The 133,159-nt window shown below is 51.2% G+C and overlaps 5 protein-coding genes and 1 long non-coding RNA gene across 7 annotated transcripts in view; 3 read left to right on the top strand and 3 right to left on the bottom strand.

Annotated features, from left to right (window-relative positions):
• PDIK1L (PDLIM1 interacting kinase 1 like) overlaps window positions 1–4,313 on the bottom strand; it is a 13,144-nt gene extending 8,831 nt beyond the window's left edge. The window contains exons 1-2 of one of the 2 annotated variants that reach the window (XM_075552707.1): window positions 4,151–4,313; window positions 1,336–1,637 (exon numbers count right to left, since the gene is read on the bottom strand). In XM_075552707.1, the coding sequence (XP_075408822.1) occupies window positions 1,336–1,620 (285 nt within the window). In that variant the 5' untranslated portion in view covers window positions 1,621–1,637; window positions 4,151–4,313. Of the gene's footprint in view, window positions 1–1,335; window positions 1,638–3,668; window positions 3,790–4,150 lie in introns of those variants that run through there. The other variant, XM_075552704.1, reaches the window with a different exon arrangement.
• Window positions 4,314–4,579: 266 nt separating this feature from the next.
• Window positions 4,580–9,448, top strand: LOC142433921 (uncharacterized). The gene is made up of 3 exons (XR_012781098.1): window positions 4,580–4,908; window positions 5,295–5,370; window positions 7,492–9,448. It is a non-coding gene; the product is annotated as an uncharacterized LOC142433921 (long non-coding RNA).
• A 7,999-nt stretch (window positions 9,449–17,447) lies between these two features.
• On the bottom strand, window positions 17,448–17,770 carry LOC142433909 (large ribosomal subunit protein eL43-like). The gene has a single exon (XM_075538566.1). It carries the CDS (start codon window positions 17,759–17,761, stop codon window positions 17,483–17,485), a length of 279 nt encoding a protein of 92 aa, XP_075394681.1. The 5' UTR covers window positions 17,762–17,770; the 3' UTR covers window positions 17,448–17,482.
• A 46,238-nt stretch (window positions 17,771–64,008) lies between these two features.
• On the top strand, window positions 64,009–86,424 carry TRIM63 (tripartite motif containing 63). The gene is made up of 9 exons (XM_075563819.1): window positions 64,009–64,241; window positions 65,077–65,249; window positions 68,030–68,198; window positions 68,997–69,092; window positions 71,167–71,400; window positions 72,079–72,101; window positions 72,375–72,499; window positions 76,619–76,687; window positions 86,210–86,424. Exons 1-9 carry the CDS (start codon window positions 64,083–64,085, stop codon window positions 86,422–86,424), a joined length of 1,263 nt encoding a protein of 420 aa, XP_075419934.1. The 5' UTR covers window positions 64,009–64,082.
• Window positions 86,425–87,039: 615 nt separating this feature from the next.
• SLC30A2 (solute carrier family 30 member 2) lies at window positions 87,040–93,621 on the top strand. The gene is made up of 9 exons (XM_075563689.1): window positions 87,040–87,089; window positions 87,692–87,912; window positions 89,330–89,476; window positions 90,231–90,384; window positions 91,248–91,304; window positions 91,371–91,473; window positions 92,145–92,250; window positions 93,238–93,372; window positions 93,476–93,621. The coding sequence occupies exons 1-9, from the start codon at window positions 87,040–87,042 to the stop codon at window positions 93,619–93,621; spliced, it is 1,119 nt and encodes a 372-aa protein (XP_075419804.1).
• A 3,778-nt stretch (window positions 93,622–97,399) lies between these two features.
• Window positions 97,400–109,586, bottom strand: EXTL1 (exostosin like glycosyltransferase 1). Its single transcript, XM_075538555.1, has 11 exons — window positions 108,817–109,586; window positions 102,840–102,930; window positions 102,526–102,633; window positions 101,317–101,436; window positions 100,648–100,780; window positions 100,354–100,460; window positions 99,655–99,750; window positions 99,176–99,262; window positions 98,653–98,813; window positions 97,664–97,820; window positions 97,400–97,576 (listed from the first exon to the last, which is right to left on the bottom strand). The coding sequence occupies exons 1-11, from the start codon at window positions 109,584–109,586 to the stop codon at window positions 97,400–97,402; spliced, it is 2,007 nt and encodes a 668-aa protein (XP_075394670.1).
• Window positions 109,587–133,159: the final 23,573 nt, after the last annotated feature.

Here is a 133,159-nt window from a genome sequence, read left to right as displayed (position 1 = left end):
TGATGTGTTAGGCTGCAATCCGCATGGTCAGAAGTTTGAGACCAGCAGCAGCTCTGAGGGAGGAAGACTGGACTTTCTTCTCCCAGAAACAGTCAGTCTTGGAAACCCACAGGGGTTGCTCTTGAGTCGGAACTGACTCAATGGAACCTAATAACCACAGAGATGTTGATCTACGGTAGAAGCCAATTTAAAAAAAGAAAAAAGCTTTTCTGTTTTTCAATATTAATGTTTCCCTTAAGTTATAAAAATAATAATTTGGTGGCAATAGAGCTGTGGTGTACGAAAGCACAAGTTTAGATATCAGAAAAACCTACCCTACCTAGGTTCCACTCCCCGTTCCGTCATTTGCTGGCTATGTGCCTTTGCATACATTTACTATCTATTGAAGCCTCAGTTCCTTCAGGATGTTAATAATAGTATTTTCCTCCTCACTTCTGACCAACTGCCTTTTTCCCACCCTCCCCCTACTCCCTATTGGTTCTGAGGGGTTTATCTGTCCTGGATTCTCTGTGTTGTGAGCTCCTATCTGTACCAGTGTTCATGTTCTGGTCTAGCCAGATTTGTAAGGTAGAATTGGGGTCATGAGAGGCGGAGGGGCCCAGGGGGACTTTAAAGAACTAGAGAAAAGTTGTATGTTTCATCAGTGCTATACTGCATCCTGACTGGCTCGCCTTTTCCTTGTGACCCTTCTGACAGGGCATGTCCAATTGACGATTGATGGGCTTTGGGTCTCCACTCTGCCCTCCCCCTTGACCAACTAATTGCCTTTACTTAGCTCAGTACATGGAAAAGAAGAGAAACTCCAATGTTAGTTATCAACACTTAATAATACCCTGGTGCTAAGCCACATGCTTCACAAAAATGAATTGGAATTGCAGAGTATAGAAATTACATGTCCCTCTAAAATGGCACAGACTTGTTCAAACCAGTGATTTATAGAAGAGATGCCCAATTACCTATGGGTGCTACTAGATGTGGGCTTTTCCCTTCTATCATCAGCTCTAAAAAAATTAAAAGATTCCAAAGGAGGGAACTTGTTAAGACTCTTGTCTCAAATACTTCCCTAGTGCTCATCTTGCCCCATTCCTTTGCAGATTGGCAAGTGCCATGGCTCAACAGGTGGTTTACGTTATTTTTAGGTATTTACATCATAGGTTTAAATAAAACCTTGTTTTAAACCAAACATCTACTCAGTTCTTGGCAGACTTTTATCTATTGGTAACTATATAAACACCTGCATTTAAAAAGAAAAGTTCATCTGACCCTTTTATTCTCTTTCTTGTTGACTACTGCTAAGCTCCTATCACTTCTGCATCGCCATTCAACCACACCTACCTGTAAATAAAGTGAAGAATTAGAGCCATGGGACATCTTTTGCACCATCCCATCTTTTTGTAGGATGCATTCCTCCAAGTGAATCACATTTGGATGTTGACTTTTGATACTGCTTAGTGCCCAGAACTCACGGAGAGCTAGTTCAACGTTTTCAGGTGCGTGGCATCGAATTTTCTTCACTGCTACGCGTGCAGAGGTTTTCCTGATGACTGCTTCATACACAACACCGTAGCTACCTCGGCCTACCTCCCGTATTAAATCGTACTTTGGCTGGCTACTCACCATCTTCAAGGTCGAGGTTTCTAGAAAAATCAACAAAGCGCTCTGTTGAAATTAGGAATGACTTCTGGCTTTCAGTTTTTCTAAGGCATGCTTTAGTTATCATCTGTTTCACCACCTGTGGTGCTTGAAAGACATTTGTTATTCTTTGGGAAAACCTAAATACCTTAATTTTATGAAGTAGGTACTAGGATGGTCATTGTATGGAAGAGGAAGCTAAAGCACAGAGAGGTTAAGAAACTTGCCCAACATCAAACAGCTGGTAAATGGTGGAACTGGGGCTTGAAACAGGCCATCTGTCTGGCTCTGAGGTCCGTGATTTTATTTATCTATTTATTTATTTATTTATTTTGAGGTCTGTGATTTTAATGACCACACTATAGTGCCTTTTACATGAACTGCTTCAAAACCTCACTATTAAAAATAAATGTAAAAACTCACCAGTCTTACTTGCTGAACATGAAAACTGAAGAAACAAAATTCCAGTTTCTCCATAGGGGAAACACACACACACACACACACACACACACACACACACACCAATAACATTGAGTGCACACAAAAACTCTCATAGCTAAGGGACACAAACATATGGCTTGGGCTTAAAGACTGAAAGTGAACCAGGCTACTTATAGAACTGAAGAGGTAGTAGTTACTACAGAAAAACAAACTAAGTAAAAGGGGACTTTAAAAGTTTGTGGGAAAATACCACGAAAACAATTTTTTTCCATACATTGTGGAAGCCTCCTCATATGTCTGCATTTTACCTATGTCTTGTGTTATTTCCTTTTTTTCTTGCAAAATAAATGAAAAGTTTGTGGAACGGAATGTGCTTTGTTAAAAATGGGTAAGCTATGTGGATCATTTGCGGTCTTGTTACTGGTGTTGTTTTATCACTTAAGCGGTTTCGTTCCAGTGTGTGTGTGTGTGTGTGTGTGTGTGTGTGTGTGTGTGTGTGTGTGTGTGTGTGTTGGGGCATACAAGCCGGCCCTGTGTGTGTGTGTGTGTGTGTGTGTGTGTGTGTGGTGGGGCATACAAGCCGGCCCTGCACATCCAGGGGCTCTCTGGCAAAAGGCCTTTGGAATTCAACATGACAGATCATTAAAAGGCCCGACCCAGCAATGCTCACGTGTGGGATCAAGAAAGCGGTCCCAGTGCCGCCTCTTCCCCGCCCGAAATGTCATGATCCTAACGCGCTTCCGGCGCCGTTTGTGCTGTGCAGATTGCCACCGCGGGCAAGAAAAGGAAGCGGGGATTGTACAATCCCACAACGTCCGATGTGGGGACGGAGAGCGACTGACACCCCCGGAGCCGGAGCGACCGGGCGCAGCTCCTTCAAGCCTGCGGGAGAAACCTTCTTCTTTCTTCGATGAAAGTTTGCGAGCTTGCTTGTCAGCCCCGCTGCCGCCCACCCTCCAAGCCCCGCTGCGGCGCCCCGGGCGCGGGGCAGGCCCGGGGCCTGGGGCGGGTGTCCGCGCCGGCCAAGGCGCACCTTCCCGGGTCAGGGCGAGGGACGCTGGGGCCGAAACCCTCTGCGTCCCGGATGGAACCGTGCCACGGCCACGGCCACGGCCCCCCGGACGGCACTTCCCGCACGCTCGCGCCCGCCGGCCTGCGCCAGCGGTCAAGCCGGGCAGACACCTGCGCCGCGGCGACCTGGACGGGCCGGCCGGCACCCAGAGGTGTTCCCCGACGCGGCGGCCCAGCGCCCGCTCATTGGCCAGGTCCCAGGCCCTGCCCCCCGCGGCCGCGACCAGCTAGATCCCGAGGGGATCCCGCCGGGGCCCTCCCCGCGAGCAGTCCGGGCAGCGGCGGCCTTGGCGCGCGGGGCTGGGGGGCTGCGGGCCGGGGCCCGAGGGGAGGCCACGGGCAGCAGAGGCCGCAGCAGGAGCTGGTGGCCTGAGGGGCGCGGGGCCGAGGGCCTGCGAGAGCGCGGCCTTCGCCAGGCTGACGGCACTGACAGGTCTCTGACAAGTCTCCCGGGGCGGGGGGCACGGGCAGGGCCGTCGGCTCGGCCAGCGGGCTTCTCCGTCAGGCCGCAGGGCCAGGTTTACCTCAGGGTAGCCGCTGCCGCTTCTCCCTCTCACGGGCTCTGCAGGCCGCCATTATCCGGCAGCTCGCGCCTCCGCCGCCTCCAGTCAGAGGCCGGCGCGCGCCCCCGCGGAGCGCGCGGACACACCCCCTTACGCCTGCGGCCCCGCCCCCCTCCGGCGCTCCGTAGCGGGAACCGGGAAGCCCACAGCTGTTTCGATTGGTCGCGCGCCTGGCGCGCCGCTGGCCTCCCCCCAGCTCCCGGGGCTTTGAAGAGCCCGGGTTGCGGGAGAAGCGCGCACTCCGGAACGCACCACTTGCCCCGCTTCGCGCGGGGGTGGCCGGGCACGGAAGGGGGTGGCCACTTGACGCCCCGTGTGCGGTCGGTCCCCCGCTGCGGCGGCCGTGCGCGGCCTGCAGCCTCGGGGCGGTCGGCAGTAGCCGGGCTGGGGACGCGCGAGCAGAGGCGCGGCCTCCGGCTCCCCTCCTTGTTCGACCGACCTACCGGGCTGCGGGCAGGTGTGCGGAGGTCGCTGGGGCGGAACGCCTGGTGCATCTTCTTTGGCGCCGACCTGGGGTGCCCGCGGACTGTGGGGCTGGTCCGCGGGAGGCGCTGCCCAAACTGCGAGGCCCGGCGTCCGCCCCGCCGAGAGGGAGCCGGCACCTTTTGTCCGAGTCACTGAGCCATGTTGGCGAGCGGCGTAGCTGCCGAGGCGGCGCGGGGTTGGGTGCGAGCGTCTGGGAAGGCGCTGTCCCCTGCCCCGCCGGCGCGGTGGTATCTCCCTTAAAGAAGCCGGCGCCTCATTGTTCCCGGGGCTGCGGCGCGGGGCGTCTGGGGCGCCCTGCGGGGCTCCTGCCTGCCGCCGCCCGCCCGCCCGCCCGCTCCGCGCCCCGCTGCAGCGCGGCGGGCGCCCGGAGGAGAGTCGGGATCCAGCAGGCGAGGTGGCAGAGCTGGTGCCGGATCGGATCGGGGCCGACATCAACAGAGCGGAAGACTGCTGCAGTGCTGTGGCGCCAACTGGGTGTTTGGGGTCGGTCAGTTAGAAAGCAGCCCAAATGACATCCTGACACGTTTGGGGCCTGACAGCCTGCACGGGACTAACGGTTACTAGAGCCAGTCAGCCTTTCAGTTCGTTTCAGAGATCAGTTAATCATCAGCTAGAAATGTCCATTCCTTCGCTGCCTACGATTCATCAAGAAGGGGTTGGCCCTCGCCCCAGCCCTGCGTAAAACATGATGTATAAAGATTTCCTGCTTTTGCATGTAAGGAGTAACCCAAGTTTTCTTTTTTCTACCCCATTGACGGACCTTCTACAGATTACAGGGGGTTAGGTCCTTATGTTAATTATTTCGCTGTGTCCTACCCAAACCCACAAGGGCAGGCTTTATTATTAACCCTGATTTTACAGGTGCGGGGTGGGGTGGGGATCTTTTCCTCCTCCGACTAGCAAGTACCTGGTTTGGGGTGGTGCCAACCTTGCGACATTCCTCCCTCCACATCTTGGTGCTGCGGATTCAGCTGCAGCAACCCGATAGGACAGAGTAGAATTGCCCCATAGGATTTTTAAGACTGTCATCTTTATGGACACAGACATGTCAATTGTGAGGGTGGCACAGGATGGGCCCATGATTTGTTCTGTTGTACATAGGGATGCTGTGACTTGGAACCGACTACGCAGCACCCAACAACCGTCTATATGGAAGTAGTCCCCTGGGGGCTGTTGGGTAAGTGTTGGACCTCTAACCCCAAGGCCAGTGGCTTTAAGCCACCAGCTGCTCCACAGGAAAAGGTTAGGGCTGTCTGCTTCTGTAAAGATGACCAGCCTCTGGAGAGCTAGATAGGGACACTGGCTCCCAATGGGCTTGGCAGCAATGGAATCTCTGGGAGCAGAAGAGCTGGGAATTTTCAACAGCTGCCAAGTACTTACCCTGTTATAACTGAACTACTTTCTGCCTGGTATAGTTTGTTGATTCGGTGTGTTTTCAGAAACGGAAGGGAAGACACATAGATTTGTATTCAATCATGTCGGACACATTTGTCCCAAGTGGACTCATTGGATTTGTGGAGGGGCCCATTCCTTTGGATTCCTGCTGTTCTATAGGTTTCCATCGAGGCCTGACGGCATGGTGGTTGCATCCTGGACTGTCAACCCCAAGGCCAGCGATTTAAACCAACCAGCTCCTCAAGAGAAAAAGATGATACCGTCTGTTCCGGTAAAGATTTAGTCTCAGAAACTCCAAAGAGTTGTTCTACTCTGCCCCATAGAGTTGCTGAGTCAAACTGACTCGGTCTTGAGTTTGGGCCTTTTTGTGTTTTTGTATATAGGATCCTATCCCGTAGTAACAAAGATTACAGCGAGGATTAGCATCCTCTTAAGAAATCTGAGGCTGAAAATGATGGTAGGTGATATTTATTCCATAGGCCATGAAAAAATTAACCATTTTGCTCAAACCCAAACCAAACTCACTAACATTGAGTTGGATTCTGCCTCATAGTGATCTTATTGGATAGAGTAGAACTGCCCAGCTGGGTTTCCAAGGCTGTGAATCTCCTTGGGAGCAGAAACCTCATCCTTCCCCCTCTGAGCGGCTGCCAGTTTTGAACTACCCAGTAACAGCCTGATTGGTAAGCCCTGGCAGTGTAGTGGTTACACCTTGGTCCACAGTTCTAAACCAGCAGCAGCTCAGGGAGAATGATGAGACGGTCTACGCTGGAAGCAGTTACAGTCTCAAAAGTCAGTCAGCATTGACTCTGTGGCAGTGAATTTGGTGGCTGATACCACAGCTCCGTAACCACTGGGTGACCAGTTGCTTTTCCTTACCCGTACTGCTGTGTAATCTGTTCCGGCTTTCCCCTTGTCGACCCTGTAACAATTGTCTACTGTCTCCTGGGAATTCTGTCGGCCCAGACGTGCTTCCTGCCCTTGAAACTAGAGGGAGAAAATCCAGACGTCTGCGTGTAGGTTATTTGCTTAGACCGTGGAGGGGCCAGCAGGCAGTCCTGTTGGTCAGGGGACCCGCCGTCCACTGGTCTCTGGTTTGGCACAGGGGTGCCTTGTATTGGACTGCAATCTGCAAGGGCAGCAGTTGGTAAACACCAGGTGTTCGGTGGGAGAAAGGCGGCGCTTTCTGCTTCTGGAACGAGTTAAAGGAAAACAAAAGCAACCAAACTCATTGCCATTGAGTCGATGCCCACTCATCATGACCTTGGATAGGGTTTCTGAGGCAGAACTGCCCCTTTGGGTTTCAAGACTGTAAGTCTTTTCGGGAGTAGAAAGCCCCATCTTTTCATCCCCATCTTGCGGGTGGCAGCCCCACGTGTAACCACTACGTGACCAGAGCCACTTCATTAAGAGTTACAGTCTCAGAGATACCCCAGAGCAACTCTACCCTGCCCTATAGGATGGCTATGAGTGGGCACCTGCATTGGCTCGATGGCTGTGAGTTTGGAGTGTAACGTTAAGTACCACAGGAGGGCTGCCTGTTCTGCAAGCAGGCTGCAGATGGGAGGCTTGAAACCTCTCTCCCTCCCCAAGGATAGGTTGACTCCAAAGTCTTGTTCGGTGCATCCAGGTCTTGTAGAACCCAAGGTCAAGAGTTCAAACCCACCAGCCTCCTTAGCAGAAAGAAGAAACTGCTCCCATATACAGTCTCTGAAGCCCCGTGTAGAGTGATCGAAGTCAGAGGGACTTGATGGTAATCGGTGGGTCTTAAGGAGAAAGGTTACGAAATGGCCCTCTGAAAGCATTGCTGGGGTTTGGAAGGAATTCCTGTGTGAGGGGCTCTGAAGTTTAAAACCATTAATTGCACTGTCACTGTTTATTATATTATTCCGTCCACCCACAGACGTCCTCCTGCTAGACAAGGGCCTTTTCTGTGACTCCTCTCTGTGGCCTCCTCCATCGATGCGGTGCTGGGACGCCCGGGGATAGCATTCTCAAGCGTTGCTGATGGGAAGGGATCCTGATGCCCATCTTCGAAGGGAGTCTAGCAACAAATACCCACATTTCCCTTTTGACCAGTCATCCCGTGTTACATCCAAGACTTCCAGGAATTTAACTTCGTGATATAATGGAAAATGACAAACAGTTATATATGCAAGACTATTTTTATATTAAGAGGTTGGGGACACCCCCCCCCGTATCCATTAATAAAGACTGCTTGATAAATTAGGCACACAGAATCGACTACTATGCAGCTATAAAAAGAAATCTGGAAGATCTCTATATACTGATATAGAGTGATAACAGGATAGATTATTAAGTGAAATAAGTCAAGAGTTTGCTAGTTGTTATAGTATGCTATTTTCTGTATAAATCAGACAACAACAACTCCCTGCCATTGAGCTCATTCTGACTCATAGCTGCCCCCTAGGACAGAGTAGAACTGCCCCTATGGATTTCCAAGACTCAGTCTTTGTAGGAGGGAAAAGCCTCATCTGTCTCCTTTTGAGTGGTTGCTAGTTTGAAACTACTGACCTTATAGTTATTAGCCCAACATGGAACTAGGAACACCAGCAGGTCTCCTGTGCTATCAGTGATGAGGATCCATAAATAGATACTGAATTGACCGAAGAAGAATCAGTGCATTTGTATTAGGATGCTAGTGAGTAACATTGAAAATAGCATGGACTGCCAAAAGAACAAACAGATCTGTCTTGGAAGAAGTACAGGCTGGAATGCTCCTTAGAAAGAAGGACAGCGAGACTGTCTTTTGGATATGTGCTTTGGACATGCTATCGGGAGAGATGAGTTCTTGGAAAAGAGCGTCATGCTTGATAAAGCAGAAGGGCAGTGAAAAAGAGGAAGACCCTGGAGATGGAGTGACATAATGGCTGTGACAATGGGCTCAAACAGCAAATGTGAGGGTCAAGGAGGATCGGATCAGTCAGATCATAGGCTGACAAAAATAAGTCATGTGAATGGCATTAGGAACCAAAAGTTTTTCAGGGAATGAGAAAGAGGTAGTTTAGGATAATCTTAGATCTGTATCAGGTAGCTGTATGCAGTCTGTATTTTTAAATTAATGTATTTCCTTGTTCTGTGTGCTGAAACAGCCCTGGTGGCATAGTGGTTACTCATTGGTTTGAAGCCACCAGCCAGCTCCTCAGGAGAAAGACCAGGCTTTTTACCCCCTACAGAGATACAGTCTTGGAAATGTTCAGGGGAAGTTCCACCCTGTCTCCCAGGGTCGCTATGAGCCAGAATTGACTCAATAGTATGGAGTGAGTATGTTAAAAAGGCCTAGAAGCAGTGCCCAGCCCAGTAATAGTGAGCACCCTTATGCCCAGATTAGGTCTCTAAATATGATTTCCCATTTTAAAAGAAACTTTAAGTTGAAGCAAACAGAATCAAAGGGCCCTTTGACAAATGACTGGTTCCAGGACTGGAGCAGGAAGGAACTTGAGACGTCTTCTGCTCCAGCCAGCCAGGAAACACTATTGGAGTCAGCATAGTATGACCCATGAGCCAACCCCAAATGGGTCCCAAAGAGAACAAATCACATTAAAAAGCCAATTAAAAATAACCTCCCCCACTATCATGATCCCATTCCACCTTACAAATTTGGCTAGACCAAGGATGTACACTGCTACAGATGAGAACTGGAAACACAGGGAATCCAGGACAGCTAAACCCCTCAGGACCAATAATGAGAGTAGCGATTCCAGGAGGGGAAGGGTAAGGTGGGGTAGAAAGGGAACTAATCACAAGGATCTACATATAACCCCCTCCCTGGAGGACGGACAACAGAAAAGTGGATGAAGGGAGACGTCGGACAGTGTAAAACATGACAAAATTATATATTATCAAGGGTTCGTGAGGAAGGGGGGAGGGGAGAGGGGGGGAAATGAGCTGATGCCAAGGGCTCAAGTAGAAAGCAAATGTTTTGAGAGTGATGATGGCAACAAATGTACAAATGTGCTTGACACATGGATGAATGTATGGGTTGTGATATGAGTTGTGCAAGCCCCCCAATAAAATGCTTTTAAAAAGAAAAGAAAAGAAAATTAAAAGCCCATTACTTCATAATGACACTAAAGAAAATCAGCATGTTTGTCACCCCTGGGAGCTCTGGTAGGGGCCCTGGTGGTGTAGTGGTTGTGGATTGGGTTGCTAACCACAAAGTCAGCAGTTTGAAACCAGCAGTGGCTCCTTGGGAGAGCGAGGAGACTGGCTACTTCCATAAAGAGTTCCTGTCTGAGAAACCCGCAGGGCAATCCGATGCTGGCTGATAGGATTGCTATGAGTTGGAATTGACTTGATGGCAGTGAGTTTGAGCTTTTGGTTTTCCTTTATGGATTGTATTTCAGGTAACCAAATAGTAAATACGAAAAAAAGCTTTTTAAAAAAAGGTATTGTTAGGTATTGCTGAATCAATTTCAGCTCATAGCAGCCCCGTGTGACAGCAGAACTGCCACCGTTTTCTCGGCTGTGGTCTCTGTTGGACGCAGAGCACCAGGCTTTCCTGTCCAGGAGCCTCTCGGGTCTGAACCACCAACCTTTAGAGTAGCAGCCATGTGATGACCCGTTTGTGCCGTCCTAGTAGGATGAGAACAAGTAAATACAGCAGGGATGAGAAGATTAGAAAACCGTGGTTTTGTGACCTGTAGGAAGGCGCCCCGGTGGCATGGGTTGCGCACTGGACTGCTAACTACAAAGTCTGCGGTTCTAGCCCACCAGCAGCTCTGGGGGAGAAAGAGGAGACTTCCTGCTCCCAGAAAGATTTACAGCCTTGGAAACTCAGTCACTTCTGCTCCGTCCTATAGGGCTTGATGAGTCGGAATCCACTGGAAGGCTTTGAGAGGAGCCTAATGGCAGAGTAGCATATGGGGTGCTGCTCACAGCAGGGCCAGCGGCTGGAAAGCACTGGCCATATGAGGGACAAAGAGGAGGCTTCCTGCTCCTGGAAAGATGGACGGCCCTAGGGCCACTGTGAACACACACTCAAGTATTGGCGAAATGAGGTCTGCAAGTGCTATGAAATACTACATACACGCACACACGCACGCACTCACACACGCACTTCATGCATGAAAAGAGGGAAAGAGAAAACAAGATTGGCGACATATGATTAGTGGTTGAAACCTGGTACTGGGCTGATGGAGTTCATTATACGATCATACCTTTGTGTATGTTAGAAAATTTCCAAAACAAAAAGTTGAATAAGCACTCAATTTAATGAGTGGGATCTTGGCTGGAATAATCCTGACCCCTGGTGGCCAGATTCATCAGTGCAGCTACCTAACCAAAAATACCAAACCAAACTTGCTGCCTTCCTATAGGAGTTGGTAGAGACTCCTATAGGACAAGGCAGAACCGCTCGAGTGGGCAATTCTAAGATTGTAACTCTTCACCAGAGTAGAAAAGCAAATGAGAATGCTGCTAATTAAGATGGATCCACACTAAACATTATCAGAAGCATTTCATCTGAAAACGATGTAAATAAGCAAACATACATTACGGGTATAAATGCAATAAGCAATAGGCTATATCACTGGCTAATGCACATTTGGTGCTTCAAATGTTAGACTTGTTTCTGGGCACGTTTGACCTGCTGATTCAGGAAATGGCGCCAGTTTCCCCGCTCACCTCCAGTTTTTGAGATGCAGAACGCACGCTGTAGATTACTCTTCACTCTGCTCATCCGTAAAAAAAAAAAAAAAAAAAAGAAGCAATTTAATGTATTTTAAAGTAGTGTTAGCTAGTCTGAAATGGAGGAAGTGCATGTTGACTGTATTTAAAGTAGTCTGTATTGTACTAAACATTTAGGTTGAGTTGTACTTCACACTGGTGTCCTTTGATCCAAAAATATCTTTGAACAGTGTAAATTACATGAACTTGGACTTTTCCCCAAGTGTCACTTCACCTTTGCTAGGAACCGACTAGCAGACAGTTCCAATTTGCTATCTTACAAAGGGGCCAGACCTTGCTTGATGTTCACCCTCATAAAGAGATCACGGAAGATATGGGTGCTATAGTAAAGTGTGGTAAAGAAATGAGATGGTGACTGGCTGGCTAGCAGAAAGAATGGCATCTGGGGGTCTTAATGTTTTCAAACAAACAGCCGTCTAAGTAAAGCCTCAACTAAATCCACATGGAAGAAGCACACCTACCAGCCCATGTGATCCAAGGATTGTAAATAATAAACTCCAAGTCCAAAGGAGGGAATGGAATCAGAGCTTAAATTGTGAATACCAGGTTTGCAGAAGGCTATGCATGACAGCAGCAGTTCAAATCCATTAGTAGAGAATCTCCTGGATCACAGTGGAGGGAATGCTCTCAGGCAGCTTGGTAAAGTCAACTATGGCACATCTAGTTGGGGTAGAATGTAATCTCATTTGATCCCCCTCTTGACTCGTTCTGAAGGTGTTTTAGTTTGTAATGTTTTCTGCTTTCTTTTTGATTGAGGCTCTTCTGTGTTCTGTCTAGTCATTGTTGTTGTTTTATTGTTTGATTCCTGTCTGTATTTTGTGTGATTTTCTGTATATGAAATCCAGGATTTCATAAAGAGACAGGACCTGGATTGATAATTGCTTAGAGGCATGGCAGGAGAGGACGGGGAGGGGGGATGGGGAATTAGCAACCTTGAGGGTGAAAGAGAATGATCTGAAACTGACTGTGGTGATGATTCCATAGATCTTGTTAATATGATTGAAAGATCACATTGTATAACGTGTGAAGTGTATGCCAACGACTCTTAAAGGGAAAAGGGCCAGAAATAAGAATAATTGTAAAATACATAAGGAGCCCTTATGGGGTGGTGGGTTACGAGTCTGACTGCTGGCTCAAGGTCAGCTGTTTGAGCCCACCAGCTGCTCTGCAAGAGGGAGATGAGACTTTCTGCCCCATAGAGGTTTGCAGCCTCAGAAACCCATAGGAGACGTTTTATTCTATCCTGTGACGTCACTATGAGTTGTAATCTACTGACTGGTACAATAAATAGAGATTTGGAGGTTCTGAAACCCAAAATGGGTCTGTCAGAGTTCAAACTCCTTTAATAAAAGTAAAATGTTCCTCTCTCATTATAAGATGGTACAACTTCGCCACTTGTGCACAGAAATTCTTTTTTAAAAAGGGTCCTCCTGAGACTCTTATGTAAAGGGATAGCTAGTTGCGTACAGGTGGGCTTTGGGTCTCCATCTGCACTCCTCCTCATTCACAAATACATTATTTTTTGATGCCTGATACCTGATCCCATTGATACCTCGTGATCACACAGGCTGGTGTGCTTCTTCCATGTGGGCTTTGTTGCTTTACAGCTAGATGGTCGCTTGTTTATCTCCAAGCCTTTAAGACCCCAGATGCTATATCTTTTTATAGCTGGGCACCATCAGCTTTCTTCACCACATTTGCCTATGCACCCACCCTGTCTTCAGCGATTGTGTCAGGAAGGTGAGCATCATGGAATGCCAGTTAAGTAGAACAAAGTATTCTTGCATTGAGGGAGTATTTGAGTAGACACCCAATGTCCATCTGCTACCTTAATACTAAACCTATAATTGTATTTACATAGATCGATTCCCCATTGTCATATATAAATATATGTATTTGCATCTGTACATGCCTGTATTTAGACAGCTATAAATGCCCTTTGCCTCCTAATTCTTTCCTCTATTTCCTTTTGTCCCACTATCATGCTCAGCCTTCATTGGGTTTCAGTAATTCCTCTCAGTCACCAGGCTTCCTACACACTCCGCCCCATTGATTTTAGATCACTTGTTCCCTTGGCCCTGAGTTTGTTAACACCCACTTCCTTTACCCTGCCTCCCCCTCTCCTGTGTCCCACCCTTGCCCCAACTTCAATCCCTTTGTTTTCTCCTGGGGATTGTGTATCCCACTTATCTAGATAGACATGCAGAGACAATAATATGCACAAAAAACAAAACAGAGCAAAACAAAGCAAAAAAAAGAAGAAGAAAACAAAATAACAACAAAAAAAACGAATGACAAAAAAAGCCTATAAATAATTCAAGGTCTGTTTGTTGACCTTTTGGAGTGTTTTCCTGTCCAGTCTGATGGGGTGCCACGCCCTGGCCCTGAGTCTATTTTTGGTATTCCCCGGGGACTTCATTGCTCTGCTCTTCTTGCTGTTCTGTTGCACACTCTTAGTGGTGGGGTTAAATGGGGCACAATTTCTGCACTGTGTCTCCAGTGTTGTCCCCTGTAGCACTGTGGGTTAGTGAGGGATGTCATGTCTCGTGGTGGGGCAGGCCCTATGGTCCTCTCTGTGCTTTGGCTTCTCTGAGCAGGAATATGGTCCTCAGGGCTTGGTGGGCCAGGATGTGCTCCACTCTCTTCCTCCTCCTTCATTTGCTCCTGTGTGTTCTGATCAGACATGTCCCTCTCCCTGAGCTGTAGCTTCAGTGCTGCCCTCTGAAGTGAATTTTTTTTTTTTCTGAAGTGAATTCTTATGGGATTGGGGCTGACCTGAAGTCTTAAATTTTCAGCATTCTAATTTGACTTATATGTGCTGTGTTGGGGTTGACTAGAGAAACAAATTCATAGGCACTCATATGCGTTTAAGAGCTTTATACAAAGAGTAATTGTATATTCAGAAAACATCCCAGCCCAGTCCAGATCAAGTCCATAAGTCCAATATTAGCCCATATGTCTGATACCAGTTAGTAAATTCCTCTTCAGGCTCATGCAACACATGCAATGATGCAGAATGCAGGAAGACCACAGGCCAGTGGGTGGAAAGTCTTGTGGATGCAGTGGTGGTGGAAGCATCTTAGTGCTGGCGTGGGTCTTCACGTGGCTCCTCCAGCTCCAGGGCTCTGACTGTCGTCAGGGTAGCTCCATGTGGCTTGTTAACGGGAATGTCAAGCAGAGTCTGTGTGAGAGCCTCCAGTGAGCTATGTATCTCCGTGGCAACTCCAAATGAGGTCATCAAGCTGTGACCTGATTGATAGGCTAGACTCCACCCCTTCCCAAGTTGACACCAGATGATGTAACTGCCATGTGTGCCTTTTCACATTTCCTTTTTATCTTCCACTCTTCTCAAGCTGTGGCTCAGCTCTGCAGTATCCAACTCGTAGTCTCTGTGTATATCGCACACTCTCCCGTACCCAAAAGAAAACCTGCTGAAAATAGAAAAGGAAGAAAAAGAATCGAGCGCGGATACAGTTTGTCCAACACACCTTTCTGAATCCATGTTCCAAATAGTCCCAGAAACAGACTTAAAAACCAAGACACCCGGGGAAAAACATTTGTGTTGTTGGCTGTAGAGGGCAGGTGTGGCCCAGTGGTAGGTTTTCACCTTCTTTGTGGGAGTCCAGGGTTTGATTCCCAGCCTCTGTACTTGTGTTTGGGTACTGGGTTTTCATATCAATAGAGGCTAGGAAGACAGACCTGGCGTTCACCTTCTGAAAATTAGCCAAGGGAAACTGCATCACAGCTGTCTGATGTGAATGGGATCGTTCTGAAGTGGGGCTAATGATGGCAGCTAATGACAATGTATTTTCTTTACCGTGCCAGGTCCTGTACAAAGGGCTGTTTGTACATGAACTCACTTCAGCTGCATGATTATCCTGTGAGGCACTTACTGTTATTTTCCCCTGGTGGCTGTTAGGCGCTGGGCTGCTAACTGAAAGGCCAGCAGTTCAAAACCACCAGACGTTCGGCTTTCTCAGCAGCGCACGGGAGCAGTTTCTACCCTGTCCGGCAGGGTCGCTGTGAGTTGGCAACAACTCGATGGCAGCGTTTTGGTTTTTTCCCTTAAAATAAAATATTCCTTTGGCTTATACAAGAAGGACAGTAATGGGGCCCACTGATAAGACATGGTAAATAAACATTAGACTGGATTCTTCCCTACAGTGGCGGAGCGGGTTATGTGTTGGGCTGCCAAGTTCAAAACCACCTGCTCGTGAAGGACATGGCTTTCTACTCCCATAAAGAGTGACGGTCTCAGAAGCTCCCTGTCCCGCAGGTCCCTCTGAGTCACGATGCGCTCAGTGGCGGGAGTTTGGTAGTTTGGTTCTCCACGTTTGCAGACACAGGTTTCGCTGACAACCTCCTCCATCTTGTGGGTTCCTCCTTCACCCTCCCCCCCATCCGGCCAAGTTGACCTTTCTTTGGGGCATTTTATCAGGGAGGAGGGCGCTTTCAGGAAAGAGAGGGGCCACCCCTTGGGGGGGTTATTCCTGCTGTGACAAAGTAGCCACTGCTGCCCCCAGTCACTGTCAGCCTGGGCAGTCATCCTTCACAAGCTCCGGCAGCGTGCTGCGTTCCCCGTGGGCTGGCCCAGGAAGAGAGAACTTCAGAGCACACGAGGTCTCTGACAAAGCATCAGTCACCCCTCCAGAGTGTCTGCAGCTGGAAAGTTCAGGGGCAGCAATCTGTGACAGGAGCTCCTGGGGGTTCCAAAGGTTGGGGGCCTAGGTGCACCCGAAGGTGCCAAATAACAAAACCTTGGAGAGCTGACTGCACTAGGTCGAAGCCTTGACAACTCTGCTACAGTTCTACCCTGGCACACAGGGGTCGCCGTGAGTCAGCATCAACCGAGCCTTCAATCTGGGACAAGTGCACCAAACTGTGTTTGCACAGCAAGTCTGCTGGGTTCCCTTAGACACTATTGCCCTTTGGAGAAGCCTTTGTTGTGAGGGGCTTGTCCTGTGCATTGTATCCTGGGCCACTCTCTACCAGATGCCTAGCGCGGTTGCCGTCCCCATTGTGACCACTAAAAATGTTTCCAGACATTGTCAACTGTTCCCTGGGGAGGAAAATTTCCCTCGGAGAAGCTCGTTAAGAACGTAAGTGTACATTAGATGGGTGTAGAGGGAATGCTGGAGCATCCTGTTAAAGAAGAGAAGGGAAACACAGGGGCCACTGCCTGTCGCTTCCTACAAGAAAGCTTCTCAAGATTTTGTTAAAATTAATAAATCATTTTATTGAGGGCTCATGCAGCTCTTATGACAATCCATACATCAATTTGTATCAAGGGCATTTGTACATATGTTGCCATCATAATTTTTAAAATATTTTCTTTCTACTTGAACCCTTGGTATCAGCTCCTCATTTTCCCCTCCCTCCCTTATGAACCCTTGATAATTTAGAAATTTTTTTTTTCATGTCTTATACTGACCAATGTCTCCCTTCATCCACTTTTCTTCTGTCCATCCCCCTGGGAGGGGGTTATATGTAGATCATTGTTATCAGTTTCCACCTATCTCCTCCCACCTTCCCCTTACCTTCCTGGTATGGCTACTCTCAATATTGATCATGAGGGGTTTATCAGTCCTGAATCTCCTGTGTTTCCAGCTCTGATTTGTACCCGTGTACATGCTCCGGTCCACAGATTTGTAAGGTAGAATTGGGGTAATGATAGTGTGTATAGGGGGAGAAAGCATTAAAGAACTAGAGGAAAGTTGTATGTTTCATCGTTGCTATACTGCATCCTGACTGACTCATCTCCTCCCCTCAACCCTTCCATAAGGGGATGTCCAGTTGCCAAAGATGGGCTTTGGGTCTCCATTCTGCATTCCCCCTCATTCACAATCATAAGATTTTTTTGTTCTTTGATGCCTGATACCTGATCCCATCGACACCTCATGATCACACAGGGTGGTATGTTTCTTCTGTTTGGGCTTTGTTACTTCTGAGCTAGATGGCCGCTTATTTACTTTTAAGTCTTTAAGACCCCAGATGCTAGATCTTTTGATAGCCAGGCACCATCAGCTTTCTTCACCACCTTTGCTTATGCATCCACTTTGACTTCAGCAATCATGTTGGGAATGTGAGCTTCACAGAATACCAGGTCATTAGAACAAAGTGTAGAAACATTAAAAAAAAATTAATCCATTAATTACAGGCCAGAGAGGTTTCAAATAGTGAAGCTTCTACTGGTCTTTCAATTCCTTCAGTCTTCTGATGGCAGACTTTACTGTGACAGCAGAGGTGGTATTGTAGGTCCAGGCTCCCCCAGCGACTGTCTTCATGCAGGAACCGCAGTGCCAGATGCCCACGGCGCGTCTCTTCATCTTGGTTTTGCCGCAGAAGGAGCAAGTGTACTTGGCATGTTGGCTGATTTCAATTTTCTTCACCATTTTCCTGAGGGAGGTGCCATAACGGGTCCCATATTTGCCCATGATCCCGACCTTCTTGGTGCGTTTGGCCATCTTGACGCAAACTAGTCCCGAGCCAGAGAGCAGTGTAGAAACATTTTTTTAAAAACATTTTATTAGGGGCTCATACAACTCTTATCACAATCCATACATATACATACATCAATTGTATAAAGCACATCTGTACATTCCCTGCCCCAATCATTCTCAAAGCATTTGCTCTCCACTTAAGCCCTTTGCATCAGGTCCTCTTTTTTTCCCCCCTCCCTCCCCGCTCTCCCCTCCGTCATGTGCCCTTGGTAATTTATACATTGTTATTTTGTCATATCTTGCCCTATCCGGAGTCTCCCTCCCCCCCTTCTCTGCTGTCCATCTCCCAGGGAGGAGGTCACATGTGGGTCCTTGTAATCAGTTCCCCATTTCCAACCCACTCACCCTCCACTCTCCCAGCATCGCCCCTCACACCCTTGGTCCTGAAGGTATCATCCACCCTGGATTCCCTGTGCCTCCAGCCCCCATATGTACCAGTGTACAACCTCTGCCCTATCCAGTCCTGCAAGGTAGAATTTGGATCATGGTAGTTGGGGGTAGGAAGCATTCAGGATCTGGGGGAAAGCTGTGTTCTTCATCGGTACTACCTCGCACCCTGACTGACCCATCTCGTCTCCTAAACCCCTCTAGGAGGGGATCTCCAGTGGCCAACACTTGAGCCTTGGGTCTCCACTCTGCACTTCCCCCTTCATTCAATATGGTATATATATATATACACACACACATATATATATTTTTTACATGATGCCTTATACCTGGTCCCTTTGGCACCTCATGATCACACAGGCTGGTGTGCTTCTTCCATGTGGGCTTTGTTGCTTCTGAGCTAGATGGCTGCTTATTCACCTTCAAGCCTTTAAGACCCCAGACACTATCTCTTTTGACAGCCGGGCACCATCAGCTTTCTTCGCCACATTTGCTTATGCACCCATTTGTCTTCAGCGATCCTATCATGGAGGTGTGCAGCCAATGATATGATGATTTTTTGTTCTTTGATGCCTGATAACTGATCCCTTCGGGACCACTCGATCACACAGGCTGGTGTGTTCTTCCATGTGGGCTTTGTTGCTTCTGAGCTAGATGGCTGCTTATTTATCTTCAAGCCTTTAAGAACCCAGTCACTATCTCTTTTGATAGCCGGGCACCATCAGCTTTCTTCACCACATTTACTTGTTCACCTGCTTTGGCTTCAGCAGTTGTGTCGGGAGAGTGAGCATCATAGAGTGCCAATTTAATAAAAGAAAGTATTCATGCATTGAGGGAGTGTTTGAGTAGAGGCCCAAGGTCCTTCCGCCATCTTAATACTAAACCTATGAATGTGAACACTTAGATCTATTTCCCCATCATCATATATATGTTTGCATGTACATGTCTTTGTCTAGACCTCCATAAATGCCCCTTGACTCCCAGCTCCTTCCTCCATCTCCCTTGACTTTCCTCCTGCCCCACTACCATGCTCTGTCCCCACCTGGGCTACAGCTATACCTCTTCTCTACACAACCTTACCCTTGATCATTCCCCACTAGGCCTGCTACTCCCCCCTCACTACCATTTTGGGTCCCATGTTGTTCCCTTGTCCCTGTGTTTGTTAACACCACTTCCTTACCCTCCTCCCCCTCCCCCACCCCAAGTCCCCCCGGAACTGTCTGTCCCATTGTTTTTCCTCCAGATAGTTCATCCAGCCTATCCTATTCAGACAGACCTGTGGAGACACTAACATGCACGAAAACAAGACAGAGGAAAACAAAGCAACAGTATACAACCAGACAAAAAAACAAACCACTGACAAAGAACAAAACAAAACACTTCACAAAAGAAAGGCTTGTAGTTCGTTCAAGGATCTTTTGCTGGCCCTTAGGAGCATTTTCCAGTCCAGTCTGTTGGGGCACCACGCCCTGGCCCCAAAGTCCACTTTCAGCATTCCCTGGGGACCTTGCCACTCCATTCCCTTGCTGTTCCACTGTACTCCCCCAGTGCTCTGCCTCGGTGGAAACATTTTTAAGAAGGAGGAAGTCCCATGCTATCCCATTTTCAAAATATAAATATTTTTTAAGGACATGAAAAAAATTTACTGTTTTTTGTTTGTTTGTTTTTTAAAACAGCCATAAACCAGTGGGATATTGAATTGTGGGAAGATTTGACTGTTTGGGTGTCGATGTAACATTCTGTGAGATGAAGGGGTGGGAGTTTTTGTATCTCTAATACAAAAATACTTAATAGTAATTTTGAGTCACCATCATGCATTTGTATGTTGTGAACATTTCAGATTGTTTCCATGTCACTTTTCTGTTTGGTCTCATGGTTGTCCAGTTTTCCTGATAACTTTGTTATGTGCTGCTAAAAATTGGAGGGCGTACTTTATATAACATTAAATTGTGAATTAGTGGGGAAATAATTTTAAAAATTGTGAATTAGTGGGATTTATGATGTAATAGTTTACCAACATTTGAAGATAATGGTACTTGATATCCTTTTTTTTACATTTTATTAGGGGCTCATACAATTCTTATCATAATCTATACATATACATACATCAATTGTATAAAGCACATCCACACATTCCCTGCCCCAATCATTCTCAAAGCATTTTCTCTCCACTTAAGCCCTTTGCATCAGGTCCTCTTTTTTTTTACCCCTCCCTCCCTGCTCCTCCCTCCCTCATGAGCCCTTGATAATTTATAGATTGTTATTTTGTCATATCTTGCCCTATCCGGAGTCTCCCTTCCCCCCCTTCTCTGCTGTCCATCTCCCAGGGAGGAGGTCACATGTGGGTCCTTGTAATCGGTTCTCCCTTTCCAACCCACTCACCCTCTACTCTCCCAGTATCACCCCTCACACCCCTGGTCCTGAAGGTATCATCCACCCTGGATTCCCTGTGCCTCCAGCTCCCATATGCACCAGTGTACCTCTGCCCTATCCAGTCCTGCAAGGTAGAATTTGGATCATGGTAGTTGGGGGGAGGAGGCATCCAGGATCTGGGGGAAAGCTGTGTTCTTCATCGGTACTACCTCGCACCCTGACTGACCCATCTCGTCTCCTAAACCCCTCTGTTAAGGGATCTCCAGTGGCCAACAAATGGGCTTTGGGTCTCCACTCTGCACTTCCCCCTTCATTCACTATGGTATATATATATATATTTGTTGTTGTTGCATGATGCCTTATATCTGGTCCCTTTGGCACCTCATGATCGCACAGGCTGGTGTGCTTTTTCCATGTGGGTTTGTTGCTTCTGAGCTAGATGGCCGCTTGTTCACCCTCAAGCCTTTAAGACCCCAGACACTATCTCTTTTGATAGCCGGGCACCATCAGCTTTCTTCGCCACATGTCTCCAAATTTAAAGGTGAAAAAAAACAACATTTAAAGGTGGAAAGCTACTGGAATTTAGAAAAGAATTGTAACTACATGCTATTTGAGGGTTTTGGTACAGGCATTTAGAATTATATACATAGGAAAAGAATTATATAAAAGAAAGAAAAAAGAAAGAATTATGTACAACTTGTTTATAATGTCTTGGTACTGATCTTCAAAACAGCCAACAAAATACTAGTTACATAAATAAATAACTAGCCTTAAAAACCCTACCACAAGAAGGGGCCCATTCTGCAGGGTCTTGTAGGTTTGAGAGTTTATGCTAAAAGTAACGGGGTACCTTTTAAAATCTGGTAGAATGCAAGCTATAGCTATATATATAAAGCAAAATTTACTATTCACACTTACAATGTCTAATCCTCATCATTGTTTATTTCTAGAAATTTTAATAAACTTTGTATCCATTCAATATTAATTTCTTGTGCCTTTAGCCTAGGTCTTCGTACCCTCTATGCCACTTGCTGTTTCTATTAATTGACCTATTCTAGATACCTCATTTAGTAATTGGAGTCATTCAATGTTTGCCATCCATGTTGTAGTCGTTCCTAATACTTTATTCCTTTGTATGGCTAATATTTCGTTGTATGGATACACTACACTTTGCTCATCCATTGGTCTATTGATGGATATGTGGGTTGCTTCACGTTTTTGCGATTAACACAGGTCTACAAGTGTCTGTTTGAATCTGTGCTCCCAGTGCCTGTGGGCAGATGCCTGGCAGCAGAATGGATGTGCCAGATGGTGAATCCATGCCGAGTGTTTTTGAGGACCTGTCCGGCTATTCTCCATAGTGGCTGCAACAATTTACATTCCCACCAACACACACACGGGCTCCAACTTCTCCACGCTCTTGACAATACTTGTAATTTTCCATTAAAATACATAAATAGATTTTATACATCATCACATTTCCACTTAAAAGATCACTCTGTGCTGTCACATTGAAAGGATTGCAACCAATGTCATGAAACAAAATGTGTATAAATTGTTGAATGGAAAAGGAGTTTGCTCTGTGAGCATTCACCTAAACCATAATAAAGATATATATATATATATATATAAATTGATTGTACTGTTTATTTTTCCAGACATCACTTTGTTTTCACATCTAATTTCCTTGTTATTTGTTTATGCAAATAAGAAAAATGTTTGCATTGATTCTCTTCAGTCATAATGGGTTTCCAGTTTACAAAATGGAAAGTTATTTGAGATCACAAATAGACGGATAAGGACTAGAAGGAGGGGCGTCCCTCATCTTCATCAGCAAGGACCTCAAGCCCCCTTTGCTTTCAGTAAGCAAATCTGTGTCCCCTGCATATTGCAGGTTGTCCTTGGGTCTGCCTGTAAGCCTAGTGCCGAGTTCTTCATATGGTCCCATGTCTCCGATTGTGAAAGGACACCCGATGCACATCTTTCTTGATTGTAAGCCACACAATACCTCCTTGCCCTATTGAATGACCACCTCTTGGTCTAGGTCCAGATTCCCCAATTACTGCTCTGGAATTCTCCTTTGCAATGTCATCCATAATTTGCTATGATCCACACAGTCAAAAGGCTTTGCAGAGCCCACAAAACACAAGTGAACAGCCTCCTCATATTCCTTGCTTACAGAAGAGATCCGTGGTGTCAGCAATGATAGCTGTGCTTGAATCCAGCTTGACTCTCTGGCAGCTCCCTGTGGATGCTTTCCTAAAGCTGTTTTCCAATTATCCTCAGCAAAATTTTACCTGCACGTGGTATTAATGATATTGTTTGATAATTTTCACATTTTGTTGGGCTGTCTTGCTTGGCATAGGTACTGTTGACTACAGAAACAAATCCAGGGACACTCATATATGTATAAGAGAGTTTTATATCAAAGAGTAATTGTATATTAAGAAGACAGCCCAGCCCAGTCCAGATTGAGTCCATAAGTCCGATATTAGCCCATAAGTCTGGTACTAGTCCATGTATCCCTCTTCAGACTCATGCAGCACAGGTAATGATGCAAAATGTAGGAAGATCTCAGGCTGGTGGGTAAGAAGTCTTGTGGATCCAATGCCAGTGGACGCATCTCAGCACTGGTGTGGGTCTCCATGTGGGTCCTCCCGCTCTCTGAGTGTGGCTCCTCAACAGGAAGGTGACGCAGAGAGCTTCACTGGCTTGTCAACAGAAGACCAAGGCAGAGAGAGTGAGAGGAAGTTCCCAGAATCCTCATGAGAAGGCCATGCTCACAAGAAGGCATCATCAGGCTGTGACCTGTTTGGCGTGCTAGACTCCATCCCTTCATCTTAATTCCCTCAAATTGGCAGGAGATTATGTAACTACCACACGCACAAATATGCATTTCCTTCGGTTCATTGGTCAGGTGGCTGTCTTCCAAGTTTCTCTGGATAGACTAGCGAGTGCTTCCAGCACTGGGTGCTTTATTTGAAGCATTTCTACTGGTATTCTGTCCGTTCCTCGAGCAGTTTGTCACTACTGTCTTCAGTACAGCTTGTGCTTCTTCCTTCAGCACCTTCAGTTCTTCATCATATGCTGCCTCATGAAATGGATGAATGTCGACGAATTCTTTTTGGTACAATGACTGTGTATTCCTATCACCGCATTTTGGTGCTGCCTTACTCACTACGTTGACCATGGCATCCTTCAATATTACAACTTGAGCCTTGAATTTTTCTTCAGCTCTTTCATTTCATGGTCATGTGGAAACCAAAGGGGAAGAACACACAGTTTTACACATTTCATTGTGATGCCTTATTTTTTCTTTTCAAGCTACCTTTAACTTTTCTCTGCCCAGCTCTTTTATTTCATGTTTTATTCCACCTGCTCTCACGACTCTGTATGCAAGAGCAAGTTTCACTCTCTTCTGACATCCCCTTGGGGCATTGCTTTCTTCCCTGTCTTTCAAGTGACCTTTTGCTTTCTCCGCGCGTGACCTGCTCGGTGCCCTCTCACAGCTCATCTGGTTTTCGGCCATCAGTCTTCAATGAATCAACAAATCTGTTTTTTCTACACACGCAAGAATTTTTTGGAAAATAAGGTGTGGGTTTACATTTCAGATCATCCACAGTTTAAAGTAGCAATCCCACCTCCAAAAGTTTACCTTCCACCCGACCCTTGATTTCCCTTCCTCCTCTGTGGACGACTGTGGACGCGTGTCTTCCAGCTCCCCCGGGGGCTCCCCCGTCAGCAGTTGTCTGTTGCTCAGTTTCCCTTCCCTTGCCCTCCCCTCCTAGCAACGTCCAAAGTCTGCTCCCTTTCTTTCCTTATACCGTCTCAGAACAGTGGTCTCATATGATATTTGTCCTTTGTCATTGGCTCATTTCACTCAGCAGTGTTCTCCAGCTCCGTCCCTGCCGTGAGGTGCTTTGTAGGTTTGTCATAGGTTTTTTTTAGCCATGAATAGTATTCCATTATGTGGCTATTCCAGAGTTTCTTGATCCAGCCTTCTACTGGTGGGTGTTTAGGCCATCTGCACCTTGTTCGCTATCTTGATGGTGCTGCACTAAACGTGGGTGTGTATATGTACATTCCTGTGATGACTTAGTTTTCTAGGGGATATGCCCAGCAAAAGGATGGCTGGAATGTATGAATTCCCAATCCCGGTTGTTTGAGGGAGTGCCATATGGCCCCCCACAGTGATGTGCATATTACAATCCCATCAGCAGCGTCTGAGTTGTCCAGTCTCTCCGCAAGTCTCCAGCACTCGCTCTTTGCTGGTTTGGGCGCTGGCTTTTCACTCGGCTGTTGTTGTCAGCGTCGGGTGGCATCCCAGTGTTGTCTCAATTCCCGTCACGCAGCTGGCCAGTGAGCGCGAGCAGTTCCTCATGTTTGCTGGCCCACGTGGATGTCAGCAAGCCTGTCCCTCAGGCGGTTTCTCAGTTCAGGTGGAATATACGCAAGGTGGTATACTCAGATTATTTTAACGAGCAAGACGTGTTAAATGAGCGCACGTTGTTAGGTGCCATCAAGTTGGTTTTTGGTTTGCAGTAACCCCTGGTGACAAAGCAGCACCGTCCTGCCGAGCTTCCTAAGCTGCCATCTGTCCAGGAGGGGCCCTGCTGGCGCAGTGGTGGGAAAGGACTTGGCTGCTAACGAGCCGATGGTTTGACCGCATCGACTCTCTCCCCACGCAGGAGGGGAAGGCCCTCAACGAGATGGAGTGACACCGCGGCTGCATCAACGGGCAAGTGTGAGGATGGCGCAGGACGCGCAGTGTCTAGTTCTGTGGTGCATGGGGTCGCTATGGGTCGGAACGGACCTGGTGGCACCTCCCAACAACAAGAGTCAGAATCCACTCGACAGCAGTGGGTTCGGTTGGTTTTTTGTTGTTTTTAAAATCTTTTTGGAAGCAGACCGTTTGGTCTTTCTCCCAGTGAGCTGCCTGGTGGGCAGGAACAGCCAAACTTTCCGTGTTCAGTGAATAGCTGACCACTTAACCATTGTGCTGCCTGGGTTTCCATTCCCGGGTTATATTCCTAAGCCCTGAGCCTCAGGCTCCACTGCCTAAGGAACCCAGATGCAGCCAAACACACCACTTGGCCTCCCCAGTAGCCTCTGATGGAGCCCAGCCTTGGTGGTGTACCAGGTTGCACAGTGGGTTGCTAACCACAAAGTCGGCAGTCCAAAATCATTAGCCACTCTATTGAAGAAAGACCAGGCTGTCTACTCCTGTAAACCAGAGTGTAATAAATGAGAATAATGATACTTTGTGGAAAAATGTAATCATGATCACCGAAAAACAGCTCTGTAGAAGTTGTTAAACAGTTACCTAACTTTCTGTGTAAACTCTAACCTTAAACACAATAAAGTATCTTTAAAAAAAGTCACAGTTGCAGAAACCCACAGGGGCAATTCCATCCTTTCCTATTGGGTCTCGATGACAGGGAGTTTTTGATAGCCTTCTGAAAAGGAGAGAATGCCCCTGTCTTTGGACACAGGCCTGCAGGTTCACTCATTGTCGACGCCCATTGGTCTCTGTTTTAGCACTGTATTAGGCTGTATGCCTTCGGTACTGTGAGAACACTGATGTGAGATGAATCCCTGGCATCCTGGCACTGTAAGGCAGAGCCCAAGCCCCACATTGTGGTAACTTGGCCAAGATAAATGCTGTCTTGGGAGCCGTTCTTATGCCAATCACTAGGCTTCTGGGGTGACATTCTTCTGCCCCAGCATATGCGTCATATGTGGGACACGCAAGCTTAGCAGAGCCAAGAAGGTGGACAATGAGTTGAGTCGGACACCATAGTTATGCTATGTGCCCACGGTCGTTTCTCCTCTGGAGTGGGGACACCGAGCAACCACTGAAGAAAGCTATGTCAGTGCTCACCAACAACCCTTCATCGGTGAATCCCTAAGATATAATTTTTTAAAAATACGGAAAGCACCATATGCACTAAAATGTCATCGATACCAATGAAAATTAAAAGCAATATCTATACCTCCAACTATACCCAAGGTGGCTTTGAAAAGTTCGTGGAGAACAACATGGCTGGCCCCACTATGAGACATGATGCCCCTCAGTGACTAAGGGCGATACAGGGGACAGCACCGGAGACACAGTGTTGGAACTGCACCTGACCTGATCCCACCACACCGAGGCAAATCACTGGGGGAGTGCAGCGGAACAGCAAGGGAATGGAGTGGCAAGGTCCCCAGGGAATGCTGAAAGTGGACTTTGGGGCCAGGGCGTGGTGCCCCAACAGACTGGACTGGAAAACGCTCCTAAGGGCCAGCAAACGATCCCTGAACTAACTACAAGCTTTTCTCTTGTGAACTGTTTTGTTCTGTTCTTTGTCAGTGGTTTGTTTTTGTTGTTTTGTTGTCTGGTTGTATACTGTTGCTTTGTTTTCCTCTGTCTAGATTTCGTGCATGTTAGTGACTCCACAGGTCTGTCTGAATAGGACAGGCTGGATGAACTATCTGGAGGAAAAACAACGGGACCGACAGTTCTGGGGGGACTTGGGGTGGGGGGCTAGGGGGGATAAGGAAGTGGTGTTAACAAACCCAGGGACAAGGGAAAAACATGGGACCCCAAATGGTAGAGAAGGGGGAGTGGCTGGCCTGGTGGGAAATGATCAAGGGTAAGGGTGCTTAGAGAAGAGGTATACTCTAGCCCAGGTGGCGATGAAGCATGATAGTAGGGCAGGAGGAAAGTCAAGGGAGATGGAGGAAAGAGCTAGGAGTCAAAGGGCATTCATGGAGGTCTAGACAAAGACATGTACATGCAAATATATATAGGAGGATGGGGAAATAGATCGATGTGTCTATATTTACAGGTCAAGTATTAAGGTGGCGGAAGGACCTTGGGCCTCTACTCAAACACTCCCTCAATGCATGAATACCTTCTTTTATTAAATTGGAACTCTATGATGCTCACTCTCCCGACACAACGGCTGGCATCAAAGTGGGTGAACAAGTAAATGTGGTGAAGAAAGCTGATGGTGCCCGGCTATCAAAAGAGATAGTGACTGGGGTCTTAAAGGCTTGAAGATAAACAAGCGGCCATCTAGCTCAGAAGCAACAAAGTCCACATAGAAGAACACACCAGCCTGTGTGATCGAGTGGTCCCAAAGGGATCAGTTACCAGGCATCAAAGAACAAAAAATCATATCATTGACTGCACACCTCCATGATAGGATCGCTGAAGACAAATGGGTGCATAAGCAAATGTGGTGAAGAAAGCTGATGGTGCCCGGCTATCAAAAGAGATAGCGTCTGGGGTCTTAAAGGCTTGAAGGTGAACAAGCGGCCATCTAGCTCAGAAGCAAATAAGCCCACATGGAAGAAGCACACCGGCCAGTGCGATCACGAGGTGCCCAAGGGACCAGGTATAAGGCATCATGCAAAAAAAAAAAGATATAAGTGTGTGTATGTATGTGTATATATGTGTATATGTATATATGTATGTGTATGTATGTATATATATATCATATTAAATGAAGGGGGAAGTGCAGAGTGGAGACCCAAGGCCCAAGTGTCGACCAATGGAGATCCCCTCATAGAGGGGTTTAGGAGAGGAGATGGGTTAATTAGGGTGTGAGGTAGTATCGATGAAGAACACAGCTTTCCCCCAGATCCTGGATGCTTCCTCCCCCCAACTACCATGATCCGAATTCTACCTTGCAGGGCTGGATAGGACAGAGGCTGTACACTGGTGCATATGAGGGTTGGAGGTACAGGGAAACCAGGGTGGATGATACCTTCAGGACCAAGGGTGTGAGGGACGATGCTGGGAGAGTGGAGGGTGAGTGGGTTGGAAAGGGGGAACTGATTACAAGGATCCACATGTGACCTCTTCCTTGGGAGAGGGACAGCAGAGAAGGGGGGAAGGGAGACTCCGGATAGGGCAAGATATGACAAAATAACGATGTATAAATTACCAAGGGCATATGAGGGAGGGGAGAATGGGGAGGGAGGGGGGGGGGGAAAGAGGACCTGGTGCAAGGGGCTTAAGTGGAGAGCAAATGCCTTGAGAATGATTGGGGCAGGGAATGTATGGATGTGCTTTATACAATTGATGTATGTATATGTATGGATTGTGGTAAGAGTTGTATGAGTCCCTAATAAAATGTAAAAGAAGAAAAGAGAAAAAATGATTAGGGCAAAGACTGTACAGATGTGCTTTATACAATTGATGTATGTATATGTATGAACTGTGAAAAGAATTGTATCAGCCCCAATAAATTGTTAAAAAAAGAAAGAAAAGTTCGTGGAGAAATTCCATGATCTTTTAGTTGCCCGATGCCACAAACATTTTGAAGCCCCCGGGTGAAGATCTACATGACACGCATCTCTTGGAATATCCTTTCGCTCTGAAGAAGGTGCTGTTGTGTGAGCCAGCCAGTTGACTTCAGCTCCTGGTGGCCTGTAGGACAGAGCAGGATGGCCCCGGGTGCTGCCAAGGCTGGGCTTTACAGAAGCCGACTGCCACATCCTTCTGCAGAGGATTGATGGGTTCAAACTGCCCACCTTTCAGCTGGCAGCTGAACACTTAACCACCGAGGCACCAGGGCTCCTTGAATCACAAGTGGGCGTCCTTACACTATCCGATGACAGGTAATGGTGGTTTATGGTGCTAGAGCTCACAAGAGTGGTTACCTGCGGGGAGGGAGAGTGGCTATTGACTGAGAGGTGAGGAGTGATGGAAAGGTTCTCTGTCTTGATCTGGGTTTGAATTACATGGGTGAACAGATGTATAAAAATTCATCGAGAGCCACTTACCATCTGGGTACTCTGCTGTATTGAATTGTTGTTGTTCGCTGCCACAGAGTCGGCTCCAACCACAGCAAGCCTACTACGCACAAGACAAGGACACACAGCATGGCCCTGCGCCCCCTCACGCTGTCCCTGTGCCACGGTGTCCGCCCAGCTCCTTGAGGGCCTTCCCCCCTTCCCCGCCCCTCCACTTTACCAAGCAGGGTGGCCTTCTCCAGGGACTGGCCTCTCCTGACAACACGTCCAAAGGATAGAAGACAAAGTCTTGCCATCCTTGCCTCTAAGGCACACTCCGACCCCACTTCTTCCAACACAAATCAATTTGTCCTTTTAGCAGCCCATGGTACTTTCAAAACTCATCTCCGGCACCACAACTCGAGCGCATCATTTCTTCTGTCTTCCTTATTCAATGTGGGAATGTGAATTAGACCTCAGCGTGAAAGAATGAGCTCCCGATGACGCAGCCATACCCAGCAGCGCGCAAGCTCCGGGAGGGCAGGGGCTTCGCCCCCCTGTGGCTGCTGCAGGCCCAGTGTCCGGAAGGACGCTCAGCCCTCCATTCACCCTCACTACAAACTTCCCGAATGACGGCAGGAAACACTAATAATAAGATGCAAGACACAAGAGAAGCCCACCGTGACATAACTGTAACTCCCCTCAACTAGGATGGGAGAAGGGTGGAGCCTTCTCCTCCGTGAAAGCGGCACAGCCTGGGGAGCTCACAGGGAACAGCCCTGTCCTGTCCTGTCCGGCCACTGTGCATCGGCCTTGATCCAATGGCAGTGAGGCGGAGCTTTTGCATCGAGTGGACTCAGGGAGCCGATTGACACGCGAGCGCCACATCCCGTCGCGGAACGGTTGGGACAAGGGCACCGGCCCAGGCAGCGTGGGTCTGCTGCACACAGGGTTGCTATGAACTAGAGCCGACTCCATAGTACCTAACAGCCACCTCAGGACAGTGTGCGACAGCAGTGAATTCGTCCAAGGGCAATGGAGTGACATGGCATTGGGGGTGCTGAGCCGTGGGATGATAGGAGATGGCGCGGCGTGGCGTTGTGTTGTGTTTCCTTCATGAGCGTCTTTTTCTTTCCATCCTGTCCATGATTCTGGAAATAATTTCCTTTAGAAAAAAAGCAGCTCACCTTGCTTGGGAGCTTATTCCCTGCCAGGCTCTCCACCTGCGTGAAGGTACGCTTACCCCCATCAGCTCAGCCATCTGTCCAGCAACCCGCGAGTCTGTGACTGAGGAGCTGGTTGTGAGGCGCCATGATGACTTCCTCGTTTTACAGGTGGGGGCGCCCTAGTGGAGGGAGCAGTGACTGTGCCCTTGGCGGCAAAGGCCGGCCGACCGTGGGAACCGCGCTGTTGCCCTTTGGAGGCGAGAGGAGGCTGTCTGCTCCTGTGGAGAGCACAGCAGAGGACACGCTCCAAGGTACTTCTGCTCTGACCTCGAGTCTCTGTGAGATGGAACTGACTCATTGATAACAGGGTTGGTTTGTTTGGGGTTGTTTGTTTTTTTTTTTTTTTGGTGACAGATAGGGAAACCGAGGCAAATGAGGTTAAAGAACCTACTCAAACTTACAGAGCCCTGAGGGTAAAAGGGAGACAGTGACAAGGAGTCCAGGTAGAAAAAGAATGTTTGGAAACTGATATGCTAGCAATTCTACAATATTACTGGATGTGATTGAAGTATGGAATGAGATGATATATGAATTAATAATAACCAAATTACAGAGCTCTAAACAGTAGACCTGGGAGGTAGGCCCAGCAATATAACTTCAGAGACTTCAGGCTTAATCACTGTGAAACACTACCCCTCAAATACCACTGGCAAAAAGCCAAGCTTGAGGTGTTTGTGGCTATGAGACCCTGGACACATAGTCCTCACTGTCACCTTCGTCCTGTGACTGAGTCTGTCCCTGGGGACGCTCGATGAGTTAAGCACGCTGGCACAGAGACAAGGTGAACAAGGGCAATAAGTCAAGTGACCCCAGAGGGCAGGGAGGCCTGCTGGCAGCAAGCAGAGCCGTTGTCCCCGGGCAGCAGATGGGCCCATCACCTGACTCCTACTCCAGAGCCCAGGGAGGGCCAAGGACAGAGCCAGAGCCAGAGCCCCTCTCCCAGGCTGGCTCTGTCCCTGCCCCCTGGGGCTGTCACCGAGGCTGGGCCAACAGGCCTGCTCCTGTGTCCACGGAAAAGGCAGCTTCCTGGAAACTCTGCCTTGCCTGCCTCTTCCCTGGGAGCTCTGTTCCTGGAAGGTAACCCCACAGCCTGGGACCCAGAGCCTGTCTTTGGCCCTCTCACCCACCAGAGGGAAGAGACAGACCGGGACAGTGCTGGCAGGCCACAGTCTGAGTAAAAGTGTCAGCTCACTGGCTGTGTGGCCCGAGGAAAGGCACGTCACCTCCCCTAGCCTCAGTGTCCCCGTATGTAAAACGTAATAAAAGCCCCGGAAGGAGGCCTGTCGGAAGCCCTGGTGGCGCGGTGGCTATGCTCTGGGCTGCCGAGCTGTAAGGTCGGCAGTCTGGAACCACCGGCCATTCTGAGAGCAAGCCCGGGCTTCCCACTCCCGTAAGCAGGCCGTCTTCGGAAACTCACGGGGGCGGTCCTTCACTTTCCCACAGGGTCGTTGTGAGTCGGCATTGGCTGGATGCCAGTGAGTTTGGCTGGGCTTCCACGAGCCTTGGTGGTGGTGCTGTGAGTGAGGCTTTTGGACTGCTCCTCGTAAGGTCTGCGCATCAAGGCCACCGGCCACTCTGAGGGAGAAAAGTGAGGCTCTGCTCCCTGAGATGAATGGCCTCAGAAACCCAAAGAGCTGCCACGAGTCAGAATCCCTTAGATGACAGGGCTCTGGCTCTCGTTCATGGAGGACACAGCCAGAAGGCCCCAGAGCCCACAAGCAAGGATGGCCAGACTTTGGTGGGCTGTGCGCGTGCTATCAGAAGGGACTTGCCCCAGGAGAAGGAGGGCGTGCTTGGCAGAGTAGGTCAGCAAATAAGAGGGGGACCCTCCGAGAGATGGGTCCACACAGCGACGGCACCAGTGGGCTCAAACAGAGCCAGGCCCGGCAGTGTTTCCTTCTGTCATATGTGGAGCCACTAAGTGTTGGGCGGGACTCAACAGCGCCTAAGGGCAGCAACAAAGGGTTCGCTGTGGCTTGCACACAGTCATGCGGTGACGCATTTGGCTCGGGGCCTGGCGAGACACCGCACTCATACCACGGTGCCTAGGGTGCTTGCTGCTCTCCGCGCCCTGGCTCTTTGCAGGGTCACTAAAGGCTGGAGTGATGGGATGGGAAAGCACCCAAAATGTCTTGGCTGCTAGGAGGGACACCTCTCCTATCAGCACAGACGTCAGCGTCCAGTTATTAATACCCAGCTGGCCCCATAGCTCACGGAGTGAGTATTCCAAAGTTGAGGTGGCAAGCTGGGCACAGGTGACTGAAGACAGAAGGAAAGGGTGGCTGTCCTTCTCCATGGGAGCTTCCCTCCCAGCCTTAGCCCTCCCTCTAGCCAGACACCCCTGCCTGCAGGCTAGGGTCTGGGCGAGGTGTGAAATTCCAGCTCCGCAGTCAGAGAGCCACCTCTCTAGTCCCTAAGGGCAGAGTGAGTGCCCTTCGGGCAATCCGATGCCCAGGGAAGCAGGGGGGCCCCGCTGGCCCCGGCAAGAAGCAGATGGACTCAGAGGGTTGCTGGAATGCCCAGGTTTAAGGGTTTCCGGAGCCCGCCCCCCACCCTAGTGGCTTCGTGCTCAGTCTCAGGACTCTGGGCTTGGGGAAGTTCAGGGAGAGTATGTCCCTCTGCACAGCCCAGTGTCCCCCACTGCTAGTGGGCAGGAGAATCACGTCTAACTCTTCCGTGGAAGGTAAATATTTTCCTTTGGCTGCTGGAGGGTCAAGTGAATGCACTAAGTCAGAGAAAGAACAGGTATGTCATAGGAGTGCGTTATAAATGGTACGGAGCCCGAGCCCAGTGAACAGTGGGTCTCAGCAGTGCAAGGCCCTCATTTTACTAAGAATGATCTTCCAGGAATCTCTCCCCACCCCCAGCCCCACACATGAGGTAACAACTACTCTTTGTTTCTGTCTATTGGTTTCATTAATGATTCAGTGTTTCCCCCATCTTTTCAAAGGAAAAAGAACCAACCTTTAGTTGTCACAGGAACAGCAGAAAGATCCGACCGCTAGTGCTCTGTCTGCAGAGAAACTCGCCGTGGCAGGTGTGCCTCAAACAGCAGCCTGCCTCGTTTTCAGGATTGTGCCTCAGAGAGGCCACGTGGCTTGCTTGAAATTGCACAGCACATCAGTGAAGGAAGACGTGAGTAGTTGGGATCTGTGGCTCCCAGTTCTTCCTACTGCATCCCCTCCCAAGTGAACCTCGAGACTGCCGGGTGTATGCACTGCTGAGGTGTGATGCTACTGATTATACCCAGGCAGTGAGTTGAGTCACTCACAGAAAACATGACTGTCCGGGAGGAGGGAAAGACACGTGGTCGCGGCTCCGAGAGAAAGTCACCCTAGAGGACAGGACTATGACCACCTGATGGGCACAACCTGCCCAGCAACCAAAGAGCTGTCTTTTGGGACTGCGTGAGATGCCTGGAATGTTTCTTCTTTTCTTCAACTTGTAAAACTTAGGGAAAAAAACACATGATGTAAAACAGGGAAGGTGGGGTGGGAACCAAAACACACAGTGCCCTGGTAAACGGCAGGTCTCCTTATTCTGGGAATCTTGGTCTGTCAGGCAAAGGCCGGTCCAATGTGTGTCCTGTGCGGTTGTACTTGTCACTTCTGGTTCTCTCATCCTCTTTATGTTGATGGACTCCCAGGGGTGCCTTTGCGTCTTCTTCTGCAAATATTTTTCTTGTGCTTTGGAAGGAAGCATACACAATGCATTGGTTTCCCACTCTACAGTGTACACACACTTATTGTCCCCTCCAGGTAACAGCATCTTCCCACGTCCTCCCTGGGCCCCCACTCATCCTCCCATCTGTGCCTTCCCCCATCACGGCCCTGTTTTATGGGTAAATGCTACCCCATGGCTGCCTTTAGGGGGATTGTTCTGAAGAACACACTCCCCGAGGGTCGTTCTGTCTACACACACACACACAGTAGATCTGGCCGAAAGGTAACTGGAGGTGGGGATGGCCTCAGGTGTGAAGGGGGGCTAAAGGCCACAGTCTCAAAGATTCAACAGCCTCCGTCAGTCAGTCTGATCTTAGGCTGAGTTTTCAAATCGATCCTTTAGAAGGGCTGCCTGACACTCTCAGTCCGTCACATATGCCAAGCTCAGCACTCAGCTCCCCGTTCCCAGGTCAGCACAGGCTCCTTTGTACCACTTAGGCTGCAGGTCAACTGTCACAGCCTCAGGGGACGTTCTTGAACATCAATGGAAAGCAGCCTCCCTGTCACAAGTCTCTCTACCCATGGTCCTGCTGGTGGCAGGCGTGGTCATGGTGGTGCCGCACTGGGCTGCGATTCGAGAGGGCTCCCTCCTCAGTTTGAAGGAGCCGCTCCGCGGGGGGAAGATGGGGCTTTCTTCTCCCGTGAGAGTTATGGTCTCAGAAACCCACAGGGCCCATTCTGCCCTTCCTGCAGGGTGCCTATGAGTACGCATCGATTCGATGGCAGTGAGTTGGTTTGTTTTTATTTTCTTGATAGAACTTATTATGAGCAGAATATTTATTTTTCTTTGAGTTATAGTTGCATCTTTGCATGAAAGTCTCGTCTGCCAACTCAGCGCTTTCCACCATCTGGGAAGCGGAAACATCCCCGGACCTCACAATCTTGCCGAGGCGCTGCCTTTGCGGGGCCTTGGCAGCGGCCATTGCTGACTTTAGATGCTTGCTCTGCCTGGTTTGCTACCTTGGCAGCTGTTCTCATTGGGCCTCCGAACTTCAGGTTTCTGATGCCTTTGGCCATCATATCCGCAGGAGCCGCCCCGGCGAGGGCCCTCTGGAATTGCACTGCATGGCGAGATCTTCTGAATTTCTTCCCATCATCCCTTTGGGGCTTCCTTCTGTAGAGAATCGTGAGTTTATCTGCCGAGGGGTCCTCTGGGAAGGGAATGCTGATTTGCATCTTGCACGAAGAAATTGGAAAATCTTTCCATCAGTCCTGGTGTGGTGCCTCCCGTGTCCAGGGTGAATATTGTACCTGCTGAAACTACACAGCTCAACCTTCATGGCTGAGGCAGCACAGGGACAAGGATGATGGCGAAGAGGAGAGGATTGTGGGAAGAGGCATCATGATTTTAAATTCTTTTAAAAATTACTTAATCACAAACGATCCTTGAACTAACTACAAGCTTTTCTTTCTTGTGTTTTGTTTTGGACTTTGTCATTGTTTTGTTGTGTATTGTTACTTGGTTTTTCTGTCTTGTTTTTGTGCATGTTATTATCGCCACAGGTCTGTCTAAATAAGATAGGCTGGATGAACAATCTGGAGGAGAAAACAATGGGATTAACAGTTCCGGGGGGGAAATGGGAGAGGGGGATGGGGGGCAGGGGGAAGTTAGAGTTGTTAACAAACTCAGAGACAAGTAATCCAAATTGATGGTGAGGGTGTGGGAGGCCTGGTAGGGCATGATCAAGGGTAATGTAACCAAGAGAAATTGCTGAAACCCTGGTGGGGACGGAGCATGATAGTGGGACAGGAGGAAGGTCAAAGGAAATAGAGGAAAGAGCTGGGAGGCAAAGGGCATTTATAGAGGTCTGGAGAAAGACATGTACATATGCAAATATATTTATATATGAGGATGGGGAAATATATCTATGTGAATATATTTATAGGTTTAATATTAAGGTAGCAGAAGGACATTGGACCTCCACTCAAGTATTCCCTCAATGCAAGAATACTTTCTTCTATTTAAATTGGCATTCTATGATGCTCACCCTCCCGACACAACCACTGAAGACAAAGCAGGTGAATAAGAAAATGTGGTGAAGAAAGCTGATGGTGCCCAGCTATCAAAAGATATAGCATCTGGGGGTCTTAGAGGCTTGAAGGTAAACAAGCGGCCATCTAGCTCAGAAGCAACAAAGCCCACATGGAAAAAGCACACCAGCCTGTGCGATCATGAGGTGTTGAAGGGATCAGGTATCAGGCATCATCAGAACAAAAAATGTTACCATAGTGAATGTGGGGGAGTGTGGAGTGGAGACCCAAAGTCCATTTGTGGGCCAATGGAGATCCCCTGGCAGAGGGGTCTCGGGGAGGAGCCGAGCCAGTCAGGGTGTGATGTAGCAATGATGAAAAATACAACTTTCCTGTCTGAATTCTCCCTTGAAAATCTGGCTAGACCAGAGGATGCACACTGGTACAGATAGGAACTGCAAACACAGGGAATCCAGGGTTGATGATCCCTTCAGGACCAGAGTAGAGGGACGGTGGGTTGGAAATGGGGAACTGATTACAAGGATCTACATGTGACCTCCTCCCTGGGGGACGGACAACAGAAAAGTGGGTGAAGGGAGATGTCGGACAGTGCAAGATACGACAAAATAATAACTTATAAATTATCAAGGGTTCATGAGGGAGGGGGGAGCAGGGAGGGAGGGGAAAAAATGAGGAGCTGGTGCCAGGGGCTTAAGTGGAGAGCAAATGTTTTCAGAACGATGAGGGCAATGAATGTACAAATGTCTTTACACAATTGATGTATGTATGGATTATGATAAGAGTTGTATGAGCCCCTAATAAAATGATTTATAAAATTACTTAATCATTCTTTGTGTCTGTCTATCTATTCCCACCGGATTGTAAGCTCCATGAGGGCAGGAAAGTGTTCTATCTTGCTTTCTCTGTATGTCGGGTGCTCGGCACTGAGCCCGGCACAGAGTGGGGTTCTTATTGGTTGCCATCAAGCCCATCCCTTTCTGTGTAACAGAACCAAACCTGGCCTGGCCTGGGCCATCATCATGATCTCTGGCACATCCTCCCAATACACGTTTATTTAACTGCCTGAAAAATCCAGCAGACCATGATGTACTAGGCCACTCATTGAATATCCAGTATCTTACTGATGAACTGAGGCTGCTCCTAGATGTTAGTGGGGTTTGGGAGCAGGGTTTTGGCAAAAGATTTGGGACCTTCTCTCTCTCTCTCTCTCTGACCCTGGGCAATGTATTGAATGTCTCTGAATCTGAGTTTTCTTTTTAAAAATCATTTCACTGGGGGCTCATGCAACTCTTATCACATTCCATACATACATCCATTGTGTCAAGCACATTTGTACATTGGTTACCATCATCATTCTCAAAACATTTGCTTTCTACTTGATCCCTTGGTATCAGCTCTTCATGTTTCTCCCTCCCTCCCCACTCACCTCTCCCTCAAGAACTCTTGATAACTTATAAATTATTATTATTTTGTCATGTCTTACACAGTCCATCCTCCAGGGAGGAGGTCATATGTAGATCCTTGTAATTGGTTCCCCATTTCCACCCCACCTTCTTTCCACCCTCCGGTATCGGCACTCTCACCACTGGTCCTGAGTGGTTCATCTGTCCTGGGTTCTCTGTGTTTCCAGTTGCTATCTGTATCAGTGTACATCCTCTGGTCTAGCTGGATTTGTAAGGAAGAACTGGGATCATGATAGTGGGGTGGGGGAGTATTTAAGAACTAGAGGAAAGTTGTATGTTTCATGGTTGCTACACTGCACCCTGACTGGCTGAAGCTGAGTTTTCTTATGGGAAATGAGTGTAACGTTGGTGCCTCCCTCCTGGGGTTACAGTGGGGACAAGATGAAATGATGCCTGAAAAGTGCTTTGGGCCATGCCCTTGGACCCCCGAGCAAGTGGCATCAAGCATCCTCCTGTACCAGGCGCTGCCCATGGGGCTTTCCAGCTACCAGCTTATGTCCTCTGCTGGTAACAAGTCCGTGATGAGTGTGTGTGCCTTCCCTGATCTGTTCAATTATGATTTGCACGTGCTTCAGTTTGGAAGTCGTGGTCAACAAAGAGTTTACCCACAGCGGATCCCTGGTGGCACAGTGGCTTACTCATTGTGCTGCTAACCACAAGGCCAGTAGTTCAAAACCACCAGCTGCTCCGAGGGAAAAGATGAGAACTTCTACTCCCTTAGGAAGTGTGTGAGTCTGGGCACATTAGAGAAACAAATCCACAGAAACTCATAGATAAGAGAGCGTTTTATGTAAAGGTTAAGTGCACATCAAGAAAACATCCCAACCCAGTGATGGCCAAGCCCACAAGTCCAATATTAACTCATATGTCCGACACCAATCCACAAAGTCCTCCTCTATCTCACAAAACACACACAATGATGCCAACTACAGGAGGAAAGCCGAGTTAGTGAATGTGTAAGCATCTCAGCGCTGGCAGGAGTCTCCACACGGCTGCTCCAGTACCCAGGGCTGCATGGGGGTAGGTCCATGTGGCTTTTCCTCAGGGATGTCTTTCAGGAAGTGAGCCTTGCCAACTGAAGCAGGGAACTGGCTAAGGCAGCTGCACCCTGGTGCGGCCATCACAAAGCAAGAGATCCAAGAACTAGAAAGGCGAGGCTCACCGAGCCATTGATCCCTCCACCCTTCAATTAACCCCACCTGTGGTTATCGGCCAGGTTGGCACAATGAACTTTAACAATCTCAAGGAGTCACAGTCTCAGAAGCCCACAGGGGCCGTTCTACCCTGTCCTATAGGGTCCTTGTGAGTCGGCATCGACTCAGTGACAGTGAGTTGTGTTTTAGAAACAACAGCAGCAAAAGCAAAGCTCATGAAGTAGGAGAAGCCGTTATCCTTCCTCCTGTTTCACCGACGAGAAAACGGAAACACAACCAGACACCTCTCCAGGGGAAAGACTACGGAAAACATGTGGGGAGGGAGACAGCGGTCGGTGTGAGATATGAAAATAATAATAATTCATAATCTACCAAGTGGTCATGAGTGTGGGGGGTGGAGGAGGGGGAAATAAGAGAAGCTGATCCCAAGGGCTCAATAGAAAGTAAATGTCTACAAAAAATCAAATAATTGTGAATGAGGGGGAGTGCGGAGTGGGGACCCAAAGCCCATCTGTAGGCAACTTGACATCCCCTCATGGAAGGGTCACGGGGAGGAGATGAGCCAGTCAGGAGGCAGTGTGGCAATGATGAAACATACAACTTTCCTCTAGTTCCTAAATGCTTCCTTCTCCCCGTCCCCCACTATCATGATCCCAATTCTACCTTACAAATCTAGCTAGACCAGAGGATGTACACTGGTACAGATAGGAACTGGAAACACAGGGAATCCAGGATGGATGATCCCTTCAGGACCAGTGGTGAGAGTGGCAATACTGGGAGGGTGTGGTGGAAAGGGGGAACCAATTACAGGGATTTACATATAACCTTCTCCCTTGGGGATAGACAACAGAAAAGTGGGTGAAGGGAGACGTTGAACAGTGTAAGACATGACAAAATAATAATTCATAAATTATCAAGGGTTCATGAGGGAGGGGGAAGTGGGGAGGGAGGGGGTGAAATGAGGAGCTGATGCCAGGGGCTTAAGTGGAGAGCAAATGTTTTGAGAATGATGAGGGCAACAAATGTACAAATGTGCTTTACACAATGGATGTATGTATAGATTGTGGTAAGAATTGTATGAGCCCCCAATAAAATGAATAAAAAAAAGAAAGAAAGCAAATGTCTAGAAAAGAATGATGGCAACATATGTACAAACTGATGTAATCGATGCATGGATTGTAATAGGAGTTGTGAGAGCCCTCAATAAAATGATCTTTCAATTAAAAAACAAAACTGAAATTCAAAGGAGCTAAGCCATTGGCTCAAGATCACAGTGTGTCCACGTCCGTAGCACAGAGATACAGTGAGACAGAGAAAGAAGATTGCCTGGCCCTGCACAAGGATGGAGTGCAAGTTCATGATGCAGTCCATGTTTTCTTAGACACTGTAGGGTACAAGGCATGAGAGAGGACGTGGTGATCTGTGCTCACTCCCTGGAGTGTTCAGACACTCAGTAAACAGTCAGCTTGGGTTATTATTAATGTTTCACATTGAACCGTTTTGTTGTTCTCAAAGTTTTCTCCTATTTTAAATAATGCTTTCAAATATATCTCTAAGCATTTATGGCTGCTCTCTGCTTTTGAATATTTCTAGGTATAATCCCGAAGAATTGAATTAACTGGAGGAAATGGGGTCCAGAGTGCCAAATTATCTTGTTCATGGTCACATGCAAGTAAGTAGTTGAGATAGTTAAAGTTATTGTGCCAACCTGGCTGATAAACACATGTGGGGTTAATTGAAGGGCGGAGAGATAAATGGCTCGGTGAGCCTCGCCTTTCTAGTTCTCAGGTCTCTTGCTTTCTGATGGTCGGACCAGGGTGCAGCTGCCTTAGCCACTTCTCTGCTTCAGATGGCAAGGCTCATTTCCTGCAAGAGATCCCTGAGGGAGATAGGGTTAAAAAAAAAAAGACATCCTTGAGGAGAAGCCGCATGGCCTACCCCCATGCAGCCCTGGGTGCTGAAGCAGCCGTGTGGAGACCCCTGCCAGCGCCGAGATGCTTACACATTCACTGATTTGGCTTTCCTCCTGCAGTCGGCATCATTGTGTGTGTTTTGTGAGATAGAGGAGGACTTTTTGGATTGGTGTCAGACATATGGGCTAATGTTGGACTTGTGGGCTTGGGCAGCACTGAGTTGGGATGGTTTCTTGATGTGCACTTACCCTTTATATAAAACGCTCTCCTATCTATGAGTTTCTGTGGATTTGTTTCTCAACCGTTCCCCTGACTCACACAGTAGTGGTACTTGGAGTAGAGTCACCATATACAGTTGTGTCGGTTGCTCACCCTCCAAGGGTGCTTAATTCAGGGGGAGTGGCCTTCCCAGGGAGGTTCAGTAGGAGTTCAGCCTTGGGGAGGGTTTGGATGGGCAGAAGAGAGAGGACATTCCAAGAGGAGACATACAAAATGGGAATGAGGAGGGTGATGGGAACTAGTGGGAAACCAGATGTAACGGAACAGGGCATCTGGCAAGCTAGTCGGGTAGGGCTGGATTCTTCATTCATTGCACAGGCATTTGCTCAGCTCCCATGTCGTGCCCGGCGGGTGGACACAGAAGTGAACGAAGCCGTGCAATCCCTGCTCTCAGGAGACAGGAGTTCTAAGTTCAGGAGTTATTTCAAATCTTCAGCAAACACCACCCCTCCTAACACCCACTCCATCTAGTCTTCTCTGAGCTCACCTTGACTTTCCATCTGCCTCCTGGTTGACCTCATGGGATCAGCTCCGAGTCATGGCCTTCAACAAGCCTCCCACCCCATCAGCTTCTAGCTCTCAAGGATCTCCACACTCTCCAAGAGGGCTGCCAAGCGCCTGTGTTCCTTCTTCCTCTATCTCTCACCTCTGTCCCTTTCTGGGCCACCTTCCTAGATTAGGGAAACCCTAGGCACAGAGATGTCAGGGGACCGCACACAGCAATCACTTACAGGCAGACAAATTCAGGTACCAATCCCAGCTCTCTATCGTTCACTTAACTCCCTTGGGCCTATGGTTCCTGGCCTGTAAAGAGAACTTGTGAGTTACTGGGCGGTCAAAGGTGATGATGATGTCAATGATAGCTGCTGGAACACAGAGGTATTTGATGAATGACAGTCTTTTGTGCTTTTCTTCCTGATATTAGGAAACTGATTGTCTTGTTTTATTCAGACTTGGATCTTTATATTTGGGAATCAGAGACAGTTAGAGGTCTGAGAGGAGTAGTGTCTCCTTATTTGGTGAGAGATGTCAAGTCCCCAGGTAGCTTCATCTTTCAAAGAACTCCAAGCATATCGCTTATTTTGTGGTAGTAATACCTATTATTTGCTGGGGGTTACTGTGCTAACTACCTTATGTACACATACATTCTCTTCTTTCATCCTCACGATAACCTGTGTTAGGCTGGGTTGACTGGAGAAACCCAGTGACTCTCGTACATGTGTACGAGAGAGCTTTATATCAGGATGAGTCAACAAAACATCCCAGCTCAGTCCACCTCAAATCCATAAGTCCAAATACTAGCCCCAAAGTCTCTCTTCAGACTCAGAAAGCCACATGCAATGATGCAGAATGCAGGAACATCACTGGCCGGTGGGTGTACAGTCTGGTAGATCCAATGGTGGTGAACACATCTCCAGAGCTGGCGCAGATCTCGGCATGGCTGGTCAACAGGAAGGTGAAGGCAGAGAGAGAAGGGAGGTTCCAGGACCCCTCTTATGAGAAGGTCCCATGCACAAGGAGGCACCATCAGACTGTGACCTGATTGACAGGCTAGACTCCACCCCTACACTTTCCTATTCTGAAGTTGACATGAAATTGTGTAACTGTCACACAACCCTGTGAGGGAAGGTGCGTTATTATCCCCTGCAGTTCAAGGGACCAAGGCTGAGAAAGGTGAAGATAACTTGCTTAAAAATACACAGCTGTCTAAGGGATGGAACTGGACCCGTGTGTGTGTGTACCTTTTATTGTGTTTGACAGGAATGTTTTCCACGAGTTCATACACAAATTGTTCTGTGACGTTGGTTGCAGCCTCCTGGTTGTGTGAGTGCGCTCCCTGTGTTCGCCCTGGGTGTCCCGTCCTCAGGCTGCCCTGCCTCTTCCTGCCTTCACATCTTTGTGTTTGGGCAAATGGGGCTGTCTGGGTCTTGTGCAGTTGATTGTACTAAGAAGTACATTCCTCCTGGGTGTTATTGTTTAATTTATAGGCCAGTCTATTATTGGGTTGACGGTGACCTTTGTTAGAAAGGTGCCTTGGGGAAACTGTCCTGGGAGTACCACCCCCCAGCACTAACTTTTGCAAACAGCATTCACAAGAGTGGCCTGGCTTTCACAAATACACATCAGTGAGCGGTGATGAGCAAGGTGCGGTTCCCTCTGTTTTCTAAACACTTGGTGACCCACCTTCATCCGCCCATTGGCTTGTGTCACCCGCACCCTTGCTGTGCCTGAAGTCGGAGCAATGACCTGGTGAATTTGGTGCTGGGTACATCACCCATAAATCCACCTCATAAGACCAATAGAACACGCAGCACCGAATCCCTGGCCACCCTGGACAGGAAAAACCTCCTTCTATAATCAGCCACCTTGCTCCAAGCTGCCCTCTGGGCCCAAAACGATTCCTTCTGGAACAAGCCACCACCTGAGGAGGCACAGGCTACTTCCAAACAGGTGCCCTGACTCAGCCAACAGATAGGCTGGCAGGAACTCTGCCTAGGACTCGGGGGCCCACCTGCTCCTCCTTGCCCCTCAAGCTTCTTGGGTGGCGTGATCCATACCAAGTGTTGGATTCCCATAGTTTTCCCATTTATCTACCTTCCCTTTTTTATCTTTATTTTTCACTAGTATTGTTTTTTGCTATTCTTTTTTCTCTTTGTTTATTTCTTTTCCTTCTCCCAATTTTCTGTTATTTTTAGTTATGAATTTTTCCCTTGATATTGATTACCTGCTTTTCCCCATTTACTTTTCCATTTATTGTTTTGTTTGTTTCATTTTTCTTTTCCCACTAGAAAGGACACAACAACCATGCCCAGGTGATTTAGCCACACTCATGCCTCCCGCAGGCACATCTACTGGAAGGGGGTCACTGCCTCTCCTTTACCACCTGATCACCAATAGACGGCGGTCGACCTGATCACCAATAGACGGCGGTCGACCTCAGCCAATTTCCCCCTCGACTGCATGACATGAACAGCAAACAGAACTGTGCACACACTCAGTAGGAGACAGGTGGTGAGTACCTAAGAAAGGCCACAACAGCAACGCAATGCTTTGGAGACAACAAACAATCTTAGTTCACGTGAAGAAATAAGATAAACTGGGGAAAAATAAACCCTCTTGGCCATTGAGTCAATTCTGACTCTTAGTGACCCTGAGATAGACCTGAGATAGACCCTGAGTGACATGAGATAGAGTGCTACCAAGGCTAACGTTTGCAAGCAGCATTCCAGACAGCAGCCTGACTTTCACAGGTTGTACATCTCTAGGAGAAGAGCACTCCAGCTTTCTCCTGTGGAGCATTTAGTGGTGTTGAACTGCTAACACCGTGGTTAGCAGCCCAGCCCATAGCCCACAACATCACCTGGGCTCCTTAGCCCAAGAAACAAAATAGAGTGGCTTCAACAAGTGACCAAACACAGAGTAAAATGACCTTTCTCAGGAAGGAATGGCATTCGAACAACCTGATAAGCCATTGAAAAGAATAGCACTGAGATGCCTTCAACTGGCTGAAAAAAAGATGCCCCAAAGCAAGAAAAGCACATGAAAAACTTCTGAAGAATTCATGAAGCCACTGCAAGCAAAAACTGACTAAATAAATGAACAAATTTAAGCTATATAAAAACAGCAAGTAGAAATCCAAAGATTAATACTAATACTTCAGAAATGGGTAAATATTGAAAGGACAAAGAAGTAGAATTGGCTTAATGGAAGACTGAACTCATAACCTTGAAAGTTAAAATCAAAACAAAACTAAAACTCTCAGAATTATGTAGGGTACTGTCAAAAGGACTAACATATGTGTAATTGGAATTCCAGAACAAGAAGAGACAAAAACAGAGAAACTTGTCAAAGAGTTTTTGGAAGAAAACTCCCTTACTGTCAAGAAAGAGAAGATATGCATTTAAGAAGCTGAACAAACCTTGAAAGAAAATTACTAAGACACAGATTAACCAAAAAACATATAAAATCAAGCTTTCCAAAACCAAACACACAGAAAGAATCCTGCAAGGAGAACCAGTAAGGATGAGCTCCGGCCTCTCGGCAGAGACCCTGCAGTCAAGAAGGCAATAAGACGACATGTAGAAAACTCTGAAAGTTTTGTGTACTTCCTTTATTGTTCTTATTAAATATTAACTTATGAAATAATAAACTACCTTTCAGAATATCTTTTTTAATATTTAAAATGGTCAAGGGGAGCAAACTGGTTGTTAAACTATGTGAATCCCACAACTAGAAGTCAACCCGGATACGGAAATATCCAAAATAAAACAAACCTACAAATCTGAAAATAGGGAACCAGTATCAATCTGTAATGAAGATAATTACAAAGCAAATAGAGGGACTAGTGTAGTTATAGACCTTCCAAATGAAGAGGAAGTCAAATCGATTTCAAGAATGAGAGATGGGAGGGTAGTATACAATAGGATGGGGGTTGGCAGAGAATGATGGCGGCAAAGGAGGACCCTAGTGTGGGAAACAGAACCGGAAGAGAGGGTCTGTGGACACATTCTCTACGTTCGTAAGTTAGGGAGACTGGGAGGCCAGGGCTCCTACAGAGGGAGACCTACACATTAGTAGGTTGGAGATGCATCCCCGTCACATCCTCGTAAGTAAAAGTTATTCCCCAGGACGTCCCCGCAATAATGCCAACTTTAAGGTGCTACTTGCAAGCACATGACTGCGACTATATATGCCTGAAGGTCAACAGCTTGAAGGCCACTTGAGTGAAGGTGGTCTGCCATGGAGGGCAATCAGACCCTGGGGTCTGTCCCACCCTAAGTAGGGTGCACTCCCTTCTGATAAGGACCACAGATTGCTCCCCTGGAGAAGAGCTCAGGGGCACTTAAAGCCAAGCCAGCTCAGAGACAACAAGGTTAGGCTGCCATCTTGACTCTAGAGCCCGCCCCTCTTGTTAGTATGTACCTCCCTGTCACATGTATGCCTCTAGTACCTCCCCTTCCTATTCGTGCCTAACCCTCGCTCGCCCCCCTCATGTTTCATGTGTACCTTTGATACAACCCCTTCCTGTTAAGTATGTGCTTACCATGGCTTGCATGACTGAGATTATATCAGCTCGTGAGAGAATACATTACTGCCTCATTCTGATCCAGTCGCCATGGAAGAGGGGAGCCCTTGCATGCCTCCTCTCACATCTTCAGATTACCCCTCAATTACACAATCGCCCCGTAGGACCCATCCAGTTGTGGGAAGGCTGGTCTCCCCATGTCCTAGGAAGAGTGCAAAAGTTAAAAATAAAAGAAATGAATCCTGCTCGTTACAGTCTTGAAAAAATGATGACCTATGAGCAGCTGCCTGGATAGATTTGGAAGCTGGCAGAGTGGGCACACACACACGCGCGCACACACACACACACACACACGGACTCTGGTGGCATGGTGAATTATCTACGCTGGGTGAATTATCTACGCTGGGTGGCTAATAGCAAAGTCAGTCGTTCCAAACCATTAGCTACTCAAAGGGAGAAAGATGGGGCCTTTTGCTTTAGTAACTATTTGAAGTCTCAGACCCCAAAGGGGCAGTTCTACTCTGTCCTTTAGAGCTTTAGAGTCACGGTGAGTCAAAGTCAACTCAGTGGCAGTGAACCTTGTTTTACTTGATGTGTGTGTACATGTATGTATGTACATGATCGACAGAGGATATTTGTACATGGGTATTTAACTTTACTGTAACTATACTCACGGATGTGTTAGAACACAAAGGAGTGAAAATATGAACATTTTTTGCACATAACCAAGATAATGAGTCACTGGGCCTGGGGGCTGAGGACAATAGTCTCAGAGGACACCAAGGTCAGCTTATATAAGATACTCACTAAAATTTGCATCCTACTTTGGTGAGTAGTGACTGGGGGTCTAAAAAACTTGTGAGCAGCCACATATGGTGCCTGTATTGGGCTCTCCTCCAGAGGAAAGAAAAGTGATGAGAATCTAAGACACGTGGAAACTATTAGTTCACTGAGTTAACAGACCATACAAACATCAGTCTCCACGACCCTGGGACCAGAAGAACTAGATGGTGCCCCGCCACTACTACCCACTGCTCTCAACAGAATCCCATTAGAAGGCCCTGGAAAGATGGAGAGAAAGATGTAGAACAAAACTCAGACTCTTGAAGGAGACCAGGCTTGCTTGTCGTGTAGAGACTAGTACAGGCCCCCAGAGCCCTGACTTGCTCTTTGGTCTGGAATAGAACTGTCCCTTGAAGGCCAATTTTCAGCCAAACAATGCAAACCTCAGTATAAGGAACCACTTAGGACCATGCAGGCAGCTTTCACCCAAGGTCAAAGTTCAGGAGGGTTATGAAAGGAGGGCTGGAGACAAACACAAGGGGAGTTGGGACGGGTGATGTGACACTGAGGGGACTGCAATGAAGGAGATGAAACAGTCAGATGTAAAACTCGTGATCTGCTCCATCAACTCCCCCAGATCACAAGAAAGAGTTAAAAAAGACAAAGAGTGAATTCTCTCATTGTCGAGGATCATCAAATTAATCATAATAACAGTAAGTCTGCTTTTTTTTATATGCATTTAGGATTGTGCAACATTTTTCTCCCATTCTAAGCAGACTTTGTGTTGTGTCCGTAGTAATAGCCAGGCACCATCTCGTTCTCCTGGTCTCAGGCTAGAGAAGGCTGTGGTTCGTGTGAAGACCCACGTATTTCCAAAAACCCCTCGTACTCCGCACCCGTGTGCCTGACCGTTAGGCAATCCAGCCTGGCAAAGAGGAGGAGCGTCAACTTGCTTCGTGTGCCCAGTGTCGGGATGACTGGCAGCTCCAAGACATGAGAGATGTTTTTTCAGAATCGCGCAATGGACCAGACACTAAGCCAGGCTGTGGTGGGTCTGGCTCCAGGCTCCAGGCTCCAGGCTCCAAGCCTGCCCCGCAGAGGAACTTTAGGGGTCTGAGACCTCAGGGTGGCCCAGACTTGCCTCCGTGGGCTGCAACGCCTCTCAGAGCAACAGAGCCATAAACATGACTACCTCTTTCAGCAGGACACCGAGCCTGAGTCACGGAGTATTTATAGACAGGCCTCCTCCCCTCCCCTCAGCGTTGCCAGGGTTCTTCTGGTTCACTTGAGGCTCGGAGGGTGACAACCTGTTTATCATCCAAGGTGCCCAAGCAGGCTGTTGGGACATCCTCCGAGAACGAGGTCTGGAGGCCTGCCCATGTTTAGACCTGACCTGACCCCCACGCCAGAGTGAGGCCACTTTCCTACCCCAGTTATTCCACCTCATCTCAAACTTCCCTATGCCTACCCTCTCCAACCACACAAGCACACAGCAGCCTCACGGCCCTAGGCTCAAAGAGAATTAGAAATACTGCTTCTTTCAGGAAGACCTCCTAGACTGCTCTGGGAAGTTACAGGCTTTCCCTAGCGTCCCTGCATCTTCTCATTGTCCAGCTCAGCCAGCCCAATCACAATGACATTTCCTGAGGGCTTTCCCTGTGCCAACCAGCGTGCTAAGAGTTTTATATCGCCTCTCGAATCCTCAGAAGAATGTTGTATGTTGGGCACTGTCTACTTTGTAGATGACGTAAAGTCACTTGCCCCAGACCCACACCTCGTAAGTAGCAATTGTTGTGTGCTGTCGAGTCAATTCCGACTCGCAGCAAACCCAAGTGACCGAGTCGAGCTGTCTTGCAGTGGAGCACAGGTGAGGGCGTCTTGATGGGAGTGGACCGCCAGGCCTCTGCTTCTGTGGAGCGCCGGGGGTGGGGTGAGGGGAGGACGAACCCACGTCTCTGTCCACAGTGGATCCATTGCTCCACCAGGGCTCCTTAATCGAGGTTTCCTTATTTCCAGAGCCTAAGCTCTAGGGGACTTGGGAGACGCTGCTTGAGAGCCCATTTATTTCTCAAATGGAGACCAGTGCCAACCTCTCCCAGGAAGGACGGAACGAAGCTGGCATAAAGCGGGCACTCAACCATGGGCTGGTCAACCTCCCCCTCAAACAAAAATGCTATCTAACCGGTGCCCTGCCTGTGCTGAGTCACTTGGGGCAAGGCAGCCAGGCCCCGTTTGGCTCACACGTCCGCAGGTGGACCCAGGCTCTTCTGGCCACCACTGTCTCACTACCCTTCTCCTTCACGGCCTCCTCAGTGCCAGGCTTCCTGTGGCTGCTTACCTGGCTCTAAGTGACCACGAACCCAGCTGAGGCGGGGGAGGGGGAGCAGAGTGTGGAGTGGGGGTGGTGGTGGAGGGGTTGGAAAGGAGGTGGACTGCACAGAGACCTCCGTCCACTGGCCAGGCTCTCCCTCCGGGATCTCTTTTGGATGGGGCCAGGCTGCCGGCAGCTGGAGCCCAAGGGGTCAGGGCTACGTGAACAGAGCCGTCCCTGGGGCCAGATGGAGTGGCTGAGCTCTGAGAGGCAGGAGGGACGGTGACCGGTGACCGGGCCAGAGCAGCTGCAGGCTCTGTGCAGTAAGGAACGGCATTGGGTGTCACTCTAGTTCGGAGCCTCTTCCAGGAGCCCCAAGGCAGGGGTGTTTGGTTTCTGAGTCACTGGTCAGAGCACCCTGCTCCTCCTTCGGGACTTTCCCCTCTGCCCCAGCCCTGTGAGGAGCCCCCACCTGCAGTGGCTGGCGACAGATTTGGGTGGGAGGCCTGCCTATGCCATGTACTGCCTGTGTGCACACGGACAAATGTCCTGTGAAGCGGAGGCCATCGTGCCCACCCTGTGGGACTGTGATGAGTAAGGGGGGGGTCCCAAGGCCCCCTTGTGCCCTGTGCCCTTCCCGAACTCCAGCCCTCCCCGCGGACTGGCGCCTGTGAGAGCAGAGCCAATCTCCCCAGGACCGCGCACCTGACACTGTGCATCCAGAAGCTTCTAACCCTACGTTTCCTCCACCCATTGCCCAGGCTCCACTCTGACAGAAGTGAGGGCCCCACTCTGCTCAAGTTTCCTGCTGGGGCCGTAGCCCCATCCTGCTTCTTGCTCCTCTTCTCTCCTCCTCGGCCTGCCTCCTCCAGCTTCCTTGCTGCTCCGTCTGGGGTGCTTTTAGCCTCCCCGGTTTGGCTTTTAATGGCTTCTTCTGTGGCCGTGCCTCTCCGCGTTTTCTTCCTTGGCCCCTCCTGGCTCTCCAGGGTCTCTTCTGCCTCTGGGTCTCCCAGGCCCCACCTGAGCCCCCTTGCCCTCTCCCACGCCCTCTTGGCTCAGAGCTGACTCGGCTCTTTGTTACCTTGAGCTCACACCCTTCTCTCCTGTCTCCCATTCGCCACTCCTCCTCGAGTCAGGAGGGCACCTCTTGGGCCGGAGCAGGGCAAGAAGGTGACCTGGGGGCAATTCCTTATGACAGTCTAGAGCTTCTCAGACCCAGGAGTATGGACCTGCGTCTCGGCCCAGACTGCTGAAGAGCATTTCCTCTTCTGAAAGGACAAGAGCAGGGAGGGCAGGGCACACGAGAGCTCTCCCAATAAGCTGGAGCAGGATAGGCCCATCAAACAGTGGTCAAAGACCTCTCAAGTGCCTTAACCCCCGAGGCTCCCCGTGTAATCTTGCTTTGTTAGCCTATTTTGATTTTATTTTCAAAAGTACCAATTCCTTGAAATAAATGTCAAGCTTAATATCTCTAAAAAACAAAACAACAACTTAATATCCCTCCTGCCTCTACTTCTATTCCACAAAAATAACCAGGTTATAAGAATTGGTCGGGCCACGTCTCTCCAGCCATTTTCTATGCCTGTTAAATACTTTTTCATATGTGTGTTATCTGTATATGCACAGGTAGTATGGGAGGCCTTAAAAATGATGGAAAAATGCATCCTAGGTAAAAAGGATACATGGATCTCAAAAAAAAATTTTTTTGCCACCAAAATAAACCTGTCCTAACTTGTCCTAACATGTTTGAGCAGGAGCTAGTTGGAAGTATTAGATCTCTCTGGAGCTAGAGCTATACCTTGATCCTTGGCTCCGCGCAAGAAAGAATTCATGCCGAAGCCTGGTTGGTGATCCAAGTGAGTTTTATGAGAGTCAGAAGAAGTTTCAGGTTTACACAGTACCCATAGGATTCCTCCTGAACATGGCTGGAAACTGGCGGTATCACGCAAAAGGGTCTCGCTTGACTCTGGGCTCCTGCCTTTTCAAGGATTCCACGGGGAGGCGGTGGACGACCCCTGATCAACCCCATTGGCTGAACTGAATTCACCTGGCCTAGCTGGGCCAATCCAGGTGGCCTAGGTGGGCCAATGAAGGTTTAGCGCCCAGCCAGGCCTACTGGCGGGAAACCTGAACCTCTGAGCATGTGCAGTGCGCCACTCCTTTGTTCCGGTGCTTGGCTCTCTGGGCATGCGTTAATGGACATTCCCGAACCCTGCCTCAGCCTGCCTAACAGAAGCATCAAGAAAGATAAAATCAGTTTGAAAAGAAGTCCTGTCAGAGCAACATGAAATCTGCTCGAATAGATGCAAGGGCAAATATCGGAGTTTGGGTGAAGCTTGGGTGGAGGAACGGTGAATTTGTTGATGCTTCATGAAGAGTTTGTGGGGACAATGTCTCAAGACATCAGCAGTTTACAAGTGGATGAATCGTTTCAAGAAGGGACAAGATGATGTTAAAAGGAAGCCCTGAGTGACCGACTGCTCACATCAGTTTGCAAGGAAACGATCATCTTAGTCACAGCCTAATGGCAGAGGACCCACGATGACCAGCAGAGACAGGAGCCAGCACTGTGGACGCCTCCATCGATTCGGCTTACACCCTTCTGACCAAAAAGTTACATGGAGACGCTGTCTGCTCAGTGGGGGCTAAAACCATCGCACCCAGCCGGCGACAGAGGAAAGCAGAGCTTCGGATGGACATTTTAAACAAGGGGCTCAAGACCTTGAAGCGTTCCTTGGAAGAAGTGTAACGGGGGCAAAACATGGCTTTCCCAAAACAACCCGGAAGGCAAAATACAAACAAAGCAACATCTACCAGGGTGTGGACGTGGTCCAGTCAAAGCAAGAGTGGACGGTCAAGAGCTCAGGTCACGGCAGCAGTGGCTTGAGGTGCTCAGTGTTCGCTTGTTGATTTTCTGGAAATCCAAACAATGATAACATCTGTTTTTTTTAAATTTTAATAAATCATTTTTATTGGGGGCTCTTACAGATCTTATAACAATCCATACATCCATGGTGTCAAGCACATTTGTACATACGTTGCCATCATCATTTTCCAAACATTTTCATTCTACTTGAGCTCTTGGCATCAGCTCCTCATTTTTTCCCCTCTCTCCCCCGCCATCCCACCCTCATGAACTCCTGATAAATCATTAATTATGATTATGTTTATATCTTACACCGTCCGCTATCTCCCTTCCCCCATGTTTCTGTTGTTTGTCACCCTGGGGTGTAGGGGGTGTTTACGTTCATCATTGCAATCGGTTCCTCCTTTCTCCCCCCACCTTCCCCCTACCCTCATGGTATCGCTACGCCCATTATTGTTCCTGCGGGAGTTATCTGTCCTGGATTCCATGTGTGGAGAGCTCTTATCTGTACCGGTGTACATGCTCCCGTCTAGCGGGACTTGCGAGGTGGACTTGAGGTCACGGTCATGAGGGGCAGGGGAGGCATTAAGCAGCCGTGTCTGCTTGCTGTGAGACCATTTAGAGAAGGTCAGCCAAAGATGTAGCAGGAAACTGCGCCCAGGGATGGGGGAATGGAGAGCTAGCGATGCGGGTAAGAGCAAAGGACACGTTCTGAAACGGATTGAGGTGCTGACTGTCTCGCTCTTCTTTTTTTCATATATTTAAAAACACGTGTATGCAAAAACGTGTTTAATTATTGCGGTGTGTGGTGCTAATTGTACCCAATGATTTTGTCTTTCATCTCCTTTTAGAAGACCAGAGCTGAATCTATGGGAAACTACCTTTATTTCTCCTTTTGTCACTTCCTTCCTTTCTTTTTAAATCATTTTCTTGGGGGCTCCTACGACTCTTATCACAATCCATCCATCCATTGTGTCAAGCGCATTTGTACATTTGTTGCCCTCATCATTCTCAAAACGTCTGCTTTCTACTTGCGCCCTTGGTATCAGCTCATTTTCTCCCTCCCTCCCCACCCCCTTCCCTCATGAACTGACTGTAAGGATCTACATATAACCTTCTCCCTGGGGGACGGACAACAGGGAAGTGGGTGAAGGGAGACGTGGACAGGGCAAGGAATGTCTTTGTCTTTCCCTCTTTGTTTTTCTCTAAGATAGATTCCTGGAAGTGTAATGACTGAGTCTCAGCTCTGAAGAGTTTCCATGTTGCATGTATCAATTGCATCCTCCGGCCTCGAGATCAAGCTTGGTAGCAGCATCCATTTCCCCAGCCCCTCACCAGCGCTGCCCATTAGTCTAACAGAAGAAAACCCCGATTTCAGTGTGGTGCTAAGTGCGTTTGCTTTCCTGGGTGGGCAGAAATACCTCGCTGGTGTTTGGAGCGGGCACTGGCGTTCCCCCCTCCTTAGGAGCGAGCCCTGTGCACACGTGCAGTTCAGTGGAAGTGCTTGCGCAATCATCCCCATACTCCCTTCCCAAAAGGCTCATCCCCCACTAACATGACCCCACTGCCCACTCAGGTGTCTACTTAACCTTCTGGAGACCCCATTTAGTGTTTAAATGAGCACAATTCCCAAGAGAACTTTTTTTTAAAACTAGTTTAGCTGCACTATTGGCTGGCCTTCACAGTATATTTTTGGTTTAAGTTTTAACGATGATCCCTTCAGGAGTTTGCTCAGTTCCCATGGTTCCAGAAAGCCTATATTCTTTGAGGATTTAAAATCCTCTTCTACATTTTTGGCCTTTTGATCAGGATGGTGACATAGAAGCACTGATCACATTGCTCAGTAACAGCAGCCGGGCGCCATCCAGTTCCGGTCTCGTGGCAAAAGAGGTCACATCATTCATGGACGTCATTCACATGCTTTCTAATCTTGAACATTTTACGGGTATTGACACTTTATCTTCACATGTTTTTCTAATGTTTCCTTCCAGCTGGTTGCTTATCTTTGAGCTTTGTTCATGGAGCGACTGCCAGTTTAAATATAGTTTGTTTTCCTCTGACCACTGTTTATGATCTGGATAGTCCCCGAGGGAGTGTGTGACAACCCCACGTTCAAGCGGCTGTAGGGGGGGGGGAGCAGCAGGCCGGTGCGGGGGGGGGGGGGCTGTGGCTAGATCCCAAGACTGTCTCAGGGGTACAAGCAAAGGCACATACAGGTGAGCACCTTGCCCCTGGGCTTTGAGTTTGCCACACAGCTTCCTCCAGTCCTGTTTCCAGGTTTCCCTAGTCCTGCCACAGGCCCCACTCACTGTCAGTGCAAAGAAATTCTCACTCACCCCAGCCCAGGGGTCAAGGAGTGGTCAGGGCCAATGTTGATGGGCCATCTCTCTCCCTCCTTTCTCTCACTGTCGCTGAGTCAGTTCCAACCTATAACAACCCTGTAGGACAGAAGAGAATTGCTTCTTTGGGTTTCCGACACTGTCAGTCTTTGTGGGAGCCGACAGCCTCATCTTTTTCCGGCAGAGCAGCTGGTGGGTTCAAACCACTGACCTTGGAGGGGGCAGCTCAGTGCACAGGCCACTGCGCCTCCAGGGCTCTTTACTGATGGGGCACAGAGATGGGGACATCTTAAGAGCAAGAGCTGAGCAGCTCAACTCTCTGAATTCAGAGAGACCATATCTTACAAGTGTGATTTTAGGCCAGTTGCCTAATCTCCCCGTGCCTCAGTTTCCTTTTCTGTAAAATGGGGATGGTGGTAGTACTGACCTCACAAAGACTACATGAACGAAAAGATGTGAACCCCTTAAAAAGGATGGTGATAACAGCAGCCTTCACGACCGTCCTAAGTCGCTCTTGACTCCTCTTGCAAACTGTTATCAGGACACAGACGCCTGTGAAGTGACTGCGTGAGACCCGGCGGGGGAGGGGGCGAAGCCACAGAGACCCAGCCATTTCTCCCAGGTCTTTTCGATCACTTGCCCATTAGGAAGCCAGCCGCCAGGTTCTGAGGCTGCTCACGAAGCCTTATGGAGAGAGACGCATGGCGAGGGACTGAGGCATTTGACCAACTTGCCAGCCCTGTGAGCCAGCCAGGCTAGACGTGTGACTTGCAGACACACTGAGCCGCAGCCCTCGCCAGCATTGTGACAGCCACTGCATGGGCGACCCGGAGCCAGACCCAACCGCCGAGCCGTGCTGAGCTTCTGTAATAAACACTTGAGGTAGTAATAGATGCTTACGATTGTTTCACGCTGCTAAGCTTTGGAGCAATCAATTATGTAGCCACATGGGGCTAATACACGGGGGGGGGGCATCCACAATAACTGTTCAATAAATGTTAGTCAATATAGTTCCCTCAATGGTGATAATATTTATGACCATGTTTGCCAAGTGCCACCCTGTGCTGGAGCCAGGGAAAACGGCTCCCCTCTCAGTTTTCAGAGAGGGGCAGTGTGCCAGGGAAGCAGAGGTTGGGGGTTAGAAAGGCCTTGGGGAACGTTAATCTAAAAACTCATTGCCGTGAGGCTGATTCTAAGTCATGGTTCACTCTGTAGGACAGAAAGTGTCTCCAGGGATCCCGGGCAGACCATCTTCACCAAAGCAGACTGCTGGCCATAGAGTGCTCCTAGGGAGCTGCTGGCCCATTCCAACCCCCAACCTGTACTCGCAGCTGAGCGCTTTACCACGCGGCCCCCAGGGCGCCTTCGTGACCCTCCCTGATCCTTATTTTACAGCCAAGGTACATGAGACCCAGAGAAGTTAAGCCACCTGCCCAGGCAGCACAGGGGCAACATGGACAAGTCCATGGTGGGAGTCAGAGCCGTTACTCCCCAGGCCTTGTGTCCTCGAGGTGGTCGAGTGCAGAAGGAGAAGGCCCGTGGGTCTCCTGGGCCAGGCGCTGACTGGTGAGACCCAGGACGCTCTGCCCCCCTTCTGTGGCACGTGGCCAGGCCCGTGGGCTTTGCCCTGCCAGCCTGGAGCACCATGCCCTGACCCAGACTTCACCAACCCACCTCTGCGCACTGCGTCAGCTTCAACCTCTGGATCAAATGACCCATCGGTGGGATCCTGTGATCCGGGACGACTGCTCGAGGAGAATGAGGCCGGGAAATTCAGAGGCGGAGGCCGGAGGAGCCCGTCCCCGCCCCCCCCCGGGGGAGACAACAAGCACAGTGTGGAAAGAGATGTGTTCCGCAAGGCACCAACCCAGCGTTTCACAAGCCCCAGCTCTGCAGCGTGAAAGGGGAGAGTGGGGAGGCGGCTTCCCTGCATCACCACCACCTGGCCAGCGTCCTGACCAGAACTAGGCCACTGGGGAGGTGGAGGGCCCCACCCCCCATGCCCCCAGGGAGCATCTCCTACCATTGCCCCCTTCAGCAGATGGGGAAACTGAGGGTGGGCGTAGCTGCCAGGCATGGTCTTCTGAGTCTCTAGAGGGGCTGGAGATGGCGCTCAGGGGACCAGGCTTCAAGTCAGGGGTCTCTCTACTGAACCAAGAGGCCTCAAACGCTGAGGCCTCTGCAAAGTCTTCTCTCTGGCCACAAGCACCAGGACATGGACTTCGGGGGCGGGGAGGGCTATTTCAGTGGTGCCCGTTTTAGCCACAAGACTCGCAGTAACGTCATGCAAGAATCCGTGTCCCGTTGCTTCATCTGTAAATGAGAATAAGAAATGCCATCTACTCACCCCTGGTTGTTGTCAGGACGGACTAAAACAAGTCTGTGAAGCTCGTAGAAAACAGCCAGCCGTTCACAAGCACGGGTCAGTGGCAGCTCTCATTTAAGTTACTTCTCCCTTGTTTTTTCCTGGTCCAGAACCTTCTCTCTACTACCTGCACCCCACCCAGCTGCACACCTGTGGCCCCTCAATTTATCAGCTGGCGCCCTGGTGGTACAGTGAGTTACCCACTGGGCTGCTAATGGGAAATTCAGCAGTTTGAAACCACCAGAGGCTCCGAGAGAGAAAAATGAGGCTTTCTACTCCCGTAAACAGTTAGTCTTCAATCCCACAGGGTCAGGTCTGTCCTGTTCTGTAGGTTTGCTGTGAGTCAGAATCTAGTCGAAGGCAGCGAGTGTCTGAGATTGTTCAGCAGTATACATCCTGGGGGCAGACAAATGAAATGCTCACATCTTAGCCGGGTGACTTTCTATAAGTCACTTAACCTCTCTGAACCCCAATTCTCGATACCAAAGTGAGAGCCACTGGCCCAGAATCACTCTCTGGCTTCAGGGAGGGAAGAAGATAGAAAAAGACTCAGGCAGAAACAGCCACATGTAAGACCTGATTTGAATACGTTTGGGACAAACTAAATTATAAAAAAAAGACATTTTGAGGGAACAAAATGGTCTGAAAATAGTCTGGGAATTAGGTTTATAGAAAAAATATTGTTATTTTTATTGAGTGTGGTAATAGCATAGTGATTATGTTTGGCTTTTTTTAAGATCCTTTCTTTGTTAGAAATGTCTCTCAAAGTGCTTATAGGGAAAAATTGCTCAGTGTCTCAGTTTTGCTTTAAAATAGTCCCTAATCACTTTTGAGGCTTTTGGCTAAGATCAAGTGTAAAAACAGTGCCCCAGAAGAAGTGTGAGGAGTGCAGATGAAGCAAGATTGGAGGAAGATGTTAGCACCTGCAGTCAGGACCCCTGGTGGCCCCGTGGTTACCTGTTGGATTGCAAACCTCAAGGTCAGCAGTTTGAAACCACCAGCCACTCTGTGGAAGAAAGAGAAGGCAGTCTCAGAAATCCACAGGGGGGCAGTTCTACCCTATCCTATAGGGAAACTCTGAGTTAGAATTGACTCGATGGCAGTTTTGTTGTTTTTAATGCTGGGTTTGGTTCACAGTTCATTATACTTTTGTGTGTTGGAAACTTATATTAATAACAGTAAAAATAAGTCAATGAGGCAACTTGCAGAGAGGAAAGCAATACATGAGCGCTGGGTCCAGCTAGGCCTCTGAAATCTCCCATCTGTCTTCTCATCTACCTGTACCAGAGCTTTCCAGTCTGCTCTGATAACTGGTAGTGAAATTGGTTTATCGTTTCCTCACAGGCTGGCGGATGCTGGCCCAGGGACTTGTCCTCTCTGAGTCACTTGCTTGCAACTCAGCTGCAAAACAGGACAAATAGCGGCCTCTGTCTCATGGACTATTGTGAAGACTGAACAGGGGGCGTACAGGGCTGAGCACCACGCACGGCACGGAACGAGCCCTCAGGAACGGGTTCGGGGGAAGATCACGGGTTTGTAGTCAGGCTACCTTGGATGTGAACCTTGGCTGGACGCTGCCCCTGCCACTTGGGGCTGTGTGACTGTGGCCAAACCAATTAGTTCTCGGGACTGTGTTTCCTCCTGGGTAAACGAGGATCACAATATACCTCCCTGTCGTGAGGATTAAGTGACAAGATCTGTTTTGATGCCCAGCCTGGCCTATGTGGAATTTCCCTTCCTCACCCCTTTCAGCAGGGCTGGCCTTGCCAGCTTCGGGCTGGACCTGATCCCACTGTCCATTTGCTTGGCCTCTGCACCTGGACTGCCAAGTGCAACTGGAGAAAGTCAACAGAACAGTGCGGATGCTTCCTTGCACGTGGCCTCGCCATGCTGGGACACACCAGGGAGCCTCTTCTGCCCTGGGGGGTCCTTCCACTGGGCCCTTGGCGTTTCCTCATGCACTCCTTACTGACAAGTCCACATGCCCCCACCCCTCTCTGTGCCTGTCCCTTTGCTTTAACCTAAGACAGTGCCCCTGAGTCCCTCGTGACGGGTCAGCAGAGAGGAGGACCTCTCTTTCAACCTCCCAACCTCTCCATTCGTTCCTCTCTCCCCTCCTCCTGAACTCGCAGAGTAGAGAATCCTTCCTCTGTCCCAAGGCCCTGGAGTTTGCTCCCCCAGTCTTCCTCCTCGTCTTCCAGGGTCTGTCTCCACTCTCTCAGCCAAACAACCTGCCCAGGAACTACCTCCTGCCAGCCAGCCGCTCTCTTATTGAAAGCATTCATTCTCCCATTCATTTGAGAAACATTTGTTGAGTGCCTACTGTGTGCTAGGTGCCAGGGTTGCCAAAATGAACAGCAGCTGGCACACACAGGTCTCCACAGCCCAGAGAGTCAGGCTCATGGATGGTGATAATATAAGTGAGACCCAAATGTGGTGCCAGACCTGGTGGAGAGATTGCCCGGGAGTGTAATGAGAACTGGAGGGAGGGGTGCCATCAACAACTCCCAGATTTCTGCTTTGTGTTCATGGGTGAAGGGTAGTGCTGTTCGCCAAGGCAGGGAAAGCAAAAGGAGGGGCGTGGTGTGGGCAAGGTGGCGATGGGATCTGGTGGGCTTGATGTGCTGTTGGGACATCCCAGAGGGGGTCACCAACAAACCAGTAGCATAGGAGAGGGAATCAGAATGGGAAATTGAGATTTTAGAATTGTTGGTATATCAGAGGTGGACTCATGAATATATATATTGTGTTAGTCTGGGTGGACGAGAGACACAAATTCATAGACACTCATATGTGTGTAAGAAAGAGCTTTATAAACAAGAGAAGTTGAATATTGACAAAACATCCCAGCCCAGTCCAGAAGTCCTGTATTAGCCCATATGTCTGATACCAATCTATAAAGTCCTCTTCAGACTCAGGAAACACATGCGATGATGCAGAATGCAGGACCGTCACAGGCCAGTGGGTGGGAAATCTTGTGGATCCAGTGGCTGTGGGGCAGTATAAGCATCTCAGCACGGGCAGGGGTCTCCACACGGCTTCTCCACCTCTGAGGCTCTGGCTGCCATCATCCTGTTTCCATGTGGCTTGTCAACGACAATGTCTCCCAGGGAGTCAGCATGTGTCCCGCCTCCAGTGAGCCATTTATCTCCTTAGTGCCTACCAACTGAGGTCATCAAGCTGCGATCTGATTGACAGGCTAAACTCCACTCCTTCAATCTTAATCCTCAAATTGGCAACAAATTATGTAGTTCCCCCCCCCCCCCCAAGCACACACTCACTCACTCACATACTGTTTTAAGCTGCAGATAATAGAATAATTTCACTCTGGTGACACTTGTCAGTGTAAGTAGTCCAGATGTAGGCAGTGCCACGATAAAGACATCGATGGCCTGGCTCCTCTCTGCCCTCCCCAGGGTATTGATTTCTTCCTTGGGCGGTGGCTTCCCCATCTTCTCACAACTCCATTCAAAGGTAAGAAGGAAGCCGTCTCCTTCCTGGAACATAGCGCTGTGCAGTGCCTGATCAAGGCTAGGGATTTGGGAGCCAGGAGGCAGGGATGACCTCTTCTCGATCCTCACCCTCCTCCGACCCCTGGCAGGTCTGGTAGCGTTGACTGGTCATTCAGCCGAGAGGTGAGAGACGTGGGCTCTTGAGTCAAGCCTCTCTGGATCCGTGGCCTGGATCTACCTCTTGCAGCTGTGACCAAGTACAAGTTATCCGACCCTCCCCCGTCCATGAACGAGGATAAACAAGCTGTTGTTTGTGGAGAGGAGGAAATGAAGTACTGAGTAGAGAGGCCGTGGATGACACCCACAAAGCACTCAGCATCATGCACGGCAAACCGCAAGGACACGGCGAAGACTCGGCAGTGATTTTGGGGGTTACAATGGGGGTGCACAGTGGCATGCAAATAACAATGGATCTGTGAAACACTTCATCACATGGGTGGACCTGGGAGACGTGCTGAGTAAAGTAAGTCAACCACAAAAAGACCAAGATTACACAAGATCATTATTATAAAAAGTCAAGAAAAAGTTTTCACACTGAAAGAAGCAGTCTTTCATGGATAGGTACCAGGGATGGGAGAGGCAAACTCAAAAACTCACTGCCATCGAGTCGGTTCCGACTCACAGCGGCCCTATAGGTCCGGGTAGAACTGCCCCTGGGGGTTTCTGAGACCGTAACGTCATGGGAGTAGAAATCCTCCTCTTTCTCCCACAGAGCATCTGGTGGTTTTGAACTGCTGAACTTGCAGTTAGCAGCCAGTGAGTGACCACCAGGACACCAGGGCTCCTTCGGGATTGGACAGAGGGTAAATTATTAACTAGCGGGTAAGACGTATATCTAATTTGAGTGAAGGAGAGGGCCCCTTGTGAAGATTGTAATCAATGACATGAAACAACATGTGTATGAATTGTTGATGGGAAAACCGATTTTCTCTGTAAACAACCATCCAATTCGTCATAAAAATTAAATAACAACAGTTGAAATTCTCCTGCCTGTCTTCTTGGTCTCCCTCCTGCTGCCGCCTCTTCGCCAAAGCTGGACTCTCGGCTGTTGCTCATCATGGGCCGTATCTGCCCATGGCTTTGGCCATGAAGCTACTCAGAGCTGAGGGGTCAACTCTCCTGCTGCACCTCTGTCTAAATACTGCTCCCATGTCCCATGGCCCATGCATTCTGATGGTTGATGCTTCTGCTCCTAAACTCACCCCACTCTCCTGCCTCAGCACAGGGGCTCCCTTTGCAGGAGATTTTACCTGAAAAGCTGCCATTGAAATGGCTTTACCGTCTTTGCCTTCCAACCTGACTCAAAATGAAAAGTGACAACTGCAAATATCCATTAGTAATTGGGATGTGGAATGTACAACATATGAATCACAAAATACTGGAAGTCACCAAAAATAAAATAAAATGCTTGACAGCCATCCAACAGTGAAGCAACAAGTCCACACGGAAGAAAGCACACCAGCCGGTGTGATCATGAGGAGTCATAGGGACCGGGTATCAGGCATCAGAAGATTCATAATAAACAACAAACAAGCAAAAACAGGTGGTTGAGAATGAGGGGGGTTGGAAGTCCATCTGTAGACAACAGAATATCCCCCCACATAGGGGTTGCAGGGAAGGGATGAGTCAATCAGGGTGCAGTAGAACACCGATGGATCCCACAATACACCTCTGGTTCCTTGAGGCCTCCTCACCCCCCACTATCATGACCCCAGTGCTTCTTCCCACTCTGGGCTGGACCAGAACCTGTACATACGTCTAGACAAGAGATAAAGCTCACAACACACGGAGTCCAGGAACAGGAATGGGAATAGCAATGCAAAAAGGGTCGGGGAAAGGGGGGTGCATAAGAGGGGGAGAAAGAGGAACTGATGGCAATGAATGGCACATAACCACACACACCCCCTCCAGGGGGAAGAACAACATAAATCTGAGGGGAAGGGAGACAGCAGTCAGTGTGAGATATGAAAATAATAACAATTTATAATCTATCAAGGGGCTGTGAGGGTGGGAGGGAAGAAAAAAGGAGCTGATCCTAAAGGCTCAATAGAAAGTAAATGTCTAGGAAAGAATTATGGCAATATAGGTACGAATATGTCTGATACAGTTGGTGTATGGATTGTAACAAGAGTTGTGAGAGCTCCCAATAAAATGATCTTTTAATAAAAAATAAAATGAAATGCTTGAAGATCAAAAATCTAAGCATTTGTGAACTGAAATGGACTGGTATTGGCCAGTGTGGATCTGACAGTCGCATGGTCAAGTATGCTGAGAAAGACAAAATGAAGAGGCAGGCAGTTGCATTTAGCATCAAAAAGAACATTTCAAGATTTATTCTGAATACACTCCTGTTAGCGATAGGCTAGCATCCTTATGCCTACACGGAAGACCAGCTAATACCCCTATCCAAATGTTTGCGCTAACCACCAATACCAAAGGTGAAGGAAACGGAGATTTTTACGAACTGCTGCAGTCTGAAATAGATCAAACGTGCAATCAAGATGCATCGATAATTACTGGCGACTGGACTCGAAAGCTGGAAATACAGAAACAGGAGTTGGAAAATATGACCTTGACGAGAAGAATGAAGACAGAGATTGCCTGATAGAATTTTTCAAGACTAATGACTTACTAACCAGAATTTTTTTCCAGCAGCACAAAAGATACAAATAGATTACACAGAAATCCAATCAACTCCGTGTAAGGAAATGATGGAGAAATATCATATTATTGGTTAAGACAAAATCAAAAACTGACTGCAGAGCAGACCCTCAGTGGTCTGCTCCAGTTGAAGTGGAAGTCGCTTCAGTTCAAGTTGAAGCTGCTTCAAGTTCAAGTTGAAGCTGAAGAACATCAAGGCAAGTCCATGAGAGTGAAAGCAAGACCTCGAGAACATTCAGAGACCATCCGAAGGATAGAGTTGACAAAATGAAAACTAACGGCTGAAGACCGGAAGAGTGGTAGGATGCACGAAGAACATCAAACACGAAGCAAGTAAAAGGTTATTCAAAAGATGCCCCCACCACAAAAAAAACCCACAAAGACCAGAAAGCGAATGTCACACGAGACTTTGAAACTTTATAAAATGAGAGGGCTACGTGACACCCAGCACCAGAGTGGAATTGGTGACCAAAGAGCTAAGAGTTTGGAGATTGGATGGTAGGGTGGGGTCTCCATCAAAGGTTGAAAGGGTGATTGGGGGGGGGTTGGTATCAAGGGTCTCCAACAAAATTCAGTGCTCAGGGTTCAGGCAGACGGGTGGGCTCAGAAAGAGTGGGCCCTACACACACACACACACACACACACACACACACACACACACACCCCACATCTTGGGAGCTGCCCCAGACTCCAACGTGGAGGAAAAGATTTTATTTAGGTCAGGGGGTCACTCTCTTGTCCTTGAGGCTCAGTGGCTATGAACTCCTTCCGGTCGTTCACAGGATGGGTCTCAGTCTGGGGTGGGGGGGAAACCAACTTCTGGAGGAAACTCTGGGTACCCAGTCCTTCTCGCAAGCCTGCCTCTGAACAGGCTGTTCTTGTTTACGACCCCCATTCCTGGGGCACAGCGATTGCTCATCCCCACGTGTGACGGTAGACGGCAAGCCTTCCAAGCCTGGAAGAAACTCAAGCCTCGCCAGCCGCCTGGCATAGGAATGCTCAGCTGGTCCCCTCCCAGGCTCATGTGCCTGGAGTCCAGCTATAAATATCAGAGGGGCCTCACACAAAGACAGAACTCAGGCACCGGGAGGAGGAAGCAAAGCGTTCCGAGGGGGTGTTTGCTGACGAAGGGAAGAGCCCCAGGTCTGCCCAGAGCCGGGCCCAGGTGAAGAAGGCACCGTGAGAGAAGATGGATTATAAGCCCAGCCTGATCCCGGATGGGAACCCAATGGAAAACCTGGAGAAGCAGCTGATCTGCCCCATCTGCCTGGAGATGTTTACCAAGCCGGTGGTCATCCTGCCGTGCCAACACAACCTCTGCCGGAAGTGTGCCAATGATATTTTCCAGGTGAGTGTTGGGCATGGTCTACTGCTGGGGCCCTGGGGGCTGCTCGGCTTCTCCTTCTTCCCTAGCCCAGGACCTTTCCAAACTGGGACAGACCCTGTCCCCTCCGAGTTCAGCCCCCAGCAGAGGCTTCCGGACACAGCTGAGGGGCTGGGGAGGCTGCTGTGGCCGCTGGAGTTCTTCTCCAGGACATGTCTGCCCCTCCATGGGGCCCACGGCTCCCCACCTCTGTCTGAACCCAGCAGTGGACTCTCCAGTCAAGAGTCATATGCCCCAAGTGATAAGTGCAGGAGGCAGGCTGAGAGGAGAGGGAAACCAGACCCTCGGGACTGGAGCCAGCTCCACCGCGACAGGGGCCCAGCGCCCAGGAGGGGGTGGTGGGCAGCGACTGGGCAGTAGCGGCCTCTTCCTTTTTGAGACTGGCCTCTAGAATCTAGATTCTAGACGGAGGGCAGCGAGAGGCATGGGAGCGGGTGTCCTGGCAGAGAAGGCGGACTCGGGCTTGCCCAGGAGCACTCTCTGTGTTATGGGCAGCCCGAGGCGCTTGCTCTAACTGTAAGGTCCACACGATGAAGGAGTATCCTGAGCTTAGAGAGAGACGGTGGCTCACTCACAGCCACTCAGCAAGTCAGTGTGACCTGAACCCAAAGCAGGTGTCCACCCTATGCTTAGTGCTTCACCTGTGTTCCGGGCGTCCAGCGGGCGGGTTCTCATCTCAGAATGAGGCGCTCCAAATGAGGATGGTCAGGGTAGGCAGGGATGGGGAAGGTCCGTAGACTGGAAGGTGAAAGGGCTGGGGAAGAAGCCCAGGCACCAGCTCTGCCTTTGCCACCTGCAGGCCGCAAATCCTTACTGGACCAACCGGGGAGGCTCACTGTCCACGTCTGGAGGCCGTTTCCGCTGCCCCTCCTGCCGTCACGAGGTGATCATGGACCGGCACGGAGTGTATGGCCTACAGAGGAACCTGCTGGTGGAGAACATCATCGACATCTATAAGCAGGAGTGCTCCAGGTCAGCTCATCCCCCCACGCTGGCCCTTCCCCGTCCTGCAGCATTCGCCAGCTGTCCCTTAGCGGGTCCCAGCGGTCCAGAGAGCCTGGCTCTCAGTGTCCCTTAGCGGGTGTCGAGGAATGCAGACACCAGGGCACCCTTCTGGGAGATGCTGTGACAGGAAGCAGGGGAAAGATGAGGAGGGGGATGCGGAGAGCCCCAAGGGAGAATTCCGCCCAGTTCCGGGTAACGAAAACCGTGGGGGTGCGGACAGGGCAGGCGCAGTGTCCTGCGTACTGAGGAGCTTCTGGGTGCCTCACATAAAAGTCAGCCCTGGCTTTTATGAGTTGCATTTCACAGCAGAGGAAGCTGGGATTCAGAGAGGAAAAGTCACCCACGATTTTACAGCTGGGAAAGAGAAGATCGGGGAGCGTCCACCGGGAATGGGGCTCCAAGTCTTCCTGTGTATAAGACAACAGCTCAGCCTCAGGTGGGACCAGTGAGAGGTGGGAGCGATGCTCGAGGTCTCAGCCACCAGAGAGCTTCACTATCAAGATAGATGGGCGAGATCCCCAAGCACTTGTCCCCTTAGCTCCCAGGGCCCCAAACCTTTCCCAGGCACCTCCCAGGGCTGGTGAGAAAGAGGCCAGGCCCTGGGGACCGCGTCTGCAGTCTGGCTTTCCTCCTACGGCACTTGGGTCAGGCACGGGCTTCCAGGCCTTCTTTCCCTGATCTGTAAGGTCTGTGCCTATGGCGCGGATATTGAGGGGAAATGCTAAAAGTGTCAAATATTTTAAAGCAGCTACACTGGGTGCCCCGGCGTCACAGCGGGGAAGTGTTTGCACCCCCACCCCGTCCGTTTGATGGGAGACAAATGTGGTCGTGAGCTTCCACCAAGAGTTACAGCCTTCGAAACCTGGGGGGAAAGTCTGCTGCCCCATGGAGTCACTATGAGTCAGCATCGACTTGATGGCAGCGAGTTGGGCTGTTCTTTTTTTAATGCGTGGACACTGTCCTAAGTGTTTGCCAAGCGTTATCCTATTGAGTCATCATACTAATCCTACAAGGTATTCGCACCCCCATTTTATGGCGAGGAAACGGAGGCTCAGCGAAGGCGGAAGTGTCAGCGTGTTCAGTCTGGTCGATTCCCAGGTGCATAGTCCTAACCACTGGGCTAGACTGCTTCTCTGTGGATACCTACTACCTACCACTGCCATCCAGTCAATGCCAATGCACAGCCACCCCGTAGGGCAGAGTGAAACTGCTCCCTATGGCTTCTCAAGCAGCAGATCTTTCCTCAGACAGCCTCATCTTTCTCCTAAACAGTGCTTAGTGGGTTGGAACCACTAACCTTGAGGGTCGCAGCCCATGGGGGCTCCTTCTCGTGTTGACAGAGGTCAATATTACAATGAGGAGAATGTACGGCTGATCATTAGGATAATAATAAAAGCAACCTCACACCAACATAGGAACGCGCCCATCCAGTGCCAGCTTAGGAAGAGGGCGGGCGCTGTGGCTGAGCCTCTGCAGACCCTTCCATGTAGCCGAATGGCAAGGAGGGCGGCTCCGTCTGCAGGTCTGCTCTGAGCCAGGCGCCGAGCATTCCTTCCAGATCACTCCTGCTCTGACAGCAGCCCCCAGGGAGGAAATCCAGGCCCAGGGCGAAGCCACTTGTCTGGGGGCACAAGACTTAAAGTGACAGAACAATCCAGATCTGAACCCTGCCGCCAAAGCGTGGGCTCGGGAACTTGGGTGTCTAGGAGAGTGGGGCATAAGGCGCCAGACCCACAGGCTCTGTGTCTCTCTTAGCACCCACTGCCACCCCAGGCTACCTTCCCAGAGGATGGAGGCAGGTGGCATGGGGGACCTTGGCTAAAGATGCAGCCAGCTAAATCTGGTCTGACTCAGTCGTGTAAGGGCGCAGCAAGTCGTGCAAGGCTTTCTGGAGGAGAGGCAGGGTCACTGCTGTGTGAGGGGCAGGGTAACGTGACAGGTGCAAAAAGGTGTCGGTGCTACCTGGGGAAGTAAGAGATTGGCCCCTCACTTGGACTTGACCAATGGCCTGAAGAGGCCAGGCAGGTGAAGGGGCAAGGCCTCCTGAGATATGTTTGGAAGGAGAGGAAGGGGAGGGGTTCTGGAGCCTGGGAGGACCCCGCACCAGAGGGGACGCAGCTATGTGCTGGACTGCTGAGCAGTTGCACCTCACCCGTGTCCTAGGCGTGTGACTTGTGTGACAGACACCCTGCTTCCTCTCTGAGTCTTGGGGCGCCCGGATGGCACGCTTATTGATGCCGTCTTTCTACCCATAGTTAGGGACCCCGCCCACTAGGCCCGACAGTACACACTGTAGGAGACAAAGGCACCTTCCCCTGTCTGCATGGCTGTTACAGTCCGGTGACTGAAATATATAATTACATGAAGTCACGAGCAGAAAGCAATGAGTTCAGAGCCTGGGAACCAAGAGCGAGGGTGACTATAATTAGCACCATCGTGCTCCAGCCGCCCTGCCCTGACGTGCTGGGTGACCTTGGACAAATCAACTCATCTCCCTGGGCCCCAGAACGGACTCTGGGATTCTCCCACCTTTCCCATGTCCCCGGTACGGGGCTAGCTGGGGGCTGTGTTCTCAGATGTGGGGTGGCCTTGATGTCGTTGGCGTCCCTGATTTCCAGTCCCCAGAGAATGGAAAGGAAGTGTGGTCCCAGTGGCCCCAGCCCGACCCCGCTGACAGGGGCTGGGAGAGGAGGCAGAAAGTGGGATGTCCCTCCTCCCCTGGGGTTGACGACTGCGCTTCCCTTTAGTCGACCCCTGCAGAAGGGCAGCCACCCCATGTGCAAGGAACACGAGGACGAGAAAATCAACATCTACTGCCTCACCTGCGAGGTCCCCACCTGCTCCATGTGCAAGGTGTTCGGGGCCCACCAGGCCTGTGAGGTGGCCCCGCTGCAGAATGTCTTCCAGGGTCAAAAGGTACTGAACTAAACCATCACGGTCCTCCCAACCCCCCACCCCCAGCGGGTGCCTGCTGGCAACTGATGATTCAGGATGTGGATTTGATCCTCGGAAGATCTGCTGAGCCGGCCTTTCAGGACTACTCCCTCTGGGGGGACTTCCCAGGCCGCAGGGATGGCCAGCCTTGCCGTCCTGAGGGAGGTGGCTGAGCTCATGGGCTATACATAGAGCCACTTGAGAGCACCTGGTGTGGCCCCAGGGGAATGGCCCAGCCACCAGGGCCCTCTCAGGCCATGCCTTCTCCCTCCCAGCACACGCTGGGCCCTAGACAGCTCTTCCTGTGGCCCTAACCGATCACGGGTCCCACAGTCCCCGGCAGCAGGAGGCAGCTGAAAGCCCTATCGGGGCCCTGGGCCTGAGTGAGCCCCGCCACCCTGCCCTGATACTCGGGTAGGCCCTCTCTTTCTGTACTTACTTCTTCCTGCTCACCTGTCCCTGGGCCTCTCACTTCCAGAACGCTCCAACTGTTTCTTTCTTGCACCCCTTCCTCGCCTAAAAAGAAACCCCCACCTCTACCAGGACCTTGCTGTGTGCTTGGGAGTGCTCATTTTCCCTCTCATGGGCCTCCTGTGTACAATCAGGGGTCGCACTTTCTCTTCTATTGTCTGTTATGGCCCCAGAGAGAGGGTCCCGAGCCCAGCTGGAGGCTCTTCCTAGCAGAGGGGGGGGGGCGGCTGTCACGTGATGGCCTGGAGGGAGAGGGCAGCCCCCAAGACTCTGTCTCTGCTTGCTGACCCCCACCCTTCTCCGCTCCAGACGGAACTGAGTAACTGCATCTCCATGCTGGTGGCGGGCAATGACCGGGTGAACACCATCATCTCGCAGCTGGAGGACTCCTGTCGGGTGACCAAGGTGAGGGTGGCTGGAGAGGTCTAGCTAGCGGGTGTAGCCCAGCCTCAGGGGTGAGACCTGCATGCTCACTCGTGGACTGTGACTTGAGGTCGGGGCATGGAGCCTAAGTGACCAAGCAGGAACAGCAGGGGAGGGACAAACTCATTCCTCCACTCATCCCTCAGATGCTTCTGGAGCCCGGCTGCATGTCCAGTTGTGCCCAGGGTGCTTGGGGATGGGTGGTGAGCAAGACACACCTGGTCCCTGACCAGCGCTTGGCCCGTCAATAAATTACGGTATTTTCCAGCCCAGGGTAGGAGCCCTGGAGGCTTGATGGTGATGCATTGATCTGCTAACCACAAGATCAGCAGCCGGTCATCACAAGAACAACAGTCTCGGGAATCCACAGGGGGCAGTTCTACTCTGTCCTATAAGGTCACCGTGCATCAGCGGAAGAGGGGTTTTCAAAGCACAGTTCACTGGTGTGCTGCAGACCCACGCTCTCCAAGCTTTAAAATGCACACAAGTCCCCGAGTCTGTCCAGACAGAGAGTCGTCCTCAGTAGACAGGAAAACAGGCACGAGTGAGCTTCAGCGTTGGCCCGAGTTGCTGGTCCACAGACCACAGCTTTGAGCAGCAAAGCTGTTGAGAGGGGAAGGGACCTTTTCCATGTCTGACAAAGTACCTAAGATTTCTCATCTCCCATTGGGGTAAGGACCCAGAGGTGAGATTGGGGGAGGTGCCGTGTTGGTGAGTGGGGGCCCATGTGCAGGTTAGGTTTAAAAGGAGAAGGGGGCCATTGTCCTCTCCGCGGGAAGATCTCGAGCTGATGGGAGACCAGAATCGTGAGTCTGGTGGGGTGGGATCACACCCATTTTATAGATCAGGGGACAACAATGTAGCATCTGTGTTGAAGAGAAGGGATCTTTAATAGACAGGCCACTGAGGGAAGAGCTCCTTGTACGTCTGCCCCTCCTAGGGCCAAGGGACACCACCTTCCAGGATCTAGTCTTGGTCTTCAAATGGGAGAAAGAGTGCGTGTGACTCAGGATGCATGGGACACCCAGAATGTGCCATCCCATCTGACCCTAAAAAACCCCCCAAAGAACCCACCGCGACTCATGGCGATCCTTGACTCACGGGAGTAGGCAGCCTCATCTTTCTCCCAAGGAGCAGCTGGGGCTTTCCAGCCTGCTGACCCTGTGGCTGGCAGCCCAACATGCCATCCACGCTGCTGTCAGGCAGGGCATCTGACCCCGGTGTCTTTTTTTTTTAAAGCATCGTTTCGTTGGCATATACTTCACTGAGCACACAGTTTAGTCGTTCCGTTGCATTAGGGCGATCTGTGCAATCACCACCACAATCCGATTCTCAGCATCGTCCTCTTGGGCTCACGGTTGTTAGCTCCCCCGCCACGCCCCGACTCAGGTACTGTCTCTATAGATCCACCAAAACCGCATTTCCAATGCAGAAAATCACCCAAAACGAAGCACAAGCACACAAAACCATACAAAGCACACGCATGAACAACAACAAAACCCTAGACAGCGACTAGACAATACACAGAAAGACCGTAACCAAAGAGAAAGCAGGAACTAGCAAAACCAGAAAGAACTTGACAATGGGGCACAGGGGAGATCAGATGATAGGGTGTTACATCTCAACTGAACTGCATCTGCCAGCACCGGGTTTGTAATGCCCTCTCTAAGTTAGCAGGGCTGTTTGCACCCCTCCCCTATGGTCGGAGGGGATTCACCCCGGGGGCCCTGCCAAGGGATTGGGGGCTTCCCCTGTTGCCCATAGCCTCCCGCAAACCAGGCGTTCACCATGTAAGTTCCGAAAGTACCTCGAGGCTTTCTGAGGGAGGGACTCCTGTTCTCCATGACACCAGCTCCCCTATTTACCGGCAGACAGATTAGCTTAAGCAAGTGCTTTCTTCCAGCTACCCCTTTATTTCCTCTTCTGTAAAATCGGAGTGCAGTAAGATTTCTTCTGGCTTTAGAGGTTTGTCCCCAGGCACACTTTCCTCAGGAAGGAAATGCCACGGTCAGGACTAGGATTCCACGGGATGTGACTCCCAGATGTCTGCCTTCAGGAGAACAGCCACCAGGTGAAGGAGGCGCTGAGCCAGAAGTTCGACGCCCTGTACGCCATTCTGGACGAGAAGAAGAGCGAGCTGCTGCAGCGGGTCACCAGCGAGCAGGAGGAGAAGCTGGCCTTCATCGAGGCCCTCATCCAGCAGTACCGGGAGCAGCTGGACAAGTCCACCAAGCTGGTGGAGACGGCTATCCAGTCCCTGGACGAGCCCGGGGGCGCCACCTTCCTCCTGGTGAGCAGGGCTAGCCCCCAACAGCTCTATGGCTCAAGCCTTGGTCTCTCTCTGCTGCGCCCTGTGTGCCTTGGGGCACCTCCTGTAATCCTCCCCTCGGTTTCTTGCTCTGCCAAATGGGCATGCAGTAACCCCTCCCTTCCTCTTCATGACTCCCCCAAGAGCTCAAGAGAGGACGCTTGCAGAAAGCCCCGTTGGGCTGCTAAGTTCAGTGCCATTGGAAGAGGCTATGAAGTATATATAGGCTGACCACTGGGCGGGGGGTGGGTGGGTGATGGAGAGGAACAAGACCCCACCCTGTCCCAGAAGAGCTCACTGGCTAGTGAAGGAGAGAGACCGGGGCTCAGCTATCAAACATCACACTTCAGTTGGAGAAAAATGTCCTGAGCACCTGGTCGGGGCCGGACTCTGAGTCAGGCGTTAGGTTTGAGAAGGAAAGTGGGACATGGCCGTGGGTTTGGAGATTCGGGTTTACTGTGAGGTCAATAGGAGCACCCTAAGGTGATGTCCAAAGCTGGAGCAAGCCAGGGACAGAGGGGCTGAGCTCAGTGAGCGGACTGGACCGCCAGTGGGCTAAGAAATGGCACCAAGTGTCCACACGCAATACCAGTCACCAATTGTGCTGATGTCCTGGGGCTACCTCTTCTGAGCCTTAACCCTTTCTCTCTCCCCTTACAGGGTGCCAAGCCCCTCATCAAAAGGTCAGTATCTGCCCGGGGGCTATGACCCCAGGCTCTCTGGTTCCTTCCCCTGGGCCTCCTCCTTTGTAATGGGGTGCTGGAGACCTCTGACCTTGGTGTCTCCTCCTCTCATATCATCCATTGCTGTTTTGCCTGGAGAGAGAATGCTCCACCCCTCCAGGGGGACCCTAGGGGCAAGCACAGGAGTGTGGTGCCCCCTAAACAAGAGCTAAGACACCCCTTCCTGCATCAAGCCCCAGAGACCTCACCCGTGTCTCTCTCTCTCTCCCGTAGCATTGTGGAAGCTTCCAAGGGCTGTCAGCTGGGGAAGACAGAGCAGGGCTTTGAGAACATGGACTACTTCACGCTGGACTTAGAATACATAGCGGACGCCCTAAGGGCCATCGACTTTGGAGCAGGTACTTGGAGGGGTGCCGTGGGTCTGCTTCCTTTCGGACTCCTGGGAGCTGACCTCCAGGCACACTCACTGAGTAACTTCTGGATGAGTCCAGAGTCTAGCACGGTGCCTGGCACATCTTTATGGCTCCGAGACCATGCAGGGGACCGCGGGGCAGTTGTGCTCCGTCCTCTAGGGCCACTTTGAGCTAGAGTGGACTCGGAGGGCTTTTAGAGATGGGAAAACTGCACGAGGGGCACAGAACAGAACCGTGCTGGAAACAGATTGGTTACTGAGTTTCTCAAGGCCGCGCACTTAAACTCCATTTAGCAACAGAGAGGAGGCCACCTTTAGGCATCAAGTCAATGCCGATTCATAAGCCAAACAATTCACTGCTGTGGGTTCCAACCAAGAAGCGAGCAGCCCAGGGCATAAGCCACCAGCCGCCGCAGCTCCCTGCGCCAACCCACAGCCACCTATGGGGCAGCACGGAGCTGCTCCATGGGGTCTCCAAGCCTGCGTGTGACTTTTACAGATGCAGACTGCCACCGCTGGTTCTCCAGGAGCCGGTGGGGGGGGGTGTGGGAGGGGGGGCGAGAGGACGGGACACTAGCGGCCAAGCACTTAACCACTGCGCCACCAGGGCTCGTTAGAGAAAGAGCTGGCAAATCCATTGGACCTAAGAGATCTCAGCATTGGTCGGAGTTGAGAGAGAGAGAGAGAGAGAGAGAGAGAGAGAGAGGTGCAGAAACAGGAAGGACTAAATGGTGGCATGAGCCTGAGAAAGTCTTTTTGTCACCCTGGCGACACGTTCCTGCAAGCCTTCAGCACCTGGTTGAGTCTGTTCTCAGAATCCCAGCTCTGTCCCCTGTAGTGGGGAAGGACAGAGGACATCCCAAAGCGGAGTGCCAATGGTCTCAAGTTCATCCAGGGCTGCAGATCGCAGGCTCCGCTGTTACCCTCCCTAAACTTCGAGAGTCTCGCGTGAGCATGGTCACTTCACCCGCAGCCTCAGCTTCCTCTCAGGGGCAGGGGAGGGGACACACAGCTGCCGCCTACTGAGCGCGTTCCATGGCCCAGGCGCTGCTCTCTTCCTTTCCATTCTCCCCATGGAACAAGGCATTTTTAGGAGGGAGGTTCTGTTACCATCAGCTCCATTTCCCAGGGGAGAAAACGCCAGCTAGGAGGAGGTGAGCAATTGGCTCCAGGCCACACAGGTAGTCAGTAGCCCACACAGATGTCCCCGAGGACTACCAGGCTGTGCTCGTGATCCAGACGCCATCCATGCGACCCTCTGAGGGTTCACTGGGCCCAGGTGTATACAGCGCTGAGCACAGCTCTGGGCGCAACACACACCTGTCACCACCAAGTTGATCTGACTCCTGGCGACCGCAGGTGTGTGCGAGGACAACCATGCGCCAAGGAGGGTCCGACAGTTAATTTTGGGGGGAGCAGACTGCCAGGCCTTTCTGCAAGGCATCTCTGGGTGGAATGGTGAGACCACTTTTAGAATGAGTTGTGCAATCTCCGTCAGTTCTAGTGCTCCCTCCATACTCCAAGGCTGTCCTTGGAGACAGCCTCACCTTTCTCCCTCAGAACAGTTGGTGGGTTTGAACCATTTACATTGCCTTCAGCAGCCCCAGGTGTACCTGCCAGCACCACTAGAAATAGGAAAGGGACTGTGATTGAGATATTGACACAATTGCAGATTACAAGAGTGGACAAGATTAGTTTAGGGCCCTCTAAGCAAGACAATCAGGGTGTGATTAAGTGACCCTAGCATTCCAATTTCCATCAAGGACACACCCAGGCAAGGCCCTGAGGGCAAGACTACCCCTCCTTGGGCTGGCTAGCTGAGTGGAATGGTAGCAATCTACTTTTCAATCCCAAACTCCCCGCATTGCTAGCCGATGGTCAGATAGGACTTGGTGGTGGCTAGATCTATGTGAAGACTCAAAAATAGATTTAGGGCTCCTACCGTAAAATCATAAACCATCGAGTCCATGCCAACTCCATGTTCTACCCACAGGACAGGGTAGAACAGCCCCAACCTCCTCTTTCTCCCCGTGGTGGTTTCGAACTGCTGACCTTGAGGTTCGCAAAACATAACCATTACATCACCACCGCGGCACCTCACTATAAACGATAGCCTTCCAAAAATCAAGTGTGAGCAGAGTTGAGGATCGAATACAACAGACTGCCTCATCTTTCGCTAGTGAATTTGAATAACTAACCTTGTGCTCAGTAGCCCAGAATTTAATCCACTGCACCACCAGGGCCACTTACAAAGTCGACAGGCCATATCCCTGGGAGGGGTCAGTAAAAGAGTCAACCTTGTGTCTTCAAAAACCACGCCCAACGAAGGAGTTGATTCCAACTCACAGAGTGAACAATCCCGCAGGATCCCTGAGACTGAATATTTACAGGGACAGACCACAAACCTGGCGGTTAGCAGGCCAGTGCTTAACTCACTGCACTACCAGGGTTCCAATGTTGTTGCTGCTGTTAGGTGCTGTCCGTTCCGGCCTGACCCATCGGAACCCTATGTGCAACAGAACACAACACTGCCCACCTCTGCACCATCCTCACCTACGGTTGCAGCCGCTGTGCCAGTTCACCGTCCCCTTTCCCTTGACCTTCCACTTTACAAGCATACCTTTTTCCAGGGATCCAATAAGATGTGTTAAACCTATTGAATCACCAAGATGGCTTTTCAGATGACTACTGGTACCCGTTTACCGCGACTTAGTGGTCAGGCATGATTTGGTTGGTAGAAGAAGAAGAACATAGTTGATTTTCTCTGAGAAAGATATGCTTGGCAGGTTCTCTAGTTAGTCGGTCTGTCTCTCCCTGGTGGTTTCGTGTTGTATTTTGGCAGTCACAGTGTCCGTCTGTCTCCTCGAGGAAGGCCGCGTCTCGCCATCTTTGCCTCGAAGGGGCACCCTGGCTGTGCATCTGCTAGGTCCGTCCTTCAGCAGCCACGGTGCTTTCAGCACTCTTCTCCAGCACCCCGACTCAAATGCGTCGATGCTTCCTTATTCGGTGGCCACCTTTCACGCGCAGATGCTGCAAAGGAGAACCCCGTGGTTCGGGCCAGATGCACCTTAGTCCTCAACGTGACATCCTTGCTCTCCCGTGCTCTAAATGGCTGTGGTCCAATGGTCAGACAAACATGAAGAGCTCGAGGGTGTCTGAACTTAGGCTGCTGCAAAACAGAGTTCAGGCTCCAGCTGTGGCTGCAGCCCCGCAAACCAGATGCTCGTAGGTTGTAAGGTCGAAGGCACACCACGGCACAACTCCCAGGCCTGTGCACAGACCCCAGCTCCAGGGCAGGACTTGGCTGGACATTTTAGGAACAGGAATGTTTCCAAGCACTCACTAACTCTGGACAAGTGCTCTGACTCGGCGGGGACCAGGCTCCACTTAGGGCCACGCAGGATGAAGGAAGTGGCTTGAAGAGGGTGTGTGGGGGTGGGGGGTAGGGGGGATGGAGAGATGGGTGTTCTGTTCGTAGAGCATAAAGGTGATGTCCCAGGATGGGAAAGTGAGGACCCAGGTTGACGTCCTGCCATGGTCCCTCTGTTGCTCAGCTTTGCTCAGCTAACGCTCCCCACCCCAGGCCCACCCTCTGTTGGCTTCAGAAATGAGAAAAACACAAGAAAGGGATGCTGAGCAAGCTGCTTTCCAAGGCTGAGCAAATTCCTGCAGGACAAGGACTTTGATCACAGCGAGCCAGGAGTTCTTGCCTGTGCCCCACAGGGCAGCTTATCGGTCTAAAGAACACAGAGTGCTTCCCCAGAGTCCCCCCTGGGGTCACAGACCAGTTACTTCAGGGACAAAAGCCAAGGGTCCTTGCAGAGCGTGGGAGGAGGAAGGCAGGCAGGGAGTGAGGAGTCAGCCGTTGGGGTTTGGGCACCTCCCCCACCACCAGAGCCTCTGCTGCTTCTGGGTGACCAAGAGGTGCCGGTTAGAGATTTGCAGTCTTGGAAGCCTTATCTAGGGTCACTATGAGTCAGAATGGACTGCAGGGCAGTGGGCTTGGAGTATGTGTTTGGGGGGGGCGGGCAGGAAAAGAAGCTGAGATAGCAACTTTCCGACAGCCTCGGCCCCATCTAACAGCATGCCCATCTAACACACACAGATGAGGAGGAAGAAGCCACTGAAGAAGAAGATCAGGTGGAGGACGAGTCCACAGCGGGGAAAGGAGAAGGTGAGACCCTCATGCCCACCACGCCATCATCCATTTGAATAGGTTTAATCCTCTGCCCAGTCATTCAGCAACCAGAGATGACAACGGCGCACAGAGCCCAGGGTCTAAGTCCTGTTCCCAACCAAGATGCTATTTTATTTGCATGAGGGGAGGCTTTATTCGCGGGGGTATCAGGATGGAGGGCAGCCAGCAGACGGGGGGGGGGGGGGGGGCAGGAGGACCTGATTCTCAGCAAGGGGAGGACTGCCCCAGTGAGGAGAACGTGAGGCGGGCTGGGTCAGTGTGACTCAGAATCCAGTGCAAGGCAGTTTGGGAGTTGAGTCCTAACAAAAAGGTTCCCATGTCTGCCATTTAGGAAGAAGTGACCTTCCTAACTGAGCGGCAGCATGGCACAGAGAGGGCTTCCCCTGGCTCAGGCCACTGCCACCTTTTGTTGGGCCACTTTTCCTGGCCTACGCGACATTAGCTGGCCACATTTTGCAGAGATCTCGCCAATCTGAGCTCCCCCCTTCTTGTCAAGGTTTGGGAAGGGCGTTCCCTGGTCTCCAGTCCCAGGGCGCTTGAGGCTGGCAGCCTGGTCCCTGGAGATGGATCTGCATTCCCAGTTTGCCCCCCCACCCATCATTCCTTCATACGATCTGCTGGCCCAGAGGCAGGCACCTGAGTTAGTGCAGTGGGGAGGACTGACTAGGTGATCTTCCCAGCTGATCGGAGGTCAGGGCTGCCTATCCGAGCATGCTGTGGTTCCTGCTTGTTGGGTGCTGTCGAACGACCCTGTGCACACCAACCACCACCCAGCCCCGTGCCTCCTCCTCACAGCAGGACCCTGGCAAGCCATCGCAGTGCAAGTCTTCCTCCGTTTCTCTGTCCTGAGCCCCTACATGTCCAAAGTACGTGAGACCGAGTCTCACCATCCTGGCTTTTAAGGAGGCTCCGGCTGTCCCTCTTTTCAGACAGATGTGTGTTCTTTGGGCAGTCCTCGGTCGTCCCGGTCCTCTTCACCATTCCAGTGCACCCACGTTTCTCCCATCCTCCTTTTTCAGTGCCCAGCTGTCACATGCCTGGGAGGCCATTGAGAAGACCAGAGGTCAGGCTCACCCTAGTCCTCAAAGGAACCTCCTTGCTTTTCATCCAAGGGAGTCTCAGAATAGCCCCCTTAGAAGATTATGTGGGGAGTAATCTAAAGAATGCTTGTAAATCATCTATCACAGTCTCCAGTGCATAGGACAAAATCAGTATATGTTTGCTGATAGTAGTTTCCAAGCCATCGAATCTGCTCCAACTCATAGTGGCCCTGTGTCGGGTGACACTATGACTGAGAATCTGGGAGTAGAGAGCGCCCTGGAAAACTGCTCCTTAGCAGTCCCCCATCTCACCCCCACACCACACCCCAAGGTACTGGAACTAAATTCCGTCCTGTGGATGAACGTAGAGTCATCTTTTCGCGTTTTATATCGGCAGTGCGGGCCCGTGTACGAGCATGGATCCCCAGTTTGTCTGAAAGAGGAACCTTTCTTTCTCACTGCAGCCTGGGGAGCCCTGGACACCCTGGAGTGCCGGGTTCACCATACGCATCTTTTTCCGATTTCTTTCAGGACACCCATAAGAAGCTGAAGGACAGAGAGAACCTCTCGACTACGCAGGGAGAAAGGGGAGGGTGGGGATGGGCCTGAGGCCTGGGTGACAGGCCCAGGGTGGGAGAGGCCGGGGCCCCGGGGGAGGTGCATCTTCCCTCTGCTGAGGGCTAGGGACGAGGAGCAGGACCCACGGCCCGGTCCAGCGGCGGCCAGTGAACCAGAATTGAGAACCATGCTTGAAATAGCCACACAGGATACTTTTTTTTTTTACTTTGGTACAAAATGTACTATTTTGTATATTTTTAAAATGTGATTTTTTTGTATGTATATACTTGTATATGTATGCCAATGTGGTGCTTTTTCTAAAAGATCTTTTGTATGCTAACTCCTGTCATTCTGTGACTGGTGCGGGTTAGGAGGGGAAGAAGCCAGATGGAGCGATCTGACTGCTTCCTCTCTGTGCCGCTGGGGGGGAGGAGGGGGGCTGGGTAGCAGCACTCACAGGCCTCGAGAGGGCTCATGTCCTGCACTTCACTGCCCACCCCGACGACAAGAGGGGCGTGACCACGTTTGTTAAATGTTGTTTTAATAAATGCACAGTGCTCTCTTCTTATTATCTACAGAGCTGACAGTTCCTTTATCCTTCCTCCCAGCCCCCCTTCCCTCCCCCCTCAGAGAAGGGTCCCTGGCGACACCAGGCTTAAGCTTGCCTGCTCGCAGTCTGCCCCCACGCCAGTGGGAAGAGCTACGTCAGTCTGGTCAGGCTGTCTGTTTCCTCAGAAACCCTATGGGGCAGTTCTGTTCTGTCTACTAGGGTTGCCGTGGGTTGGGGAGCCAGTTCCACAGCAGTGGGTTGGATTTTGGGAGAGGAGGGTTCTGGATGGAGGGGTGGCTAGGCATATCTCTTGAGGAGCTTGAATTGGAGATGCTAACGGCCAGCAAAACACACATCGATACAACACTCTCTGCCCGGACAATTCCGTGACATGGGTGACATTGAGCCAGCGGTGCCACCTTGTTCCACATCTTTTTCTGAATCAACACCAACTCGATGCCCCGAAGCTCATATCTAATCTTTCGAACAGCTGATTCCAGTCTGATCTCGTACAGCAAATTCTTAAAAAGACAGTGTTTAAGTGGGACCTTACCCCCTCATATCCTCAACTCTTTGGTATGAAGCTGATTTCAGGGGATCCTTTCTGGTTAGAGAGTTCCTCAGGCAGGGGTGGAGGTGGGGTGGGGTGGTATTCCATCTCAAAGGCTCCGGCGAGTCTAGATTTCATGAGAATTTGAGGTTCTGGCCCACATTATCCCCCCCCCACTGGGATCAAGGTTAATCTATAAGATTCTTTGATCAAATCATTCAGTACTCGTAGCCAGGCACCATCCAGTTCTGGTCGTTCCACACAGGCCTCTGCTGTTCACGGTGGCCACCTCGAACAGTTCTTTAGGATCAGCTTTTCCTGTGCGAGCGCCACGGGAAACTGGCCAAGGATGTTTCCCCCAAAACCAGACGCAGCAGCTATGGCCCTGGTTCTTCAGAACATAGAGCCCGAGGAAAACAGGAAAGGCGAAAACCTCAGTCCTGAAGAGCCGGAGTGCAGAGAGATGGAAACCAGGTAGGGAAGGAGGGCGAGAAATTGGATGCAAAGCCAAGAAGGAGGGAAGCAAACACAGGTCGTCCCACCGCTGAGCTGGCCCGTTTCACCAGGACAAGGCTGCGGGCTCAGTCCTGTGAGCTGTTTCCTGCAGGTCATAAAGACCTGCCAAGACTCCTGAAAGTTCCTGAGAGGGGATAAGGGAGAGACGTGGGTCTGCTGACTCCTTCCCACCTCCTAGCTCACGTGGCTGAAGCATGGCTCCTCCAGGGAGCTGCCGGGAAAAAGAGATCACATGCCAGCCTGGACATGGTTCAGGTGAGCCTGGACGAGGCGGGAAGAGGGTCAGGCTTTGGATGCTAGAGGTGCTGCCCCCACTGAGGTGGGCCTTGAGGAACTGCGCTGCCGCCCACACTGGCAACAAAGAGGGCAAGCCAGCCACAAGTCCAAGGGCTTGAGGGGAGGATGAAACTGCAGCAGCCCGCAGGCTTTCCACGAGCAAAAGGCCCGGAGTAAGGCGGACAGGTGCATTACCGGGAGCTGCTCTAAGAGAGAGAGAAGAAAGTCTCGCTGCCATGGAGTCGATGCAAACTCCTAGTGAGCTTATGGGCCAGGCTAGAGGACTGCCCTGTGGGTTTCCAAGACTGAAACTCCTGGCGGGAGTCTTACCTATGGAGCGGCTGGGGTTTCCAACTGCTGGCTGACCTGGTGGATTGTAGCCCAAAGTGCAACCACTGGGCCACCAGGCGTCCCTGAGAGAAGACTCACCACCACCTCCAGCTGCTTCTGGCTCAGCCACCCCGCACCCTACAGAATCACAACTGCCACGGTGGGTTTCTGAGACTGTAGCTGAATGAGAGTGGAAAGCCTTGTCTTTCTACCGAGAAAGGTGAAAAAGAGACCCTCCCCATTCAAATAAGTTATAGAGACATATTTATTAAGTCTTAAACAGGACAACCAAACTCCTGCCACCAAGTCAAGTCTGGCTCATAGTGGCCGTATAGGACAGAATAGAACTGCCCCTTTGGGTTTCTGAAACTGTACATCTTTTTTTGGCGGAGAGGGGGTCTCTGAAAATATTCATTTCCCAGATATTTTCTTTCTACTTGAGTCCTTGCTATCAGGACCTCTCCCCCCCCCCCACTATCATGATCATCCTGCATTCAGCTCTCAGTAATTCCTCTTGAATACATTGCACTTGATCAACCCCCACCCCCAGGCATTATACCCCCTCCTCAGCATCAAATTTTAGATCTCTTGTTGTTCCCTTTTCCCTGAGTTTGTTGGCTCCCTCTGCCCCTCCCCGCCCCCTCCTCTCCCATGTCCCCCGGGACCACTGGTCCCATTATTTTCTCCTGGGGATTGTTCCTCCTACCTATCTTATATAGATAGACATAGGTCAAAAGAAAAAAGCAAAACAAAAAAATATATAGGTCTGTCTGCTGACCCTTATGAGTGCTTTCCAATCGGTTCTGATGAGGAGCCAAGCCCTGTCCCCGAGTCAGAAGTCTATTTTCAGGATTCCTCGGGGACTTGGTTACTTTGTTCCCCTTGCTGCCCTGTTGCACTCCCTTTGAATTTCATCCTGCTGTGCGTGGGGCAGACCGGGGACTCTTTCCCCCACAGTGTCTTCATGCTTGGGGGTCAGTGAGGGAATACGTGTCTCATGGTGGGGCTGGTCCTACGGTCCTCTCTGTGCATTGGCTGCTCTGAGCAGGAATGTTGTCCCTAGGGCTTGGTGGGCCATGAAGAGGTCTTCTCTCTCTCTCTCTCTCTCTCTCTCTCTCTCTCTCTCTCTCTCTCTCTCTCTCTCTCTCTCTTTCCCTCTTAGTTTGCACCCATGTGGTCTTGTGGTCTGGACAGACCTGCCACTCTCCCTAGGCTATGTCTTTGCTGTCCTCTGTATTACATTCTTCTAGGGGAGGAGCTTGAAACTGTACATCTTTCTGGGGACACACAGCCTCATCTTTCTCCTTTGGAGCACCTAACGGTTTAGAACCGCCACCCTGTGGTGATCAACCCACTATGCCACTGGATCTCCCAACAGGACAAAAACAAAGACCTAGCCTCCAAATGAGGCAGACCATCAGCACGAAGCCTTACTGGTGCCCAAGCTTTCAGAGAAGCGGGCCGGCCGATTGACACAGGATATAGGAAACAAGGAAATCATGATCCGAGGCCCATCAGTCCACCACAGGTGCAGGCAATAAGACAGAATTGGGAAAGGGACCATGATTGGGAGACTTGCAGATTAGAAAAGTGTGTGAGATTGGTGGGGTGGGGCTCTGAGCAAGGCAATCAGGGTATGAGTCAGGACTAGATAATCTGAGTACCCCAATTTCCATCAAAGGCACACTCAGGCGGGGCCCCACCCCCAACTAGGGCACAGGTGAGACTACCCCTCCTGGGCTGGCTAGGGGAGTAGCGGCAATTCACTTTCAAACCCTCTCTGCCCGAGGCAAAGCTCTCCCCATTGCTGGCCCATGGTCTGAAAGAACTCCATGCAGGCTGGCTCTAGGAGACTCGAGAATGGATTTAGGACACGTAAGCCCACCCATCACCATCACCCTACCTTATCCATTATAAAACACTCCTTTAAAAAGATAGATTGAGGGTGATCACAGCTGCCTTCCAAAAGCCTAATGCTCAAAATTTAAGCTCTCATCCAGGCTCCATATAGCGTGGTCTTCGAAGTGTGAGTACTGCAGTCTGTCCCACTTTAGTTATTCAAGAGCACAGGAGCCAATCAGGGGTTCTGACAAGTCCTGCCACAACACAAAAACAAACAAAAAAACCCTCACTGCCATTGCATCAATACTGGCTCACAGTGACCCTACAGGACAGTGGTTCTCAACCTGTGGCTCGAGACCCCTTTGGGGGTTCGAAGGACCCTTTCACAGGGGTCACCTAAGACCGTATTTCCAATGGTCTTAGGAACTGAGACACCGCTCTTCTATCCTTCTCCAGGCGGGTCGGCCCATATGCAGATCCACCCACGTATCACTACAACCCGAGGAACTGTATTAAAGGGTCGTGGCATTAGGAAGGTGGAGAACCACTGCTATAGGACAAGGTAGAACAACTGCCCCTGTGGGGTTCTGCGATCTTCCTTCCACTGAGCTGCTGGTGGTTTCAAACTCCCAACCTTGAGGTTTGGAGCCCAACGCTTAGTCACTACACCACTGGGCTCCTCAACAAGCCCTGCACTTAAAAAAATTTTTTTTTAATGAGCTGATTCCAGGAACCCAAGTGGAAGGCGAATTTTGAGAATGATGAGGGCAACGAATGTATAAGGGTGCTTTACTCAATTGATGTATGTATGGATTGTGATAAGAGTTGTATGCGCCCCAATAAATGATTTATTAAATTAAAAAAAATTTAACCCTTGTTCTTGGTTGCTGTCTACTTGGTTCTGACTCAAGCAACCTAACAGAAAGCAAAGTCTTCTGGTCTTAAGTCATCTTCATAATCACAGTTCTGTTGGACCCCATGGTTAGGGCTGTGGGCTAAACATTCAAATGTTATTGAGCCTTATGGATATTCAGAACCAACTGTCCGGTGCATTACACCCACACACATCCGCAGCATCACTAGTTGTGCAGTCTAAGAGGCTATTATCATGGATACAAGGACGACAAAAAGGTCCTAAATTTGACTGGGTGACGGACAACTCTTTAATATACTTAAAACACTGAATTGTATTTGATGACTTAAAACACTGAATTGTATGATAGATGAATCCTATGTCAATAAAACTCTTAGGATTTTTAAAATAAAAGTTCTGCTCTAAGGGGGTGGAGGGGAAGCTATTGTAAAAGAAAGTCATGTTTCCACCACTGGAGAGAGACAGCCTTGCTGTCCCCCAGAGGCTCCCTGTGGCCCCGCCCATCACACCCTTTTTGCCCTCCCAAACCCCTCCCAAATCCCCATAGTGGGTACCTTTAACGGCAGCAATTCATTTTCTCATGGAAGCTAGCAGCTCAGGGTGCGGGCCGGTGGGTCTAGCCGTCAAGTTGGTTCTGATTCATAGCACCTCTACAAGACAGAGGGTTCCCAGGCTGTGATCTTTACAGAAACCGAGCCACAGAGCCACTGTTGAATTCCAACTGCCCGGCTGAGCCCCTAACTACCATGCCGCTCGACCTCCTTGTGCCGCTCTCAGGAAGGTGGGTGTCTCGCTGGGGTCTCGGGAGGAAGATCCCGGCCGCTTCTGAACTTCCGCTCCTGCCCAAGCTTCATGTGGCTTGGTCTAAGTCTTTCTCCACCTCTGCTTACCCAACCTCTTTCATAGCTCAAAAGAGAGAGACTCGAGACACATCTTACACTAACCTCACCTGACTAATATAATATATATGACAAAGACAACCCACTCCTAAATGGCATTATAACTGCAGGCATAACCAAATCTGCTGCCATTGAGTTGCTTCCGATTCATAGCAGCCCAATAGGAGACAGTAGAACTACCCCGTTGGGTTTCTGAGACTGTAAATCTCAGAAAAGTCTCAGCTTTCTTCTCGGGGAGGGCTATTGGGTTCAAACTGTTGACCTTGCAGTTAGCAGCCTAACATGGAACACACTATGCTGCCAGGGCTCCTTCACTACAGAGGTTCGGATTTTTTGAGAACACAGTTCAACCACTACCTTGTCTTTTGATAATCACATGCTTGTTTTTCTTCAGTTCTAGCTCCTAAGGCCTCCTCCCCTCTAACACTAAAAGAACTCGGGTACAGAAAGGCAGAAATGAGGAGTCGAGAATCAGTGCACATCCTGTCTCCACTTGACTCCTCCAGGTCACTGATTACATTGGAAACAAGCACGCCAGTCATAGTTTATCACGTATCTTGGGGAGGGAGGGGGCAGTCAGGGCTCTGTCAGCAGCTAAACTTTAAATTCCAGTAAAAGACGTGATTGTAAATAAGGGATCTCTAGGACAGTAAGTCAAAAAGTGTAGTTACAAAATCACAGAGACCTTTACTAATGAAATATCCATCCAGTTGGTGCTTAGAGATGAATTCAACTGTAATGGACGAAGTACAAGATACATTCCTGCCCTCCGAGAATTTATGATCTAGTAGGGATGAATACATATCTGAGACCTCCTTGCTTAACATGTTCTGTGCAGCCAATCTTACAGATGCCCGGCATCCTGGATCCATTGCAGTGCAATTCTGAGCACGAGGTGTGCAGGAGACCATGGTTTACCACGTGAGCACTGACTCCTCTCTGGAACCAGCCTCCATGGAGCTCTCTCTGGCTATCGCCCTGCGGCGGAGAACGCCGTGCCCTCAGGCAGAGTGGATTTGGTCATGGATTGCTACCACTCCCCCTAGCCAGTCCGGGAAGGAGCACTTGCCTTCCGGCACTTGCCTTGGGATATCCTTGATGGCAATCGGGGCAGGAGGGAGGTGTAGGCCTGAATTATATCATCTGACTCCTTTGGTGAGAGCTCAGAACCAATCCTGTACATTTCTCTGATCTGCAGTAGACCATTGCCCCCAATTCTGCAACTGCACGGAATGGCTATGTGACCGGTTCCATTGAACCCCGTGGCTGGGTCTCTGTGAGTCCTTGGATACCAGAGAAGCCCTGTTGGCACAGAGATCTGTGTTGGGCAGCTGCTAACCCAAACCACCAGCATCTCCGAAGGAGAACGGCCGGCTTTCTATTCCCACAGTCTGGGAAATGCACCATTCCACCCTGTCCTACAGGGTTGCTATGAGTGGAAAGCCACCCCATGGCAGTGAGTTTGCTTTTGGCTTGCTAAAGACCCATCGAATGTGTCTCTGACACTTGACTTGGGTTTTCTTCTCCTCAACCTCATAGGCTGTGCCCCCAGAGACTGGTTCAGTTTAGCCTCACGTCCCTTCTCCAGGTATTTCTGAGCCTACTGGCTCTTGGGTTGTAACTTAGGAAAAGCAGGACCTGAGTGTAAAGGTTTTCCATAACCAGCGTCCCCAGGAGGTGGTAAAGAAGACCCGCAATAGGGACCTAACCGGGGCCTCCCTCCCCACACCTTGTCTCCTTATCAAGATGATGCCCATGGGGAAGGACCTGCGGAAGGACACGCCCTGCACCCTGTGCGGGAAGGGAAGGAGGCTTGCCATCCCTCTGTCCACTCTCCCCTCTGTGAAAGGCTATAGGCACCGAACCTTAGCCCTGGAAACGAGGCACTTCCCGCTTGTTTTTCTACGCTGTCAGCATGTTTCAGAGGCCAGTGTCCACCCGCAGGCTCGCGAGCCCTCGGGCACCTCCACTGAAGAGTGGGGTCTCAAGTGGGTGCGGCCCCAGCCGGCTGTGCGACGCCCGCTCGCTTTCCGCCCCCCCCCTCTACACCCCCTCCCCCGGAGTTGGGCACGTCTGCCAGGACCTCCTGGCGCGGCTGTGCCACTTCCTACAGCTTCGGAGCGCTGCTGCCCAGGAGGGCAAACGGTGGCGGTGGCGGCAGGGCGATGAGAACCCGCGCAGCTGGCGGCTGCAGAAGGAGCGCTGCTCCGCCCAAGCGGACGTGGAGATTAAGCCAGCGCTGAGCGCCCAGCGCCCGAGGAGAGGGGAGCGAGGATAGGTGGGCAGTCGCCACCAGGGCAGCCCGAGGGCAGAGGCACGCCCCGACCCAGGGGTCCCTTAGTCACTGCAGCCGCTCCCAGGTGGAAACCCCATCAAGTGCAGAGCCGCCTCCAGCCTGAGGGTGGGCACCCACGCACCCAGGCCCCGGGAGTCTCCAGGAGCCGGGGTGGGGCGAGCACCATCCGAACCTCTGGGGCTCCGGTTCTGAGCCAGGGGCAACATTCCCGGCCCAGGGAGCCCAACGCGGACGCTGCAAAGCAAACGCGGACAGCTTTTCCGTGGGCTCAGCCCTGGCGCAGCCCTAAGCCAGCACCCGGCGGCGGCAGGGATGGATGGCGGCTGGGGGCAGCGCCCTTGGCCGCCCGCAGCCCCTCCCCTCCTCCTCCCGCGGCCTTTTGCACACGACGCGCCGCGGGCCGCTTCACACGGGGCGGCAGGGCCGGATAAAGCGGGCCGGGCGCGTGGCGCAGAGCGAGAGCGCGGCTCCGGCGGACTCACACGCGGGGCCTTCTGTCCCGGCAGGTGGGCGCACGCGCCGTTGAGCGTCCCTCGTGCCACTTCGAGGTGCGCCCGGCTGGGCGCGCGGGCGGCTGGTGGGTCCCGCAGAGGCTGCATGCGGGCCACGGAGAAGCGGCGTCTGCTGGACAACCCGCGCAGAGCCCGGTAGGACGGGCCCCGGGGCGCAGAGAGAGTGTGCGCGCGGCTTCGGACGCACCTTCTTGTAAGCCATCGGGCCAGGGGACGGCTTGGCGGCGTCCTGCACCAGGACCGCGTGGGAAGGGTGGACTGCGATGCGGGGAAAGGGGACAGAGGGCAGGGTCCCTTCCCTGGGGCCAAGCGCAGAACCTGAGCCCAGCTGCCTGGGGAGGGGAAGTCGGCTGTCGGGAACCTTGCCTTTGAGCCAGCACTTTGCCCTGTGCGGCCTCTCCACCCTAGGGAGGCCCTGTACCCCCAAGTGCGCGGTGGGGGGGGGGGGAGGGTCTGCTCTTCTCCCCAAGTCTGAGCTCTGTTCCTTCTACACGCTCCACTGAAGCAGCCCCGCCCCTTGGCCGGTTCCCAAGCCCTCCCCCGCCTGGGGCCCTGGCCTGGGGGCTGGTCTTTCTCCCAGTCCCTCCTCTCCCAAAGGGACCTTCTCCCTCTTGCAGGAGGAACTCTGAGGCTAGTGTGCCATCCTCCACCTGTGCCCAGTGACCCCACAGCACTGCGGGCAGGAGGCAGTCCTCCTTGCCCCATCCCTGAACCGAGTCTCCCCTCTGCCTCAACAGGTTATACATGGGATCTATATGGCAGGAAGGGTCGGGCTGGGTCCCTCTCCCAGGCCCTAGCCTTAACCTGCAGACCATTGAGCTGGCAGCCGAGAACAACCATTACTGCCATGCCCAGAGGGATCCTGGTAGCCACAGAGACCCCAAGAAGGATCGGGCCCGTCGCCAACTGTATGTGGCCTCCGCCATTTGCCTGGTGTTCATGATCGGGGAAGTCATTGGTAAGAACCTCTCTGCTCACTAGCTAAAGCTGCAGCCTGGTTTGTCCGGATGACCCCCAAATTTAGAGATTGTACCTGCAATGAGTCTTAACTGCTCCATTTATTGCAAAGGGGTAGACCCTTGATGTAGACAGTTCCCTGTCTTCCTCCTCTGCTGTGTGCCTTTTTGTGAGAGAAGAGGAAACTGAGGCACGTTGCCGTTAAGCTACCTGTCTGACATGCCATCCAGCTGGTCACTTTTCTCCTGAGAGAGGCCCTGGTGAATTTGACCTGGAGCCCCCAAGCTCACCCAACAGCCACCTGGGCTCTTTTCAAAGCCCACTGTACATATCTCTCAGATATACTAAATGCTATTGCTTTTCCAAAAGATCATTGATGTAGGTTTGCCCAACCATAGCCCCAGGGTCTTTGTTGGTTCAACCAGCGCTGGGGAAGGAGACACGTGGTGGTGATGGCCTAGGTCAAATTCCCTCTGTCCTTTGCACGGACACTAGCTAACCTGTTGCCCCCACCCACACACCCACACACACACACTTTCCTGCTGTATCAGGGGGATTGGTCGTGGTCACTGTACTCAAGTGTGCCCCACTCACCTTGGTAGTGCAGGCTCCGAAGTATGTACTCTTCACATCTGGGCTTCTCTCAGTGCTAGAGATGGAGGAAGGGCCTTCTGCAGGCTGCAGCCTTCTGCAGGCCTAACGCCTTTAGGTTTCAGGCACACATGCCTGCTCGAACTGCTTGCGGTTAGCAGCCCATCCTGCTGCACCACAAAAGGGCTTCCTTTTCACCCTTTGGCAAGCCCCGGTGGGGCAGTGGGTTGCACTGAGCAGCTAATCACATGGTCAGTGGTTTGAACCCACGAGTTGCTCCATGGAAGAAAGATGTGGCTGTCTGTACCCCTAAGAAATGCCAAGTCTCAGAAGCCCATAAGTAAGGTAACCAGATTTTAACATTGGTAATGTGGGACACCATTGATAAAACTCATATCCTGGTGAAATAGCAACATGGCAGTCAAAAACCTAGCTTGTCGTGCATTCTTTCCAAAATCGGGACTTTTAAAAAACTCTGCGGGACTCAGGAAAAATTGTTAAAAATCGGGACTGTCACGCCAAAAGCGGGACGTCTGGTCACCTTACCCAAAGAGGCAGTTCTCGGTCCTGTAGAGTTGTTAGGAGTCGGAATCAACTTGATGGCAATGGGTAAGTTGGTCTATGCCCGTTTCCTGATGGGCAAGTGCAAGGTGAGAGTTAAGGCACATGCCCAAGGTGGCGCAGCTAATGGGGCAAAGGACTTGAATTCAGTGTGCCTGCCTCCCGAGTCTGTGGTTTCTCTGTTGCGCACACAGTTTGGAGGGGGTGGTGGTGGCCCCCTGAGGAGCTGATGAGGACCCTCTTCCCTCATTGTTCTCCCCCTGTAGGTGGGTACCTGGCACACAGCCTGGCAATCATGACCGACGCAGCCCACCTGCTCACGGACTTTGCCAGCATGCTCATCAGCCTCTTTTCCCTCTGGATGTCCTCCCGGCCAGCCACCAAGACCATGAACTTCGGCTGGCAGCGAGCTGGTGAGGGCCCTGCTCAGGCTGGAGATGGGCTTGGGGGAGGGGGCGGGTTTTCAGTTGGCTGCAATAGGTGGAGGCCCAAATGAGGCCACTGTGGGGGCGGGAGGGTGACCTGGGTTGGGGAAGAGAGTATCAACCCCAATGTCCACCCTCGGGATTCCCATTCTGTGAAAGAAGGGAGGTCACCGTCCTAAGGATGCAGAGCTCATCCTGATGCGATAGATGGATCTGGCCTCAACCCTGCCCCTAAAGCCCATCCAGAACACCCTTCTGGAGGACAAAGGTTTTAAACCAGTAGTTCTTAACCTGTGGGTCGTGACCCCTTTGGGGGTCGAAGGACCCTATGAAGCAGCAACAAAAATAATTTTATGGTTGGGGTCACCACAACATGAAGAACGGTATTAAAGGGTTGGGGCACTAGGAAGGTTGAGAACCACTGCTGGAAACCCTAGTGAATGAGCCTGGGTGCTGTGCCCTCTCCTCAAATCTGCTCCAGCTGAACAATGGGTACATAGTTTAGCAAGTCCTTCACTTTTTGTTTTTTTATAAAAGCATATCAAACAAGAGGGTGACTCATGATTTCTGAAGTCTGAGCACACTGTCGGCCATGCCCTCTACAGAGCCCGGTGGCATGCGGGCTCTGGCCTGGCAGTTTGGAGCATGGTGATCATGGAGGTTGGGGGTGGGGCGGTGGGGACTTTTCTCAGCTCCGGATCCACCTGCTGAACTTGGCACTGGGGGTCTGGGTGTTCCTCAGAGATCCTGGGAGCTCTGCTGTCTGTGCTGTCCATCTGGGTTGTAACGGGGGTGCTGGTGTACCTGGCGGTGGAGCGGCTAATCTCTGGGGACTATGAGATTAAGGGAGGAGTCATGCTGATCACCTCGGGCTGTGCTGTGGCCGTGAACATCATGTGAGTGTGTCCTTTTGCCCCACAAGGCCCCCATTCATGCCCCCCGCCCACTCTTGGTGGAGGGAGGCCATCACCATGCTGCGGAGACCACAGGGACAGAACTTCCCCAGCGTGCTGACCTCTGGCGCCTGAACACTTGTGTCCCATTTGAGGTTGGGTGGTGCATAGCGACCCCCTGTGGATTTCCAATACTGGAATGTTACGGGAGCAGGAGCCCAGCTTTCCTTCCTCTGAGAACTACCGACCATGGGGATCGCATAACCACGACACCACCATGGCTCTTCTGGCCAAGGCCATCTGCAGCTGCTAGTCTGGGCCCTCAGCAGCTTCCCGTGTTGCCTCTCCCCACCCTGTCCCTTGGAGGCTCCATACCTGCAGTAGGGAGGGAAGAGTCTGGGTCCTCCAGGAACAGGTGTCTGGGCTCAAAATTGAGCCCACTTCTTTTTAAGCAGACTTCTGTGAGCAGCAGAGGGGTCGAGAGCACGGGGTCGCAGAGGTGCTTTCTCCCTTGCTCAGTGGCTGTGGACAAGCCACTCTCCTCTCTCAGCCTCAGTTTCCCCATCTGTGACATGGTGTGAGTGTGGTGGGTGTGTGAACTAGACCAGCATCATTGCTCGGAGATTCAGACTGGGCCACCTGTGTGCTCAGAATCAGCCTGGCCCTGGGGCTGAGCCCTTTGTTCTGTGACCTTTTGAGTCAAGCCATGTGGACCTGGCCTCTCACCCAGCCAGGCCAGAAGGGTCACACAGGCATTGGGGAAGGGTGTAGGGGAGGTGGGGCTGGCATCCGGGAAGGCCACCCATGATGTTAGTCTCTACCTGCTACCTCGGGGACCCAGCTCAGCAATGTCTCTGTTTCTGTAGAATGGGGCTGACGCTCCACCAGTCCGGCCATGGGCACAGCCACGGTCCTGGTCATGGGCACAGCCATGGTCCTGGTCATGGGCACAGCCATGGTCCTGGGCACGGCCACAGCCACGATACCAGTGAGGAACAGAACCCCAGTGTCCGAGCTGCCTTCATCCACGTGATTGGGGACCTTCTGCAGAGTGTGGGCGTCCTGGTGGCAGCCTACATTGTATACTTTAAGGTCAGAGCTGGGGCAGAGGGCAGTGGTCCAGGGGACAGGAGAGCAGAGATCATGGCGTGGGGGGTGGGGGGCTCCTCTCCACACAGGACCCTCATCCATGCTAGCCCCCTCCCAACTCTGGGGACAGGACTTGGGAGAGAGAAGAGACTATTAGCACTTACCCTGCACCGACCAACTGTCAGCACTCAGGCGCTTCTCTGTAACCCCAAAGGGTAGGTGGCGGTGTTTGCTGCCCCTCAGAGAGGCCCAGTGCCTTGCTCAGTGTCACACAGCTGGTAGGGGTGTGAGTCAGACTCAAGCCCAGGGCTATAGTGCCCAAACTGTGGACATTCCACATCATGTTGATACAGAGGATGGAGTAAGGTCTGGGTTTGAAGCCTGGCCCCACCCCTTAGTCGCCACCAGGCATGGAGGGACCCATTTTCTCTCCTTGTGCCTCAGCTTCTCCATCTATAATGGGGGTGAGGAGGAAGGCAATGAACTGAGCTCTTTCCAGTTCTGTCCAGGCCTCAGCCCCCATGGACATGGGGAGTGGGAAGGGAGTGTGGGACCCCTGTCTGGGGGCCTGCCAGCAGAGCAAGTCCCTTTCCTGCCACAGTGCGGGGTGTGAGGGTGGAGGGGAGCTGGCGGGTTTGGGACTGGCCCCAACTACATCTCCCCTGTTTCTGTAGCCCGAGTACAAGTACGTGGATCCGATCTGTACCTTCATCTTCTCCATCCTGGTCCTGGGCACCACCTTGACCATTCTGAGAGATGTCCTTGTGGTGCTCATGGAAGGTAACTTGACTTGCCTGGGGCGCCCTGGCTGCCCTTGGCAGTCTCCCTCAGTGGGGTGTGTAGGTGGGGGTGGGACACAGGATCTGGCACCATGGTGGCCTGGCGTAGGCTGGCAAACCTTCTGGGGCCCCGAGCCATGCTGGCATCAAGCTGGACCCTCATATGTGGCAGTTCTTAGAAATGTCCCCCGGCCTGTGTCCTCTCTTTCCAAGCCATTAGCCCTGAGGGGGTCACCTCCCCAGGTGGAATGCATCCTCCTACCCAGTCAGGGTAGCTTCTGGGTGATGTCTGACACCTGGGAATCAGCTTTCCCAGCACCCCTCAGTCTCCCTGCCTCTGAGGTGGGGCAGACTGAGGCTCGAAAGGACACCTAAGTCTTAGGCAAGGCAACTGAATCCACTCCCAGCTCTGACTTTGCCCCGGGCATCTCAGGGACCAGAGTGGTCTTGTTCCTGCCTTGAGAGGTCACGGCTGGCTTTGAGGGGTTACTCAGTCATGGAGAGGCCAGGCACAGGGTCTCCAGTCTTGGCTTAGGGGCATGGGCCTCTGGGGTCAGGGTCAGTCTGGGACTGGGGCTTGGTCTGAGGTCAGCAGAATCGTCTAGCTGCAGGTCAGAGCCTTTACTCCACGACTCCATCTGACCCGGTGATGGTGAGGATGGTGCTGTTACAGCTGAGTGATGCCTAGGGATTCCCAGGCTTCCTTACTCCTCCATTTACAGACAGTGTACTGAGCAGGCTCTGTTCTTGGCCCTAGGGACTTGGTGGTAAACAGAACCAACTACTCTGCCCTCACGCAGGGCCCACCGTGAAAGGGGAGGCAGGCAGTAAGCACGCGGGCAAGTGGGATCATTGCACAAAAGGAGCTGAAGACATGTGGGATCTGGGGGGCGGGGTGGGGCGGCACATGCAGATCAGGTGAGGTGACGGTTAGAGCAGGAGCCAGCTGGGCACAGATGGGATGAGCCTTTGCCCTTGCTCTCCTCAGGGACCCCCAAGGGCGTGGACTTCACAGCTGTGCGGGACCTGCTGCTCGCCGTGGAGGGGGTGGAAGCCTTACACAGCCTGCACATCTGGGCGCTGACCGTGTCCCAGCCGGTGCTGTCCGTCCATATTGCCATTGGTGAGTGGCCGAGAACAGCTGGGGCTGGGGGTGGGGCCCTCCGTACTGAGGGAGCAGGGTAAGAGTATCTGCGGTCACCCCTGTGTGTCCTCCCGGCCCTCAGCTCGGAATGCCAATGCCCAGGCCGTGCTGAAGATGGCCAGCTCCCAGCTGCAGGGGAGGTTCCACTTCCACACGATGACCATCCAGATTGAGGACTACTCGGAGGACATGAAGGACTGTCAGGAGTGCCAGGGACCCTCCGATTGATGGCAGCCAGCCACCGGCTGGGCCACGGCCAGGACCTGCGCACGACAGGCCTAGTGTCCCCCAGACCTAGCCAGGCTCTGCTAGCCAGGCTGCTGTGTAAACTAGGCCCTGTCCTCATGTCTACTCCACATTCCAGAATGGGGCTCACCCTCTGCCTGCCCCATCTGACTACAGTTGGTGGGGACTCAGGGGGCACATGCAGCGGGACCCCCCTTCTCCAGCTCCTGAGTCTGGGCCTCATCCTACCCCTAGTCGCAGGCAGGCCAGGCAGGGGGGTGGGGGGAGGGAAGCTGGCCTGCCTCTGCCCTGCCTTATGGATCTGAAAAGAACTCCAGGCACAAAGCCCCCTCCTTCTGCTCATAACAATATGGTTGAGGGAGACCTGGGGCCATACCCTCTCAGCAGGTTCCCTTCCTGGAGACACCAAGTAACTTCCTAGGTAAGACACTAGCTGGCTGGCTCCCTTACAGCCCTTGGTTTGGAACAAGATACCCAGACCTTTGCCAGAGTGATTTTGGGGGAAGGAGAGAAGACCTGTTTCAGTGTGAGCCTCACATGGACAGCCTTGCAGCCCCTGGGCTGCTTCTCTTGTCCTGATGATGCCTCCCGGGGTCTGGACATGGCTGGGCCAGTACAGTCCTCTATGTGGCTGACCTGGTCAGAGCCCATGGATGGAGGATGGAGAGGGGCTGGGCACAACCCAGTGGCCAACCGGAAAGGCTTCCTGGGTGCTGTGTGGAGATTCCTAAATTGCAGGATGGCTTGTGCCCCGGTAGTGCGTTGGGTTACGCATCAGTCGGCTAACTGCAAGATAAGCGTGCGGTTCAAGCCCACCAGCCATCAAGGTGTGCAGACTGGACCCCTCGAACGCCAGTCTCTACAACCCTGAGACCAGAAGAACGAGATGGTGCCCGGCGGCCACTGCCAACTGCTCTGGAAAGGATCACATTGAGTGGAGTGGACTGTGTATGGAGCAGAACTCAAAATCATGAAGGAGACCAGGCTTACTGGTCGAGACTGAGGGGACCTCAAAGACTGGCTTTTTCTGGTCTGGAAATGAACTTTAATCATCAATCATGTGAGACCAAACCAAAACCAAACTCGCTATCATCAAGTCGATTCCGACTCTTAGCAACTTTGTAGGAGAGGATAGAACTGCCCCGGTGGTTTTCTGATGGTAACTCTAGGTGGTTCAGAACTGCTGACCTTGAGGTTAGCAGCCCAATGCATAACCACTGTGCCACCAGGGCTCCCTTTGAGGTGCAAAGGGCAGCCTTCACCCAAGGACAAATGTCTGGGGGGTTGGAAAGTCAGAGGAATGGAAACACAAGGAAGTGGGATAAGCGATCCAGGGGGGTTGCGATGGACGAAACAAAATGTGCGTGAAATGCTGAATGTAAAACTGACCTGTAAGCCTTTACCCACTTCACAATGAAAGTGAAAAGGAACCGTCTCAGAGCCGGTGCCACGCAGTTCGATTCCGCTCTCTAGGGTCTCTATCATCTGCATGGGGTGCATCTGCCAGGGTTGTAGACAAGAGTGGAGGTACGCAGGGTGGTCTCCCTGCCCTTACAAGGTCGCAATTGAGTCGGGATGGAGGCAGCTGTGGGAAGGATAGATAACTAACCTGCATGGTCGCTAACTGAATCTGCCCAGAGACACCTTGGAAGATAAGGCATGGCCATTTTACTAAGAAACAAAAATCAGTCATTGCGGAGCAGTTCTCTGACAAATCAGGGGTTGCCACGCCTGGTGCCTAAGGATGGCTGATGGGATGGTCCTGTTTCCAGATAAGAATACATCATAAAAGGCCCAAGGACTTTATCTTCAAGGGGGTGGAACCCCTAAGACTGGCTTTTTAGATAAAGTCAGCCTGCTCTTTTATGACTTATTCTTATCTACACATGAGACTGCACACCGCCCCACAGGGTTGTCAGTGGACTAGAGCCCACATGGGATCCGTTCCTGCAGAGAATAATTTAACCCTAAAGTAACACTTAAAATTTAGAAGTCAATGTGATTCAAGTTGAGCCTGTGTGCCAAGCCTTTATGCCACGCCCATAGGTTGTGGCTATTGCCCATTTTTACAGAGGAGGAAATGGGGCTTAGCCTTAGATAGTCCTGCTTGCCTGGTGTCAGCCCGCCTGTGGTGGGGATCTGGACCTCAGTCTCATTCCTCCGGGCTGCCCTCCTGACAGCAAGGCTGAGGGTCTGCTCCTTATACAGCTGAGACCCTGGTTCTGACAGCACCTTCCCCACTTCAAGGTCATGCCCTGGGGTCACAGCTGTGACTGGGGAGGCAAAGGCGCTGCTTTCTTGGGCAGGCTTGGCCCAGGGAGCTCTCCGCACCCTGGGAAGGCCATGCACACTGCAGCTGTGCACTTCCTCACCACCCTCTGCTGTTCTTGACCTTGGGCCAGGCTGCCTGCCCTTTTAGCTCCCAGTCCCACCCTCCCAAGAAAGACCTCTCCACATCCCCAGCTGTGAGGAACTTCACGGAGGACCAGGAGCCCAGCTAGAGGACCGAGGTGGGAGGCCTTGGCTAGGTTAGGGGGGACAGCATGTTCCGACCAGTGAACAGTCACGGGAGTTTCCAGAGTAGCGAGGCCATCAAAGCAGAACACCTGACACCCTGGGCCTGAGCTGGACCCACCACCCCTCCTTTCTGAAGTCTTCCTCCCACCCCCCTTACACACACCAGGCGAGCCGAGTCCCCCTCCCCCATGCAGCTGCTACAAGAGTATTTATAACTTGAGCGTGCGGGGGCAAGGACACGAGCTTTATTTCGGAAGTGATAATTCCATTTCCAGGTGGGTGAACCCAGGAGAACCTAACAGCACCTCCCCCACTCCACCCTCACGGCCAGGTCGACCTGGACAGCCCCTGCACCCATCCAGCCCCCCTAGGAATAGCCCCTCCTCACTCAACCCCAAGTGTCTGTCGGGGCGAAAGCGGTGGGGCCTATTATCTCTGAGTCCTCCGACTGGGGCCGCGTACATCGTTAACCCTCTGTCACCCACCCCTCTCACTGGGCCGGTGGAAAGCCCACTTGGTCGAGGAGGGAGGAGTGCGGTGTGCCACTGGCCTCTAGTGGTGCACACCGGTAGTGCAGGACTTCCCAGGGCGGAATGGAAGCCCCCGAAGTCTCAGAAGTTGCCTCCCTTCGCCTTCTGGCTTCTTCCCCTGGGGCTCGAGGCTTGCACTTGCTGTAGTAGCTGTTTCCCCCCAAGACCCTTGGGACGTGGGGGCGGAGAGGGCGGGGGGTTGTTGGGAAGGATGGCTTTGCTTCGCGCTGCATCTTGTCCACCTTCGCGTCGCCGCCGGCACAGGGACAGACACGCGGTGGTCCACGTCTGTTCCACCGGTCTGCCCATCAACTATGCACCGTGCACCCGCGCGGCCAGGGAGACGAGGACGTGTGCCAGCCGCCGCCGCGCCCGCAGGTCACTCCCGGGCCCTGAGCGTGTGAGCTGGCAGCGAGCACAGGGCCGGGGCTGCAGGGAGGCTGAGCAGCCGGGATGGGGCTCACCCCTTCCGGGACGGGGATGGGAGGGAGGCGAGGGGCTGGGGAGGAGGAGGAAGAGGAGCGCAGAAAGCGGCCTGGCACGCACAGGGATGGACGCTGCTTCGCTCCAGCGCTAGAGCCGCGCGGGGCGCGCGGCGGCTGCTCCCCGGCGCTGGCTGTGGTTGGCTGACCGGGATCTGACGTTGAGCCGACTAGCTGCCTCGATTGGCTCTTGGATCTCCCGGGCCTGGCTCGGGTGGCCACTTGTGGGTGCTAGGGCTTTTCCAGGCTGCGATACTTCTTGCGCAGGACGGAAACCGGGTCCTTGAAGAGCACCGGGTCCAGGCGGAGGCGAGAGGACACCAGGGGCATGTGGCCGAACCCTGCAGCCATCAAATTGACGCAGTCCGGGTCAGGGGGCTGCAGCTCGGGCCGGGGATCCCCAGAAGCCTAAGAGGGAGAGGAGAAATTCGAGGTTTTCTTGTTCTTTGCACCCCCTCCCTGCCCCTCCCTTGGCCAAACCTTTCTCCTTCTCACCAGGGGAGCTCTCGTCCCATAGGGCACCTTGATAGGGGGCAGCTTGGTTACTGCTGCCACCAGGAAGTTCAGCAGGACGTCCACACAGCCGGGTGCCCCGTCGGCCAGCGTCCTGAGAGCTCTGGGCAGGGAGTGGGTGAAGAGAGTGTGGTAGTACCTGTGCCAGGGAAGAGGACGGCATTGGAGCTCACCTCCCGTGCCAGGCGCGCCTCCCTCCTCCCTCCTCCTGACTTCAGCCCCGCCCTTTGACTCAATCCCCACCCCTATGCCTGGCTGCTGGCTTGTGGGTCACCAGTGGGTCACCAGTGATGTTCCTTGCACTGGTTCTTTGGGGCGCCCACACTGGGGGCTAAGGCTTAGCTGGCGCTAAGCCATCAGTCAAGGCAGGTGACAAACCCGGTTCAGGAAGGCTTCAGATTAAGCAGGGAACTGCTCAGGCCAGCAGGGTGGGAAAACCCCAGTGAATCTCTACCAGGCCCCAAGTCTCCCCGCCCCCATTGTTTTAGACATGAACAAAGAGCCCCTCCAGAATTCAGTCCCTGGTCCACGGTTAGGGAGCTACAGGCAGTGCTTGGGAGGCTTGGGACAACACACCCCACCCCACCCCACACACACTGACAGAGCAGCAGGACAGATCTCTTAACAATGCTACAGCTGCGGCAACCGCTAGTCTCTGACCCACGCTCTGCCTGGTTCAAAAGACAACTCTGGCGGCCGTTTTGTGGTGCACCTGTGTGACAGGGGCTTTCGTGGCTCAGCACAGCAGCCACTTGAGGCAGCCCTGCATCACTATATAGGTGAGGAAGCTGCTCATGAGAGGTAAGAAGGCTTGTCCCCTGAGCCACGCTACTGGAAGCGGCAGAGCTGGGCCTTCCACCTGGCTTCCTGAGCTCTCAACCGACTGCTATGTCCACTCCCATGCCACCCTGCTCCTGGCCCAGGGAGGGTCGCCAGCCCTCTGATCCTGTGTGGGGCATGCCAGGCTGTACCTATGGTAGAAGGCAGCTGAGGTGAGAACCATGGAGAACTCGTTGGCCTTCTCAGCAGTGTAGCCCCAGCCCCCCCGGGCAGAGTCCCAGAAGTGGCTCCCGGTCAGAAAGCCCACCATCCGCTCCGGGAAGCTCTGCCACACCACAAAGGCAAAGTCCACCTAGGGAGGAGATTCCAGTTCTTTAGGAGGTGTGAGGTAGGACTTCCCATCCCACTGGGGGCGTCTAGGGAGAGCGTGGCAAGCCCAACCTGGCCAAGAGGCTGGAATGGCTAGAAGCGTCCTGTGGAAGCTTTGGGGGTGGGGGACAGCTTGGGGGAGCATTTTTAGCTGGGAGCCCCCAAAACAGTTTCCAAAGACATGTGTGGGAGCCTCTGCTGGATGTCTACTGGGGCCACTGATTGCCCGGGGTCGTTTCGAAGGCAGAGAGTTGGGCGTCTTGATCTCTGGTCCTCTAGTGAGGACCATGAGGGCCTGCTGTCTCTGTCCCCACCACACCAGGCTCCTCTTGGGCCCAGCCGCACCTCACTTGTGGAAAGACTGCAGTGGGCGTCGAGGCTGAGAATGGCATCCGTGTTGATGGTGCTGTGTGGGAAGAAGCGATCACTGGCCTGCAGTGGGAGGGCAGAGACCACCACTCAGCCAGGGCCCCTTCCCGGTTGCCCAGCCAATATCTGAACACTCACGTCCACCCTGGCTCTCCGAAGCCACCCCCTTCCCAGCGGCCCTGGTCAGACTGCTGCCATCCTTCCACATTTCCTCAAGTCCCAGGGTTGTCCCCCCTTCATCCAAGGTACTGACACCTTCCCCCTGGCCCCCATGCCATTTTTTTCCCAAATGGGGCAGTGGATAAAGCAATGAGGCCTGCATTAGAAACTTCAGACCCAGTGCCAAGTCCGGCTTTGGCTCAGACCCAAGCAACTTAACCCACGTGTGTCCGTCACAGTTCCTTCCCAGCAAGCAGCGGTGGAGCCCACCCCTCTACACCCTGACTATCCCTCACCTTCCTGTGCCCCTCCATGACTGTCAAGGGGACGGCTGTCTTGGGCCACTTGCCCCTGGGTGGGGGTGGCCTCTCACTGCTCCAGAGAACCAAAACCTAGACAGGAAGAAGGGTGGTCCTGGGGGCTGGGGGCGGGGAGGCAGCTCCGGTGGAGGAAGTATTGGGGGACAGGGCATACACGCATCCTGAGGCCAAACCCAAGGCCCCTTTCTCATTGCTCTGCCCTTGCCACACGCTTCTGCAGCTTAGGAATTCCTGTGATGTGAAGGAGCCGCCCATGCTGGCTTAGTGGTTGAAGCGCTTGCCTGGGGCCTGCTCCATCTGCATCCTGGCCTGTCGGCCTTCTCTGCAGTGCTCTTCATCTAGCTGCCTGCTCAGCACTTGAGACCTGCCATCTGTGTGCTGAATCGGAAACCGGTAGAATCCTTTGGTACTCAGAAAACGGCTGCTGAGTGAGCGAGCCAGCGAGCGGCTGGCTTCTCCTGCCTCCTCAGGCTTTCTAGGTGGCCACCTCAATTTCTACTTGGGGGAGAGGAAGAAGAGACTTGGGGCTTAAGAAGAGAGAAGAAAAGGCACTGGAAGCTCTCCCCGCCCCACCCCCCTCAAATGGGTGGTCCTTCGTGGAGGGCAGAATGTTGACAGAGGCCCTTTCCTGACCCTCACTCCCACCCTGGACCCCAAGCTGTCAGAGGCACAGACCTGGGCACAGTGCTGGGAGCCTGCCACCGCCTGGATGAGCTTCAGGGGGAGCTGGGCAGAGGCCCCCACCTGGATCAAGGCACTGAACCGGCCCATAGGTCGGGAGCCTGCGGAGAATGACAGACAGGCCATCAGGAACGGGCAGGTTCCCACGGAGGGTATCCTGTGTGGGAGACCGGGTCAGGAGAGATGTTGGGGGCCTCAGAGGGATCTTGGTGGGGCTCTATGAATGAGACCGGGGCAGGCATGAGGAGTGTGGATTCGGGACTTAAACTATCCCTTCCCAGGGCATACCCTGCTGCAGGTTGTAGAAGGGATAATCCTGGGGGCTTGTGGAAAATGTCGTCAGGGCCAGGAGTGCCCCTGGGGGCTTGTTCCACATCAGGGAGGGGTGGGCAGACACTCCAGAGATCCGGTCCTGAATAATCTGAAAGGAAAGAGGGGCTGTGCATAGGGGGTAGCCAGTCTCAGACCCTGTGGACAGGCTTAGGAAGTGAGGTTGGGCATAGCCCCACACTGCCCCCTTCTGGCTACAAAGTGGCAGCAGCACCAGGTCCCTGGGCGCAGGGGGTCCGATGCAGATGGCCAGCTGAGGGCACTCAACGATGGTGTCCCAGAGGGGGCAGGCGGCATTGCTGCTTCCCTTCGTCTCACTCAGGGAAGGTGCCCCCAGCAGGTCACACCGTTCTGATCACGCTCATCATCCCTCCCTACACGGTGTGGCCCCTCCAATGGAGTTGGCCCCTCGTGGAAGCCACTTTGCCAGAGCGCTCCCCTCTGCAGGTGGGGAGACTGAAGCCCAGGTTGGTGGAAGAACTAGTCTACCAGCGCTCTCACAGCCCAAATTCTGACTGGCACCATAGGTACCTTTCAGAGGGGACCCCAAGCCCCACCCCCAGGGCAGAGGGTATGGAGGGAGGGGGGTGGGCTGAGGAAGAAGCAACGGAGCATGGCTCCCCGCACCTCCAGAGTAGTGTGGACAATCTTCTCCACTGAAGAGAAGTAGGCATCCCACAGGAACTGAGTCTGCTGACGCAGGGCCAGGACGCGGGCAGGTGGCATCTCCTGAAGGGCAGCCGCAACCTGAGCACAGAGGGAGAAAAGGAGGTGGCTGGAGCCTTGGCAGACCCCGAATGACCGTGGGTGTGGGGGAGATGAGAGGAGCCTGGTGTCAAGACATGGGGATCAGAGCCCTTTCTTCAGGCTCCTCCACATGGGCAGTGGTGACCACCGTGGCCAAGCCCCAGGTAACACAGGCAAGCAAGAGTTTCACAACCAGACCAAACCCATCGCCATGGGGTCAATTCCACCCCATGGCCACCCTACCGGAAAGAGTAGAACTGCCCCCAGAGGTTTTGGAGACTATCATTTCTGGGGCAGACTGCCTCATCTTTCTCCCCCCAGAGCAATGGGTGGATCTGAACTACTGACCTTGTGGTTAGAAGCCTAACCCTTAACCCAGTGTATCACCAGGGCTCCCTCAGTGGTCACTTGGACATCATTGACTGCTACTGGGTGACGGCAGACAAGTTCGTCACCTCTCTCAGACGCCCTTTCTTCAGCTGTAAAGTGGGACTAGAGACCCTCCTCTGATTGCGAGGGTTAAATGAGATGCTGTGAGTTTTCTGGTTCGGACCCATGCCCGGCACACTGAGAGTCTCAGCAAATGGTAATGAGGTTATCGAGTTCCCCCCTTCAGGCTCAGTTCTCGGACACGCGAGGCAGGTGGGCCTGTATGGTATAGTTCTCAGACCCAGGCAAGATTCGTCAGATGCAAACGTCACTGTCTAGTTTGCTTTCCCACCCCATGCCCCCCAAGGCCTGCTCTCTGATTTGGGGTCTTCTGTAGGCGTCTCTGATATTGGGCCAGCCAGTGAAGCGGGGCTCATGGAGACCAACCACCAAGTGTCACATATCCCATTGTACAGATGGGAAAACTGAGGCTGAATGCAGAGGGTCCGGACTTGCTCTGGGTCAGAGAAGCCTTGACACCCAACTTCCAGCCAGTGCTCACTCCCAGGATCCTTCAGGAGTCTCTGCCTCCATCTCATTCAAAGGGGTCCCTACATGGGGGATGGGAACAAGGACAGAGGCCAGCCTGGGTGCTGGGGTCCTGCAGCCCCGCCCTTGTCTGGACCCAATCCCGAGTCCATGGACCGGGCAATGAGCTACCTGTAACAGGAGCCTCTCATCGGCTACAATGGCTGCCTTGTTCCAATCGATGACCTCGGAGAAGGGCAGCTCCCAGCGGGGACTGAGAAGCACGGGGATACAGCCAGCCTGAAGGAGAGGGGGCTTGCTGGGGCACCCAGTCCAACCCTGTACCCTCTCACCACGTCCCGCCTCCAAGCCAGCAGCTACTTCTGAGGGGAGGCAAGAGGCAAAAGGAGAGGAAGGCAGTGGTGGGTTTTGTGGGGTGGGCAAGGCAGTGGGCAGCTCAGGAGTGAGAGGCGACCGGCTGGGGGAGGCCCAGGTTGGGGTTGTACCTGCAGGGCTTGGAGGAAACTGGAGGCAGCAGAGTGGTGGCTGGGGATGAGGCAGAAGGTGGCTCTGGGTAGTGTCGCCCTGGCGTGGGTCCTATGGAAATACATGAGGGTGTCCTGCATAGCAGTGGCCTGAGACAGCAGCCCTCCACCCCACCTCTGGCTGGGCCTCACAGCACCCATATCCACAGTATGCAAGCCCACCTCCGTGTTCTCACACGACTTCGCTCCCAGTCTCCCACTCACACACTAACACTACACTGGCCTCCTTTCTTGGGGAGGAGGAGACGGGAGCCCTGGGTTCTAGCACCGGCTCAGCCCTTGGTAGCCTCCTTCCCCTGGGCCTCAGCTTCCTCATCTGCGAAATGGATAAGGTGGCCCGATGTTCCCAAGGTCTGATTAGCAGAGGCGCCTCTATAGAAAAATAGTGCCAGGGACGGGTCTGGAAATTGTGGCCATGTTGGAACATCTTTGAGACAAGTTCCCACTCCAGCTCCCAAATCAGAGCCCAGTTGGTTAGTCTTTGGCTGATCACAGACGCTCCCCATGAAAAGGGCCACTGTACCTTCCTGCTCTGCTCGGTGGGGAGCCCTGTGCTCAGCTTCTTCCCTTTCCACCCTCAGCAGAGCAAGACCACCAAGTCCGTACCCATAGAAACCCATGGGGCAGGCTAGACCTGCTCCATCGAGATTCCAAGACCCTAAGTCTTTACAAAAGCACACAGCCTCGTCTGTTGCCTGGGGACCTGGCAGGGTGGGGGACGGGTTGATGGGCTCCAACTGCCCATCTTTTGTCCACTTCCACCACTGAGCCACCAGCTCTCCTCTGTGAGTCATAAAAACAAAAACTAAACACTCACCGCCATCAAGTGGATGCTGACTCACACACAGCGACCCTATAGGACACCCTTGAACCACCTCTGTGGGTTTCCGAGACTCTTTATGGGAGTAGAAAGCCCTGTCTTTCTCCCGAGGGGCAGCTGGTGGTTTCAGACTGCTGACCTTGCAGTTAGCAGCCCTGTGCAGACACCACGCCATCGGGGCCGCTCACTGGGCAAGGGAGGCTCTCAGGTCCAAAGCATGCTTTGGAACTCACAGTGATCGCACCACAACTGGCCAGGCAGACTGCTCAGTGGCGCCCCCTTCCAGTGGTGCCCAGGGAGCATGCTATATCTGCCACCCATCCCTTAGCGACTCTGCTTCTTTGGGCCATGCAGGTGGTTGCCTTCCACCACTCTGCCACACACGGTTTCTGGGCACCCCTCACCTGAGTGGCCCCCACTCTCAACCCACCCCAGCCTGACAGTCCAGCCTCATGAAAGAGTGCTCTGTGATGAGGTGGGCCACTCCCCACCTTCCCCCCACCCCACCCTGCCTGGAACCACACAGGAAGCTGCTGCCCAGAGGCACCCCCTCGCTCAGGACAGGCTTCCTCTGTTCTTCCCGCTCCCCCCTCCCCTACTGGACCACACTCAGGCTCTGTGTCTGTGGGGGGAGGGACAAGAGGGCTCACCTCCTCAGAGTGTCCCCTCCCTGGAGAATCTAGCGCCCGCTGCCCTTTCTGGGTGGAGAGATCCAGGATCCCTGGTCTTCACTGGCCCTCAGAGTGGGGTTGATGAAGGTCCCAGGACCCCCACTAGCCTACCAGGCTCCCAGCCAGAACCTTCAAGAACAGCCAAGACTTAGCCAGCCTCTGGGCCAAGCCCCATTGGCCAGATGGGGAGACTGAATCCCAGAGAGCCAAGGACTGGCTCAGAGTCACAGAAAGGGTGGGGACTAAGCTGGGGCCAACCCTGCAGTGTGCCAGCTCCCTCATCCTGAGACAGTTCCACCACCGCAGAGCTTCTGCTTAGGGCTCCCCAGCTCAGTGCATCCACCAGGATGAGGGGCACCCAGGAGAAGCTGCAAGGTAACCCCAGTCAGCTACTTCCCTACCAGCCACAGCACCACCCCACCAGCGAAGCCCTGCCCTCCATCCCCAATGAGGCTCTGTGGAATCCAGTCAATTCAGACGTGCTGTGGTCCTGCAGGACAGAGGAGACTGCCCGCAGGGCTTCCAAGGCGCTCCATCTTCCCGGAAGGCAGGCACTGTTCTCTCCAGGATGGAGGGGAGGGAGTTGTTCAAGCTGCCAGGGGTTTTTAGCAGCCAAGTTCTTAACCACAGCCACCAGGGCTCTCTGGACAGAAAACCCCGAGCTAAGGCTTCAGAGAGTTCCAAGCACCAACACCGGCTGAATAAACAGTGTCCCCTAGCCCTCCTTAAGCCCACACCCTCTCCTCAGTGCCAGTGCACGCTCCTCTCTCTCTGCCGAATGCCCTTCCACACTCAAACATAACAGACCTGGAAAGCCGGCCCTGCTTAATCCTTCTGCCGTGCCCCCTAGCCCTGGTGTCCATGGCCTGGGAATGACCTGCTTTGATCACAGACTTTGCTCCAAGCACTAGTCTCAGTGCTTTACATCATTCCTTCACTTCTTTCTCAGGTAACTGCAAGAGCTCCGAGGAAGCGCTGTGAGCCCATTTGAGGCTCTTACACAGAAGGAAGGCAGCTCTACTCACTGAACCCCAAGGCCATTCACGTACTCACTCCTCCAAGCCTCCCCTTCTGGGAGGCAGGGCTGGGCCTCTCTCTGCCCAGCATCTCCAGGGCCCAGCGGGGAGCAGCAGGAAATGGGTGCTCAGTGGGTGGTAAAGGAATGGATTCTCCGGAAGCACAGGCACTGTGGATGCGGGTTACCCAACCGAAATACTGAAGAGGTGGTGTTCAGCATCAATCTAGGAGTGGGGATGCCTGGGGATGGAGCCAGTGAGTGGCCTGGGGGAGTGGAAGTGCAAGCTGGGTGAGCACTGTGTGACGGTGTCACAGAGGAGACTATGGGTGGCCTCTAAATGAAGTCCCAGGCTCCGGGGCCCTGCCACTTGTCTGCTGCAGTGCTGAGAGTGGGCCGTGCCCAAGCTCTGGCTCCAGGGCTCTGCTGGGCTCCAGACAGGGCAGAACGCCCGTGGGGCCTAGGTATTTTGACTCTTTCCTCCATTAAAATTTTTCAAAATTTTATGTTATAACTATTGGTTATAAAAGCTATTGGTAATAAAGACCGCTTTACTAATGTTACATATTAAAACATTTTCTTCCCCCTGCCCCCACCCAACTTGGAAATAAATCTTTCTTGGCTCTTTCAAGTCTCCTGCACCCTAGGCCCCATGCCTGACGATGCTGTCAGAGAGACTCAAAACGTGCATTGAGTTTATGTTTATGAAAACGTGCCTGCATGGGGAGGGATGGGTGAGTGGGAGGGGTACCTCCGAATAAGCATCTTGCTTGTCCAAAGGGAAGCACAAGAAACCGCGTGTCTGCCTGTGGCAGGAGAAGTGGGTGGCCAGGAGATGGGGTGGAGGGGGGCTTTTTATGCCTTGTGAATTCTGTACTGTGCAGATGAATTACCTGTTCATGAAAATGGATCGGTAACGAGTGAACTGGGAGGGGCTGTATCCCAAAGCAACCAAAGCCGCAGAAGCCAATTCCGCCTGGGTGGGAACCCACAGCCATGCCCTGGAGCCAGCCGAGAGGATTTGAAACCAACCCCACTGCTCCCAAGGGTCTGCTCAGAAGTGATGGGGCTGCCGCAGGACTGGGGGAGGGGGAGGGACGCATGCTGAACAGAGAAGGCTCTCTCTGGACCTGGACTTCCTAGTCCTTGAAATGGGAGAATGCCTTTCTTGAAGGGTGTTTCAGAGGATGAGCAATGACTTATAGAAGGTACCTGACCCCCAGCCCAGGGCAGGCCCTCCCCAGAGCCGGCTCCCTCCTCTCCCTTCCCGCTGTCTCACCAGTGCCTGGTGCCCCTGGCAGGGGACTGTGAATTGCCTCTTTCTCAGGTCAGCTCTTGTTTGTTCAGGCCACCTTTGGGGATTAGCTCTGAGTGTTCTCTCTCTCTCTCTCTATCTCTCTCTCTCTCTCCTATACTGTCTTTCTGGCTCAGATAGCCACCTATTGGCTTGGCACTTCAGGGAAACTGAGGCTCAAGCTACTCCAGAGACTGCCAGTCATGTCATCTGAAGGTAGCCTTGGCCTAAGAACCCTTTGACACTCAGAGACCAACTGGAAGCTGCCCAGCTTCAACCAAGGACATAACCCTGCTGCAACTCTGAGGGTGGCCGGGTGGACTAGTTCTGGCTGGTTTAGACCCATCTGTGACACTTTCCGAACACCCAGAGGCAGGTCTGGGGTCTGGCAGGGACGGCACTTCCCTGGGGCACACCAATGAGCAGATTCTAACTTGCAGTCTAGGCTTGATGGGGTTTTGTGTGTGTGTGTGTGTGTGTGTGTGTGTGTGTGTGTGTGTGTGCAGTGTTCTCAATGGTCAGCTTCTCAGAGAAGTCCAGAATAAAACAGCTTTCAGATTCAACAATTACCCACTCTGTTTACCCATAACTAAAGTCAGCCAATGAGCCACTGAGTCAGCCCACTGCGGATCGAAAGGCCAATAGTTCGAGTCCATCCATTGACTCCGACAGAGACCAGATCTGCAGGTCAGCTCCTGCAAAGATCACAGCTGACAATACCCAATTGGGGGCAGTTCTACTCTGGGTCCTTCTGAGTCAGAATCGACTCTAGGACACCCAGCAGCCACAAAATCAGTCCAAGAACTTCCTACAAGCAGGAGAAGGGCCTAAGGGCTCAGCTGCTGACTTTGAAGGCGGGTGGTTCGCAGTCACCCAGTGACTGGAGGGGAGAAAGACCTTGAGTCTGCTGCCGACACTGACGGCCTAGAAACCCCATGGGGCTGCTCTGCCCAGTCCCCCAGAGTCATGGGGAGTCCAAATCAACGCGATGGATGGCACAAGATGACACCACAATCACAAAGGGGGGGGGGGACATGGTGACTGGAGAACTCTGCCACCCGGCTGAGCTGCTATGGAGCCAGCAGTGGCTGTGAGAGCCACCCGGGAGCCCAAGCAGAGGCCACGTGCGGGCCCCTGGGAGGACTATGAAGCTGGAATAGCCTTTGTTGTTCTAGCAAAGAGCTACAGGGGGTGAGGGTAGGATACCAGAGTGACAGGCTCCAACTTGAACCTGCCCCCGGGGATAGAGAGGGAAGCCTGAGCCCCAGGGGCCCTGGACAGCCTCAGAAGGACTTGACTTGAACTCTGGCCCTCCCCAGAAGCTGTGGGCCTCCCGGGAGCCCTGGCACAGGCTCAGGTGTCAACTGCTCTGTCGTGTGAGCTGTGGCCTCAAGGAGAGACGTTTCCGGGCAAGTTTTCCACGTTGGGCAGGTTGCCACGCTTCGTAGACAGCATTCTAGCACCCTCGCTGGTGCGAAGTCCTGCAGGTCTGGCCACAGCCTGCTACAACCTATTTCCTTCAGAAACTGGTGGACCTTCCAAAGTACAGCAAGGGACGGCTCCCGTTTCCGACCACGTGCTGGTCTCCATGGGCCTTCGGGGCCATTTGAGCGGGCTGATTACAGACCATCTCCAAGCACGGATTCAGAGTCTGAGGGTTTCGGCACCAGAAAAGTGTGGATTCAAACCCTGCCTGAGCTCTTGCCAGCTGTGTGGCCTCCGGCAAGTGGCTTGAGCTCGCTGCGCCTCGGTGTCTGCCATGCAAACACTCAGTACTGTCTCACAGGCAACACTGGCTTTTAAAGCGAGCAGTCGGTAGTACAGCAAGGAAGGAGGGATTGGAATAAGAGCAAGGACCAGAGGAGGAATGAGTCACGTTCCATCTTCTTAAAGGCCCCCTCCCCACCCCCCCAGGGAATGCTTCAGACCCTGCCTCTGATACACATGACTACACAGCATAACCTTGGTGGACCGGTTCTCCACAACCAGTTGTCTGAACTCTCTCCTGCAGCAGCGGGAGGCCGGAGTTTGCCAGGAACTCAACCTAGAAGCTCAATCCTATCCTCTGCCCTGGGCTCTGGATGCCTCCCCATCCCACTCCAGGCCCCCCCCCCATGAGGAAAGAAAGATCCACTTACTGATTAGGTGCAAGATCCTGCTCACAGCGCCCATCCCAGCGGCAGGCAGAGGAGTTGGTGCCCGCCGTGCGCCACCCACCTCTCTCCTCTGCCAGGGCTAGCAGGGTCTCTGCAGGGTGAGGGCTGTGCTGCCGCAGCTGGCCGGGAGCTCCCCCTTGCAAAGGGTGGGCTTCAGGGAGAAGTGGAAGGGCCACATCAAAGCCGGGTCGGAAGGTGTCCACGGGGGGGCTGGCCTCAGCCACCATGGCCTGTCCCAGCTGGAAGGTCTTGGGGAAAGGGGCTGGGTGGAGACTGAGGATGAGGTGATTCTTGCCCCCATCCCACTGCGCAGGCACCTGGCTGGGCGCTCCAGTGGGGGCATCCAGGCTGAGGAAGAGGAGGAGGCAGGCCTCTTCGTGGCTGAATGTGTGGTATCGGGAGCGCTGGAGGGAAGCCAGGATCTGGTGATGTGTCTCAGAGGTGGGTCCAGCCGCGGGGTACACAAATACCTTGAGGCCACCACGCCGGCACTGGGAAGGGTCAAAGCAGGCTCCCCAGCTGCAGCCGCTGCCAGAGGGGGCTCGGGAAGGTGGAGCAGCATCTTCAGGGAGCTCCCCAGGCTGGGAGTAGCTTGGCAGAAGTTCAGCATCCAGCCAGTGTGGCCAGCTTTCAGGGGCTCCTGGAAGAGGTCTGGGGGGCACTGCTGGGTGGAGAAGCGGGGAGATCCCCAGGAGGAAGAGCCAGGAGGCAGACAGAGCGAGCCAAAGAGACTTTCTTCTCCACGATTGCATGTGGCCGACCACAGGCAGGCTGGGGAGGCGAGGAAACCTCAGCCGGTGAGCAGAGGAACAAGGGCCTGAGGAGGGTCAGCCCAGTCCAGCACCCCTGGGCAGATTGAAACCAGGCTGAAGGCAACCAGGTAGGACCCAGTCTCTTGCCCTTGCCTTCCTGTGCTAAGCACTCTGATTCCCTGACCTTTGGACTGTCCAATCAGCCTCTGCCCCCACCCCCTGCAGGGTCCTCTGCCCCTGGGCACCCACTGATGCAACCCTGGGTCAGCCGGCACGACTGTGGCTTTCTGCCCTCCTTGCTACACGCCCCCTGACTTTGCCCTTGTCCCACAGGAGGGCTGTTGGCCAGGCCATGAGGGCTCTCCAGGGGGTGGCATGGCCAGGGTGTAGGTCCGGAAGGATACAGGCTGATCTCCCTGTCCAACCCTGCCAGCGAAGTCCTGGCTGCCCCTGTGCCTGCTGGCAGCAGCTCCTAGGCTGTGGGTCCTATGGCTAAAGCTAAAATTAGACCCTATACCCCATGTGGACCATCAGGGCCACCTGGGGTCAGGGCCTTGGCATCATCAGTGGCCCCTGCCTGTAGGGAGCAGGAGGGCTCTGGGTCCAGGCTCCGCTTCCTCCCTGCTCCGGCAGCATGGCCTCTTCTCTGCCCACCACCAGCTGGCTCTGCGCTCCAGCCTGGCGCTATCCCTGTGCAGGGGCTAGTCCCTGACAGCGTCTTCTCTGCTCTCTCTCCGGGCTGCATCTGGCCAGCCAGGATCCCTTTCCCAGAGGCAGGCGGCCTGGCCCCGCCCCTGCCACCCTGATTCGCTAAGCTCACAGCTAGGAGGCAAAGTCTCCACTTAACCTCTTCCAAACCAGTACCACACCTCAGAGTTTGTTAGGCGTCCACAAACTCCCTGCCATGGTGTCCATGCCGACTCAGAGCGACCCCCTGTGGGTTTCCGAGACTAGAGCTCTTTCTGGGAGTCGAAAGCCCAGCCTGTCTCCACAGGAGCTGCTAGTGGTTTCAACCTGCCAACCATGCAGATCACAGCCCAATGCGTAACCACAGGGCGCCTTGCAGCAGTCTTGTGCCCTCTCCCAGCAGCCCCCAAGGCAAAGGTTCTCAGGGACATGTTCACAGACAAGGAGAGAGGCATACAGAGAAGAGGGAGGTACACAGAGGCCGTGGTCTCTCCTCAGGCCCCCTAGCTAAGAAGTGGTAGGATGGGAATTTGAACACACCACTCATGACCCTGACATTAGAATGAAATGTTGCAGGGGTGAGGGAGTGAGCTGAGTATGTTTCTAAGGGGAGATTATTCTGGGCAGGGGAACAGCCAGGGCACAGGTTGGTGGGGGTGGGGACAGGCCTATTATGAGAGGCTCAGGGGAGGGCATGAGAAGCAAAGGGGGAGGCCAGAGAACAGCAGAGCCTTAGAAAGACCAGGCCTTCCATTCTGGAAAGCAGTGGCTTGGAGGTGAGACCCCTGGGTGACCACAGCAATAGAACCAGGGAGCCCTGTTGGGCCACTGCCACGATGCACATGAGCCAGGATGGTGGCAGGGACGGAAAGGGTGATAAGTGGTCAGATCCTGGATCTAGTTTGAATCAGGGCAAAATGAAAGACGCTTTGACCAGTTGGGTATGAAGTTTGGCTTGAGCCCAAAGAGGATAGAGTTGTCATCAACTGAGATGGGCGAGGTTGACAGGGGAGTCCCTTGAGGGAAGAAGATCAGGAGTTTGGTTCTGAGGCCAGAAATCATGTCCCATTTATTTCTCTCACCCCCAGCACTAAGATGATAAAAGCCTAACACAGGCTTTTTGAGAGTGGATGGGGAGCTGGATGGACAGGTGGACGGGTGGACAGGTGGACGGGTGGGTGAGTGGATGGGGGGCTAGATAGACAGATGGATGGGTGGATGAGTGGGTGGATGAGTGGATGGATGGATGAGTGGATAAGTGGGTGGATGAATGAATGGATGGAGGGAAGGAGGGATGGAGGGGTAGATGGGTAGGTGGATGGTTGGAAGGGTGGAAGAGTAGATGATGGATACGTGAATGGGTCAAAGTACAAAGATGGAAGATTTAGGATCAAATTAAGTGGCTGGTAAGGGGATTGGCTCTGCTCCTGCCCCATAATCCCAACCCAGGGCCAGAGGTATATCTAAGACATGGCAGCAATGGCACATGCCCTGGATGCCACTTGAAGGGGGGTGCACAACAGCAGTTTTCAGTGACCACTGCTGGAAACCCTCTCCTGAGCACAGGCAGGAACCATGACTGAGCGCATCCCAGACCAGTCTCCACCAGTCAACGCAAGGAGGGTGCCGTCGGGTGCCGTCGTCGTTTCCCTGCCGCGCCGCCCAGTGTGGTGCCAAAGATTCATGGCGAACCTGCCGTACAATGTGGAGTATACGGTAAACAGTTGTCTGAAAGATGGGTGTGAGATGTTTGCACAGGGACGACATTTTGCACTTGCCATTGGCACACGTTCCTGTGACCCGCCTCTGCTGGGGCACACCCCGCCACCCACCACCGTCCCTGCAGTGCAGGCCTGGGCTTGTCTGGACTGAGATCCACATAGTTGCCCTGGAGGCTTGGATGGAGGAAGAGAAAGCAGACCATCCTGGCAGGCTCATCCTAAAACTAGGCCTCTGGACTTTGCCAGGCACGGCAGGCAGGCCTGACGCGTGCCCTGGGCACCACCCAAGGAGGGAGGGGTGTTAATGAGCAGCTTCTATGCCCCTCCTAGACATCAGTCAGCCCATGAAAACCCATCACCACAGGTCCCCTGTCCAGCAGACCCCCGCTGCCGCCAAGGGATCAGAGGGTCCTCTGTCCAGCAGACCCCCGCTGCCGCCAAGGGCTCAGAGGGTCCTCTGTCCAGCAGACCCCCGCTGCCACCAAGGGCTCAGAGGTCCCCTCCGGCACTTCAGGGCTCAGCAAAACCACTGGGGGCCCTGTCCTACAACTGAGCTGCCATCAGTGTGGCACAGCCAACACTTTGGGGCAGGGCAGGAGGGAGTGGACAGCAGGGAGGTGGAGGAGGCGGCCTGGGCTCTGGCTCAGCTTCAGGAGGCTTCCCAAGGAGGCAGAGGCCTTGCTGCCTGAGGGGCAGGTCTTGGCGGTAGGCATCTTGCATGGTATCCCAGCGTCTCTGAGCACTGGGTGCTCAGAGGGACAGCGTTAGCGTCACTGCCATGGTGGTGCCATGGCTGCCTGGGCATAGCCTTGTTCCCAGCTTGAGGTGCCAGGTGTCAGACTGGCTAAGGTGCCTACACAGAACTGGGGGCAACTGTGTTTAAGACAAGTGTTTGCTCATTGCACGTTGCATCTGCCTCCCCGCTCCCTCCCTTCTCTGGACTGGATGCCCCAAACCTCCAGAAGGCACAGAGCGAGTCTTCGGGGAGAACGGGGAGGTTGGAGCACCGAGTAGCGAGCTGGGGAAGCGTGCAGCCTTTAGGAAGCTGTGTGTTCCTGGGAAGTTCACTTCACCCGCCTGTGCTTCCACTTCCTCATCTGTACAGTGGCCACAGTAATAGCGCCTCCCTTAAACGCTTGATAAAACTCACTGCTAAGGAGTCGTCTCCAACTCCTGGCAATTCTTTGGAACAGGGTCACTCTGGGTGCAGAGCAAGCACTCAACAAATGGTCTCCGTCTCCTCTTCCTCCCGCGCAGGCCAGGGAGGGGCCCTTGTCCAGAGCATCTAGCTCTGTACTGGGTCAACGAGACCAGGTCTTGGGTTTCTCCCTCCTGCACCAGGCTGTGTCTGCTCTATGTCCATTCCTGCCCTGAAGGAAGAGGCTCTAGGAAGGGATCACCATGGAAACTCATCTGTTGCCCCTTGTCTGCTGCTTCCCATCCTCCAGCACTAGGTTGTCTATATGTCTCCCCAGCAGAACAAGGGTGGGGGGGGCTGGAGGCTACGGATGCCCCATGGTCTCGGCTCTTGCTTCCTTTGTAGTTTAAACTTTTTATTGTGAATTAGGTGACAGTTTACAGAGATCATAGTGTCATCTTCAACAATCAATACACGTTTTGTTTCAGCTCCTCCATTGCAACCCCGTCAGTGTGCCTGCAGTGTTGCCACAGCCACGTCCCCACAGCCACGTCCCCACAGCCACGTCCCCACAGCCACGTCCCCAGAGCCACGTCCCCAGTGTTTCCCATTCCCATCCTCCTCCTCTCCTAATCCTCTGAGCATCGTCCTTGGGCAAAGGCTGCCCCTTTCATCTTCAGCGGTAGAGGGCGCTAACCCTGGGGTGAGTTCAGTTCCAGACCTGAAATGTGACTGACTACAAGGCCATAATCTTGGGGGTTTCTACCAATCTCTTTCTGACCAGCAAGTCTGGTCTCTTTGATGATTTTGAGTTCTGCCCCACCTTTTCTCCCACTCAATCCAGAACCTTCCCTTGAGATCCTTTTCGGAGCAGTTGGTAGTGGTAGCCGGGCACCATCTACTGCTTCTGGTCTCAGCATTGTAGAAACTGGAGCTTGCATTGCCCATTAGTCCACTGGGCCAGTTGTTTCTATGGACCCTTGACTTTCATCGATCGATCTTCTTTCCTTCGAACCCAGCGAGACTAGTAATAGCACCTTAGATGGCCACTTATCCAATCTGAATTTTCCTGAGCATCAAACCAAGAAGCATCTGCCGCCATCAAGTCCATTCTGACTCGTGGTGACCCTGTAGGACAGAGTAGAAATGCCCCATAGAGTTTTCAAGATTGTAGGCGTTTTCAGAAGCAGACTGCCCTGTCTTTCTCCCAAGAAGTGACTGGTGGGTTCAAACCACTGGCCAAGACCTTGAACCGTTGCACCTCACATTCTGAGCACAAATAACCCCAAATGTTGATGGGCGCCCACAGGGCTGCAGCATACATTCTGCCCAGCTCACGTAACTGCACTCTCCATCAGATACACAGCCCATATCCTGTTTATAGGCCACCCACACCTCGAACTCACCTGGGTCAAGAACCATGGGAATTAGGAAAAGCAGGTCTGGCCTCTGCTCCTCCCCAAGGTATGAACATGTGACCTCGAACCAATCACCCAATTTTGAGGCTTTTTTTTGCTGCGGGCCATGCTCTTTTTCGATGCTCCTCCATCTGTGAAGCCAAATCCCGATCTATGACACATAAATTACAAATGAGTTTTGTCCCATAATGACACAAAGGACTTCAAAACGAGAGAGGAGAAGAGTAAGCCGTGCTCGCTAGGGCATCGGGCAGCTTGCCATCCAGTCTTCTCCCAGCTTTCTCTGCGTCTGACTGGCCATCACCAACGTATCCTCTGAATCAGCTCTGTGGTCGCTGGTTCCCTCACGAGGGAGTCAGATACAACTTTGATGTGTGCTTACTTTAAACATGTGGTCAGCCATGACTTGATAGCTCCCCCAGCCTCATTGTCTTCTGTAGAATGGAGAGTAGAATGAGGGAGGAGCTGTCACATTCTCTACCCACATGCCAGGGACTGAGCCTCACAGCAAAACTGTCCTCTTAGGGGACTCATCTCCCCATCTCACAGATGAAGTTACTGAGGTTCAGAGAGGTGAAGTGATTGCCCTAAGACCACACAGCCAGTGAGGAACAGAGTCTGAACTTGAATCACGGCATCTTCACGATTCATTTGCACTTCATAGGCTTGTGGGGGGGGGGCTTGTTGGATGAGATAACATTTGGGAAAGAGTTTGACGAGCTGTATGCACGGGAATAATGTGCGTCACCTCAGTGCTACCTTTCAACCAGCTCCCGGAGACACATGGCTGGGGGTTGGGCCTTCCTCCCCTGGAGCGCAGTCTCTGCGTCCTGTAGGCTGGCTCTCTGCCCTAAGGAGAAAGTTGGCGTCCAGGTCCAGGCCTGACACTAATGTCCATGCCTCAAGCTAAAGACTGAGCTTTCAGCCCAGCCCCTTCTCTAGAGCCTGTATTTCGGGGGCAGGGGTCTAAGAGTCGGGGCAACAAGTGAATTCCCAACCCTGGTCTTGAAGTCTTCTCTGTCCATCCTCCTGCAGGCCTCGCTGCATCAGACCTTCTCTGAAGCCAGGCTCAACCGCCCCTCAGTTTCCGGACCCCACTCCCCCAGAAGAGCCCTTACTATGACCCTCCGCCTCAGCCCAGGGTGCCCAGGGGTTAATCAAAGGAGTCAGCTTGGCAAATGTTTTCTGAGCAGGCAGGCTGCTTCGAACCCAAGTCATTAACAGCCTGTTTTCCCAAGCCAAGACACAGGATTGCTTTCTCCTCCCTCCCCAGGGATGCTGCTCCACAGTCACTTCTCTGTGGGCTTATTGGGAAGCTAGGCAAAGGGGTGGAGCTGGGCCTGGGGTAGGAAATGAAAGAGACACAGTCCCACCTTTCTCTGAGCCTTAACCCCACCTGGGGAGCCTGCCCCCCCCAGGCATTCCTTAATGAGTGACAATCAGCACTGTAATTTAGGGAGCCCCTGCTCCCTGTGGGCTGGGCACCGTACGCATTCCTGCGTGCAGTTCTCACCACTGCCAGAAGATCTCCTATCTCTGCTTCCCCAGTAGAGAAGCAGGGGGCAGGGAGGTGGAAGAAACCCCTTGTCTGGAGTTACCAGTCAGTGGGGAGTTGAGCCAGTACTCAAAACCCGGGTCTGTCTGATGCTGGGTCCTCAACTAGGGATCCTGCCATGTGGGTCATGATAAGGTTTCTCCCCAGGTTGTCACGCTGTGAGTTCTGCTGCTGAGGGCCATTCTCCCTGGAGGCATTCAGCCACATAGAGCAATCAGACCCTATTGTCTGTCCCACCATAGGGGGGCGGTGGGGGGAGGCTCACTCCCTGCTGATAAGGATGGTTAGTGGCCTGCTTTCCTGAAGGAGAGCTCAGAAATGGTCAAGCCCACTCAAGGATGACCAAGGTTAGGCTGCCATCTTGAATCTAGAATGCCCCCATCTTGTCATATGTGTGCCCTTAATCCCTCCTCTTTCTATTGCGTGCACACCCCTAGATTGCTGTAATGCCTATGGTACAACCCCTTCCCATGACATATGCGGTTACCTGTAATCAGGGTGTCTTGCACGCCCCTACGTATATATAAGCCTTGGTCAGAAATAAAATCTCTCTCTTCCTCCTGCTCTCTGTGCAGACCTAGCTGCTGAAATCACGGCTGTCCAAAAGGTGAACATGCTACCATAAAATGTGTCCGACTCCTTTGTTTTCTCTCCTGCCTTCCCTATTCTCTATGACTTTACTGCAATTTTTATATATTATCGCCGTACATTTGGGCCTACAGACCCCCTACAACTGTCAGAGGCTGGTGACACTGACACTGCCAGCCCACTGCCAGGCACGGGTGTTGTTGGACACTAGGTCTGTCGCCAACCCTGCAGGCTTGACCCCTGTGACCACACTTGTTGCAATGCTGACTGAAGACTTCATGTTTGAGAGAACACAAGGCTGTGGGTTCCTAGCCGTCACCATGACTGCTGGTATGTTTGAGCTCATTGTAGGGGCAATCTGTTATCCATGGCTTTTCATTGACAGATTTTTGGAAATAGATCACCAGGCCTTTCTTCCTAGCCTCTCTTGGTCTGTGAGGCTGTTAGGCAGGCTAGCACAGGGTTAGAAAATGTCCATTAACGCATGCCCAGAGAGCCAAGCACGGGAACAAAGGAGTGGCGCACTGCACATGCTCAGAGGTTCAGGTTTCCCGCCGGTAGGCCTGGTTGGGCGCTAAACCTGCACTGGCCCACCTAGGCCACCTGGATTGGCCCACCTAGGCCAGGTGAATTCAATTCAGCCAATGGGGTTGATCAGGGGTCGTCCACCACGCCTCCCCGTGGAATCCTTGAAAAGGCAGGAGCCCAGAGTCAAGCGAGACCCTTTTGCGTGATACCGCCAGTTTCCAGGCAGGCTGCATGTTCGGGAGGAGTCCTATGGGTGCCCTGTAAACCTGAAACTTCTTCTGACTCTCATAAAACTCACTTGGATCACCAACCAGGCTTCGGCGTGAATTCTTTCTCACGCAGAGCCAAGGACCGAGGTATAGATCTAGCTCCAGAGAGATCTAACAAGGCCTGCTGAAACTTGTCCACTGTGGGTATTTGAAATATCAGTGTGATAGCTTCCAGCATTGTAAACCAAAAATTCAAAGTGTCAGAGGTAACAGGCAGGAGACCAAGGATTCAAATCTAGCAGCTTGTTTCCAAAGGTCACTCTGTGCTTCCTGGCACAGATGATCCCTTATTGTGGTTGTTTCTAACGAGGACTGATGTCCATCCCACAGGTCTCACAAATGGAATTTGAATTCCTTTAGGCAAGGTACTCACTGTGAAGTTTGCTACAATCCCTCCTGCTCCCCGTTGTCTTAGGCCAGTCCACTTGACCAACGGACCTGACTTGCTTGGATGATACAACCATGTGTGTTCCGAATTCGTGTCCTGAATGCCTTTTCCTCCGTCACTCATTCTGCCTACTTTGGCAGGCTCTGTGCTGGGCCCACAGAGATCACTAAGATCTCGCACTTGGAGAGCTGACTGTCATTTGCTTCACTGCACTGGCATGTGTGCTGTCATGAGGATGCCCACAAGTGCCAGGGGCACATCTAAGAGCACAGGAAAGAATGCCCAGAGAAAGCGGCACCTTTCTGGGATTGAAGGGCTGGGTAGATGTGAAAGGTAGGTTTATTGTGTCAACCTGGCCAATAGAAGCATGTGGGATTAATCAGGTCACAGTTTGATTAGAGGGCAAAGAGATAAATGGCTCGGCAAGGCCCGCCCCTCACTCTCTCACTCTCTGGCGGTGATAGGACCAGCATGTGGCTGCTTTAGCTAGTTCTCTGCCTGGACTTGTGAGCTACACTACCTGTGGGACAGCCAGCCCATGGATCCTGTGGCTAGAGCTTGAGGCTCCTTTGAGACCCGCTTCGCCTTGCTGCTGGTGTGTACATCGCTTGAGCTTGAGGCTGGAGGATCCTGTCATCTTGCATTGTTTGAGTTTGACATCCCATCTGGGCCTGCTTCACAAGCTCCTGAGCTGCTGACTATTGGTGACCCGCCCTGCTGTTTGCTGCCTGTGGGTGGACTCTGCCTGCATTGGCCGAGGGAAGACTCAGCTGTCTGCTTTCTTGACCTTGGACCCAGCAACCCTGGTGAGTTGAAGGACTTCCAGCAGGATGCTCACACCTTTTCAGCATGCAAGCTACTTATAAAATAATCAAGTTAAAACTACCAACTACAAAAATGTAAAACATATTTATTTATTACATTTATTCATAAATGTTTTGACAATTCTTTATATGTACAAAGTATGTTTATGTACCTTGCATAACTGCATGAATCCATATTGCACAATTAACTATGTACATTTTTGTCATGACCTGAGTTTACTCTGATGACCTGCACCGAATGGACTGAGCCAGGGATACATAGTCCGGACAGTAGCTGCTGACAGCCAGCCTCAAGCACACTCAAAAGTGATCATCAGTCATGGTGGAACGGTCCTTGGACTTAGTGATCTTTATGTGGGAAAAGGCTGACTCACATACATAAATAGAGCCGAATAATGCGGTCAAGGAGGTAGCACATTGTCTCATTTTTGGGTACTGTCCCTCTGCAAGGAAGTTCCAGAACTGGTCATGCGCTCTGGACTTCAGCTGAATGTCGGCTTGTAGTGTCAAAACTCCCATTCTGTATGAAAGTGACACATTTTTGTCTTCTTACTTGGTCCAGTTCCACCACTCATTTTAATACCCTTTCTTACGTTTAAGAGGAAATAAACAAGGTTTAAAAATTGGCGATAACTTGTCGGTTTTGCTGCACTTAGCGCAGTTGTTTGCGCATGCATTTGACACCTAAGACTGCACCTGATTGGCTGCGCTGTGTATCAGTTAAGCGACAGGATTGATGACAGGCTTACATCTGTTTTTTTTAGTGCCATGCGATCTACCCACAGTACATTTGCGATCGACTAGTGGATCGTGATCGATGTGTGGAGCACCGCTGACTTCCAGGATATTAACTCTCCATGAAAGTTGAACTGAGCCCTCTGTGCTGCTGTGTGGACTAATTAGCTGTTACATTCCTTCGTGCTGTATAAACCTATCCATATATATATAATCCTTAGGGTCCTGGTTTTGTTTCTCTAGAGAACCCTGCCTAGCACAGTAGGACACAGAGGTGAAGGGCTCTCGGCACAAAGGGAAGAGCACAAGCAAAGGCATGGAGGTGGCCGTGTGCAGGCCGTGTCTAGAGACAGCTGGCCTCTGGCTGAGAAGGAGGCCCGAGTCTGGGCGGTTGAGGGAAGTCGGTCCAGATTTGAAAGACTTCTAGGAAGGCCTATGCCATTGCTTGTGGAGGCTGCCAGAAACCGATAGAGATCTTAAGCAGGGACTACACCACACTGTTGGTAAGGTGCATATCCAGAGCTGACCTCCCCAGACCATGGAAGGCCAGTTTGTGCTGTGCAGACTGACCAGCCTTTATCATATATGTGAATAAGCCAGAAGATAAAGCCAGGAAGAGAAGATTAGAACCAAGAATCCAAGCATACCTACCCTGGCCTCTAGGTATCCCTGATGTAGCTAGCTCCAAATCATTTTGATAAAAGATTTTGGGGAACGGGCAGTTTGTATGGCCAAGTGAACTCCTGGAAGTTTAAAAAGAGCCAGAAAGCAGGAAGGGTAATGCCCCTCCAGATTTGCCCTTCCAGATAAGGCAGGGCAAGAAACCCAGCCTCGTCTTCTGCAGGAAGTTTCTTCAGTCTGGTCCTTCTTCCTCCAGGCTCCTGATTCTGGGGCTCTATAGTTGGGTGGTCCCGATGGAGGAGCAATGTGGACGTACCCAAGAGACCCCTAACTCCTGTCCTTTCCTTACAGCTAGGCATCAAGGTATGGTAGCAGAGCAGGTAGGCTGGGGCTTTAATCCTGACTTTGCCAGACACAAACTACAACCTTAGATAAGTCACCTAGCCCCTACAAGTCCAAGTCTCCTCACCTGAAGATGGGAATGATGCTGCCAAACTCTCAGAATCACTGTGTCGACTGAATGCTATGGATGGAGCACTGCTGGTTGGAACTTATCAAGTGGAATCTGGCCAGGATGGAGGGCAGGTGGGTACTGGGTGGGCAATAATAGATCCGGCACATAGGTAGCAGAGAACAGCCCATGCAAATGTACAGAGGGGTGACAAAACAGGATTGGAGAGTATTATGCCCTCAAGGCATTGCTGTACCTGGGGCAAGGGGTGGCTGAGTGCAAGGGGGTGGAGGATGAGACAGGAAAGATCAGCCAAGGTCAAGTCAGATGTGAAGCAAGACAAAATCCTTGACAACTTTATTCAATCTTCTCTCCGCTTAGCATAGTATTATCTATTGGTCCAGTTGTGAGGATTTATGCTTTCTTTACATTGAGCTGTAATCCATACTGAAGACTGCGATCTTTGATCTTCATCAGCAAGTGCTCCAAGTCCTCCTCGCTTTTGGTGAGCAAGATTGTGCCAGCTGCACATCACAGGTTGTTAATCAGCTTCCTTCTATCCTGATGCTGCATTCTTCATATACACCAGCATCATCTTCTCCGATGACTGCCTTAGCTTCAATTACTGTGCCAACCTGGTCAATAAACACAGGTGGGGTTAATTGAAGGGCAGAGGGATCAATGGCTCGGTGAGCCTCGCCTTTCTAGCTCTCAGGTCTCTTGCTTTCTGATGATCAGGCCAGGGTGCTGCTGCCTTAGCCAGTTCCCTACTTCAGCTGGCAAGGCTCACTTCCTGTGAGACATCCCTGAGGAGAAGCTGCATGCACCTACCCCGATGCAGCCCTGGGTGCTGGAGCAGCCGTGTGGAGACCCCTGCCAGCGCTGAGATGCTTACATGTTTACTGATTCGGCTTTCCTCCTGCAGTCAGCATCATTGTGTGTGTTTTGTGAGATGGAGGAGGACTTTGTGGATTGGTGTCAGGCAAATGGGCTAATGTTGGACTTGAGGATTTGGGCAGCACTGGGTTGGGATGTTTTCTTGCTGTGCACTTAACCTTTATATAAAACTCTCTCTTATACATATGAGTTTCTGTGAATTTGTTTCTCTAATGTACCCAGACGAACACAATTACCTTAAAAGCAGACTCTGAGGCAAGGGTTGTGTGCCAATAGAAGTGATTTCAGAAAGCAGAAATAAATGTATGGAATAATGATACAGGAGGGAGAAAAGCTTATTAGCTTTTCTAATGACCTTATTAGGGGTACATTACAATGTGGCATTTTAATACATGTCATAAGAAAGCAAGGCAGTCATTAAAATAGTAAATATACAAAAGCATTACATCCCCATGGCATTTAGTTCGCCACCCATCTTCCCCAGTGTCCATAAGGTTCTCAGGAACTCAAAAGAGAGTTCATTGACCTCTCCCCAGGACCACGCCCAGAGGAGACTTCAACACGAAGTAGTGTGGCAGAAAGAGAAACACAGCCCTTAACTTCCTTGGGCTAGCCTGGCAGGCGTAGCAGGGCCTTGGTGTTCTCTGGTTAAATATAAAGAGTTTCACAGAACATCAACACCACACCATGCCACTCTGTGACCATGATGGACCAAGACCCAGACAAGATTACTCTGTAATCGCGTTTGAACCCAGAGAAACATCAACATTGTCCAAACTGTAAAAATGACTAACCTTCCCCTGTCCTGGCTAACATGCAACACTTGATTCTTACGATTAACAGCTTTAGCCTGTGGTTAGTCTTCGTTACTTCTAGATAAAATGCATTGACAGCCCAGTCATAGTACTACCCAGCTTCAAGACAGCATGTGACCCAGCGCAAGTCCATGCTTTCTAAACCATCTAACACAGCCCACGTGCTGTGCAGAAATTCAACAAAACTCCAATCCCTTTCTGCTCGGATAGGAAGTAGATGACAACAAATGTAGATAGCTTTTCCTAAGATTTCAAGGCCGGTCTGTCTCTAAAATTAATCTGAACTCTTTGAACTGTATTTTACTCTATCGAGAAAGCCTACTTAACGCTATCACAACTCCAGTATGATTTGCTACTGCTATTAAGTGACTCTTCCCACTTGCCTGTCAGTTTGTCACACTGTGGTTGGTGGCTTGTGTGTTGCTGTGATGCTGGAAGCTGAGCCACTGGTACTTCACATGCCAGCAGGGCCACGCAATGAGAACAGGTTTCAGCAGAGCTTCCAGACTAAGAGCAGACGACAAAGAGGGAATCGGCTGCCGGTCTACTTCTTAGGAGTCAGCCACTGAAAACTTTACGGATAGCATCGAAACACTGTCAGATCCCAAACACTTCATGATTAGCAGCAGAACACTGTCAGAGACGGTGACAGAAGATGAGGCCCTCAGGTCAGAAGGCACTCGAAATATGACTGAGGAGGAGCTGCCTTCTCGGTCGATGAGAATGACGTGGACTGAGAAAAACTTGAAAGAGTTAAGGCTTTGGAGTCTTCATTTCCTGACGGGGCACAATTCAAGGTGAGAAGACACAGCTCCAGACATCAATTAATAATCGGAACCTGAAATGTACAAAACAAAATGAATCCAGGTGGACATTAAACTAAAAAGACTGCAGAAGAATCGATATATTTGAATTGCGGTGCTGGAGAAGAATATTGAAAGTACCATGGACTGCTAAAAGGACAGACTGATCCCTGTACCCGTCAGGAAGAAGTAAGGCCAGGGTGCTCCTTCGAGGCAAGAATGGCAAGACTTGTCATACGTCCTTTGGACATGTTGTCAGGAGAGAGCAGTCCCTGGAGGAGGGCATCCTGCTTGGTGACATGGAAGGACAGCGAAAAAGAGGAAGGCCTGGAGGAGATGGAGCGACACGGCAGCTGCAGCATCAGCAGGCTCAAGCACATGAACAATTGTGAGGACGGCACAGGACCCTGCAGTGCTTGTTCTGTTGTGCACAGGGTCACGGTGGGCCAGAACTAACTCGGTGGCACGTAACAACAACAACAACACGAATCTAGGTAATTGAAAGTGGTAAAAAATGAAATGGGATACATAAAGATAGACATTCTAGGCATTAGTGAGCTGAAATGCTCTGGTGTTGGCTATTTTGAATCAGAAAGTCATATGGTTTGCTATGCCAGGAATGACAAATTCAAGAGGAATGGCATTGTCAAAAAGGACATTTCAAGGTCATTTCAAAATACATTGCTATCTGTGATAGCATAATATTATCTGCATGCAAGGAAGTCCAGTCAATACTGTCATTCAAATTTATGCACCAACCACTAAATTAGTGATGTAGAAATTGAATAATTATATCAATAACATCTTCAGTCTGAAATCGATCAAACATGCCATCAAGATGCATTGATTATTGGTGATTGGAATGTAAAAGTTATAAATAAGAAAAGGAAACAGTACTTTAAAAATATAATCTTGAAAATAAAAATGAAGCTGGAGATTGATTGATGATAGAATTTTGCAAGACCTTCTTCATTGAAAATACCTTCTTCAACAACACAAACAGCTACTGTACACATGGACTTCTACAGACAGAATCCACAGATATCACATGGATTATATCTGTGGAAACAGATGATGGAGAAGCACAATATTAGCAGCTAAAACCAGGTCAGGGGCTGATTGTGGAACAGACTATTAATTATTCATATGTAAACTCAGGTTGAAGCTGAAGAAAATGGAAACAAGTCCACAAGAGTCAATAGATGACCTTGAGTCTATGCCACCTAAATGTTGAGACATTTAAGAACATGTTTGATGCATCGAACACTAACATACAGAAGACATGAAGAACATCACACATGTAGAAGACCATTGGTCATTAAAAAGATAAGAAATAAAAGGTCAAAGTGGATGTCTGAAGAGACTCTGAAACTTGTTCTTAATCATAAAATAGCTAAGGGGAATGGAAGAAATGAAGAAGTCAAAAGGGCTGAATAGAATAGTTCAAAGGGTCGGCTGTGTTAGTCCGGGTAAACTAGAGAAACAAATCCATAGAGACTCATATGTGTATAAGAGAGAGTTTTTTATATATAGGGTAATTGTACATTAAGAAAGCTACCCCACCCAATCCAGTCCAGTCCAAGCCCATAAGTCCGATATTAGCCCATATGTCCAATACCAATCTATAAAGTCCTCTTCAGACTCACGAAACACATGCAATGAAGCCAAATGCAGGAAGATCACAAGCCAGTGGGTAGAAAGTCTTTGGGTCCAGTGGCATTGTAAGCATCTCAGTGCTGGCAGGGGTCTGTGTGTGGCTTCTCTGGCTTCAAAGGTCTGGTTGCATCAGGGTAGGTCCATGCTATAGTTTATTGTGCCAGCCTGGCCGATAAACACAAGTAGGATTAACTGAAGGGCAGAGGGATAAATGGCTCGGTGAGCCTCACCTTGCTTGTTCTGTGCCTCAGTTTAAAGGGGTACACTACCTGTGGGATGCCTAGCCTGTGGACTGTGTCGCTGTAAGTTGAGGTCCCTTTAAGCCCACACGATTGGAATGTTCATCTCTGGAGCTGGGGACTGACAGTTGATGACAGTTGGGGACCTGCCCTGCAGTTTGCTGCCTGGGTATATACAGCCCAGCTCTCTCTACAGAAGGGGACTGGCAACTGGCAGCTCTCAAAAACTTGAAGGACTGCTAGTGTCTCACTGCTTTATAACTTAACTGTTAATTTCTTGTATTATCTATCTGTATATTATTTAACGGTTTATTTCTTGAATTATATATCTATCTTTATAAATATATTTATATATATAATTACTAGCAATCTGTTTTGTCTCTCTAGAGAACCCTGTCCAATACAGTCCATGTGGCTTCTCCAGCTCAGGGCACTCGAGTAGTTCCATGTGTCTTGTCCTCAGGGATGTCTGGCAGGAACTGAATAGAGAGAGAGTCTTCCACCTCCAAGGAGGAAAAAACAGACTTCCCAGAATTCTCAGGAGAAGGCCATGCCCACACTGTGGCCTCATTGGCCATGATCTGATTGGCACACTAGGCTCCACCCCTACATTCTTAATCCTCTCAAGTCCCCAATTAACACCAGATTATGTAACTACCACAGTAGCTAAGGAAGACAAAGTAAAATATTATAATGAAATGTGCAAAGACCTAGAGGTGGAAAGCCAAAAGGAAGACCACAGTATACCTTAAACTGAAAGAACTCGAGAACAAAATTCAAGCCCGAGTTGAAATATTGAAAGACGGGCAAAATATTGAAACGATGCAGGAAGCATTTGAAGAAGAGGGAAAGAATGCCCAGAGACCCTGTGCCCAAAAGAACTAGTCAGCGTATCTCCATTTCAAACGGTAGGATATGGTCAAGGACCACTAGCACTGAAGGGGGACGTTCAAGCTGCACGAAAGAATTAACAAGCAGGAGGCTCCAGGAACTGAGAGAATACCAGTAGACATGTTTCAACAAGCTGAGAAAGCGCTCACTCGTCTATGCCAGGAAAGTTGGAAGACAGCTGCTTGGCCAACAGCCTAGAAAAGATTCACATTCGTACTCATTCCGAAGAAAGGTGACCCAACAGAACACTCGAATTATAGAATAATATCACTGATATCCCGTGCCAGTAAATTTTGCCGAAGATCATCCAACAAAGGTTGCTGCAGCACATTGACAGGGAGCTGCCCGGGGCTCAGGCCGGATTCAGAAGAGGACGTGGAACAAAGAACACCATTGCTGTTAGCTCTAAGCAGAGACTGCCAGAAAGATGTTTACAGCTCTTAGCGCAATCTATACATGCATCCATTGTGTCAGCACATTTGTACATATGTTGCCATCATGATTTTCAAAGCATTTTCTTTCTACTTGAGCCCTTGATATCGGCTCATTTTCCCCCCTCTCTCCCCCACTCTCCCTTCCTCATGAACCCTTGATAATTTATAAATTATTATTATTTGTTCATGTCTTACACTGACCGATGCCTCCCTTTACCTATTTTTCTGTTGTCCATCCCTCTGGGAGAGGGTGAAATATTGATCCTTGTGATCGAGTTCCCCGTTCTCCCCCAACCTTCTCCTATCCTCCTCGGATCTATATTCTCATTGTTGGCCCTGAGGGGTTTATCTATCCTGGATTCCCTGTGTTGCAGGTTCTTATCTGTAGCAGTGTGCATGTTCTGGTCTAATCTGATTTGTAAGGTAGAACTGAGGTCATGATAGTGGGGGAGGGCGGGAGGAAGCATTAAAGAACTAGAGGAAAGTTGTACGTTTCATCGGTGCTATAGTACACCCTGACTGGCTCATCTCTTCCTAGTGACTCTTCTGACAGGAGATGTCCAATTGTCTACAGATGGGCTTTGGGCCTCTCCTCTACGTCCCCCCCCCCGGCCTCCCACCATTCACATTGGTATGATTTTGTTTTGGGTCATAGATGCCTGATACCTGATCCCATTGACACCTCGTGATCACACAGGCTGATGTTCTTCTTCCATGTGGGCTTTGTTACTTCTCAGCTAGATGGCTGCTTATTTATCTTCAAGCCTTGAAGACCCCAAACACTCTATCTTTTGATAGCCGGCACCATCAGCTTTCTTCACAACATTTGCGTATGCACCCACTTTTGTCTTCAGTGATCATGTCAGGAAGGTGAGCCTCACAGAATGCTGGATTATTAGAACAAAGTGTTCTTGTGTTGATGGAGTACTTGAGTCGAGGCCCAATGTTCATCTGCTACCGTAATTCTTAACATATAGATATAAGAACACATAATGATATGTCCCTATCGTATATATATACACACACACACACACACACACACACACACACACACATACATATGTACATGCCTGTATTTAGACCTCTATAAATGTCCTTTGTCTCCTGGTTCTTTCCTCTATTTCCTTTTACTTTCCTCTTCTCCTACATAATCTTATTATTCCCCTTGTTTGGCTGAAATTGGGCCATGGGGGTGAGTTCAGTTCCACACCCAAAGGGCTATCAAGAACCATGGTCTCCAGGGTTCCACCTGTCTCTATCTGACAAGCAAGCTTGGTCTCTTTTGTGATTTGGAGTTCCGTTCCACTGATATTTGTGTGGTCTATTAGTCCACAGGGCTAATTATTTCCTTGAGTGGGAGAGACCAGTACTTGATGGCCTTAGATGGCTCCTCGCAAACTTTGAAGACCACTAGTCACTATTCACCAAGGTAGGATATAGAGTTTGCGGATAATTGACCTTGATATCCCCTGAGACAATGATACTCAGGCACCAGCCCCTGCAATTCATTCCCTCAAGGTGCCTGTAAAACCCTTATTTTTAATGCAAGCTATTTAATTCATTGCTCTCTACTTGGTACACATGACATTTGAAATTGTTTTAACATTTAGATTTTACTTATTACTTCCAAAATAATTACCTAGAATAATATTCGCTTATATTTGTCTACCAAGACAAGCAAACATGAAGACCAGTATTGCTATTATCTGTATAGTTTCAATAAGTTCACCTTTTCTCGGAATAGCCCAATCAGTAGCTAATGGGCTTAATTTAACTCAAGTTGGAATTTGCTATCTGTTTCCCTCCATCAAGTCCATGCTGACTCACAGGGGCCCAGAGTGGTTTCTGAGACTGTAGCTGTTTACAGGAGTAGAAAGTCCAGTCTGTCTCCTGCGGAGCTGCTGGTGATTTTGAACTGCTGACCATGAGGATTGCAGTCCAATACGTAACCACTACAACACCATGGCTCCTGTCTCCTTGTGTAGTAAGAGATTTTCCCAAGCTTATTAGCTTCTCCAGTACTGAACTATCTTTCTATATCCCCTGTCACCATTAAATTCAATATCACCTTTAAGGAAATCGTCCATGTAAGATCGTGGCATTCTCACAGATTTCCAGCTCAACCCAATGCACATACTTTTACTCAATTTAGCTGACTAAAGTGGAACATTTAAAAGCTTGTTTCAGGTAGTGCCAAGGAACTACCCACAAATAGCTTCCACTTTCCAATAATCTGCTCTGGTCAAGTAAGATTACTTGGAATGGTTTTCTAAACAGCAAACAAAAGACTAGATGGGATTATGCAAAAAAGTTGTAGAAGACCCTGACTCAGGGATTGATCAATTTTGCTAATCCACTGAGTATAATAGGAAGTGGGGTCAAGAAACCCCACAATCACCAAGAAAAACCACCAGTGGAGCAGGTGAGAGAGCAACGCCTAGGCATCGAGACACCAGACCTCAGGACCCAACCGTAAGACAGATCAGAGGAGCCGGTTAAGCCTTCAGACAGAGCAGTGAGTGTCTGGGTTCACAGAACAAGGGAGAGGGTAAGGAGTCTCCTGGCTGAGAGACGGGACTAGAAAGAGACTTGGTCTTTGGCCGACTGAGAAAACGTGCTGCTGCAGACAGAGGGGTGCATCCTTAATGGTTTTGATCCTGACTTGTGGTAACCCATTAACTTTGCTAATAAGCCCAACTCACTGTTGTGGAGTCCATTCCAATCACGGAGACCCAGAGGACAGATTAGAACTTCCCTTGCGCGCTTCTGCACTGTAACTTTGACAGGGGTAAGAGCCTCATCTTCCTCCCTTGGGGAAGATGGTGGTTTCAAACTACTGATCTTGTCGTTTAGCAGTCGAACGAGTAACCACTATGCCACCTGGGCGCCTACAATTTTCCTAATCATAAGTTCCCATGAACGTATCATTTTTAAGTTCTGTGCGGCCATTGTAATGGGTTATTGAACTCAGAAAAGAAGTAGAGTGTCTTGAGTGGAAACTGGGGGGTGGAGGCATGCTTGACTTGGAGGAAGTCATATGGGGTCCCTGGGCCATTTCTTCACCTGCCTAACTCCATCCTGCCACAGCGCCTGTGGATCCCCGGCGTTCCACAGATAAGTTACTTGTCAAATGGTCGTTACCACCAGGGGCAGCTCTCTAGACACTTCCCAGTCCCTTGTTATCTGATTATAGAAACAAAAACATACAAACAAAAAAACTTGTGCACAAAATTAAGGTGGCTACAATCGCAGTAGAGAAACCCCTACAACAGGAAGGGAAAAAATCAATATGGAGGAAAAACCAAGAGCCTTGAAGACAAAGCAAAACGCTAAGGGAGCTGAATCCAGCAGCTTGAGAATGCGAATATGCAGACAGAGAAGGGGCAGATCACACCCCCTGGCCGCCATGGGAGTGGAGGCTGAACTCTTTCTCAGTTCTCAGAGTCCTGAGTGCTTAGAGGGGTCACAGGCACACAATGTCCCCAGATGGTTAGGGCTCCAGAATCTACGTGTGACATTTAAAATTTATTTTTATTTTTTTAAATTTATTTTTCTTTTTATCTTTTTTTTTCTCTCACTAAACCAAGAGCAGGGTGGGGCCCAATCACTCCGTTTCATGTTTCCACTTGGCTACACCCAACAGCTGAGGCTGCAGCCAACAAAGCAGACTTGGCCTTTTATCTTCTCTCGATGTAGATATTTTTAACTTCTACACTTGCAGAGCAGGGGAAATAGGTGGCAGCCACATACTTGCTGGCTGAGGTGCGAGCCACCCACACAGCACTGGAATGGCACTGCCCACATGCTCCCCACTGCTCTCTGTGGCCAAGAGATAAGCACTCACAAAGAGTACAATAGGGGTGCCAGTCTGCTTGCTTCTTGTTTTGTGGTTGTTATTGTTCCTTTCTTGTGCCACCTGACAGAATCAATGGTCCCTCAATGACCCAGCTGCCACCCTCCCATCTCTTGTATCACAATGCCATGGAGACCACAGAACCTCCGGCTACCAGAGGAAGCAAGGATGGCTGGCACAAACAAGTGGCCAATCTACAGAGCCAAAAGACTTTCCTGAAGAATGAAAGGCATTGGAGCAATCAGAAAAGATATCCAGGAGGATGGTGTTCAGGCACTTTCAGTGGATGAAGAAAAAGATCAAGAGAGCAATGGGGGGGGCGGGGGGCAGGGGCGGTAATCAGAAACCATACCAGAAAATCTCAAAACAAAACAAATAGAAATTCAGAAGATTAATTCTAATATCATAGAATTAGATAACACTGTAAAAGAACAAAGCAGTGTAATTGAAGCAATTGAAAGCCAAATTAATGATAGGGAAGAAAAATCTCAATGCCAACCGATGAGATAAACCATCAATAAAAAGAGCAAAAATTTCATTAAACACTCTAAGAATTATGTGGAACCTTATCAAGAGCAATGACTTGTGCCTTATTGGGGTTACAGCGCAGAAAGAAAGAAAAATCCAGAGAGAAATAATTCAGGAACTGTTGGAAGGAAAATTCCGTAACACCACGGAAGAGAAGAAAACCAATAAAAAAAATCTAGTAAATAGTAAAATAAAAGCAAAGAAAAAATGACAAAGAAACCCACAAACAGAGGACCTGATGCAAGGGGCTTAAGTGGAGAGCAAATGCCTTGAGAATGATTGGGGCAGGGAATGTATGGATGTGCTTTATACAATTGATGTATGTATATGTATGGATTGTGGTAAGAGTTGTTTGAGTCCCTAATAAAATGTAAAAGAAGAAAAGAGAAAAAAATGATTAGGGCAAAGACTGTACAGATGTGCTTTATACAATTGATGTATGTATATGTATGAACTGTGAAAAGAATTGTATCAGCCCCAATAAATTGTTAAAATAAAAAAAAAATTCAAAAAAAAAGAAACCCACAAACAAAAAGAATTCAACACAGAAATTTATAAAAAACAAAGAAACTAATAACCACAAAAGTAAACAACAAAATTACAGCAATAAATTCACATAAATCTATGACAACACTGAGTGTAAATTGATTAAATGTATCAGTTGAGAAAGACTAGCAGATTGAATAAGAAAACAAGGTTCATCAATATTTGAGAATTGATTCTTAAGAGAAAGGCACCATGGGCACAAAGACAAAAAGGAAATACTCCTTTGGGTGGAAAACACCCTGAAGTGAGAAGTAGATGACTACTACCGCAGGGTGGTGGATTCTGAAGTCATTAGATTTTGGTTCAAATCTATTGCTCTCAAGGTTTCCTAATAGTGGACAATTTAAGACTAACATACAAATACTATTTGCTTTCTTTTAAAAAAGTTTTTATTGGGGGCTCTTACAGCTATTATCACAATATATCCATACATACATTGTATCAAGCACATGTGTACATTTGTGGCCCTCATCTTTTTCAAAACATTTTCTTTCTACTTGAGCCCTTGCTATCAACTCCTCATTATTTCCCCTTCCTCCCCTCCCCTCCCTCCATCATGAATCCTTGATAATTAATCTTTTTTTTTTTCATGTCTTACACAGACCGCTGTCTCCCTTCACCCACTTTTCTGTTGTCCGTCCCCCTTGGAGCGGGCAATATGATGATCATTGTGATCAGTTTCCCCTTACTCTCCCCACCCCTTCCTTTAGCTTCCTGGTATCGCTACTCCCCTTATTGGTCCTGAGGGGTTTATCTGTCCTGGATTCCCTGTGTTGCGAGCTCTTATCTGTACCAGTGTACATGCTCTGATATGTAAGGTAGAATTTGGGTCATGATAGTGGGGGCGGGGGTGGAAGCATTAAAGATCTAGAGGAAAGCTGTGTTTCATCGGTGCTATACTGCACCCTGACTGGCCCGTCTCTTCCTGGTGGCCCTTCTGACAGGGAATGTCCAATTAAGTATAGTCGATGTTCTTTGGGTCTGTACTCTGCCCTCCCGCTCATTCACATCAATATGATTTTGTTTTGTTTTGTTTTGGGTCTTTAATGCCTGACACCTGATCCCATCAACACCTCATGATCACACAGGCTGGTGTGCTTTTTCCATGTGGGCTTTGTTGCCTCTCAGCTAGATGGCTGCTTGTTTATCTTCAAGCCTTGAAGAGCCCAGATGCTATATCTTTTGATAGCCGGGCACCATCAGCTTTCTTCACCACAACAAATGCTATTTTCATACTTATTTTTTGTGATATGTCTTAGTTCTACAGAACAGTTTTGTCTTAGTGAATGAGCATCATTGAAATTTTTGCCTTATGTACAACCTTTGTTGTTTGCTTGAATAGTTTTTAATCTGTATAAGTGAACATTCCATGTATTTTAGTCTAAAAAGATTTCTTGCATGTGTATATTTTTCTTGTCTCAGCAGTATTTTAAATTCTGTACCATTGGCTAGATTAATGATATTATAATTAGAATTACCAGATGTCCTATGGAGGTTACTTATATTATTTCTCAAGAAACTGATAATGCTGCCTCTAAAGCAGACCAGGAATATATATAAACCTTAGATATATTAATGAATTTTGAGCTCCCAGTTAATCGTAAACTCTAATCTAAGAACATTTAGTTCGTATGATGTGACCCGGTCAATATTTGCCCCCATGAAGTTACCACTGAAGAGATGGGCGCGGTAGCAAAGTGTGGTGAAGAAATCAGATGGTGTCCAGCTGTCAGAAAGAATAATATCTGGGTCTTAAAGCCCTTGAAGTGAGGTGTCAGTTAAGTCCACACAGCAGGAGGACACCAGCCTGTGTGATCCAAGGATTGTTAACAATAAAATCCATTATCAGAGGAGAAAATTGTATTCGAGCTTGCAGTCTGCAGAAGGCTATGGATGACAGTGAAGACCCGAATCCATCTGCAGCGTCCCCACATGGATCAAGCCTTTGCTGAATTCCCTCTGACCACGTAAAGGAGGAAAGCACCAAC

Source organism: Tenrec ecaudatus, chromosome 1, assembly GCF_050624435.1.
Source record: "Tenrec ecaudatus isolate mTenEca1 chromosome 1, mTenEca1.hap1, whole genome shotgun sequence".
Classification (NCBI taxonomy): Eukaryota; Metazoa; Chordata; class Mammalia; order Afrosoricida; family Tenrecidae; genus Tenrec; species Tenrec ecaudatus.
The sequence above is the reverse complement of the archived record's forward strand: the minus strand, read 5'-3'. Positions and strand labels throughout refer to the sequence as shown.

Excerpts from the sequence above, each read along its gene's own strand:
- EXTL1 (XM_075538555.1), bottom strand. The coding sequence starts at position 109,586 with ATGCAATCGTGGAGAAGAAAGTCTCTTTGGCTCGCTCTGTCTGCCTCC. Across the intron at positions 102,931-108,816 it reads CAGGATCTTGCACCTAATCA|GACCCACGCCAGGGCGACAC; the intron begins GTAAGTGGATCT and ends GTATTTCCATAG. Across the intron at positions 99,263-99,654 it reads TCATGGAGGGGCACAGGAAG|GCCAGTGATCGCTTCTTCCC; the intron begins GTGAGGGATAGT and ends CTCCCACTGCAG.
- SLC30A2 (XM_075563689.1), top strand. The coding sequence starts at position 87,040 with ATGCGGGCCACGGAGAAGCGGCGTCTGCTGGACAACCCGCGCAGAGCC. Across the intron at positions 87,913-89,329 it reads CATGATCGGGGAAGTCATTG|GTGGGTACCTGGCACACAGC; the intron begins GTAAGAACCTCT and ends CTCCCCCTGTAG. Across the intron at positions 90,385-91,247 it reads GCTGTGGCCGTGAACATCAT|AATGGGGCTGACGCTCCACC; the intron begins GTGAGTGTGTCC and ends CTGTTTCTGTAG.
- LOC142433909 (XM_075538566.1), bottom strand. The coding sequence starts at position 17,761 with ATGGCCAAACGCACCAAGAAGGTCGGGATCATGGGCAAATATGGGACC.
- TRIM63 (XM_075563819.1), top strand. The coding sequence starts at position 64,083 with ATGGATTATAAGCCCAGCCTGATCCCGGATGGGAACCCAATGGAAAAC. Across the intron at positions 64,242-65,076 it reads GTGCCAATGATATTTTCCAG|GCCGCAAATCCTTACTGGAC; the intron begins GTGAGTGTTGGG and ends TGCCACCTGCAG. Across the intron at positions 71,401-72,078 it reads GGGGCGCCACCTTCCTCCTG|GGTGCCAAGCCCCTCATCAA; the intron begins GTGAGCAGGGCT and ends CTCCCCTTACAG.